Source organism: Cryptomeria japonica, chromosome 10, assembly GCF_030272615.1.
Source record: "Cryptomeria japonica chromosome 10, Sugi_1.0, whole genome shotgun sequence".
NCBI lineage: Eukaryota > Viridiplantae > Streptophyta > Pinopsida > Cupressales > Cupressaceae > Cryptomeria > Cryptomeria japonica.
The window spans coordinates 821370992-821515170 of record NC_081414.1 but is presented as its reverse complement, the minus strand read 5'-3'; the positions used below and the strand labels follow the sequence as shown (position 1 = coordinate 821515170).

Genomic DNA, 144179 nt, shown 5'->3' with positions numbered 1-144179 from the left:
GAAGACATTGTTTGGACACTTGGTTCTGGTGATTTGGTTATTGGTCTAATCGAGTTTGCACACTTTTTGTTACCTGAAAATTGGTCTAGGTTATGGACCGGCAAACATTATCTATTCCAAATCAGCACGACATGTTATGGAGATGACTTATTGATTGGTTATTATTGTAAATACATTGAACCAACATGATGCATCGCATATTGATTCATTTGTAATTGATTTAATTGTAATATTCTTAGTAAGCCAACCTACACATTTGGTCTTAGGTTTTGGTATATATGTAAGATCTCATTTGTGAGATTAATATTGACTAGAGAAGGTGTGAAAATGATTGTAATAAAGTATATGCAAATTTAAGTAGAGCTATACCTGCAGACATCATTTGAAGATTCAAGGAAGGTATGAAGAAGACAATCAGAGCTTAACTAGTACTGAATCCAGCATATGAAGATGCTATTTTGAGTAGTACATTATCATTGAATTTAACCATCCAATTGTAGTCAGTGTGATTCCCATTTTGTTATTCAGCAGTGAGCTCTAGGAAGTTGGCCTTTCTGCATGTGCAGACCCCATTTGTACACACAAACTATCTGCAGTAGTATCATCTAATTGTGGGTAAGGTTTCCCACCGTGGTTTTACCCCTTACAGGGTTTCCACATACAAATATTTGTGTTATGTGTTGTGAATGTTATTTGTCTTTCTGTTTCATGCATTAAACTTTATTGGTACTGTTATTAACTGTTAAACTATCAACCGACATTAAGTTTGGTTTACCGATATTATGCATTAAGTTTGGTTAAGTTATATTTGGGTTAAAATTAATAGATAACTGATTCATCCCTCCCCTCTCAATTGCCTCTAGGTCCTAAGAATTGGTATTAGAGCTAAGTCCTCTTTTTGCAGAAGTTTAACAGCTTGAGGAGATTCTATGGCAACTAACTATTTCAGGAAGGATAGTCTACAACTTGATGGAACTAACTATGGTATATGGAAGATCAGAATAGAGACACATCTGAATTGCATTGGAAAAGACATATAGGATGTTACAAAGAATGGCTATGTTGGTCCTACACAAAGTCAACCTAATCCACCTACCTTGGCTAAAGATTAGGAGAATGATTGCAAAGCAAGAGAAGCACTTTAGAGCACATTGTCAGATCAGCAAATCATGGGATTATCAGACCGATCTACTGCTAAAGCTATTTGGGATAAATTAGAGACATTGAATGAAGGTGATACCACTATGAAAATTGTAAAACTGGAATGCTTCCGGGTCAGGTATGAAAATCTCAAAATGCAAGAAGATGAAAGGATTTCTGTTTTTAAGGAAAGAGTTAATGAAATTGTTTTGGGTATACAATGTTGTGGAGGATCCTTAAGTGAAGATGAAATTGTTTCTAAAGTTTTAAGAGCGTTGCCACCGGCATACAAAATGAAAGTAACTTCTATTAATGAATTGAGAACAATGCCTAATACATCAGTATCTAGAGATACTTTGGTTGGAAAAATTTCATCTTTTGAACTTGAGGAATTTGGTCTCGTTGTTACAATTAAGATAGATTTATCTTTCAAAGCATCATCATCATCATCTGAAAAATCTGATTGGAAAGCACTCTATGCTAGAGAAATTGAAGAAATCAGAAGAGAGAATGAAGAACTTGAAGAGCTTGAAGCACTATTTGCAAGGAAGATGCCTAAAGGTCCAATTGAAAGTAAGTATGAAGGTAAAGCACCATTTAAATGTTTTAACTGCAATAAAATTGGTCATATGACATCTAGGTGTCCTAATATACATGCAAGATTGAAAGAAGAAGCTAAAAGAACATATAAGCCTAACCCTGAATATCAGAGATACAGATTTAAGAAGAATAGAGACAAATCATGTTACTATGCTGGTGAAGGAGTTACTGATGATTCTGATGAGGAACTGATAGACAATGGATGAGATTTTATTGCAATAACTAAAGATCAACTGGTACCTATTGAACAACCGGAAGAGCAAACCCTGGAAGCTAAAATTGAAGAAAAGGATGAATGGATAATTGATTATGGATGTTCACATCATATGGCTGGTGATAAAAGTAAATTCTTAATCTTTCAGGAATACAATGGAGGTGTAGTAAGATTTGGGGATGATAAAGCTTGTTTGATCAGAGGAAAAGGCACTATATCTTTTGATGTTAAGCACAATACTGACAATGTTTATTATGTTGAAGGTTTGAAGCATAATCTTTTGAGTGTTGGTCAATTAGTTGAAAAGGGATTTCAGTTATAATTCAAGAATGGTAAATGCAAAATCATGAATAGAATTGGTTTGGAAATTGCAACTGGTAATCAGACTAGAGGTAATATCTTTCATTTGAATCACAATGAGAAGACATGCTTGATTGCACATATTGATGAAAGTTGATTATGGCATAAAAGACTTTGTCATGTAAATTTTGATTGCATTGTGAAAATCATTACTACTAAGGCAATAAAGGATTTACCTAAGATTATAAAACCTCACAATCCGGTATGTAAGGAATGTCAATTCGGAAAGCAAGTTAGAACAACTTTTAAGAGTATTCCAGAGAAATCCAATAATGTTCTTGACTTAATTCATACTGATTTATGTGGTCCAGCAAGAACTAGAAGTTTACAAGGAGATAGATATTTTATGCTAATCATTGATGATTATTCTAGAATGTGTTGGGTTACTTTTCTGAGGGAGAAATCATAAGCTTTTGGGAAATTCAAACTATTCAAGGTAATGGTAGAGAATGAAACTGATAAGAAATACAAATGTTTGAGATCAGATCAAGGAGGTGAATTCAAATCTAAGGAATTTAATACATTCTGTGAAGTGAATGGAATCAAAAGACAATTATTAGCACCTCGGACACCCCAGCAGAATGGAGTTGTGGAAAGGAAGAACCAAACTATTTTGGATGTAGCTAGAAGCATGATATCAGAAGCAAACCTACCTCATGTGTATTGGAAAGAAGTAGTGAATACAACTGTTTACACATTCAACAGAGTTCACATCAAAGGTGAAACCGGTAATACCCCTCATGAACTATGGATTGGTAATACTCCTACTCTTAAATATTTTAGAATATTTGGAAGCAAATATTATATTAGGAGAGATGATTATATTGGAAAATTTGATCGTAGAAGTGATGAAGGAATATTTCTTGGTTATTCATCTAAGACAAAGGCATATAGATATTTTAATAAGAGATTGCAAAAAACCATTGCGAGTGCAAATGTGAAGATTGATGAACAGTTCAGAGGTAATTCAAGGTCCATGGACTCTGAATCGACACTTGAGATAATCACAAATGAACCTACACTGAGCATATCGGTACAAAATGTTGATCCAATCACATTGGCATCATCTGAGAATTCCACAGTGACTGAAGAACAGCAGCAAGTGAATACACCCAGGTATGTAAGATTGAATCACTCTAAAAATCCGATAATTGGGAATAAGTATCAAGGTGTAATGACTAGAGGAACACTGATAAATGAAGAGGTATGTTTAATTTATCAAATTGAACCAGCAACTATTAATGAGGCATGTGAAGATAAACATTGGATTAAGGCTATGGAAGATGAATTAGAACAAATTGAAAAGAATAACACATGGACATTGGTTCACTGACCTAAAAACAAAAATTTAATTGGAACTAGATGGGTATTCAAAAATAAACTTAATGAAGATGGTAAGGTAATCAGAAACAAAGCAATATTAGTGTGTAAGGTATATTCACAGAAAGAAGGAATTGACTACAATGAAACCTTTGCACCGGTAGCTAGAATTGAGGCAGTCAGATTATTTCTAGCATTTGCAGCACACAAGAACTATAAAGTATATCAAATGGATGTTAAATGTGCATTTGTGAATGGTGATCTTGAAGAGGAAGTTTACATTGAATAACCTGATGTATTTTCTTTGACAGATGACAAAGATATGGTTTGCAGGTTAAGGAAAGCTTTATATGGATTGAAGCAAGCTCCTAGAGCTTGGTATGCTAGATTGGACAAATATATTTTCAAGCTACTAATGATGACATCTTTGTTATTGAAGTTTTTGTTGATGATATCATTTTTGGAGGAGAAGAAGGATTGTGTAAAGACTTTTGTAATAAGATGCAGGAAGAATTTGAAATGTCTATGATTGGGGAGATAAAATTATTTTTAGGATTGCATATTTCACAAACTGATAAAGGTATATTCATAAATCAATCAAAGTACTTGAAAGAACTACTAAAGAAATTTGGTATGGAAAACTCTAACCTAGTAAGTACTACTATGACTACAATTGATAAACTATCATTGAAGGATGAATCAACACCTATTAATCTGACAAGATATAAATCTATGATTAGAGGTTTACTGTATTTGATAGAAACAACACCTGATATTATGAATGCAGTATGTATCGTTTCAAGATTTCAAAGTAATCCTTAGGAAAATCATGAATCAGCAATGAAAAGGATTTTCCGGTATCTGCAAGGCACAACAAATCTTGGTTTATGGTATCCTAAAGATGAAAATTTTGATTTATGTGCATACACAGATGCAAATTGGGTAGAATATGTAGATGATAGAAAGAGCACCACCGACGGAGCATTTTTTCTTGGTAGCAGATTAATTTCATGGTTGAGAAAGAAACAAAGTTGTACATCATTATCAATAGCAAAATCAGAATATGTTGCAGCAACAACTAATTGTACACAACTATTATGGATTAGGAAAATGTTGAAGGATATAAAGGAAAAATGTAAAGAACCTATAATCATTTACTGTGATAATATGGCAGCAAATGATATCTCTAATAATCCGATATTTCACTCTAAAACTAAACATGTTTCTATCAAATTCAATTTTCTGAAAGAGAATGTTGAAGCAAAAGAAGTGAAATTGGTTTATGTGAATACTAAAGAGTAGATTGCAGATATCTTTACTAAGCCTTTGCCTAAGGAAGCTTTTCAATATCTCAAAGAGTAGCTTGGAGTTATACCCTCACCGATAGAGACTTAGACGATTGGAGCATGGCATCAGACCTGTAGAATTAATAGAGAAATATTTTCTAGCTTTGATGGAGGAGAGCTAGTTCTCAGGGGGAGCAGTTGGATAAATTTGGTTATAACAATTGGTATTTGAAATAATTTCTATGAACTGATTGTATTTGGTTTTGTATTGCTTTGGTATTTGATATCAAAGGGGGAGAGATATCTATGGAAAAACACATTATCTTTTTCAGAGAGATTATTCCTAGGGGGAGAAATATTATGTATTTTGATTTCTGGTAATTGATCTCTTTGGGAGATTGTTGGTTTTTGGTTTTTGGTATTTCTTCCTTGGCACTTAGATGGTTTTTCCATCTTGTGTTGCCATCAATGTCAAAGGGGGAGATTGTTGGTATTATGGATGTGTTGCATTGGTTTTGTCATTGATGTCAACACATGTCAATATTTTTGAACACTTATTAGCATGTTCAGTGACTTATGCACAGTCACCGGTATCTGGTTCACCGATAGGTTATATTGTTCATCGACACCGAGGATGATCTGTTATCATTTTGAGATTACTTGGTTATGTCAAAGATATTGTTTGGACACTTGGTTTTGGTGGTGTCATGCAAATGTTTTAAATGTACTAGAAAAGCTTAAGTGTCATGCATAGGTATTAAACTTTACACATAGTGTTAAATGTTACACATAAGTATTAAAATTTACGCATTTGTTGTTAATTGAAGATTTTTGTCATGCGTATGATCATTTTTTGTAATCGCATTATCTGATATCTAATATTTTCTCTGTGTAGGAGAATATTGGAGTGTTATACTATTGACAGAGTAGACCCAGTGGACTTGATCTTTGAGTCAATTTACTTTCTGAGGAAATTGCACATATCCGACATCTGGGATTATATCATGTTTTACACTTGCCATAGGTCATGACCAATAGGCCCTTGATTAAAACATCAATGGAGCAGTGGTATTCTGACACATGTGCCTTCTATTAGGACCCAAAGGCAACTGAGAGGGGGGTGGGTGAATCAGTTGTCAATTAATTTCAACCCAAATATAACTTAATCAAACTTGATACTTAACATCGGTAAACCAAACTTAATGTCAGTTGACAAATTAACAATTACTATTAATACCAGTGAAACTCAATGCATAAGACAGAAAGAAAAACAACATCCACAACACATAACACAAAGATTTGTACGTGGAAACCTTGTAAGGGGAAAAACCATAGTGGGAAACCTTACCCACAATCAGATGATACTATTGCAGATAGTGTGTGAATACAAATGAGGTCTACACATGCAGAAATGCCAACCACCTAAAGCTCACTGCTCAATCAAAAAATAGGAGTCACATTGACTATAATTGGATGGTTAAATCCAATGATAATGTACTATGTTACTACTTATTAAGTTGCCATTAGTTTTATGTCCAAAGTCATTCTATACACTCTAGTCGATTAGTACTACCGAAATATTCAGTCGGTATGCACAGAGCAGTCGATTATAGAAGAAAGTAGTCACAGAGGCCAGTATACACCGAGTTGTCTACCGAGTACCACTATATGTCTACCGAGTAGCAATGATGATACACCGAGATGATATACACCAAGTGAAACGTGTTACCAGATTCATTGAACCTAAACACACTTGTGGAAACATGTTACAAGATCGAGGAACAAAGAACCATTATGACATTAGAAATTGCACTTAAGGATTGTGTATGATTATTAGGTCATCTATCCAATGAAATATTTTGTATGGTTATTCATTCGATAAATCATGTTTGTAAGATCAAAGCAATCAACCAGATCACCGACATAAGAGATCTATTTATACAACATGGATTGAAATCATTTAAGAGATATATAGAGGTGTATGAAGCAAGACATGTGTGATACATAAGAAAGCACTGAGTGTTATGACTGTTAGAGAGACACAAAGGTCACCGAGAAGGATTTCAGAGAGTAGTCAAGGAACAGAGTCAAGCAAAGAGCCTTGAAATTGATGAATGGATTTTATTTGGATGTAGAGAATGAGACAAATGAAAAGTGGAAGGAAATCTTTCGAATCAAGAATGATGGTGAGCAAGCTGAAGTTGAAATAGTTGATGTTACCGAGGAAGATCCTGATATCATCGAGCAAGACCCTACTGACACTATACAAATTGATGAGGATATCATGGACACCGAGGCACCTGAACAGGAAATGATAGAAGGGAATGCATATGCCAAACTGGTATCCAGTGAGTCAGTTTTGGAGCAAGTTCAGCCCTATCCTCCAGTCACTCAGCCTATTTCAACCGAGGTCCCTCAGGATACTGAACAAGGAACAGAAGGTCACAAGTCTTCAGAAGGATAAACTGCTTCACAGGCCACCGAAGGACAGCCTTCTCAAGCCCCTTCTAGCACTGAAAATCTTACAACCGAGACCCCAAGCACAAAAGCACCGACAGACACAACAAAGGCTACATTAGAGGTTCAATAAATTGATAAAAGTGTTGCCTCTACCGAGCAACCTACCGAGGGTCAACAAGCCTCACAAGCCATTGTGTTAGTTCAACTGATTAAAGGTAAAGAAAAGAAAATGAAAAAACATAGTTTCAAATTAGATTTATCAAAACCAATAGTTTTGTCGAATGTTGACATATCCAAATTAAAAGGGCAAGCACTCATTGAATTCGGTGAACTATGCAAAGCCAAAGCTAAACAGGAGAAACAAATGGCTATTCTAAAGAAAAATAAAGTACTTCAGAAGGTGAAAGCACTATTAACAGACATGCTATCTGAAGCTACAGTGACAATAGATGCAGCCATCCATATTCAACTGGATGAACTCCTAACTACAATAGAGACATCTGGAGTAGATGCATCCGAATATTTGAGCAAGTTGAAGGACAAAGAGCTCACTGCTAAAATGATTGAAGAGGTACAGAAAGCTATTGCTATTGGTAAAGTAAAACCTATCAAATTTATTGCTGAGTTGTCCCCTCAACTCAAGCATATTCTTTATTTATTTCAGAAACTCTGTACATTTTCTTTATTCATTAAAGATATAAAAAATAAAATAGAAGTGATTGAGAAAGAGATCACCGATCTCTCAAATAAGTTGACCACTGAGCCAAACTCTATTCAGAATTTTTATACAAAGCTACAAAAGCTCATGGCTCAACAATTGGAACTTGGGAATGAAGTGCACAAGATCAAGATGGATATAATGACTCTTGAGACATTATTCATTCCTCATCTTTCATCCGTCCAAGAATGACCCACAAGGCTACCTCCCTATCCACTCAACAAGAGGGAAGTACCTTAGATGGACTAATTTCACTATTAGCTGACATTATAGCTCAGAATTCACTCATGGACAATGTCAACGATGCCCTCTCTGTCGCTCTCATTGATGCACAAACAAAATACAAATCCATTTTTGACCAGTTGCCTCCACTGAATGGTAACTAAGTTTTGATGTTTGTCAAAAATGGGGAGTATAGTATGAAAGGGGGAGAATAGTATCAAAGTATACAGGGGGAATGTAATATACAGGGGGAGTATACCAAGCAAAACAAAGTATTCTTATGCATAGTTAATTTTGACAGAAAGAGCAGTGAACTGAGCAGTGACAACCAAGCAGTTAATATAGAACATTGATCATCGAGCATGCAAAATCAAAGTTATGTACAGTATATTGATAATGGGAGTATATCTGAATATACTATTTTATTGACAAACATATATACTGTCTATCTAGTCAAATTTTGTAAGTATATAGATTTTTGAGTTATGACTTTGAAAGTAGTTTTGTCAAACATCTCAACTAATGTCAAAAGGGGAGATTGTTACTACTTATTAAGTTGCCATTAGTTTTATGTCCAAAGTCATTCTATACACTCTAGTCGGTTACTACTACCAAAATATTCAGTCGGTATGCACAAAGCAGTCGGTTATAGAAGAAAGTAGTCACAGAGCTGAGTATACACTGAGCTGTCTACCGAGTAACACTGTATATGTCTACTGAGTAGCAATAATGATACACCGAGCTGATATACATCGAGTGAAACGTGTTACCAGATTCATTGAACCTAGAAACACTTGTGGAAACATGTTACAAGATCGAGGAATAAAGAACCGTTATCACATTGGAAATTGCACTTAAGGATTGTGTATGATTTTGAGGTCATCTATCCAATGAAATATTTTGTATGGTTATTCATTCGATAAATCATGTTTGTAAGATCAAAGCAATGAACCAGATCACCGACATAAGAGATCTATTTACACAGCATGGATTGAGATCATTTAAGAGATATATAGAGGTGTATGAAGCAAGACATGTGTGATACATAAGAAAGCATTGAGTGTTATGACTGTTACAGAGACATAGAGGTCACCGAGAAGGATTTCAGAGAATATTCAAGGAACGGAGTAAACAGAAGGGTTTACCGAGTTACTCTATGGGTTACCGAGGTATGCTATAAGGTAGGTAATCTCATTTTGAGCACATAGAATCTGCTATAACATTTCAGATGTAAAGTTGCAGATATTTGTAAAGATTTTATTGTAATATTTTGAAGTTTTAAGAGAAACCTTTAACGGGGTAAAAGACTCTAACATAGTCTATAAATTGTAAAGCCTTTAACCAGGTGCAACATTTAGAATAAGTGTTGTAAAATCCTTTAGCAAGGTAGATCTAACGATCTTGATACTCCTAACAGGGTAAGCTATTAGAAATAGCTAAACATGTAGCTCTAACCGAGCACTCTTTATTATTGCAGTAGTGAAGTTGTGGGTGCCATCCCCACCACAGTTTTTCTCTCTAACCAAGAGTTTCTACATAACCAAAATATATGTGTTATGGAGTGAATCATGTATGATTGTTATTCATTTGTTTTAGCTTTATGTTATGTTACAATAGTTTTTGGTTTATACATAACAGTAAAGATATTGTTGATAAAAGGATTTGAAGTACTGATTCACCCCTCCCCTCTCAGTACATTAGCTTTCCATATTGGGCCTAACAATTGGTATCGGAGCTTGAATCTTGGAAAAGGGTTTAACTGCCTAAAGAAAAAGATCTTATCAATGGAAGGCTATAAATAATCTCGGAGAATTGTGTATTTGCAAGAAGATTTGCATCATGCTAATCAAGTGATTGCAGACATGCAAAGACAAATGCAAAAATCATTGAAAGTTAGAAGAAGATTGTCTGATGATTTGCAGGACTCTCAAGAGTTAGTGGAACAGATTGAGACATCATATGAGAACAGTATATCTGAAGAGACTGAAGAGATGATTGGAGAACTAAAAGAAAAGAACAAAGCATTGACTGATCAGCTAAAAGCAATGAAAAGAGGACATGAACATTTCAGCACATAGATGACTGAAAATCTTGATGCATTAAGGATAGCTGAGGATAAAGTAAGAGATCTAGAAAGAGAGAAACAACAGCTTGAAGCATTAGTATTTGAAAAGAATGATGAAATCACAAGGCTGACTAGAATTGAAAGTAATCTGTCAGATCAATTAGGTTATGCACATCATGAAGCAAATCTAAATGATAATGAGAATCAAGCATTGAAACTTGAAGTATCAAAGTTGATCGATGAACTTGAAACAGAGAAGAAATACAAAGAAACACTGAAGAAGAGTTATGAAGCATCGAAGATGTTGGATGAGCAACTGAATACAAGAAGACCCAACAAAGATGTAAGACTCGGTTACAAAGGAAAAGACTCTACCGAGAAGGGAATACACACTACCGAGAGAGGAGAATCATCAAAGAAAGCTAGAAACTAGAAGAACATCAAAGGAAAGAAGCCTATTTGCAACTACTATGGAAATCAAGGTCATACTACTAACTTGTGCCAAATCAGAAAAGGTAAGCAACCGAATGTCATTAGGTCTAATGGTTATTGTTACAATTGCAATAAATATGGTCACACGTCTAATCAATGTAGGACAAAGTCTGTTAACAATTATTAGAAGGAAAAATTCAAAGGATTTTGTAAAAACTAAAATAGATATGGACATAGTACCGAGAAGTGTTGGTTTAAGCAAAAGAACTATATGTGGTCTGCACACCGAGCAAATGCTAGAGGTTACTGAACTCACACAGATCCTTACCGATAGTATTCTGCAGTACCATGGGATTACAATACAAGGATATGGTGTGAATGTTGTGGAAGATATGGACATATAAGTGCCAACTACTTTATAAGGTTTGGAATGAACAACTGAAGATCATGGAGAAATCCTGCTATGGCATGTTTTCATTGTCACAAAGTTGGACACTTGGCTAGAGATTGCAAAGATCAACCTGGAGGAAACACTGAAGAAATAAAAGGAAAATTACAGATGATTTGGAAAAAGAAGGAAATTGTGTCAAATGAAGAAAGCACCTTACCTACTGAGTTAGGTGCACCTATTCCAAATTAATCGGTAAAAGTATGAAGGGACTGCATTCTCTCAAAGGTTAAATCTTAACAGTTCCTATTTTATCATGCACTTAATTCAAAATTTGCATAGCTAAATATGCATTAGGAAATTTTAAATTTTATCAAGTCTTTTGGAAGCTTGTCTAGTCGGTGAATACAAGAATACTGGCTACTCGGTAAAAGCATAAAAAGGAAGTGGTACCGAGTGCATTTAATGTCTTTTGACCTAACTACACGAAGCCCGATAAGGTATATTGTCTACTTTACGCTTTTACATGGTCATTTCACACTTACCTAGTTTTCAAGAAAGCAGAGCAAAGCGATTCAAAGGTGATCAAACCACCTCCCGAGCGAATTTCAATTTATTTACATCAATCACAATGCATTTTCAAACTAGTTTACCGATCATATCAGTTGTGAATATCTGTTTTACATTTGCTAAGTGGGAAGCATCTGTCGTTTGAAAGTTTTCAAACCCTAGGGATCTTTTGTTAAGTGATTATCCGAAATCTGCAATGGCACCTAAGATCTAGAAGCTCGTTGTTGTTGAGAACATTGAAAAGCCCTCATTGAAATACTCTTTAACTCCCAAAGTAGCTTCTGAACCGGATGATAAAACTGCATTTTCACTCCTTCTGGATAAGGTTTTACTAGTTGAGGATGTCAGATTCTTCACTAAGTGTCGGGTTGAGGAACTAGGTCATGTTGAAATCAAGGACACATATGATGAATTGTGTACCAATGGGAAATTGGATAGCAAGTATGAACACATTAAAATCAAGGGATTCACCGAAGCCCTAACCTATCCCCGTGTATTCAAACCCCAGTGGGTCAAGTTTGTTTTGAGCAGATTTCATGATGATTTCATGTAGTTAGAAGAGCAACCATTCAAAATCACCAAGGAAATCATTCATTTGATCATCGGTTACCCTATTTTTGATCATCCCCGAGCTCATAAAATGATATCACAAAAGGAATTGATCCCTTTAACCGGAGTTGAATCAGATTGCAGAGGATTGAAACTGAACAATGTGACAGATGCAGAGCTGAAGTTTGCCATTAGAGTAATAGGTTATTGTTTCTTCCAATCGGCAAGGGAAAACAGTGTACCTTGTGCAGCAGTCAACTTAGCATATAAAATTGTGAAGAAAGGAATGAAAATTGATCTTTGTAAAGTATTGCCTAAAAACTTGTTTGAGAATCTAAACACCATAAGGAAGCCAAAGAAGAACAACTCGGCTAACACACTGAAGTTTGGATCACTGTTAGTGTGCATGTTTTTCTACTTTGAGAAATTCTTTCCATCAGTCGGTAATGTAGTTTGGGAGCTACACCGACCAATCACCCATCAAATCAATGACTTCATCAAATGACTAGGTGACAACTTTAATGATATTATGCATGATTGTTTCAGCAAGTTTCAGGAAAGGATGCATAACAGGTACCGGATCCCACCCCAGTTAGTAGAGAAATACAAGGATGACATATGTTTTGAAGTTGACACCGATTACTGCTATGTTAATGTTGTGGAAACAAGAACCCAATCTTTGCCACCTATGGGTTATGAGATTGATTTTGACATCACACAATAGTAGATAGATGCTTTTCTTACACTACCAAGGCATGCTACTGAGCTGAGATACAGTACATATGAAGAAGTGAAAGAGAAAGTTAAGATGAGTATTGTAGTACCAAAGGCTACAAGGAAGGCAACAAAAATGATCAAGGCATTAATGGAGAAATTTGGAGAAGGTTCTTCCTCCACACCTGTCAAAGGCACTATAGTCATCACCGAGGAGGAATCTGAAGCTCAAGAGTCAGCTATTACATTGAGCACCGAATTGCCTAAAGGGAAAGTTCTGAAAAGGAAGAAATAGGATACATCAAAGGTATCACCAACTCCTTCAGTCAAGCACCCAAACACAAGATCATCTGCAACATCACCGAGTAAGAAACCAAAGAATGTTGTTGCACCAAAGGTAACAAAAACTTATAAGAAATCTACTCGGAGACTCATTTTGACTAAAGAGTCCAATGACACCAAATCTGAAGATGCGAGCAAATTTCAGATTGTTAAGAGCAAAAAGGAAGAAGTACATAGTGTTGATAACTTATGTTCTAATCTTAAGCAATATGGTGGATTTGGATCATTTAGATATGTTAAATATGAATCCAGATCTGATCCAGAAAAGAGACAAATAGAAGAAGCTATAATCTGCACACTTCTGAAATTCCAATTGGTCCCATTGGAAGTAACTAATTCTCTTCCAAGAGAATTGTATTTGCATATTGATAATAGGTGGAAATATGCCATGGACTCAGAAAAGAAGATGAGAGAAAGAAGTCTGGTACATCTCTTTCCAGACATGTCGGTAGATGAGATGACTGAACATCTGACAAACTACCACTAAAACTTCCTAGTCAAGCAAAGAGCCTTGAAATTGATGAATGGATTTTATTTGGATGTAGAGAATGAGACAAAGGAAAAGTGGAAGGAAATCTTTCGAATCAAGAATGATGGTGAGCAAGCTGAAGTTGAAACAGTTGATGTTACCAAGGAAGATACTAATATCACCGAGCAAGACCCTACTGATACTATACAAATTGATGAGGATATCATGGACACCGAGGCACCTGAACAGGAAATGATAGAAGGGAATGCATATGCCAAACTGGTATCCAGTGAGTCATTTTTGGAGCAAGTTCAGGCCTATCCTCTAGTCACTCAGCCTATGTCAACCGAGGTTCCTCAAGATACTGAACAAGGAATAGAAGGTCACAAGTCTACAGAAGGAGAAATTGCTTCTCAAGCCACCAAATGACAGACTTCTCAAGCCCCTTCTAGCACCGAAAATGTTACAACTGAGACCCCAAGCACAGAAGCACCGATGGACACAACAAACACTACATAAGAGGTTCAATAAATTGATAAAAGTGTTGCCTCTACCGAGCAACCTACCGAGGGTCAACAAGCCTCACAAGCCATTGTGTTAGTTCAACCATTGAAAGGTAAAGAAAAGAAAATGAAAAAGCATAGTTTCAAATTAGATTTATCAAAACCAATAGTGTTGCTGAATGTTGACATATCCAAATTAAAAGGGCAATCACTCATTGAATTCGGTGAACTATGCAAAGCCAAAGCTGAACAGGAGAAACAAATGGCTATTCAAAAGAAAAACAAAGTACTTCAGAAGGTGAAAGCACTATTAACAGATATGCTACCTGAAGCTATATTGACAACAGATGCATCCATCCATATTCAACTGGATGAACTCCTAACTAAAAGATTGACATCTGGAGTAGACACATCCGAATATTTGAGCAAGTTGATTGACAAAGAGCTCAGTGCTAAAATGATTGAAGAGGTACAGAAAGCTATTGCTATTGGCAAAGTAAAACTTGTCAAATTTATTGTTGAGTTGTCCCCTCAACTCAAGCATATTCTTTATTTATTTCAGAAACTCTGTACATTTTCTTTATTCATTAAAGATATAAAAAATAAAATAGAAGTGATTGAGAAAGAGATCACCGATCTCTCAAATAAGTTGACCACTAAGCCAAACTCTATTCAGAATTTTTATACAAAGCTACAAAAGCTCATGGCTCAACAATTGGAACTTGGGAATGAAGAGCACAAGATCAAGATGGATATAATGACTCTTGAGACATTATTCATTCCACGTCTTTCATTCGTCCAAGAACAGATCCACAAGGGTACCTCCCTATCCACTCAACAAGAGGGAAGCACCTTAGATGAATTAATTTCACTATTAGCTGACATTACAGCTCAGAATTCACTCATGGACAGTGTCAAGGATGCCCTCTCTGTCACTCTCACCGATGCACAGACAAAATACAAATCCCTTTTTGACCAGTTGCCTCCACCGAATGGTAACTAAGTTTTGATGTTTGTCAAAAATGGGGAGTATAGTACCAAAGGGGGAGAATAGTATCAAAGTATATAGGGGGAATGTAGTATACAGGGGGAGTATAACGAGCAGAACAGAGTATTCTTATGCACAGATAATTTTGACAGAAAGAGCAGTGAACTGAGCAATGACAACCAAGCAGTTAATACAGAACATTGATCACCGAGCATGCAAAATCAAAGTTATGTACAGTATATTGATAAGGGGAGTATATCTGAATATACTATTTTATTGACAAACGTATATATTGTCTGTCTAGTCAAATTTTGTAAGTATATAGATTTTTGAGTTATGACTTTGAAAGTAGTTTTGTCAAACATCTCAACTAATGTCAAAAGGGGAGATTGTTACTACTTATTAAGTTGCTATTAGTTTTATGTCCAAAGTCATTCTATACACTCTAGTCGGTTACTACTACCAAAATATTTAGTCGGTATGCACAAAGCAGTCGATTATAGAAGAAAGTAGTCACAGAGCCCAGTATACACCGAGTTGTCTACCGAGTAACTGTTGGTATTTTGGTATGGTTTTGTCATTGATATCAACACCTACTAAATACACCTACTTTGGAGATCCAGCAACATTCACCGGCAAACAGTAAACTGTGCAACAGTTACCAGTATATGATTAACCAGAAGGATATAATATTCACCAGTACCTGGAATGACATGGAAGACACTTGGTAATGTCGAAGACATCATGTGGACACTTTATTTTGAAGTAATAATCATTGGTATATTCTTATTTGCATATTTGCTCTTACCGGCAAATAGGTCCAGGTTATCTAGGGTTACACCGGTAGGTTTTCCAGATCAGCATGGCATGCTATGCAGATGATTTATTATTGTTGTAAATGCATTAAGCCGACATGTTCAATCTGCTATTGTATTATTTGTAAAATGTTTTTGTTGTAATATCTTGTAGAGCCGACCTACTAAAATTGGTCTTAGGGTATGGTATAAATGTAAGATCCTATTTGTAAGATCAAGTGTGGAATGCGAAAAAGATTTAAGAAAAGGTATATGTGAGATAAAGCAGAGGCATACACGAAGACATCATTTGAAGGTGAAGTTAGGTTTTTGTAGAAGCATATCAGCATTACACCGGTACTGAATCCAGCATTTGAAGATGCTCTTTTATGCAGTACATTCTTATTGGATTTAACCATCCAACTGTAGTCAGTGTGACTCCCATTTGTGAATGAGCAGTTAGCTCTAGGCTGTTGGCCTTTCTGCATGTGTAGACCCCTTTTGTACACTTGCTATCTGTAGTAGTATCATCTGATTGTGGGTAAGGTTTCCCGCCATGGTTTTTCCCCTTACAAGGTTTCCACGTACAAATATTGGTGTCATATGTTGTGAGTCACTTTGTGCTTATGTTTCATGCATTAATTCTTATCGGTATAGCAGTTTACTATTAACACTGTTTACCGGCATACTTAACTGATTTACCGGTATTAAACATTAAGTTGGTTAATAAGTTTTTGGTTTGAATTTATTAGACAATTGATTCACCCCCCCCCCTCTGAGTTGTCTACGGGACCTACAATTGGTATCAGAGCATAGTCCTCTTTTTGTAGAAGTTTAACAACTTGAGGAGATCCAATGTCTACTAATTATTTCAGAAAGGATAGTCCTAAACTTGATGGAACCAACTATGGGATATGGAAAATCAGAATGGAGAAACATCTCAATTGCATTGGTAAAGACATCTAGGAAGTTACTAAGAATGGTTATACTACTGTTGTAGCAGGTCAGACTGCTCCCACTACTTTAGCTAAAGATGAAGAAAATGATTACAAAGCAAGAGAAGCACTCTTGAGCACATTATCAGATCAAATCATGGGATTATCAGATAGGTCCACTACAAAAGCTATTTGGGATCATTTGGAAACACTGAATGAAGGGGATTCCATAGTCAAAATTGCAAAACTTGAAAGCTTTCAAGTCAAGTATGACAATCTGAAAATGGAAGAAGATGAAAGGATTTCTGCTTTTATGGAAAGAGTAAATGAAATTGTTTTGGGTATCAAATGTTGTGGAGGAACCTTGAGTGAAGATGAGATTGTTTCAAAAATATTAAGAGGTTTACCACCGGCATATAAAATGAAGGTTACTGCTATAAATGAGTTGAGAACAATGCCTAATACATCAGTAACTAGGGATACATTGATTGGAAAACTTTTAGCTTTTGAAATTGAGGAATTTGGTCCTGTTACTACTATAAAAACTGATTTGGCCTTGAAAGCATCAACATCATCTGCTCCATCCTTTGACAAAATAGACTAGAGAGCCTTTTATGCAAGAGAACTTGAAGAAACCAGGAAGGAGAATGAAGAGCTTGAAGAACTCGAAACACTATTTGCAAGAAAAATGCCAAAAGGCCCAATTGGAAGTAAGTATGAAAGTAAAGCACCCTTTAAATGTTTTAACTGCAATAAGATTGGTCATATGGCTTCAAGATGCCCTGATAGACATGCTAGACTAAGAGAAGAAGCTAGAAGAACATACAAACCTAATCTTGAATATCAGAGATACAGATTTAAGAAAAACAAAGATAAATCTTGTTACATTGTTGATGAAGGTGTGACTGATGATTTGTATGAGGATCCAGTAGACAATGGATGGGTCTTTGTTGCTATAACAGAAGATCAACCGGTACCTATTGCTCAACCGGTAGAACAAGCCCTGGCAGCTAAAGTTGAATCAAAGGATGAATGGATTATTGACTCAGGATGCTCACATCACATGACTGGAGACAAAGGTAAATTCTTGAACTTTCAAGAATACAATGGAGGTTTAGTAAGATTCAGAGATTAGTAAGATTCAGAGATGACAAAGCCTGTTCAATCAAAGGTAAGGGTTCAATATCTCTTGATAGTAAACATAACACTAAAAATGTCTACTATGTTGAAGGGTTAAAACATAATCTTTGAAGTGTTGGTCAATTAGTTGAGAAAGGTTTTCAGTTACAATTTAAAAATGGAAAATGCAAAATCATGAATAGAACTGGTTTGGAAATTGCAACCGATAATCAAACTAGAGGTAATATCTTTCATTTGAATAATAGTGAAAAGGCATGCTTAATTGCACATATAGATGAAAGTTGGCTATGGCATAAAAGACTATGTCATGTAAATTTTGATTGCATGGTAAAAATCAATACTTCTAAGGCAGTTAGAGATCTACCTAAAATTGTGAAACCTCAGAATACAATTTGCAAAGAATGTCAATTTGGAATACAATTTAGAGCTAGTTTCAAAAGTATTCCAGAAAAATCCAATAATGCCCTTGTTTTAATTCACACGGATTTATGTGGTCCAGCTAGAACTAAAAGCTTACAAGGTGATAGATATTTCATGCTAAGTATTGATGATTATTCTAGAATGTGTTGGGTTACTTTTCTCAGAGAAAAATCAGAAGCACTTGGGAAGTTCAAGCTATTCAAAGCAATGGTTGAAAATGAAACCGGTAAGAAAATTAAATGTTTAAGATCAGATCAAGGAGGAGAATTCACATCTAAAGATTTTAATGCATTCTATGAAGTAAATGGAATCAAAAGACACTTATCAGCACCTCGGACACCACAACAAAATGGAGTTGTTGAAAGAAAAAACATAACTATTTTGGATGCAGCAAGAAGTATGTTATCAAAAGCAAATCTACCACATCTATACTGGAGAGAGCCAGTGAGCACTGCTGTCTATACATTCAACAAAGTTCACATCAAAGGTGAAACTGATAAGACCCCTCATGAACTATGGTTTGGTAATACTCCTACTCTTAAGTATTTCAAAAATTTTGGAAGTAAATGTTATATTAGAAGAGATGAGTATATTGGCAAGTTTGATCCTAGAAGTGATGAAAGAATATTTCTTGGTTATTCATCTAAGAGTAAAGCACATAGATGTTTTAATAAAAGATTACGGAAAATTGTTGAGAGTACAAATGTAAAGATTGATGGACAATTCAGAGGAACTTCAAGGTATATAGACTCTGAACCGGGAACAGAAAATATGACAAATGAACCTACAATAAATCCACCGGTACAGAATGATGATCTAGTTACTCTGGTATCATCAGAGGATTCCACAGTAATTGAAGAACAACAACAGACTAAGACACCGCGGTATGTAAGACTGAATCATTCTGAAGATTAGATAATTGGAAGCAAATTTAAAGGAGTCATGACAAGAGGAAGATTGGCAAATGAAGAGGTATGTCTTATTTCTCAAATTGAACCATTATCTATCAATGAGGCATGTGAAGATAAATTTTGGATTAAAGCTATGGAAGAAGAATTAGGAAAAATTGAGAAAAATAATACTTGGACATTAGTTCCCCGACCTAAAAATAAAAATATAATTGGAACCAAATGGGTATTTAGAAACAAACTCAATGAAGATGGTAAGGTTGTCAAAAATAAAGCAAGACTAGTGTGTAAGGGATATTCTCAGAAAGAAGGAGTTGATTACAATGAAACCTTTGCACTGGTAGCCAGAATCGAGGCAGTTAGATTATTCTTGGCCTTTGCAGCTCACAAGGATTACAAAGTTTATCAAATGGATATCAAATGTGCATTTTTGAATGGAGATCTTGAAGAGGAAGTCTATATTGAACAACTTGATGGATTTTCCTTGACAAATGACAATGATATGGTTTGCAGATTAAGAAAAGCTCTATATGAATTAAAAGAAGCTCCAAGATCTTGGTATGCAAGATTGGATAAGTATCTTTTAAAGATTGGTTTTACTAAAGGAAATGCAAATAGCAATTTATATTACAAAGTAACTAATGATGACATCTTGATTATTGAAGTATTTGTTGATGATATAATCTTTGGAGGAGAAGATGAATTATGCAAATAATTTTCTGTTGAAATGCAGCATGAATTTGAAATGTCTATGATCGGAGAAATAAAATTATTTTTAAGATTGCAGATTTTACAGACTGATAGAGGCATATTTTTGAGTCAATCTAAGTACTTGAAAGAACTACTTAAGAAATTTGGTATGGAGAACTCTAAACTGGTAAGCACACCTATGACTACAAATGACAAATTATGGTGTTATGGTGTTCTTTTCATGTGGATGTTTTTGATTCTGTTATTTGCATTAATTCTTGCATACCGGTATACTATTACTTTATATTCTACATATTCAGTTTCAAGAAAATTTCATTACCGGTCAGATACTGATTCACCCCCCCCTCTCAGTATCTGTGGGAACCCTAACAGTTTCATGGATCAACAAAAAATAGTCATGCATTTTTTTATCTATTGTAGAAGTATAATATGTTGCAGAGCAACTAATTGCACTCAAGTCTTGTGGATGAAGAAAATGTTGAAAGATATCAAGGTAAATTGCAGTCAACCAGTAGTTATCTATTGTGATAACTCTACAGCTATTAACATATCTAAGAATCTGGTATTTCACTCTAAGACTAAGTACATTTCAATAAAATATAACTTTCTGAAGGAAAAGGTGAAGGAAAAGGAAGTCAAATTGGTTTATGTGAACATTAAAGAGCAGATTGCAGATATATTCACTAAACCGTTGTCTAAGGAATCATTTGAATATTTGAGAGATAGGTTAGGGGTATCTATCCCTTTGACAGAAACTTAACTGATGGAATAGTGCATCAGCTTGATATGCATCATCAACTTTATCCTTTGCTCTAGATTGATGTAGTGGTGCTACTACTCAGGGTGAGTAGTCAGTTTGAGATTCATAGGATTTTGATATCTATGTCATATCTTTGGCATTGATGTCAAATGGGGAGAGTTATATGTGAAAAATAATGTCATAATATGTCATATGGGAGAGAGGTCCAGATCAATTTCAGATTGGACTGCACTCCTTAGGGGGAGTTGCTGGGATTTTTTAGTTTTTCATTGTTATATCTTCTATGAGAAATTTTTGGCATTTCTTGGCACTAAGATGTTTTCTTTTTCACATCTAGTGTTGCCATCAATGCCAAAGGGAGGGATTGTTGGCAATATGAAGGAATTGATTATGTCTTGCATTGATATTTTGTCATTCATTTCAACACTAGCTGTTATGATTGGTTATCGACTGATATATTTTGTTTACCAGTGGAAGAACTAGTGTTACCGGCAGAAGCAACTATCAGTTGGATAATACCGACATGTTTGGATCAATGGAATATGTTTGGATTGATGTTTCTGGAATATGTTTTGGTCAGTTGGTATTGAATTGATGATCGGATGCTATCATACACTCTAGTAAGCCTATACCTATAAGGGTTTAAGGTTTTGCCAGCAGAGCTTTTACTGAGAATCTTTGACAGAATGCATAAGTGGTGTTGGTGCGGCTTATAGATGGAATTCAAGATGCAGAAGGTGATCTTTGTTCATGCCTCAACTAATTGGAGACATCACTTTGGCTTGGTGAATCTATTTGGGTATAGGTTATGGACCGATATCATGTTATGTGTTCTCTACACATTACTAGGATGATTTATAGATTGGTTAATGTTGTTTTCATCTAAAGCTGACATGGTATATCATTATAATGTGGATGCATGTAATTATCTTATTATAATATCTTTTAGGTGGCCGACCTAATTGGTTTAGGCCTTAGGGTTTCTATAAATTGATGTAAGATCTCATTGTAGATCATGGTCGTGAAAAAGGAATGTAAGGTGCGAATAAAGTAATATCATTCAGGTGGGAGATTTGGCCGATCATAGGTGACCAAATTGGGTTTATGTAAGAGGTCAAAGGCTTCCAATATTGAGCTTAACCAGGACTATAATCAAGCATGGTAGATGCTATCATTGGCAGTTCATTCTTTTAGATTGTTGTCTAATTATGTTGAGGTGGTTATAACCTCTCAGTAGTCAATGAGACTCCTTTGTAATGAGCAGTACACTCTAGGCAATGTGCCTCCCTGCATGTGCAAGCCCCTTATTGTATCACATACTTTCTATAGAAGTATTATCTAACTGTGGGTAGGCTTCCCACCATGGTTTTTCCCTTTACTGGGTTTTCCACATACAAATCATGGTCTTATGTGGTATGGTTTCATTGTGTTGATTCTCTATTTCATTCTTAAGTTCTATTGCTTACGAGTATCTGTTTCTGCTATTCCGATATTTAATGTTTATGTGCTCCAGTTTAAGGTTATAAAGTGGTTTGATTAATATAATCTATTGACAACTGATTCACCCCCCTCCCCTCTCAATTGTCCATTGGTTATTCTAACAATAGTGTCATCATAGCCCTTTGATGTGTTGCTCCTGCATTCTTAAGATGAAACAACTTGACGTTCCAGCAGTATGTACTCCATGGATAGGTAAGTGCCATCTTGTGTTGATCTTCTGGTGCTATCGTGATCTGGTTATATCCTAAGAAACCATCCATTAATGAAAGCATTTCATTCCCAGCAGTTAAGTCAACTATCATGTCTATGTTGGGTAATGGGAAATCATCCTTAGGACATGCTTTGTTTAGATCTCGAAAGTTGGTACATATTCTTATGCCTCCAGTTGGCTTAGTCATTGGTACAAGATTGGATATCCATTCTGCATAATCAATAGGTCAAATGAAATCCACATCTAGAAGCTTTTGGATTTCTATTTTGATCAGTAATGCAATCTGTGGATGCATCTTTCTTAACTTTTGTTTGTACGGTTTAATTCCTGGTAGAAATGGTAAATGATGTAATACTAATTTTGGATCTAAGCCTAGCATATCTGCATAGGACCAAGCAAAATTAATAGGACGTTGTTTGAAAAACTGTATGAATTTTTCCTTTTCTTCCTGGTTTAACGATTTTGCTAAGTGGATATTATGTACAACTTCTCCTTGTACTATATTTACTTCTTCATTTTCTTCCATGAGTAATGTTGAATTCTCTTTTTCAATAGGGAGGTTGTCTAGCTCACTCTTGCCATTACGATCACTTTGATCCATATCTTTTGTCACAAAGGTACTTGCCTCTCTAAAGTAGGTTGTTCTATCCATGTCTACAGCAAATCCTACCTTGTGATCACTTTGTGGAAACCCTTCTCTGACACCAAGGAATTCCGAAATAGCTTCATTGTTCTCAAACTAATCTAGAGTTGGTTTTCCTTCTCATCCCCAATCAATCAAATGTGAGTGTACAAGGGGTAATTCATTTCTCCCTTCTGTTGTAACAAATTCTGATAAGATGCATACCTGGTTATTTGAGTGACTTGGTATATTTTCATCATCTATTGGTGATTTGTGATACTCTATCATGTCAATTGTTCATGGGTTGGAATCATGATTAAATAGGAATTCATAGTCATGAGAATCTGTCTTCACTTTCTATGTATGTTTTAGCTTCTGAGATTGTATCATTTATCTCCTCTTGTTCTTGCATCTGATTATGTAGTAAATTTGCGAGCCTCCTTTGTATGGGGGTCACCCTTCTTAAACCTGGTATAATTCATTGTAGTCTTTCTTCATCTGATTCATTGGCTAGAGCTTGAGTTGTTTCCCTTGGCAAAAGTATTGACAATAACCAGGGATTAGGCTCATTCACTAGTGCTTAGCCTGTGTTTGTTATCGTATTTGCTTGTGTGGATGTTTCAGATACTGTATTGTTGGGTGACTCAATGTTAGGTTCTTGTAGAAGTTGTCTCATATCTTCACCATCTGATTCTGTACTAGGAGATGTCGGTACTTTCTTGCTTGTCTGAGATGAAGAAGGAAATACTCATGTTGACAACTGACTTTGAGATATGTATGCTGACGGTAGCCTTGGTCTGTTTAGTATATCTAGTGTATGTTGTCTTGCTTCCATTATATCTGGTACATGTTTATATCCTAACCCTTTATTATTTGGATTTTCATTTGGTATGACGGGTTCTAATCTTCCTTGCTTTTGTAATACCAAGTTTGTGGTACCATCATACCCATGTTTGTGTAGCATTTTGAATCCATTGCCATATTGATCTATAGGTAACCTGGGTATTGTCATGTCATCTTCTTCTATGTATATCGAGTGATTGATATCTTCATTCAAAGTTCTTCTTGTAAATCTCCCCACCTAATGAAAGAGCATGGATCTGAGTATTTGACTATTTCTTTTCATTTGTCTTGTTTCATTACTGTGTTTTGAGGTTTCCCAAAAGACCTAGGAGAAAGAGATAATTGTTTTCCATTTCAGGTACTTGAAATAGAGTATTACCCACAACCAATATCTTTAATCTACAAAGACGATGTTGTAGGTGCATTCTTCTATAATTTTGTGATCGTTAATGTCTCCATTTGTGTAGTGAGGGGTACTGCTTGATTAATGGGTAACTAGTTATCTACATTTGCCTTCAAGTGATTACAGTGTTGGAATGGATTTGGATCTCCCTTTATGGTGATTTCAATGTCATTATACGATAATTTAACACATTGATGAAATGTTGATGGTACATCTTGCATGGTATGAATCCATGGGTGGCCCAATAACATGTTGTACCCTAGTTCTCTATCTAACACTTGGAAAGTAACATCTGTTGTTATAGGTCCTCCTTGCACTGGTAGCATAACTATACCTTTTGAAGGATGCTCTTCATCATCATATGCTTTATTGTTTATTCTTTTTGAAGGATCAATGTGAAGCTCAAAATATCCCAATGCCTTAACCAACTTTAATGTATAGATGCTGAGACTGGCTCCTTCGTCTATAAGTACTCTTATGATTCTTCTCTTATGTATGTAAGCTTCTAGATATAGCGGGTCATTATGTAGAATTCTATCATTGGTAATATTATGTTCTATGAATGCAATACGAGTATCCTGTGCCAAATACCCCACCATGGATTAGAAGGTATTTTCATCTATATCTTTGTCAACTGCTTAATCTTGAAGTGCTTTCTCTAGAATAACTTTATGGGTTCATGATATATGCAATAGTTTAAAGAGTGATATTTGTGCTGAGGTTTTCATGAGTTACTCAACAACATTATAGTTCCTACTGCTACTGGTGGGTTTGATGGTATTCCTTGTAAAGTTACTTTATATCTGTGAGTAACTACTACACAGTCTCTATCTTTGGAAGTTATCGTGATGGTAGCCATTATATCATCTCTTGTGAGGTAACTGTTTGTAACATATGTTGTGTTATCAAGGTTAATTTCATATCCCTTCCTATATTCATCATGTCCAAGTATGACATCCATGATATGTGCTATAAGCTCATCTTCAAACCATCCTGAATGAAACGATTCTTCATGTCCCCATTCCATACGATAGAGATTCTTGTCCTCATCATATTTCGGTGCTTCTGACAGCATGCAAATTTGGTTATCATCTTTGTAAGTATCTTGATATTGCTCATCATAATCGAGTGCTTCTTGTGAATCATCATTTACTACATCTCTTGAGCTAATGGCGTGAATAGTATATTCGTATGAGAATTTTGTGTAGTTAGTTGTGTTGTCTTGTGTTCTCGATGTAGATGCCTTCCATTTATCATGTTTGACAAGTGGATCCTTAAAGATAGTATGATTCATGTTTGTTGAATTTTTATTGGTATCAATCGTGATGTCACCTTGATCGATCATGTCTTGGATTAAGTTTTTCAATTTATGACATCTTGCAGTTTTGTGACCTTTAGTACGATGATATTCACAGAAATCACTATCATTCCACCATGTAGGTTTGAAATGACCTAGTGTTAGATACATGATCAGTCCCGAAGACACTAAGAGGGGGGTGAATCAGTGTCTAACCTATAAACAAAAGATTTAAACTTGTTTGCAACTTTACAACCCAAATTAATGTATCGGTAAACAATGAATAAAGCAATAAACATAAATAATAGTATAACCATCAATGCACACCATAACACAAATATTTTTGGCGAGGAAACTCGGTAGGGGAAAATCCTCGGTGGGACCCACAATATTTACTCACTGGCCAATTCCATAACCAAATCATATCTGAGCCTACCAGATCATGTCCGATCCAAACCAACCAGAAACCACTCATCCTATTGGGACCATAAGGGTGATGGTAAATCATCCAAATAGCTAGTGTTGGCATCAATGACAAAACATCAATGCAACACATAATCAATTTCACCAAATGGCCAACAATCTCCCCATATGGCATTGATGACAACACTAGATGTGAGAAACATCTACGTAACAAGAAATGCCAAACAAGTCTCCCCTTAATGGAACACAACCAACAATCTCCCACATATAGATGTAGCAATGAAGTTCCAAAACAAAGACCAAATGTCACCTGTGAATGATATCTCTGTAAACCTTTCAATTGTACATATATCTCTCCCCCTTTCTTTTTCTTTTTTACATCAATATCTCTCCCCCTTTGACATCAAGGCCAAAAATCTAACAAGAATATCAAAGCAAAAAAAAAAAACTATTGAATTACAAAGCTGACTACTTAACCTAAGTAGTAGCATCCCCACATTAGTGTTGGAATGAAAAACATCTCTGATAATGCATACTAGACTAATTCCAAACCGTATCAATCAGATCTTTGTCAGAGGGGCAGTGACCCCTAATCTATCTCTGAAGTACTCAAATGATTCCTTGGGCAAAGGTTTAGTGAAGATATCTGCAATCTACTCTTTAATGTTCACATAAACCAGTCTAACTTCATTTGCTTCCACCTTTTCCTTCAAAAAGTTGTACTTGATAGATATGTGCTTTGTCTTGGAATGAAATACCGGACTCTTTGATATATCAATAGCATCAGAGTTATCACAGTGAATAACTATCAATCTATTACAATCCTCCTTTATATCCTTCAATTTGTTCATCCATAAAACCTGTGTACAGTTAGTAGCAGTAGCAAGATACGCAACTTCAACAATAGATAAATAAGTACATGTTTGTTTCTTGTTGATCCATGAAACCAACTTATTTCCAAGAAAGAAAGCTCCACTAGAAGTACTTTTCCAGTCATCAACATCTCCAGCCCAATCAACATCTGTATATGCATATAAAGTAAATTTATCATCTTTAGGGTACCACAAACCATATTATGATGTACCTTGCAAGTATCTAAAAATCTTTTTCACTGCACTCTCATGATATTCTCTAGGATCACTCTGAAATCTTGATACAGTACAAACAACATTAATTATGTCAATCCTAGTCCGAGTCAAATAAAGAAGACCTCCAGTCATAGATTTGTATCTTGTAGGATTTACCAATGCAGAAACATCTTTCCTTGTCAATTTCTAACTTGTAACCATAGGAGTACTTACTGGTTTAGAATCTCCCATACCAAAAATTTTCAACAATTCCTTAGCATACTTAGTTTGACAAATGAAAATACCTTTGTCATTTTGAGTAATCTACAAACCAAAGAAAAATATCATCTCTCCAATCATGGACATTTCAAATTCTTTCTCCATATTCTTAGAAAATTCCATGCATAACATATCTTCACGTCCGAAAATAATGTCATCAAAAAATACTTCAATAATCAGTATATCATCATTAGTGATCTTATAATATAAATTATTGTCAGCATTACCCTTACTAAAACCAAGCTTCAAAAGATATTTATCCAACCTTGCATACCAAGCTCTAGGTGCTTGTTTCAATCCATATAAAACTTTCGTTACCCTGCACACCATGTTTGTATCATCTGATAGTGAAAACCCATGAGGTTTCTCAATATAAACTTCCTCATCAAGATCCCCATTGAAAAATGCACACTTAACATCCATATGATAAACTTTGTAGTTCTTATGACCAGCATAGGCAAGAAATAATATTAGAGCTTCAATCCTAGCTACAGGTGCAAACGTCTCTCCATAATCAATTCCTTCCTTCCGAGAATACCTTTTACAAACCAAACTAGCCTTATTCCTTATAACTTGACCATCCTCATCAATTTATTTCTAAAAACCCATTTGGTGCAAGAGTACCTAAGAACCAAGAGGCTACAAGAAGATAAAATACAATTCATGATTAAATTCAATTAGATTTGAGTTTTTATGTTCATTTTAAGTCACGGTGAATCAATATGTAAGGCTAATTAGAGCCATTTGTAAAAAAATTGTCAAATTGTCCTAGTTAAGGTCTTAATTGGTCAAATGGGTTAAAAATTGTGAAATGACCCTTGAAATGGTAATAAGCATGCATAAGATTGTTAAATGTGTTAGCATTATGTGAACCGGCATGAAGACATAATGATATTGTATGTTTTCATTGATGTCAATATGAGACATGGTGTGAACCGGCACATGTGATAAGTGAAGAGAGAGAGAGGAACCGGCATATGTATGCACTGGTTTATATGCCAAAGTGAAGCGGCATATTTGTTCAAGGAAAGTGAAGCGACATATTTGTTCAAGGAAAGTGAAGTGGCATATTTGTTCAAGGTGAACCAGCATGTAGTTATGGGAACTGGCACATGGAAGCATTGTATGACTACCGGTTGGTAGGTAGCTTCCACTTCAGGATTTCCAGTTGGTGTACCTCAAGTCTATGTGACTCAATCGGTGATCTCTATGTGATGAGTTAGTAGTATGATGGAGGACAGATCGTGTTGCCACGTAAGCTCTATGCGCGTGAAGGATCTTGCATGAAGAAGACTATTCTTGTCTACCTCAGAAATGTGTGAAGTATGTCAAACGGTGATAATGCGTCTTGAGTTATCAGCCACCAAGAAATCGATGGATAATGGATGATGGAGAATGTCTTGAGATCGATTCAAGATTGTTGCATTTAATGCAGTATGATTCAACAGTCAGGATTGAACCACTTGAATTGCTTAACCTAATAGGTTTAGGGTTTAGGGTTTTTGCTACCAACCTATATGTTTCCTATAAGGTCGATGTTGTGTTTCTTTCTAAGGTTGTTGGCAAAAGTTGTGAGTGTGTATCCAAGGGAAGTGATACGTAATTCTTGCCAGACCAAAGGAGAGAAGAGATACCTGCAAAGTGAATGTGCAGAAGGAAAAGAGGAGCCTAAATGGATCTGCATTAGCATTGAGTGTTGTTAACAGATCATTGTAATACCTGTTGATCTCTAACCACTTCAACAGTTGTAAAATCCCCTAACAAGGTAGCCTTAACTGGCTTGATTCAAAATCCCTTAAATCGGGTGGTCTTAACCGGCTTGATTCAAATCCCTTAATCGGGTAACTCGAGGCTAATGAGTCCTGAGAAGCTAGAGAGCTTAGGAGATCCTTTCAGCTATTGAGTTCTTGAAATCCTCTAACAAGGTGACCCTACCGGGTTTAACCCTTAACTGGGTATCCCTTAACCGGGTGATCCCTAACAGGATCGGTTCCTACCAGAACCTATTGTAATGTCCTTAACCAGACAAAGCTCCTAACAGAGCAGACTTCTAAAGAGTTCAAAAAGAAGCTTGTGGGTATTCATCCCCACCGTGGTTTTTCCCAGTTGGGTTTCCACATGAAAAAATATGTGTGTCATGTGAAATGCTTTTTTCTTGTGATGCTTTGTTTTACCTGTTAAGCACATGAAGGTTCTATGTTTTATGCCTATCTATAAAACATATTGAACTCACTGTTGTGAAGATCTGATGGTTAAGTTTACTTGTTTATGCATGAGAATATAATGATACTATAGTATTGAGCTAAGAGGAAAGCTTATTGAGTGACCGGTTCATGACTGATTGAGCTATACTGGATGATACCAGTTGCACTTTGTTTTACCGGTATCCCTGTTTGTCAGTCACTTGGAGAATTTACTGTCAAACCGGTTTTGGATTGTATTTGTGTTTGTACTAATTCACCCCCCCCCTCTCAGTACTGGTTTGGTACTAGTGGTTCATCATTGAGTTATCAAAATGGTTATTTGGACATGTATTGAATCTTTTTATCAAGCCATGAGGTCATTTGTAAAAAAGTGTAAAAGTTGTCAACTTGACAACAAAATGTTGTCAAGCAAAGTTGCAAAAGGGGTTAAAAGTTGGTTATGAGAGGTAGTTGTAAGGTCAAAACTAACCAAACGTCTATAAAAAGGCATTTTATGGTCATTCCAAATTAGAAAGGGAAGAAAGGGAAGAAAGGAGAACATTTTGATACGTTTTGGTGCATTCTACCATTGTCATTTTGATTGGCTTTCCAGTTTTTATGTTGGTTCTAGGCCTTGTACGACCATGTATGGCTTGGAAAAATTTGTATATATATAATGGATAGTTAGATATATGAATTACCTTTCTTTTCCTTTTGGTTTGGAGTTATTATCTTTAGAAATGAAAAAGTTATGGAAATTTTGGTGAAAGTTGTTGATTGCAGATTTGAGGTTTCTTGAGAACAGTCATGTTGCGGCATATGGTATGAACTAATATGGAATAATTATGACATATAAATAGATTTATTGGAAATATATGTGAATCCTCTTTCTTTTCCTTTTGGTCTCAGACATTTTTGTTTATATTTGTGGAAGTTATGAAGATTTCGGTCAAAATTGGTTTTAAACTGTCTTCAATGGAGTTGCAGGAAATGATTTGTCTTTATATAATGATTAAACCAGTGGAAAATTTAATGGATTACATATTATGAAATTAAATACATAAAGGGTTCATGTGAAATTATTTTGGGATCATTTGGGTTTGTTTTTTGAAAGATATTTGATGCCCTAGGCGGACTGACATGCACATGCTTTGTTTGGGGACAACATAAATGGATCTCAATGTAGCGGCCATATTTTTTAATCTAACCATTGGATGTTGATAATTTTTGGATATATTTTTTGTAATCCAGTTATTCAGGGTTTGACTGAAGGTATTCAGGTGTTTGTATCTAGTTAGAGATTTATAAACCTCTGTGTACAGGTCTATCCAAGGGGATAGCCAGTTGGCAAGTTTGATACCTAGATTAAGTTTATATTTTCTTGATTGACTAATTGTTGAAGTATGATGAAATATTCCTCTAATGAATTGTTCTCATGATGAAAATATGGATGGATCAACATGATAGGATTGGTTTTCCAAGATGCTCTGCATCAAATTGGTATCAGAGCTCAGAAGATTCTAAGCATGTGGATAGAGATCCAAAAGAGGCAATCTACTCTAGGATTTTGGGTTGAGCAAAGGTTTTGGATTTGATTATTGTTATTGAGTTTTTATGGTTACAAGTGCACATTCACTCACTGCATGTGGACAGACTGGAAGGTTTGTCAAGATGGCCAAAGAAGATGGTTCATTGGGTGTTGCCAAAAGTCCTGGGGAGAGTGGCATGAAGGGACTCCCAGGTGAGGGACAGAGGTTATTGGTGTTTGTAGAAGCATGGAGGAGTGGACTTCAGATTAGAGATGAACCTTAGAGGCAACCAGCATACACTTAATTGATAGGAGTCACAGTTGAAGGATAGACAGAGGGCAACGGAGGCATCAATCCATTGATGAAGACAAAGAGGCACAGTTTTGTTTGTCGATTCTTAACCAGAGCATTTCCATGGGACATGGAAACATTTCAAGGTCGGGAGTATGGTGCAGGAGTACCTAAGCACCAAGAGGCTACAAGAAGATAAAATACAATTCATGAGTAAATTCAATCACATTTGAATTTTTATGTTCATTTTAAGTCATGGTGAATCAATATGTAAGGATAATTACAGCCATTTGTAAAAAATTGTCAAAATGTCCTAGTTAAGGTCTTAATTGGTCAAATGGGTTAAAAATTGTGAAATGACCCTTGAAATGGTAATAAGCATGTATAATATTGTTAAATGATCATTTGGACATGTATTTAAGGTTTTTATAAATCCATGAAGTCATTTGTGCAAAAGTGTAAATGTTGTCAAGCAAAGTTGCAAAAATGTAACAAAAGTTACAAAAGGGGTTAAAAGTTGGTTATGAGAGGTAGTTGTAAATTCAAAACTGACCAAGAGTCCATAAAAAGGAATTTTATGGTCATTCCAAATCAGAAAGGGAAGAAAGGGAAGAAAGGAGAACATTTTGATACGTTTTGGTGCATTCTACTATTGTCATTTTGATTGGCTTTCCAATTTTTATGTTGGTTCCAGGCCTTGTACGACCATGTATGGCTTGAAAACCTTTGTATATATATAATGGATAGTTATATATGTGAATTACCTTTCTTTTCCTTTTTGTTTGGAGTGATTATCTTTAAAAATGAAGAAGTTATGGAATGTTTGGTGAAAGTTGTTGATTGCAGATTTGAGGTTTCCTGAGAATAGTCATGTTGCGGTGGATGGTATGGACTCATAATGAATAATTATGACCTATAAATAGATTTATTGGAAATATATGTGAACCCTCTTTCTTTTCCATTTGGTCTGAGATGTTTTTTATTATAATTGTGGAAGTTATGAAGATTTTGGTGAAAATTGGTTTTAAACCGTCTTCAATGGAGTTGCAGGAAATGATATGTACTCTGCTGAATAAGGTGTATTGCCAAACCATAATTCATAAGGTTTCTTACCAATTTCTCCTTTGATATGTACTCTTCTGAATGTATAAACCATTGTGCTCACTACTTCCATCACCATTGTTCTAGTAGTATCCAAGATAGTTCGGTTCTTCCTTTCCACAACTTCATTCTGCTGAGGTGTCTGGGGAGCAGAAAATTCTCTTCTTTTACCATTCTTCTCACAAAATTTATTAAACTCGCCGGATGTCAATTATCCACCATGATCCAACCTCAAACATTTAATCTTCAATCCTGTCTCAATTTCCACTTTAGCCTTAAAGATTTTAAACTTTTCAAATGCCTCATATTTCTCCTTTAAAAATGTAACCCACATCATTCTAGAATAATCATCAATGATTAGCATGAAATATCTATCACCTTGAATTTTTTTGACTCTAACAGGGCCACACAAATCAGTATGAATAAGATCAAGAACATCATTAGATTTATCTTATATACTCCAAAAAGAGGTTCCGACATGTTTACCCATTTGACATTCTTTACATATCAGATTATAGGGCTTCACAATCTTAGCTATATCTCTAAATGCCTTAGTTGAAATGATCTTCACAATAAAATCAAAATTCACATGACACAACTTTTTATGCCTTAGCCAACTCTCATCGATCTATGTAATCAAACATGTCTTCTCACCAGAATTTAAATAAAATATATTACCTTTTGTTTGTGTGTCGTTTGCAATCTCCAAACTAGATCTGTTAATGATTTTGCATTTTCCATCCTTGAAATGTAATTGAAATCCCTTATCCACCAATTGTCCTACACTCAAAATATTATGCCTTAAACCTTCAACATAATAAACATTGTCAATATTGTTCTTACCATCCAATGATATAGTTCCTTTTCCTTTGATCATACATGCTTGTCATCTCCATATATAACTAGATCGCCAAAGATAGAAACTTCCCTTTATCTCCAGTCATATGATGTGAACAACTTCTATCAATTACCGATTCATCCTTGTCTTCAATTTTAGCAGCAAGTGCCTTCTCTTTAGGTACATTCTCTTCTAGTGCCAGAATATCTTCCTTGATAGCCAAGAACACCCATTCCTTCCCATTGTTGGAACCACTAGTAGAGTCTTCTACTGGTTCATCATCAAAATCAGTAATGCCTTCCTTGTCCGCTATGTAGCATGATTTGTCTATGTTTTTCTTGTACTTATACTTGTTCTGATATCCAGGGTTAGGCTTAAATGATACTCTAACTCTTTCTTTAAATCTTGAATTCCTTTCAGGACATCTAGATGAAAAATGACCAATCTTATTACATGCAAAACATTTAAAAGGTGTGTTTCCTTCATACTTACTTCCTATTGGTCTTTTAGGTACTCTTCTAGCAAATAGTGCCTCAAGTTGCTCAAATTATTCATCTTCTCTCTTCATATCATCCAATTCCTTCTCATATTAAGCTTTCCAATCTTGCCTACTAGTTGTTGATGCAGATGCATGAAAAGCAGGTTCAGTCTTCACAGCTCCAGAAGGTTCAAATTCTTCAAGTTCAAAAGTAGATAGTTTTCCAACCAAAGTATCTTTGTTGAAAGATGTATTAGCCATTATTCTCAACTCATTAATAGCAGTAGCCATCATCTTGTAAGCCAGTGGTAAGGCTCTCAGAACTTTAGATACAATTTCATCTTCTCTTAGAGTTCCACCACAACATTGAATTCCCATAACAATCTCATTTACCCTTTCCATGAATGCAATAATCCTTTCATCTTCTTCCATCTTCAGGTTTTGATATCTCACCTGGTAACCATCAATTTTAGCAATCTTCAATATAGGGTCACATTCATTAAGAGTCTCCAACTTCTCTCATATAGCCTTTCCAGATGATTTGTCGATTAATCCCATTATTTGTTGATCAGAAAGTGCACACAAGAGGGTGTCTCTTACTCTACAATCATTCTCAAGCTCCTTATGAAGGTTTGCCGGAGGAGGATTTCCAGATTCTGGATTATAAGGTGTGACACTATTGTCTGTGATCTCCCAAATCTCTTTGCCAAGACATCTCAGATGAGTCTCCATCCTTATCTTCCATACTGTTTAATTTGTTCGATCAAGCCAAGGAATATCTCTCCAAAAGATAGCTTGAGATGAACTGGATGAACTTGAACTGTTAGTCACCATAGGATCTTCCTCAAGCGGTTAAGATTTCTATAGAGAGGACCAAATCTCTGATACCAACTGTTAGACAATACAAATAACTAGAAGACAACTAAGAAGGGGGGCTGAATCAATTGTCACAGATTACCGGAACCATTAGCAATTAAAAAAAATAATACCATAACCCAAAACATTAATATCAGAATGCTTAAAAAAATACCAGAGTAGCAGTTAAACCAACTAAGCATAAATAGTAATCACAGAATAAATACCATCCACATGACACCAAGATTTATACGTGGAAAACCCGGTAAAGGGAAAAACCACGGTGGGAAGACTACCCACAGTCAAATAATACTTCTGCAGTAAGTATGTAAATTACAATTGAGGGGTCTGCATTTGTAGGAAGGCCAACAACCTAGAGAGCACTTCTCATCACAAAAGGAGTCTCATTAACTACATAGAAATCTAGACTACAATCCAGAGAAGTGTTTGAACTGCAAAGATAGCATCTCCTATGCGTGAGTACAATTCTGATTGAGCTCAATACCGGAGGAATAAATCCTCTTACATAAACCCAATTCAATCTCCTATGATCGACCAAATCCTCTTCATGAATGATATTACGTTATTCAAACATTACATGTCCATTTCCCATACCATGATTATGGTCATGATGATCTACAATGAGATCTTACATCATATATACAAACCCTCGACCATAACCAATCAGGTCAGCCACCAGACAATAAACCAAATACATAATTACAAAGCATGTCGGCCTTAGATCAAACTAATAATATCCAACACATAAGACATCTTGGAAACACATTGAGAGGTCCAACCCACATGCTTCATTAAACTAGTCCATAATCTAGACAAACCAGGACCCAATATAGGTCCAAACGCTAAAGCAATGATCTCCGTCCGCCAAGTCTCTAATATGATCACCAACAACATCTTGAAACTCCACCAGAAGTTGCACCAACACCACTTATGCAATTCATCAAAGATCTTCATCAAAAGCTCTACCGGTGAAACACTCGTCGGAACTAGAAGCCAAGGTTGTAAGAAAACATAATAGCATCCGATCACAAGACCAAAACCAACTTCCTGAATATGAACATGAGTATCATGAATAAGCCAATTCCATAAACAAATCATACTTGAGCCTATCGGATCATGCCAGATCCAAACCAACCAAAAACCACTCATCCTACCAGGACCAGAAGGGTGTTGGTAAAGCACCCAAACACCTAGTGTTGGCATCAATGACAAAACATCAATGTAACACATAATAAATTCCACCAAATGTCCAACAATTGTAATGGTTGTTGATGATTTTGTGGAAAATTGAATGCAAACTTGTCATTGTTTCTTGAAGATTCCTGCTTTTCATGCATAACAGTCATCTGGTACAGCTCGGTATTGATTGACCTTGTCCTGAAACCTATTGTAAAGTGTGGTATGATGAATTATCTTTCCTTTCACGACCGTCTCACTAAATTTGGCATTGATTTGAAGGAGATGCATTTGTTTTTTGTGAAAATTATCCTCGAACCCTTGAAACCTAAGGTTTTCATCAAGAATGTAACATTTCTCCTCATTGCATCAATAGGAAAGTCTAATTTTGGTGTAATGAAGGGGTTGTGTATGTATTCTAAGATTTTAGTGGTTCTAGAGCAGGGGCAAGTGGTTTCCATGGTGAAAAGTGCATAGATGGCTAGGCATCCCTATGTGCCTAGCCTTAGAACAAGGAAGAACTGATTGCAGAGACCGTACAGAGGGTGTTAGGCACAAGTTCATATTGGAAGTGGTGTTTTTGGATGTATGCAAACCTTTCCCAACCATTGTCTTGAGGAGTGCATGCCATTCAAGGATACTTGCTTTGTAAAAGTGATCTAATTAGTCATTTAGGCCTATTGTAGCAGTTGTTGTTTGACCCGATCAGAGGAGGAGTCAGGATCTGGCATTTCCATGAATTTTAGGCCTCCTTGGTGGGTATTTAAAACTGTGAAAATTTTGGAGGGTCATTTGTAAATTTGGAAGGTTATTGCTGAGCAGTCCTAAAAGGAGGGTTACTAGGTTTAGTCCTAGTGAATGGGCCAATAACCTTTGTTGCATATGTGAACAAACGGTTTGTTGTGTCTCCATTGTTGGAGTCCCTCTGGCATGTGAATGCAGTATTTGAGTGCCTAACATTATATTGAATACAAAACACAAGCGTCATGGAGTCCTATGGTGTGTTGTTATATGTGTGGGCATGATGTGAGAAGTTGTATCTCCATCAACCTTTGTGAGTCTAAACTCTCTTGAGTTTGCATTCCTTGATCATGTATTGAGTTTATGTATCATTCAATTGGATCTTTTGTAAATTTGTCTTAGTTTGGTTGATTAAACCACTTGAGTCCATAGGCCTTTGCATCATATTGGTATCAAAGCCTTGCTTGAAGAGAAGTTTGGTGTATGTCAGTAGAAGAGAGTGAAGGAGAGGCTAGTGAGATGCCTCCAAAGAAGGAAGACATGGAAAAAGAACTCCAAGAGTTGCAGAAGAGAATGAGGAATGGATGGAAAGCCATGATGGTCGAGGACATCAAGAAGTTGAGGGGAAAAGAGAAGGGCAAAGGAGATGAGTCAACAGACTCTGGAGATGAAGAAGCAGAGGGGGAAGAAGAAAGACAGAGTATCCATGAGATACCTACAAATCAAAAGATGTTCATAGATGTTGTGAAGGCGGCACAAACAGAACCTAAGGTGGATTTACCCATATAGAGTGGCAAGTTGGATGGAGATGAACTTGCAGATTGGATTGATGCATTGAATAATTACTTTGACTACAAGAAGAAGGCTAAAGATAAGAAGGTGAAGTTTGTTAAAACTTGGTTGAAGGGGTCAACTTTGGTGTGGTGGAACTACACCCAAGGTGAAAGGGTGAAGATGAGAAAGAATATGATCAGTTCATGGAGTAGAATGGTGTCCCTAATTAAGGCAAAATTCATGCCTACTGACTATGAAACCCAAATCATCAAGAGGTTCGACAACTTGAAGCAAAAAGACTTGGATGTGGAATCCTACACAGAAGAGTTCCACAAGTTGATTTTCAAGGCCAATCATCATGAAGATGAGAAGGAGAAGGTTGCTAGATACCTAAATGGACTCAAGTTCAGCATACAAGATGAGATGAGCATGGTGATCCCAAGAACAGTGGATGAGTGCTTCCAAATGGCCTTAAGGGCTGAGGAAAAATTGAGAAGAAGGGGAGACCAGAATTATAGAGGCAAAGGTGGAAGGAATAACAGAGGTAGAAGGAACTTTGGGGGAAGGAATCAGTTCCAAAAGTCTAATGGAGAGACTAGTTACTAAGAGAAAGGTGGAGATTCAGGTTCTAGGGGAGGCTTTAGAGGAAGAAGGCCCATTGGTAGGGGCAGGTTTGGAGGACCTGGTAGAGGTCCAAGTATCTTCATAGGGAAGTGTTACAATTGTAACCAAGTGGGGCATCCAACAAGTAAGTGTCCTGAGAAGAAAGCCTTAGCCTCTCATGGAGGAGAGAGAAGGAACCAACTAGTCCAAGCAGATGAATGCCAAAGTGTTAACTTCCCCATTGGCAATGTAGGACCATCTATGGTAGGAGAGATTCTTATGCTAAGGAGAACCTTGTTGAAGTTACCACAACACCAAGAACCACCTCAGAGGAAGACCTTATTCAGAACATAGTGCAATGCCTATGGTAAGTTGTGTAAGGTGATTGTTGATTCTGGCTCCACTAAAAATTTGGTTTTAGTTGAAATGGTAGACAAGTTGAAATTGAAAAGAATACCCCATGTTAGTCCCTATAAGGTGTCATGGTTGAACAAGGGGAAACATGTTGTGGTATATGAGAAAACGTGGGTAGAGTTTGAGATTGGTGAATATAAAGATAATTTTATGTGATATACTTCCTATGGATGCATGCCATTTATTGTAAGGACACCCATGGTAGTTTGATGTGAAGACTCAACATGATGGGGAGAAGAATACTTACATGATCACAAAGAATGGAAGATCATTCAATATGGATCCTCTACCAGAGCAAGGAGTAGATAAGAGCATTGGATCAAGTGTTTGTTGGCATGTTGGCATAACTAATGGAGATGATGGTGTACTAGTAAAGGACTGTTGGTGATGATATAATTATGATATGATGCTTGATGATCAGTTATTTGTGTTTTCATTGATGGAAACCATGTTTGTCCATTTTTTTTTATGCTTGGTATGTCATCTAAGTCTACTGATTAAGTCTAACTGATAATGGATTGAATTGAATTGAGTTGAAAAGAAAAACTGCCAAGTGATAGTGAACCGATAAGAGGAAATAGTGAAGGAGATGGTTGCGGTAGTGATCCGTGTTGAGTTAGGTGTTGTGGTTTGCAATGTGTGCTTATGAAATCATAATGATATTATGACACCAACCACATCATGGTTGGAGAACCGAAAGTAATGTTTGTAATTGATTTTTGTATAATCAGCTAGGGTGTTAGAACCGGTAACAAGATCTTTGGTCGGTGATGTTTTATGGTTTGGTAGTGATTCTTTTCATGTTCATAAGATGACGATGACATGTCAGAATCCATGTGAAGAGATAAGATTTTGTTTTTGATTGTACAATGATCGAATTTATTGGAAAAAAATGAAGTGCATAGCAAAATATGTTAAGGGTTTGACAACTTATCAAATCGATGTGCGGTGATGAGTTATGATCATTCAACAGCAGTAATTGTCTTGTAATTTGTTGTAATGATCTGTATGATGATCTATAATTATTTTTAATGATCTAATATGATCTATGATGTAGATTCATTGTAAGTTAGGGTTATGTAACCAACCTAATTGTAAAGTCTATTCAGGTCGAGTTTTAGAAACTTTATTGTGTCGATGATCAAAGAAGTGTGTGTGTGCCGAACCAGATTGAGATGTCTTCCTGAGAGAGGTAGATTGGAGCTGACAAGGATCTGTAATAGAAATCTATGAAGCTAATAGTTGCAACAACATTAAAATCCCTTAACCGGCTAGGTCCTAACAGGCTTGATCTTGTAAATCCCTTCACCGAGTGGCTCATTAATTTGGGTTTAAATCCTCCAGTGAGGTTACTCCTAACAGGGTAAAGATCCTAACATAGCTAAGTTGTAAAATCCCTTGACTGGGTGACTCCTAACAGGTCTTCTCTTAACCGGGTAGACTCCTAACAGGGCGCATTCTGAAAGAGTGCATATTTTGTGGGTACCAATTCCCACCGTGGTTTTTCCCATTTGGGTTTCCAAATGAAAAATCCTTGTCTTCATGTTGTAAATGGATTGTCGAGTTATGCATTTTATGTCTTTACTATATTTTTCTTAAAGATGAGCACTTAAGTTGCTACCGGTAATGTTTTGGTGAATCTACATTAAGTGATTGATTGAGTGGAAACCGGTACTGGTACTAAACTATTTTGTGAAGTATTTTGTAGATTGGTGAAAAGTTGTAGTTTATCCTTATTATTGATTCAACCCCCCCCCCCCCTCTCTTAATAAAAACTGGATCCTCACAATAAAATTTGGTATCAGAGCTTTAGGTCCTCTTTGTACAGAAGCTTAACCACTTGAGTAAAAGATCCGAGGAAGATGATGAAGGAGGGTCCCAAATTCACTAAGGACAACTACAGAATATGCAGTGATAGAATGAAGATATATATCAAAGGTATGGGTGCTCAATTTTGGCAGCATGTTATTACTCAATATGTACCTCCTACTGGTCCTCTAAGTGCAGATCAGTTGGAGTAGCAAGAAAATATTCAAGCACTAGAAGCCATAGTAAGTGCACTGCCTGATACTGAATATATTGATGTCCATGGTTTAGAGACTGCTTTTGAAGTTTGGGAGAAGTTAGAATTATTCTATGGTGGTGATAAGAATGTTCAAAAGGCTAAAGAAGAGAGTCTTAGAGGAAAGTTTGATGATATGAGAATGATGCAAGGAGAAAATAGTACTCAGTATGGATAGAGGATTAAATAAGTTGTCCATGGAATCAAGAGTGTTGGTGGTACTATAGAAGAAGACATTGTTATGAGTAAGATTCTTAGAAACCTCTTATCTGCCTATGCTATTAGAGTGTCTTCTATTCAAGAGTTGAGTTCAGTTACTAAGGATAAGGTTACTATTGATTCTTTGATTGATAAGCCCACTGCTTTTGGGTTAAATAGTTTTCATAATAGTGTACCGAAGACAAAATATGCTTTTAATGCATCTATATCTAGTGTACCGGTGAGAAAAGGGAAAGATGTTTGTCATAGTCATGAATGTAGGTCAAGTCATCTTGGTGGTAGTAAAGCTCATGTGGATGATGAAGGTAATCTGATGGAATTTGAAGCTCTATTGGCTAAAAGACTTCCTAGAGGCACTAGTAAGTACAAAGGTAAGTTGCCTCTCAAATGTTTCTCTTGTAACAAGATAGGACATATTGTTGCACATTGTCCTAATAATGATCAAAAGGAAAAGTTTATAAAATATAAGAGAAAAGGAAATAAACAGTCTTATGTTGCAGTTGATGAAGGAGTCACTAATGAGGAATCTGAGGATGAAGACAATGAGGAGATTGTTTTTGTTATTATTAAGGAAGATATGTCTCATAAGAAGGCTTTACTAACTTATCTCACATTTACAATAGTGATAAATGGATTATTAATAGTGGTTGCTCACACCACATGACCGGTGATAAGAACAAGTTTATTTATCTTAAAGAATTTGATGGTGTGTAGTAATATTTGGAAACAATTCATCTTGTATGGTTAAAGGTAAAGGTTCTATCTCTTTGAATGGTATAAGTAATGTTGATGATGTATTTTGGGTTGAAGGTTTAAAACATAACTTGTTGAGTGTTGGTCAGTTGAATGACAAAGGTTATCATCTTGAGTTTAAGAATGGAGTTTGCAGGATCTTAGGATGCAAAGGAGAATTAATTGCTATTGGTAAACAAACTAAAGGTAACTTATTCCGTCTGAATGCTAATGTGAACAATTGTTTGGTTGCTAAGGTTGAAGGTAGCCGGTTATGGCATAGAAGGTTTTGTCATGTGAACATTGATAATGTGGTTAAGGTCATCAAATTTAGTATGGTGAGAGGTATGCCACAACTTGTTAAACTAGACAATGTGTTGTGTAAAGAATGTCAATTGGGTAAGATGACTACATCTTCTTTTAAGAGCAAATTTTTTTCTTTTGAGAATATTCTAGATTTGGTGCACACTGACTTATGTGGTCCTATGAGGACTAGAAGTTTTTATAATGACAATTATTTCATGATATTTACTGATGACTTTTATAGAATGATGTCGGTTACTTTTTTTCAAGGAAAAGTCAGAATCTTTCAGCAAATTCAAGGTATTCAAGGCCTTAGTAGAAAAGGAAACCGGTAAGAATCTTAAATGCCCAAGATCTGACTGGGGTGGAGAGTTTGCATCAGATGAGTTTGTGATATATTGTGATCAAAATGGAATAAAGAGGTAGCTATCTGCTCCAAGGACACCACAACAAAATGGAATTGCAGAAAGGAGAAACAAAACCATTTTTGAAGCAACAAGGACTATGCTGATACAGGGAGATTTACCTAGGATGTTTTGGAGAGAAGTAGTCAGTATTGTTGTTTACACATTGAACCAGGTAATGATAAGACATCTTATGAGTTATGGTATGATAAAAATCCTAATGTCAGTTATTTCAAAGTTTTTGGCAGAAGATGTTTTATATAAAGCGATGATTATACTGGTTGAACCGAAGACAGTTAAAAAATCTCTAAAGGATGATGACTGATTAAATGTGATGAATGAAGAACTTGATCAAATTAAGAAAAACAACACTTGGTCACTTGTTCTTGTAATACCCTAAAAATGGTCATCCAAACCATAGGCCCCAAATCTCGACAACATCACCAAGGTCCTAAACAAAGGCAATTAAATTAATCTTGAGCACACAATTAATTTCTAAAATCATCAATGTCACATGGCAAATTAAAAACATATTTAATTAATTGATCATTCCAAGAAAATCTTTTTAAAATCAAATATCTCATTTATTCAATTAAATTTCTTTTGCATATTTAATTAAATAAATCACTTTGGCATTAAATCGTCAAAAGTTGAAGATAAGGACAAATGGGTAATTGATAGTGGATGCTCACACCATATGACTAGAGATAAAAGAAATTTTTTGTCACTACAAGAATATAATGGCGGTCAAGTCAGATTTGGAGATGACAAAGCTTGTATGATTAGAGGTAGAGGTATTATTTCTTTGGATGGAAAGGATAACACTGATAATCTCTATTATGTAGAAGGTTTAAAGCATAATCTTTTGAGTGTTGGTCAATTGGTTGATAAGGGTTTCCAACTTCAGTTTAAAGATAGAAAATGTAAAATCATTAACAAGACTGGTTTGGAGATTGCAACCGGTATTCAGACTGGAGGTAATATCTTTCACTTGAACCCTGGTAATAAGACATGTTTGACTTCTCATATTGATGAGAGTTGGTTATGGCATAGAAGGTTGTGTCATGTTAATTTTGATTGTATTGTTAAGATCAGTTCAACTAAGGAAGTTAGAGATATACCTAGGATTGTGAAGCCTCATATTCCAGTATGCAAGGAATGTCAATTGGGAAAACAACTTAGAAGTTATTTTAAGAGCATACATGATAAATATAATGATGTACTTGATTTGATTCACACTGACTTATATGGTCCAGCAAGGACTGGAAGCTTTCAAGGTGATAGGTATTTCATGTTGATTATTGATTACTATTATAGAATGATGTGGGTGACTTTGCTTAGGGAGAAGTTTGAAGCCTTTGAGAAATTCAAAATCTTTAAAGCGAAGGTTAAAACAGAAACTAGATTGAAAATCAAATGTTTAAGATCATATCATGGTGGTGAGTTCACTTCTCATGAATTTAACAGTTACCGTGAGACAAATGGCATTAGGAGACAGTTATCTGCACCTATAACTCCTCAACAAAATGGAGTAGTTGAAAAAAAGAACAGAACCATTTTGGATGCAGCAAGATCTATGATGATGGAAGCTAAATTAACTCATATCTACTGGAGGGAAGCAGTGAGTACAACAGTCTACACATTCAACATAGTTCACATCAAAGGTGAAACCGGTAAGACCCCTTATGAATTATGGTTTGGACATACACCTACTATTAAATATTTCATAATTTTTGGAAGTAAATTTTATATTAAAAGAGATGATTCTATTGGAAAGTTTGATCCTAGATGTGATGAAGGAATATTTCTTGGTTATTAAATTCAAAGCAAAGCATATAGATGTTATAACAAAATATTGCAGAAAATTATGGAAAGTGCTAATGTGAAAGTGGATGAGTAGTATAGAAATCAATCTATATCATATGACAGGGAACCGACAGTGGAAATGATCACAACAGAACTGACAATGCCCCAACTGGTAAAGGAATCTGAGACAATTACATCGGCGCTATCAGAAAGTTCAATTGGGACTGATGATCAGAGAAGTGAATCTAAAATTCAAAAGAGACCAAGGTATGTAAGATTAAATTATTCTGAAGATCAAATTATTGGAGATAGGAATAAGGGAGTTATGACAAAAAGAAGATTGGCAAATGATAAGGTATGTCTTATTTCTCGAGCTGAACAGGCAATTGTTATTGAAGCTTGTAAGGATAAACATTGGTTAAAGGATATGGAAGATGAACTAGATTAGATAGAAAATAATGAAACTTGGACATTAGTTCCCCGACCTAAAAATAAGAATGTTATTGGAACTAAATGGGTTTTTAGGAATAAATTGAATGAGGATGGTTAAGTTATAAGAAACAAGGCTAGATTGGTTTGTAAAAGATATTCTCAAATGGAAGGAATTGATTATGGTGAAACATTTGCACCTGTAGCTAGAATTGAAGTTGTTACACTATTTCTTGCCTATGCAGCTTATAAGAACTATAAGGTTTATCAAATGGATATTAAATGTGCATTTTTGAATGGTGAACTTGAGGAAGATGTATACATTGAGAAACCTGATGGTTTTTCACTGACAGATGATAAATATATGGTTTTCAGAATGAAGAAATCTTTATATGGTTTGAAACAAGCTCCTAGAGCTTGGTATGCAAGGTTGGATAAATATCTTTTGAAGCTTGGTTTTGCTAAAGGCAGTGTTGATAGCAATTTATATTATAAAATCATTGATGATGATATTCTGATTATTGAAGTATTTGTTGATGATATCATTTTTGGAGGAGAAGATAAATTGTGCATAGAATTTGCTAACAATATGAAGAATGAATTTGAAATGTCCATGATTGGTGAGATTAGATTTTTCTTAGGTTTGTAGATTACTCAAACTAATAAAGGCATTTTTATCCGTCAAACTAGGTATCTGAGAGAATTGTTGAGGAATTTTGGTATGGATAATTCCAAACCGGTAAGTACTCCTATAGTGACAAGTGGGAAATTATCTATCAAGGATACTTCTACATCGGTAAATTCGACAAAGTATAAATCTATGATTGGTGGTCTGTTATATTTGACACAGACTAGACTAGATATTATGAATGTAGTAAGTATTGTTTCAAGGTATCAAAATAATCCTAAAGAAAATCATGAATGTGCAGTTAAGAGGATATTCCAGTATTTACAAGGAACAACAGAGTATGATTTATGGTATTCTAAAAATGATGATTTCACTTTATGTGCATATACTAATTCAGATTGGGTAGGAGATACTGGTGACAGTAAGAGTACTTCTGGTGGAGCTTTCTTTCTTGGAAAAAAACTAGTTTCATGGATCAACAAAAAATAGTCATGCATTTCTTTGTCTACTACAGAAGCTGAGTATGTTGCAGCAGCAACTAATTGCACTCAAGTCTTGTGGATGAAGTAAATGTTGAAGGATATTAGGGTAAATTGTAGTGAACCAGTAGTTATGTACTTTGATAACTCTGAAACTATTGATATGTCTAACAATCTAGTATTTCACTCTAAAACTAAGCATTACCAATAAAGTATAACTTTTTGAAGGACAAGGTAGAAGCAAAGGAAGACAAATTGGTTTATGTGAACACTAAAGAACAGATTGCAAACATATTCACTAAACTGTTGTCTAAGGAATCATATGAATATTTAAGAGACAAGTTAGGGGTTTCTGCCCGTCCGACAGAGACTTGATTGATGTAGTGTGTCATCAGTCTGGCATGCATTATCAGAGACATTATTCATTTTGGTACTGATAAGTGTTGCTACTACTCAGGGGGAGTAGTTAGCTTTGAGATACAAAGGTTTATATTCTTGCTTTGATATTTTTGTTAGATTTCTGGCATTGATGTCAAAGGGGGAGAGATAGTGATGTGAAAAATAAAAAAATTTCGGAGAGATGTATTCAGAACCTTACAGAGATATCATTCACTAGGGGAGAGTTATTCAGGATATTGTTGGTTGTCTTCCACAGGGGGAGACTTATTTGGCATTTCTTGGTACTTAGATGTTTTTTCACATCTAGTGTTGCCATCAATGCCAAAGGGAGAGATTGTTGGCATTATGGATGAATTGATTATGTGTTGCATTGATGTTTTGTCATTAATGTCAATACTAGCTGATATGGCTGGTTATCGGCACCGATAGACAGGTTTTGGTTATCGGTAGAAGATCTAGTGTTACTGAGAGATGAGACTATCTGTTGGACACATCCAACATGTTTGGATCTATGGGATATGTTTGATTTCATGTGTTAGGTTCTCCTAGAGCATATCTTGTTCAGACGGTATGGAATTGGTAATTGGATGCTATCATACACTCTGGTAAACCCTTACCGACATTGGTTTATGGCTTTACCAACAGAGCTTTCACTAAGGAATCCTGACAGGATGCATAAGTGGTGTTGGTGCAGCTTCTAGATGGATTTCAGGATGCTGCAGAAGTTCTTTGATCTTGCTTCAACTTCTTGAAGATATTACTTTGGCGTGGTGGACCCAGAATAGGTCTGCTACCTATCTAGGTTATGGACTGGTATCATGATAACATGTTCTCTACACGTTACCAAGATGTTTTATGGTTTGTTTATTGTTGTTTTGGTCTTGAGCCGACATGGCATATCATTGTAAATGGATTTATGTATTGATCTTATTGTGATATCTTTTAGGTTGTCGACCTAATTGGTTTAGGCTTTAGGGTTTATATAAATAAGTGGTAGAAACTCTTTGTAAAGTATCATGGTTATTGGAAAGGTGATGGTCAAGGATTGTAATGTGCAAATATTGTAATATCATTCAGGCAAAGGATTTGGTTGATCATTGGTGATCAAATTGGGATTAAGGAAGAGGATTTAGTCTTCTGGTATTGAGCTTAACCGAGACTATAATCAAGAATGGTAGCTGTTATCTCTGGAAGTTCACTCTATTGGATTGTTGTCCATTTATCTTGACAAGGTTGTAGCCTCTTTGTAGTCAGTGAGACTCTTTTGGTAATGAGCAGTATGATCTTGGTAGTTTGCCTTCCTGCAAGTGCAGGCCCCTCATTGTAACACATACTTTCTGCAGAAGTATCATCTGACTATGGGTAGGCTTCCCATCATGGTTTTTCCCTTTCTAGGTTTTCCATGTAAAAATCATGGTGTTATGTGGTATGGTTTCTTTACATTGATTATCTGTTTATTTGTTAAGTTGTAGTGTTTAACGGTATCCATTTTTGCTTTATTGGTACTTAATTTGGTTAAAGGCTATTGAATGCATTAAATGTTATAATATGTTAACAACTGATTCACCCCCCCTTCTCGGTTGTTCACCGATTATCCTAACATATTGCACATGGGCTAAGGCTCTTTCTTACCAACCCTTTATCTAGGAGCTCTTGAACTTTCCTTGCTATCTTTTCATTCTGCTATGGGGTCATTTGATATGTTGCCTTGTAAGGAAGTACTGCTCCTAGTATGAGGTAAATTTGATGACTAATATCTCTGATAGGTGGAGGGAGTCAAGTATGTCTTCTATAACCACTCCTTTGTACCTCTCTAGTAGTTCCCTGACCTCCTTAGGTCCTACCTCACTCACACTCTTCTTCCTTTCTTCCTTGGGCTTCACAATCAAAGCAAAGCCTACCCCACCTTCTTCCTTTAGTGTATTTAGGAAATCTTTTTCTCCCACCATCATCACACTTTGAAGGAACATTTCTTGGCTACTCCACTAGGAGAAAATCTTTCAAGTGTTACAACAAAAGGACAAAGAAGATTGTGGAGAGTGTGAATGTAAAAGTTGATGAGTATTCTGATGAACCTGATGATGCCAACAAATCTAATCCAGCAGATGATGAACAAAACTTTGTGTTTATTAAATCGACAGTGCAAAAAGATGTTGAGAAGAGCAGTGTAGATGAAGATGCTCAACCGGTAGATGAAGAACAAGAAGAGGTTATTGCACCGGAACAGATAATACCTAGGTATGTAAGGTTTAATCATTCTGAAGATCAGATAATAGATCACAAGAATGATGGAGTACAGACTAGAAGGAAAATCAGAGGACTGACTAGACCTCTCAATTCTTTTGCTCGCCGGATTAACCTGCGAACCATAATTCCTCATTGACAAAAATTATTCTTGGTATATCATACTAGATCCAAGATCCAATATATCTACACCGGTAAACTTTTAGACTGACTTCTCCAATGTTTGAAACAAGTTTTCAGAACATAACAGGGGGTCATGCAAGATTTATCATTGATTTACCTCCCTCTAAGGCTAATACCTTAGATACTAGATGCATTTCTTGATGTCAGTGCAGGAACACATTGTTCTATCGGATGAACATCCGGGGTATTTGATTTTGTCGGTTGATCCTCAGACTTTCTAATCCACCTCTTCTCATCTTGCTTCTAGATATCATCAACCTTTCTCTTTCCCCTCTTATTGGATTTTGTTGGCATTGTATTATCATTGATGTCAACCAGTATAGCTTGTCACTAGTGAGAAGAGGATGTTAACCATCATTGTGATCATTGGACTCATCAGTATACAAGTTAGTGTTGGAGACATAAGTTGGTGTTAACTGGTGAGTAGACATTGGAGACAGTTGGTATTGTGGCAATGCCAATCAATGAGTGATATGTTGGAAGTATGTTGTTGTCAACCTGTATGCATGTGACCGATAAGACAACAAGTTTGAACTAATGAAGAAGGATAGGCAACCGGTATGCAATTTGTTTGATGTCATATAGCAGGACTCCCACTGGATCTAGATGTTTCACCAAATGAAGACAAGAATGACATAAAAGTGTGTTTCCTCAGATTGCAAGGAAGACATGTGGGAAAGTTTACCAGATCATATGTCTGGTTGACGATATGTCTGCTCAAATAGGAAAGTCATATGAGTGCAATACAGAAAGCAGAGAGAGAAATGTGATGAGAACCAATTCCCTCCAGTTTGGCTAGTAGGTGACAAGGATCCACTCTCACTGGATGATTGGCAAGTTGAGTGCAACTGTTTATCTACTCCCACCAGTAAGTGATGATACTCTGAGATAAGATATAGAAGTTAAGGTAGGTCATTAAAGACTCATACCGGATGATCAAGGTGGAACATAAAGATGACTTAGGTGTATGATATCAGAGATATGTATTGGATAATCAATTGAAAGCATGATGAGCTACCGGGACATAAGAAGAAGAGTAAGTTGTGATGAGTTTATCACTTTGACAAACCGGTTGAGATAAGAACTAGGTTGATGAAGGAGAAGGAAAGTGTTTGCATCTACAGATATGGAGTTACACCGAGAGGCAAGAGTGTGTTACCAGTATGCAGATGGAGATTAATGTTTCCAAAGTTGGACACAAATGAAGATTGTTCACATGGTGATCCTATGGATTTTACCAGTGTGCAAGAAGAAGTATTGTCAACAGGTAAACATATCTACCAACATTCTAGAAGATCGACATTTGAGATTGGTGATATGTGGATTTCAATCAGTAAGCGAGAAAAGAGGCAAAGTGAAAGAATCCCATTGGATAAAGATGTGCATGATGTATGCTACGGATTGAAAAAGTTGGTGACTGGGCTGATGTGATCTCGCCGGTAGAATAGGAGACTGCATGGTTCAAAGGTTGACCGGATATTGCATGACTAGTTGGGTAAGAAGACCGGTAATATGAATTATATACTAGTTGAGTGGTTGGTCGGTGACTAGACCAAAATCGACATAGAAAACATAGGTGGATGTCGACAAGGATGACATGTGAATACCAAGTGGCAAGCATGCAGAGGTAGGTGAAGAGTCCATCGATGAGGTAGTTGGTGAGTAGGTCGACATTAATGTTGACTATGTAAATCACAGGTCGGTTGCAGAAGTGTGCAGCTCAAGGCAGATAGAAGGATGGCTCTTAGTGAATTGATCAAAGCAAGAGATCTAATCATCTTATCAACCTGGAGAAGATAACCGTGAGATCATTTAATGTTTGATAGATGCAGGTCGGTGATCAGGCTGTTGTATTTGCTAAAATTAGTAAATATATAACGAAAAAAGAGACAGTAATGCTATCTGATTTGATGCAGGGTGTGAATCTTGGAGATGAGATTAGATCCGATCTAATACAGATGGAGTTGGTGAAGGAAACCCTAGCACACCAAGAATTGATTTTCTATTTTGGTGGGAAAGAATGCCTATAAATATGTAAACGAAAGATTGAAGATTCTTGTTGTTGTATGAGAGAGTGATGCCAGTGAACTGAGTATAATAAGAGAGTTATCCATTCAAAGAGTCCATCCACAAACATAAAAGTGACTGAATGCTTGGAGAGAGAACCAGTAAGAGGCATAACTAGTAGCAAGGTTTAACAAAGGTTTAATTGGTGAGGTTAAGGTAGCCAGTAGACTGTCACTAAGATTGACAGTGATGTGAACTGGCAGTGTTTGTATCGGTATGAAGGCTGCAAAGAGTGATGCAAGGCAGAGTGAGAAGAGGTCAGTCAATTCAAAAGTAGAACATAAGTGAAATCAGGAAGAGAACCAAGTAGGGTTCAACTAGTAAGTAGAATAACCAGTAACCAGGTGTAGAGATTGAATCGGTAAAGCAACAATAGTGAGCAAAGAATAGTCAAAGAACTAGTAGAGAACAAAGTGAGAAAAGAATCGGTAGAGGTCAAAGTAGGGTTAAACCAGTAGAGAGATTATATGCAGAGGTTACAAAACTCATTTGTAATCGGGTTAAACAAATGTATTGTTTGTAGTCATTGTAATCACTGTGTTGGTGCTCGGTGCAGGGGTTGGTGCTCCTTGGGTTGGTTCCCTAAACATTGTAATATAGTTGTTTATTGTGAGGTTGGATTGGAGCAGTAGACTCCAGCAACATTTCTCACTGAGGTTTTTCCCACATTGGGTTTTCCTCGTACATCTAGTTTTATGTGGTGTGCCTTTTATGTGTGCTTGCATTTTACATTTTGGTCTTCTCCTTGATTTAACCGGTATAGTCACGTAGTGTTTTGAATAGGTAATCAGTGCACATATTTAGGATTAAAAGGATAACAGTATTGGAAACCACTGATTCACCCCCTCTCAGTGGCATCTTGTGTTCAACAATTGGTATTAGAGCATAGGTTCTCGGTTAGATACCCTTTTTCCAGCTTGGGTAGATTTTGGTGTGTGAACACAATGGTTAAATTTGAGTTAACCCCTACTCCGGTGTTTGATGGGTCTAACTATTCCATTTGGAGTTGTAGAATGGAAGTCTACCTATCCTCCTTAAGGTATGATGTTTGGATGTCATTTGTTAGTGGTATCTCTAGTCATGTCAATCCTCCCACCGGTCCTAAAGCAGAAAGAAGATCTAAGTGCATTGTTGAAGCCATGAAAGCTATTCTCAGTGGACTTTTTGGTGATGTTTCTTCACAGGTGGATAAGTGCAAGGCTGCAAAGAGTTTGTGGGTCAGATTGAAGAAACTCTATGGGAATGAACCTAGCACTACATAACCACTCTGTGAAAGCAAGAAGAGAAATGGAACACATGAGTATGCAAATCAAGATAGATCAGTTATTAGCTGCAATAAAAATGGAGAAGAAACCCATCTCTTCATGGCTCAAGAGACGGATAGTGAGTTGCCCACATCAAAAAGGGATAACACAAATCAATCCTACTCGCAAGATGTGTTTGGCAGTGATGAACAAGATGAAGAAGAAATTGAGGCTCAAATTGATCTTGAAGGGGAGATGGTAAGTGCCCTATATGAACTAAAAATTGTTAGAAATGATTTAAGAATTATAAAAATTCAGTTCATGAAGAATGCAGCCAGTTGAGAACATGTCTTGAAGAGTCAAATAAAAATATTTGCATATTGACGACTCAACTAGAAGAGGAAAAAGGAATGACTGATGAATTGAAATCAGTCTTTGATGCTAAGAAGAGAAGATGTGAGGAGCTAGCGCTAGAAGTGGAAACAAAAGGTTAAGAATGTCAGAAGTTAAAAGGAGAAATGGAGAATCTCCAGAAGGACCTTGAGAAATGCCAAGATGAACTCAAGGTGAGGATTTAGTATGATAGCAACATTGATGCCTTGGATAAAATGTTGAACAAACAAAACCACACCAAGGATACCCGAGGATTAGGTTATGAAGTCGGTGAGTGCTCCATAAGAAAGGTTGCCTCCAAAAAAGACATTCTATTTGTCTCCTCAAGTAAGAATGTCAAGGGACAGACCTTCACAGTAAAAAATGCTCCTAGGAAATTGGGATCCCTTCAATAAATTCAATTTACTTTCAACTCGAAAAAATCATAGCCCAACATTTTAGTCACTACAAAGGAGAATAACCTTTGAATAAATATATGTCACAATTAATGCCAAATTTAATAAATTGTAATATCTTCAATGGATTGAAAATACATTTCAACATTGAAAAAATAAATAATAACAATCTTTCATACCATTTCTATAAGCTAAGTGAAAAAATGTTACATTTCTCTTCTTTTCAACTGCTACTAAATCTCCAAATTACTTGCATCCAATATATTTCCCACCATAGAATCTAATACCAACACTAGAAAGATGAAAAGTAAAGAAACCCACATTACAAAATATTATCAAGGAACACTCAAAATTATATTATGTCAAATATTGTGTAAACATTACATAAAATTACTTATTCTCAACTACTTGAATTAAATTTTTTTCAGATATTAACAAAATATTAACATTGGCCCAACAACTAAATTGATAAATACTCAGAACAATCTTACTGGAGGTGTTTATATTGTGTTTTTTAATAATCTCTCATTCAACAAAAATAGTTAGATGTGTGTGCTTCTCTTACAACATGACTATATCCTAATTCTTTATTTATTTATTGAAAAAATGAAAATTACATGTTAAAAAGTTGCAAGAGAAAATATTAAATAAAATCTAGCAAAGATTACAATATAACAAGATGAAAACTTAATAAAACATTTAACAATGAAACAACTGAACCTCAACAACATTATACAAAACAATAAATAGAATTCATGACAAGGACCATACAATTAGACGTTTAAGCACAAGCATTATCATATATTTTCTTTCCAACATTCATTTTGCAAAATTTCAGAATGGACATCTATTTTTTATTTGTATATTAGGTTGTAGTTGAAAAATTTTAAAAACAATAAAAAAATACTTGAAAATCATCAAGTCACTAAACATTAGCAAACTTGTCTACTTTTTTATTGCCTAGACTTACCAATGCAAGAAAATAACTAAAATGAGGAACTAACAAATAAGCTTTTATTGATAATTTATTAATGGGGCACTTCCACACTAAACATGAAGGATGCAAATTGTTTGAGGAAAAGCAAAAGGATCGGTTGCACAACTCCATCAAACAAACTCGTAAATTTCTACGTCATTTGCTCCCATATAGCATTGATTTTAAGAGCATAAATAAAAACAATCAGTATTTTAATGGCCAACGGAAACAAAAAACGTAATAAATTTTACATCAGCAACAAACAAATTTCATGCTAGCTATCTAAATTTTAGAGTATGAAATTTGAAGGTAACTCCAATTTAATTTGTTTAGATGGATGGTAGAAGAAACAAAAGAAGATATTTTTAAATGTAAATCTTTGAGATGATGGTCGAGCCAACATCATATCTAACTTCTCATATTGCTACTTGTGACTACAAAATGAGCATAAAATTTATCATATAGTTCTAATCGATCATAATTAAACAAACATCAAATATTGGCCCAATTAATTCTACGTATGAAATATTAATGTCTATCAAATTTAACCTTCAAATGTGTACACTAACATCCAAACAAACATCAAATTTGAACTCTTTGATGCTTGGTTGAGTTTGGGTTGGTGGTTATCAATGTTGAATCCTTTGGCAGCTGTCTATTTTGGGTTTCGAATCCATGAAAAATCCGAGGTTTTCAGGTCCCTTCAAGACTTGTTGTAAGGGGTTTTGGGTCCCCTCAAAACCTGTTTTTATCTCTAATAAAAAACAAACATCAAATTTAACTTCTAATATTTGTGTGACTGTCAAACTAATTTCAAATTTATTCAATTGATTTATCCTTGACATGCTAAATCCTATTCAAATTTAATTCACTAAAGTTAGAAATGATGTTTGAACACGCATCAAATTCAAACTCTCTTTTTTGAGATGACAAATAAACAAATGTCAAATTTAACCTCATACTTTATAGATGATAGTCAAATGGGCATCAAATTTAAATGAATATCTTTGGTGATGATGATCATAAGGGTGTCCAATTGAAGAATTAAATAATTTAATGACAATCAAATTGACGTCAATTTTTACCGACACATGTACTGAGCGATGACAATTAATAACACCGGAATTTCAATATATGACCAATCTAATAAACATTAAATTCACAGGAACCATTAGAAAAATCCGAGTGTTACTTTCAGATCACTCAGACTTGCGATATTTTTATCTCTTCTTCTTTCTAGATAAAATTGTCTCACATTGTTCATTGTTTTGAGAGTATTTTAAGACATTCTTCTAAATCCCCTTCCTACGCAACTTCCTTTTCCTCTATGGCTTTGAATAAAACATACCATTGTGAATGAACTCAATATTTTATTTATTTCAAGTGAAAATATTCACTTCAGTACCTTGAAGGTTTATACATTCAATACTTTGATATTTAACTCAAGATTCGCATAGGAATAGTGCCAAGTTTTTTTTTCAATGTTATTGAGATAATAAAAGAGAAAATATTGTAGAACATCCCTTTATAGCTTCATTCATAATATATCGATCTGAAGGCTAAGATGAGTTGACTGATTAGTTGTACAAAAAATATTTGGTTGCATAGGAATCCCTTCATCAAAATCCTAATTTCATGTTTGATGAAAGGATTTTGACAATACAGATAGAAAAAATATTGTTTGTCATTAAATGCAGCCCAATTCATGAACAATATGATTCACATGTTGAGCTAGCACTAATTAGCCTCTTCCATCGCCATGTTTATCACATAACTTATTTCTACTCATAAGCTTGTCTTTGATGGTATGATGAAAGAATAAGTATCCAGTAGAATATTGAGAAGGGGGGGTGGGGGGGAGGGGGGGGAGGTAAATCAGTATACTGAAAAATGGATACAAAGTTCCCAAACTCAAATTCAATCACACAAAGTAAACATATCTTAGTCAAGATCAATATTCATAAGAATACTTGACATCAACCGGTTTGACTGTTATAACAACTTAATAGTAAACAACTTCAATCTTGTAAACATCAACAATGCTTAATCATAACTCAACATATTGATCTCTCAATGCTTCCAGTTATCATGCCTTATCATAAGTTAATCAAATTAACAAATAAGATCATAACCACAAAAACATTCACCACTTGACCAAAATATTTATACGTGGAAAACCCAAATAGGTAAAAACCACGGTGAAATGAGACTCACAAGGATAGCTATCTGAACTCTTCTGAAGTTCGCCCTATTAGGAGCCAAGCCTGTTAAATCTTTACAATAAGTTTTGTTAAGAACTAATTCCGGTTAGGAATCATCTGGTTAAGGGATTTACAAATATGCCTTGATGAAAAGCACAATACCCTATTAGGAGTAACCTCGCCAGAGGATTTAAGAATCCAAGTTAATGGACCACCTTGTTAGAGGATCTAATGAGTAACCAAGCTTGTTAAAGCTTACTCGGTTAAGGGATTTCACTTCTGTTGTAATTGTTAGAAAACAACATGTTTTCTTGATCTGTCTGAATAACACTACATTTGTTTGATCAAATCCTTTTAAGCTTCAATCTGCCTTTACTCAAAGTGTATATCCATTCACCGGTTAGGCAACTACACACTCAACAGGTTTCTGCCAATCTTGCCAACAAAGTTTACAAACAACTTCATCGACCTTAAATACAACTCAATTAGGTTGGTAACACAACAAAAACCTAATTCTCATCATCGAGATTACAAACAAGTTGGTACAATCTTGACTGTTATAAATCATAACAATTTCTTCACATTCTTCAAGAAAATTCCAACCGCTCCATGATCATCGCTTCATCGAACTTTGTAACTCATCATGCATTGTGCATTAGATGCAATCCACTTTTCTCCTTCCCTAGACAATAAACAAATGCACCAAAATAATCTGAACTTATCCTCATATAGTGATCACACGTGTCTCCATTATTACTACTCATCAGATAATAAACCAACAAACTTGATTGTTTAGGGTTTAACAACTGATAGGGTTTATTGGTTACATTGCATAGAAAGGTTTAACCCTTTTACACTGGTTTACCGGTTCAACTTACAAACTTAACATACTGGTTTACAACATCTTCCACAAATCTCTTCTTACTGGTTACTAGCCAATATCAAAAACAACAATATCAACAATAATATGAATATCATTACCGATTCAATTGACATCAATGACAACATATCATTAATGCAATCTCTATGCAAAATGCCAACAAACTAAAAATACCAACAATCTCCCCCTTTGGCATTGATGGCAATACAAATATATATGCCTCTCATTGCTGTTGAGATTGGTGAATAGAAAACCTTGTTTACATTACCAAGTATTCACCTTTCTCTGTTTGTCTTCATCCTATCACTGGTTCACCCAATCAAACACATAATTCTTCTCCTCAATCACATAATTATTCTCCCCCTTTGATATCAATGCCAAAGTGAAAGTAAAAACATGTAATTCTTCTCTCACTGTGCATCAACATCATACTGCAACTTGATGCTCCCCCTGTGGATTACATCCACTTCTTCATCAATCCAAGTAAGATTCTACAAGTAATTCTGGGACTGATGCAATCAACATCATGTTCAACTAACTTCATGAAAAGGGACAACCCCGAATTGACTTCTAAGATACTCAAAAGTGGTCTTAGGCAAAGGTTTGGTAAAAATATCTAAAAGCTACTCCTTGGTAGAAACATGCTCCAAGATAACATTTTTACATTGAACTTTTTCCCTCAAGAAGTGATACTTAAATTTAATGTGCTTAGTCCTTGCATGCAAAACAAGATTTTTAGAAATGTTTATTGCACTTGTATTATCACACAAAATATTTATTGGTTCTGATATTTTCATCTTCAAACCTTCCAAAATGTGCCTCATCCACATAGCTTGTTTGCAATTCATGTAAGTTGCTACATACTCAGCTTCAGTAGTAGATTGTAAAGTATAACTCTACTTTTTACTACTCCATGAAACTAGCCTTCCTCCTAGAAAGATTGCTCCATCGGTAATACTCTTATGGTCATCAATATTTCTTGCCCAATCAACATCTGTGTATGCCTTCAAGTCAAAATTTCCACCATATGCATACCATAACCCATAGTCAACAGTACCTTTCAGATATCTAAAAAATGTGTTGGTTGCCATCAGATGTGCTTCCTTTGGATTCTTCTGAAATCTAGAAACAATAACAACTGCATGGGCAATATCCGGTCGACTGTGAACAACATAGTGTAATTTCTAATCATTGATCTGTATTCCTTTTAATCTACAGAATTAGATGCATCTTCCTTAGACAACTTACAACCTGTAACCATTGGACTTCCAACTGGTTTACAGTCAGTCATACCAAAAAATTTTAAAACCTCTTTCACATACTTGAATTGAGTAATGAAAATACCATTCTTCATCTGGTGTATCTACAAGTGTATGAAATTTTTTATTACCCCTACCAATGACATCTCAAACTTATTATTTATTTCTTCTGCAAAATAATTACTCATGTCACCATTACCTCCAAAAATAATGTCATCAACAAATACTTCACTGGCCAGTATTTCATCTACTTCAGATTTGAGATAAATATTGTTATCATCAATGGTTCTAGCAAAGCCTATCTTCATCAGACGAGTATGAAGTTGTTCATACCATGCTCTGGGTGCCTGCTTTAATCCATACAAAGCTTTATGCAATTTGCATACCATGTCTTCCTTATCTATCAATTCATAACCATCAGGCTTTTCTATATAAACCTCTTCTTCCAATATCCCATTCAAAAATGCAGACTTCACATCCATATGATATACCTTGAACTTCTTCTAAGATGCAAATGCAAGTAAAGTTCTAACACCTTTCACTCTTGCTACTGGTGCAAAATTTTTTCCATAACATTCTCCTTCTTCTTGCACATAACCTTTGCATACTAATCTTACCTTGTTGTGAACTACAAAACCATCTTCAATAAACTTGTTTCTGAACACCCATTTAGTACCTATAACATTCTTGTTTACAGTTTGGGGTACCAAGGTCCAAGTGTTGTTCTTCTTAATTTTATCTAACTCATAGCTTTCACCCAATGATCATCACTAAATGGCTCCTTAGCACTTCTAGGTTCAAAGGTAGAAATCATACAAGAGTTCTCTCTTATTCTCCTTCTAGTTAGTACTCCAACATCCTTATCCCCAATAATCTATTCAGGACTATGATTCAATCTCACATACCTAGGAATAACATGATCATTCTCTTCAGGTTCAGCTTCTTCATTATCATCTTCTTCTGAATTTATTTGTTCTACTTGAACAAGTACATCAAGTTTTGCTTTACCGGTTTATGATTTAACAGTTTCAGGTTCCAAAAGAAAAATGCAAGGATCTTCATCCTTTTTCTCTAAAGTAGTTCCTTCTAAAACTTCAGGACATTCATCTAAATGAACATCAGCACTCTCAACAATTTTTTGTGTCCGATTGTTGAAGCATTTATAGGCCTTACTCTTGGTGGAATAGCGAAGAAATATGCCTTCATCACTTTTAGCTTTAAACTTGCTTATGTAATCACCTCTTTTAATAAAAAATTTGTTTCTTTTCTCTCTATTATATCATTCTGTTGTGGTGTCCTTGATGCAGAAATTTGTCGCTTGATACCATTCTCATCATAATAAGTAGTGAATTCCTTAGAAGTAAATTCATTGCCTTGATTTGTTCTCAGAAATTTTATCTTTTTGCCACTCTCTTTCTTAGCTAAGGCCCTGAATGCCTTGAATTTACCAAAATATTCATTCTTATCCTTCAAGAATGTGACCCACATCATCCTTCAACAATCATCAATGAAGATCATGAAATATTTGTCACCTTGAATGATTCTTGTTCTTATTGGTCCACATAGATCTGTATAAACCAAATCTAACAAGTGCTCTGTTGAGAAGGACTTTCTCTTGAAAGTTGAGGAAGTCATCTTTCCTAACTGACATTCTTTACAAAGAGCATTAACAGGTCTGTCTAGCTGTGGCAGACATCTTACTGTCTTAGTCTTGCTTACTTTAACAAAATTGTCAAAATTTATATGACAAAATCTCCTATGCCAAAGCCAGTTATATTCTATTTTTGCAATCAAACAGTTGGTAACTTTAGGATTTAGATGAAATACATTACCACTTGTCTGTTTCCCAGTCACAATCAATTCGCCTTTGTTGTCAAAGATTTTGCACATACCATTTCTACACTCCAGTGGGTATCCTCTGTCATTAAGTTATGCCACACTCAAAATAATATGCTTTAGGCCTTCAACCGAATAGACATCATCATCACTTCTCTCCCCATTAAGAGAAATAACTCCCTTACCTTTAACCATATAGGGTGATTCATTGCCAAATCTAAAAACACCACCATCAAATTCCTTAAAGGAAATAAATTTGTTCCGATCACCAGTCATATGATGTGAATAACCACTATCAATGATCCAATCATCAGAGTTATCCATCCTGGATATTAGTGCCTTCTAATCTGATATTTCTTCCTTAATAGCTATAAACACAATGTCTTCACTAGCATCATCATCAGATTCTTCATCAGTAATACCACTGTCAATAGCTACAAGACAATATCTCTTGCCTTTACCCTTATACTTCTTAAATTTGTCTCTTTTGTATTCATTTTCATGATTAGGGAAATTAGCTACTATATGACCAATCTTGTTGCATGCAAAACATTTTAAAGGTAGCTTACCTCTATATTTACTAGTGCCTCTAGGCAGTCATTTTACCAACAATGCTTCAAGTTCCACAAAGTTGTCTTCATCATCAGCATCTCAGTTGGATCTAGATTCATAACCATGGCTGGTATCTCTAATTCTTCTCACAGATGGGTTAGAGACAGAAGCTCTGAATGCAGATTCTGATTTCTATACACTACCATCATAGCCATTTAGTTCAAAAGCAATAAGTTTGCCAATAATAGAGTCGAGAGTTACCTTTGTCTTGTCAATGGATTTCAGCTCCTGAATAGCTACAACTCGGATAGCATAGACCGGTAGCAAGGTTCTCATTATTGATTGTTGTGGCATCTTCCACTTTCCCTCCTGCACTCTTTATTTCACCAACTATCTCTTTAATCCTTTGACCATACTGCTGGATATTCTCACCTTCAAACATTCTCATGTCATCAAACTTTCCGCTTAGACTGTCCTCTTTTGCAATCTTAACATGTTCATCACCGCTATAAATCTCTTCAATTTTTTTCCATACTTCATATGCAGTTACAAGACCATGAACATCTACATATTCAGCATCAGACAGGGAATTGATAATAGCCTCTCATTCTTGATGATTTTCTTGTCGTTCTTTCTTCTGATCATCAATCAGGATACCAGTAGGTGCAATATGCTTATTTTCTATATGATCCCAATATTGACTACCAAGACTCTTGATGTAAATATTCATTTTGTCACTCCATATTCTATAATTATCTTTGTTGAACTTCGGACCATCTTTCTTCATCATGATCTACAAGATCTTTTCCTCAAGTTGTTAGGATTTTAGATTAAAGAGGACCTGAGACAATTTGATACCAATTGATAGTATGATGAAAGAATAAGTATCCGGTAGAATACTGAGAGGGGGGGGTGAATCAGTATACTAAAAAATGGATACAAAGTTCCCAAAATCAAATTCAATCACACAAAGTAAACATATCTCAATGAAGTTCAATATTCATAAGAATACTTGACATCAACCGATTTGACTGTTATGACAACTTAACAGTAAACAACTTCAATCTTGTAAACATCAACAATGCTTAATCATAACTCAACATATTCATCTCCCAATGCTTCCAATTATCATGCCTTATCATAAGTTAATCGAATCAACAAATAAGATCATAACCACAAAAACATTCACCACTTGACACAAATGTTTATACGTGGAAAACCCAAATAGGTAAAAACCACGATGAGATGAGACTCACAAGGATAGGTATCTGAACTCTTTTGAAGTTCGCCATATTAGGAGCCAAGCCTATTAAAGCTTTACAATAAGTCATGTTAAGAACTAATTCCAGTTAGGAATACCCGGTTAATGGATTTACAAATATGCCTTGATGAAAAGCACAATACCCTGTTAGGAGTAACCTCGCTAGAGGATTTAAGAATCCAAGTTAATGGACCACCTTGTTAGAGGATTTAATGAGTAACCAAGCTTGTTACAGCTTACCCGGTTAAGGGATTTCAAATCTGTTGTAATTGTTAGACAAAAAAAATTCTTGATATGTCTGAATAGCACTACATTTGCTTGATCAGATCCTTTTAAGCTTCAATCTGCCTTCACTCAAAGTGCAGAACCATTCACCGGTTAGGCACCTACACACTCAATAGGTTTCTACCAATCTTGCCAACAACCTTTACAAACAACTTCATCGACCTTAAATACAAATCAATTAGGTTGGTAACACAACAAAAGCATAATTCTCATCGTCGAGATTAAAAACAAGTTGGTACAATATTGATCGTTATAAATCATAACAATCCCTTCACATTCTTCAAGAAAATTCCAACTGCTCCATGATCACCTCTTCATCGGACTTTGTAACTCATCAGGCGTTGTGCATTAGATGCAATCCACTTATCCTCATATAGTGATCACAAATGTCTTCATTATTACCGCTCACCAGATAATAAACCAACAAACTTCATTGGTTAAGGTTTAACAACTGATAGGGTTTACCGGTTACATTGCATAGAAAGGTTGAGCACTTTTACATTGGTTTACTAGTTTAACCTACAAACTTAACATATTAGTTTACAACATCTTCCACAAATCTCTTCTTACTGGTTACTAGCCAATATCAAAAAAAACAATTGATGAATAATGATGAATCAATTAGTACCAAATCGGTACTGAGAGGGGAGGCTGAATCAGTACTGACAAAAATTTTCCCTGAACCACTTTGACTGCAAAGACTATACTTAACAGGTAAACAGTAACACCGGTCTAAATCAGGGCACTACCGGTAAAACACAGTGAGAGTATGAAAGACATAAACTGATAAACACTTAGATCTCTACACAATATAATATCACATTTCCACTTCACCCGTATGCATAAACAAGTAATAAATCATCAAAAATATAATGACTGTCAGTTCAACATGCTTTACCACTTGATAGAGAATATTAAAGCATCACATGAAAAGCATCACACATGACACACTGATTTTTCACATGGAAACCCAACTGGGAAAAACCACAGTGGGGATGAATACCCACAAGCTGTTCTTTGAACTCTTTTGAAGTCCTCTCTGTTAGGAGCCTAGCCCGGTTAAAGACTTTTATAATAGGTTCTGCTAGGAACCGATCTTGCTAGGGATCACCTGATTAAGGGATGGCTAAATACCCGGTTAAAGGTTAGAACCCTATTAAAGGTTACCTCACAAGAGGATTTGAAGAACTCATTGAATTGAGTCACCCTGTTAAAAGATTTACACAAAAGCCTGTTAAAGCTACCCGGTTAAGGGATTTTCCAACTACTTATATGGTTAGAAGTCATAAGGTAATACACTAATCTGATAACAACACTCGATGCCAAGGCAGATCCACTTTAGCTCCTTTTCTTCTGCAATCACACTCTACAGGTATCACCACACTTCTCTGGTCTGGCAAGAATCAAGTATCACTCACTGGGATACACACATAACATTTGCCAACAACTTCAAAATGAAAAACATCATTGACCTTATAGGAAACAGATAGGTCGATAGCATAAACCCTAAACCCTAAACATTTAGGTTTTACAATTGAATCGGTTCAATCTTGGCCATTAATCATACTACATTGAATACAATAGTCTTCAACAAATCTCAAGATGTTCTCCAATGTTCATTCTTTTTCGCTTCAGGAGGTTGATAACCCATCGCGCGTTCTCCACCATTTACAGAGACTTTGCGCATTCCCGAGGTAGATAAGATCAATCTCCATGCAAGATCCTCAAGGAAATCTTTCACATGCATAACGCTGACGTGGCAACACTATCTGATCTTTATTACAATGCTAACTCATCACACGATGTCATCGGTTGAATCACACAGGCTTGGAATGCATCAACCAGAAACCTTGAAGTTGAGACTACCAACCGATAGTCATGCCAAGTGAAACCCGGATACAAAACTTCTCATATACCGGTTCTCATTTCAACATACCGCTTCACTTTTTCACATATATCGGTTCACAATATCATATCAGTTCTCACATATACTGGTTTTCTTACTTCAACATACTGGTTCATACTTCAGCAAATTGACATCAATTACAACATACAATATCATCATGTCATCAAGTTCTGCATATATGCCAACAATCTTCCCCTTTGGCATTGATGGCAATATACAAAGATATATCTCTGCTTCACATCTTCTCCCCAATACTGCAAATATCTTCTCCACTTCTCAACTTCTCCCCTTTTGACAATAATGCCAAAGCGAAGGCATAAACAACTGTGTTCCACTGTGCTGCTCCCCCTAAGGAGTAGCATCCTTCTACACACCAATCATGAAAAAGATTTATTAATGCAATACCTGATTGATGTGGAGCACACACTTTTAGTTCACCTCTTGAAGGGGCAACACCCCTAATTCACCTCTTAGATAGGTAAATGTAGCCTTCGGTAGAGTCTTAGTGAATATGTCTGTTAACTGCTCCTTACTGGAAACATGTTCCAATACAACTTCTTTGTTCTAAACCTTCTCCCTCAAGAAATGATACTTGAGCTTGTAGTGCTTGGTTCTAGCATGTAAAACCAGATTCTTAGAAATATTAATTGCACTTGTGTTGTCACAAAATATACTTACCAGTTTGGATATAGGAACTTTGAAGCCATTTAATACATGCTTCATCCAAATTGTTCAAGTGCAGTTCATAAATACTGCAACATATTCTGCTTTTGTTGTAGATTGAGAGATACAACTCTACTTCTTGCTCATCCATTAGACCAGTCTACTACCAAGAAAGAATGCACCACCGGTTGTGCTCTTCTAGCCGTCCACATTACCAGCCCAATCAGCATCTGTAAACGCTTTCAAGTTGAAATCATTACTGTATGGATACCATAAACCATAGTCAATAGTTCCCTTCAAATATCTAAGAATCTGCTTGACTGCTACCAAGTGGGATTCTCTTGGAATTTTCTAGAACCATGCAGTAATGCCTACTGCATGTGCAATGTCTGGTCTATTATGTACTATATAGTGCAACTTACCAATCATTGATCGATATTCCTTCTCATTCACCAACGCCGAGTCATCCTCTTTTGATAATTTACAACCGATTACCATCGGTCTACCAACCGGTTTGTTGTATTCCATGCCAAAAGTCTTCAACACCTCTTTGACATACTTGGACTGAGTGATAAAGATATCATCTTTCATTTATTGAATCTGTAGTCCAATGAAGAACTTAATCTCCCCTATAAGTGGCATCTCAAATTCCTTCTTCATCTCATCTGCAAAATCATGGCTCATCTTGTCATCTCCACCAAAGATTATGTCATCAACAAATACTTCACAGATCAAAATCTGATCTCCTCCTAACTTCAGATAGATATTGCTATCTTCACTTGTTCTTTCAAATCCAATCTTCACAAGATGGGAGTGCAAGCGTTCATACCATGCTCTATGTGCCTACTTCAATCCATACAAGGCTTTATGTAGCCTACACACCATGTCATTGTCTTCTGATAGGGCAAACCCATCTGGTTGCTCTATATACACCTCCTCTTCAAGTATTCCATTCAGAAATGAAGATTTTACATCCATTTGATATACTTTGAATCCCTTGAAGGCTGCATATGCAAGAAGCATACGAACTCCTTCCAATCTAGCTACTGGAGCAAAGGTTTCTCCATAGTCTTCTCCTTCTTCTTGAGCATATCTCGTACACACCAATTTGGCTTTGTTTCTTACCACTGTTCCATCTTCATTCGGCTTATTTCTAAAAACTCATTTGGTGCCAATGAAATTTTTATGCTCAGGTCTGGGTACCAAAGACCATGTACCATTCTTTTCTATCTGGTCAAGTTCCTCTTCCATTGCCTTGATCCAAACTTCATTGTTATGTGCCTCTTTAAATGTTTTAGGCTCAAATTCAAAGATCATGCAAAAAATTTCTCTGACATTTCTTCTTGAAAGAATTCCTGCATCCTTGTCTCCTATGATCTGCTTTGGATCATGATTCAACTTTACATACCTAGGAATGATCTTAGTTGTTTCGTCTTTCTTTTCTTATTCATCCTCATCTTCATCAACACCTGCATCTACCAGTGTAGGAGCACTATTTTTTCCATTTAGAGAGATGGACCCTCTACCTGTTACCATACATGGTGCATCATTACCAAATCGGACCACAACACCATCATACTCTTCCATAGACAGAAACTTACTTTGTTCACTAGTCATGTGGTGAGAACAACCACTATCAATAATCCACGCATTGGAATTATCAAAGCGGGACACAAGAGCCTTCTTGTCTGACACATCTTCCTTAACTGCTGCAAACACAATGTCTTCACTTTCTTCATCTTCTGATTCCTCATCAGTGACACCTTCATCAACTGCTACAAAACAGTTTCTCCTATTTCCTCCTTTGAACTTCTTGAACTTCTTTGGTTTGTCCTTATTATCACCATTAGGAAAGTTTACAGTAATGTGTCCTATCCTATTGCAAGAAAAGCATTTCAAAGGGAGCTTACCTTTGTATTACCAATTCCCTTAGTTAATCTCTTGGCAAGAAGAGCTTCAAATTCCATCAGGATCTCCTCATCATCCATTTCTTTGATTTGTCTTGGTTCACAACTGGTACTAGCTTCTTTTCCCTTTCTAGATGGTGTAGCAGATGCTCTAAAGGCTAATTCAGTTTTCTAAATATTGCCATCATAATTGTTTAGCTCATATGCAGTCAACTTTTCAATGATGGAGCCTAGGGATACCTTTGTCTTGTCTATAGACCTCAACTCCTAAATAAAAGATCCCTTATTGCATAGACCGGTAATAAGTATCTCAATACTTTGCCAACAACAGTGGAATCATCTATTTTACCTCCTACACTCTTGATGTCTCCAACAACAGTTTTGATTCTTATTCCATATTGTTGAATGGTCTCACCTTCAACCATATGCATGTCTTAAAACATTCCCCTAAGGCTCTCTTCCTTAGCTTGTTTCAGATGCTCATCACCGCCATAGATATTCTCCACAGCATCCCATACTTCTTTGGGATTATCTTTATCTAGGACATCAATAAACTCAATGTCAGATAGACTGCTGATTAGGGCTTCCATGACTTGCCCATTCTCCTAAATCTCTCTTTTTTGATAATCGGTGAGAGTACCGGTAGGAATAACATAAGAATTCTCAACATAGCTCCAGTGTTGAGCACCCATGCTTCTGATGTAGATATTCATTATGTCCTTCCATATCTTAAAGTTATCTTTCTTGAAATTTGGACCTTCCCTCTTCATCATTAGAGTAGGATCTTTATGTTAGGTCCCAGAGACAACTAAGAGGGGGGGTGAATCAGTTGTCAAATAAATTCAAACCAAAAACAATTTAACCAACTTTCTGCTTGATACCGGTGAACCAGTCTTTTATACCAATGGAAAGTTTTATTAGATAATTGCAATACCGGTAAAGATTAATGCATGAAATAAAAAGACAAAGTCATCCACAACACATAACACCAATATTTGTACGTGGAAACCCTGTAAGGGGAAAAACTATAGTGGAAAACCTTACCCACAATTAGATGATACTACTGTAGATAGTAAGTGTATACAAATGGGGTCTGCACATGCAGAAAGGCCAAGCGCCTAGACCTCACTACTCAAACAAAAATGGGAGTCACACTAACTACAATTGGATGGTTAAATCCAATAAGGATGTCCTGCTCAAAATAGCATCTTCATATGTTGGATTCAGTACCGATGTAGTTCTGATATGCTTTCACAAAAACCTTGCTTCACCTTCAGATGATGTCTGCATGTATAGCTTTGCTTATTCTTGCATATACCTTCACATAATTCCTTTTCGCATTCCACCACCGATCTTACAAATAAGATCTTACATTTATATCATAACCTAGGACCAATTTTAGTAGGTTGGCTCTACAAGATTTTACAATAAAATCATTTTACAAACAAAACATTATCCGATGCAATAACTGATTCAACATGTTGGCTTGATGCATTTACAACAATAATAAATCATCTCCATAGCATGTCGTGCTGATCTGGAAAAGATAAACTTGCCGGTGTATAACCTGGATCTATTTTCCCCTAACAACAAATATGCAAATACGAATATACCAATAAATAAATCTCCAAGACAAGGTGTCCAAACATTGTCTTCGACATAACCAAGTGTTTTTCATGTCATTCCAAGTGTCGGTGGTCATTATATCCTATCGGTGTACCATATACCGATGACTGTGCATAAGTCATTTGCTTGCCGGTGAATGTTGTTCATTCTTCAAAGTGCTGGAGTTGATAGGATTTAGTAGGTGTTGACATCAATGAAAAAACCCTACCAAAATATCAACAATCTCCCCCTTTGGCATTGAAGGCAACACAAGATGGAAAAACCATCAAAGTGCCAAAACAGAAATGCCAAATACCAAAGTACCAACAATTACCAAAGTATAAGTAAACTCTTCCAAAGTAACAATCTCTCCCCCTGAGAGTAATATGTGTTTCCTTGTGTTTTCCTTGTGTACCATGTTTTTCCATACCAATCTCTCCCCCTTTCACATCAAATGCCAAAGTTATTGCAAAACCAAGTTCATATACAAAATACTAACCAATTTAGTATACCAACTACTCCCCTTGAGAAGTGCTTCCTCATCAAAGCGGGAGTAAAAGATTCCTCTGTTAATTATGTCGGTTGATGACAAATATCAACTCTCTAAGTATCTACCGATGGGGGTATGACCCCAAGCTGGTCTCTAAGATATTCAAAAGTCTCCTTAGGCAGAGGTTTAGTGAAAATATCTGCAATCTGCTCTTTAGTATTCACATAAACTAGTTTAATTTCTTTTGCTTCAACATTTTCCCTTAAAAAATTCAGTTTCATGGAAACATGTTTTGTTTTAGAATGTAGTACCGGATTCTTAGATATATCAATTGCCGCAATGTTATCACAATAGATAGTTATAGGTTCCTTGCATTTTACCTTTATATCTTTCAACATTTGTTTAAGCCATAGTACTTGTATATAGTTAGTTGTTGCTGCAACATATTCTGATTCTGTTGTTGATAAGGATGTACAACTTTGTTTCTTATTCAACCAAGAAACTAGTATGCTTCTAAGAAAGAATTCTCCACCGATGGTGCTTTTTCTATCATCCACATCTCCTGCCCAATTTGCATCTGTGTATGCACATAATTCAAAATTTTCATCTCTAGGATACCATAATCCAAGATTTGTAGTACCTTGTAAGTACCAGAAAATCCTTTTTACTGTTGATTCATGATTTTCTCTAGGATTACTCTGAAATCTTGAAATAATACATACTACATTCATGATATCAGGTCTGGTTTGTGTCAAATACGGTAAACCTCCTATCATAGATTTGTACCTAGTTGGATTAACAGGTGTAGATTCATCCCTTAGTGATAGTTTGTCATTTGTAGTCATAGGTGTGCTTACCAATTTAGAGTTTTCCATCCCAAATTTCTTTAGTAACTCCTTTAAGTATTTGGATTAACTTAAGAATATACCTTTGCCGGTCTATGAAATCTGCAATCCTAAAAAGAATCTTATTTCACCGATCATAGACATTTCAAATTCTTGTTGCATTTCAATAGAAAAGTCTTTACATAATCCATCTTCTCCTCCAAAGATTATATCATCAACAAAAACTTCTATAGCCAAGATGTCATTATTAGTCACTTTATAGTATAAGTTGTTGTCAGCGTTACCTTTAGAAAAATCAATTTCCAAAAGATACTTATCCAGTCTTGCATACCAAGCTCTTGGAGCTTGCTTCAATCCATACAAAGCTTTCCTTAACCTGCAAACCATATCTTTGTCATCTGTCAAAGAAAATCCATCAGGTTGTTCAATGGAAACTTCTTCTTCAAGATCTCCATTCAGAAATGCACATTTAATATCCATTTGATATACTTTGTAGTTCTTATGTGCTGCAAAAGCCAAAAATAATCTGATTGCCTCAATTCTGGCTACCAGTGCAAAAGTCTCATTATAATCAATTCCTTCTTTCTGAGAATATCCCTTACACACTAGTCTTTCTTTATTTCTAATAACCATACCATCTTCATTAAGTTTGTTTCTGAATACCCATTTGGTTCCAATTACATTTTTATCTTTAGGTCGGGGAACTACTGTCCAAGTGTTATTCTTCTCAATTTGTTCTAATTCTTCTTCCATAGCTTTAGTCTAATATTTATCTTCACATGCCTCATTAACTGATGATGGTTCAATTTGAGAAATAAGACATACCTCTTCATTTCCCAATCTTCCTCTTGTCATAACTCCTTTATGCTTGTTTCCAATTATCTAGTCTTCAGAATGATTTAGTCTTACATACTGGGGTGTCTTTGTTTGATGTTGATCCTCAGTCACAGTGGAATTTTCAGATGGTACCAATGTAACTGGATCTCCATTCTATACCAGTGGGTTCAGTGTAGGTTCATTTGTCAGAATTTTTGTTGCCGGTTCAGAATCTATATACCTTGAAGTTCCTCTGAATTGTTCATCAATCTTCACATTTGTACTCTCAACAATTTTTTGCAATCTTTTGTTAAAACATCTATATGCTTTATTCGTAGATGAATAACCAAGAAATATTCCTTCATCACTTCTAGGATCAAATTTCCCAATGTACTCATCTCTTCTAATACAGCATTTACTTCCAAATATTCTGAAATATTTAACAGTAGGAGTAAAACCAAACTATAGTTCATGAGGGGTCTTACCGGTTTCACCTTTGATGTGAACTTTGTTGAATGTATAGATCGATGTACTTATAGCCTCTCTCCAATATACATGTGGTAGGTTTGCTTATGATAACATACTTCTAGCTGCATCCAAGATAGTTATGTTTTTTCTTTCAACAACTCCATTCTGTTGTCGTGTCTGAGGTGCTGATAGCCGTCTGCTGATTCCATTTACTTCACAGAATGCATTAAATTCCTTAGATGTAAATCCTCCTCTTTGATCTGATCTTAGTCATTTGATTTTCTTACCGGTTTCATTTTCTACCATTGCTTTGAACAGTTTGAACTTTCCAAGTGCTTTTGATTTTTCTCTGAGAAAAGTAACCCAAAACATTCTAGAATAGTCATCAATGATTAACATGAAATATCTATCACCTTGCAAGCTTTTAGTTATAGCTAGACCACATAATTCAATGTGAATTAAGTCAAGAGCATTATTGGATTTTTCTGGAATACTTTTGAAAGTAGCTCTAACTTGGTTTCCTAATTGACATTCCTTACATATTGTATTGTGAGGTTTGATAATTTTAGGTAAATCTCTAACTGCCTTAGTAGTACTGATTTTTACCATGCAATCAAGCATGTCTTTTCACTGTTGCTCAAATGAAAGATATTACCTATAGTTTGATTACCGGTTGCAATTTCTAAACCAGTTCTGTTCATGATTTTGCATTTACCATTTTTGAACGGTAACTAAAATCCTTTCTCAACTAATTGACCAACACTCAAAAGATTATGCTTTAAACCTTCAACATAGTAAATATTGTCAGTATTATGCTTACCATCAAGAGATATTGTACCCTTACCTTTGATCAAACAAGCTTTGTCATCTCCAAATCTCACTAAGCCTCCATTATATTCTTGAAAGTTCAAGAATTTACCTTTATCTCCTGTCATATGATGTGAGTATCCTGAATCAATGATCCACTCATCCTTTACTTCAATTTTAGCTGCCAAGGCCTGCTCTACCAGTTGGACTGTAGGTGTCGGTTGATCTTCTATTATAGCAAAAAAAAACCCATCCATAATCTTTTGGATCTTCATTAGACTTATCAATCACTCCTTCATCAGCAAGATAACAAGATTTGTCTTTATTCTTCTTAAATTTGTATCTCTGATATTCAAGGTTAGGCTTGTATGTCCTTCTAGCTTCTTCTCTTAGTCTAGCATGTCTATCAGGGCATCTTGAAGCCATATGACCAATCTTATTACAGTTAAAACATTTAAAAGGTGCTTTACCTTCATGCTTACTTCCAACTGGACCTTTAGGCATTTTCCTTGCAAATAATGCTTCAAGTTCTTCACGTTCTTCATTTTCTTTCCTGCTTTCTTCAAGTTCTCTTGCATAGAAGGCTTTCCAATCAGATTTGTCAAATGATGATGCAGATGATGTTTATGCTTTAAAGGCTAAATCTGTCTTTATAGTAGAAACAGGACCAAATTCCTCAATTTCAAAGGCTGAAAGTTTTCCAATCAATGTATCTCTAGTTACTGATGTATTAGGCATTGTTCTTAATTCATTTATAGTAGTAACCTTCATTTTGTCTGATGGTGGCAATCCTCTTAAAACTTTTGAAACAATTTCATCCTCACTTAAGGTTCCTCCACAACATTTAATACCCAAAACAATTTCATTAACTCTTTCCATAAAAGCAAAAATCCTTTCATCTTCTTTCATTTTCAGATTTTCATACCTGACCCGGAAGCTTTCAAGTTTTACAATTTTGACTATGGAATCTCCTTCATTTAGTGTTTCCAAATGATCCCAAATAGCTTTAGCAGTTGATCTGTCTGATAATCCCATGATTTGTTGATTTGTTAATGCACTCAAAAGTGTTTCTCTTGCTTTGCAATCATTTTCTTCATCTTTAGTCAAGTTAGGTGCATTAGGTTGACCGGAAATAGGATCAGTATAGCCATTCTTTGTAACTTCCCAGATGTCCTTTCCAATGTAATTTAGATGTGTCTCCATTCTGATCTTCCATATACCATAGTTGGTTCCATCAAGTTTAGGATTGTCCTTCCTGAAATAGTTAGTAGACATTGGATCTCCCCAAGTTGTTAAAGTTCTGCAAAAGAGGACTATGCTCTGATACCAATTGTTAGGTCCCAAAGACAACTGAGAGGGGGGGGGGGTGAACCAGTTGTCAAATAAACACAAACCAAAAACAACTTAACCAACTTTTTGCTTAATACCGGTGAACCAGTCTTTTATATCGGTGGACAGTTTTATCAGATAATTGCAATACTGGTAAAGATTGATGCATGAAATAAAAAGACAAAGTCATCCACAACACATAACACCAATATTTCTACGTGGAAACCTTGTAAGGGGAAAAACCACGGTGGGAAACCTTACCCACAATCAAATGATACTACTACAGATAGTAAGTGTATACAAATGGGGTCTGCACATGCAGAAAGGCCAAGCGCCTAGAGCTCACTGCTCAAACAAAAAATGGGAGTCACACTAACTACAATTGGATGGTTAAATCCAATAAGGATGTACTACTCAAAATAGAATCTTCATATGCTGGATTCAGTACTGGTGTAGTTCTGATATGCTTTCACAAAAACCTTGCTTCACCTTCAGATGATGTCTACGTGTATAGCTCTACTTATTCTCGCATATACCTTCACACAATTCCTTTTCGCATTCCACCATCGATCTTACAAATAAGATCTTACATTTATATCATAACCTAGGACCAATTTTAGTAGGTCGGTTCTACAAGATTTTACAATAAAATCATTTTACAAACAAAACAATATCCGATGCAATAACCGATTCAACATGTCGGCTTGATGTATTTACAACAATAATAAATCATCTCCATAGCATGTCATGTTGATCTAGAAAAGATAAACTTGTTGGTGTATAACCTGGACCTATTTGCTAGTAACAGCAAATATGCAAATACGAATATACCAATAAACAAATCTCCAAGACAAGGTGTCCAAACAATGTCTTCGACATAACCAAGTGTTTTTCATGCCATTCCAAGTGTTGGTGGTGATTATATCCTGTCGGTGTACCATATACTGATGACTGTGCATAAGTCATTTTCTTGCGAGTGAATGTTGTTGATTCTTCAAAGTGCTAGAGTTGATAGGATTTAGTAGGTGTTGATATCAATGATAAAACCATACCAAAATACCAGCACTTTTCCTCAAGTGGTTAAGCTTACAACACAGAGGACCTAGAAGATGCTCTGATACCAATTGATGAATAATGATGAATCAGTTAGTACCAAACCGGTACTGAGAGGGGGGGTGAATCAATACAGACAAAAACTTTCCCTGAACCAGTTAGACTGCAAAGACTGTACTTAACAGGTAAACAGTAACACCGGTCTAAATCAGGGCACTATCGATAAAACATAGTGAGAGTATGAAAGACATAAAACGGTAAACACTTAGATCTCTACACAATCTAATATCTCATTTCCACTTCACCCATATGCATAAACAATTAATATATCATCAGAAATATAATGACTATCGGTTCAACATGCTTTACCACTTGATAAAAAATATTAAAGCATCACGTGAAAATCATCACACATGACACACTGATTTTTGACGTGGAAACCCAAATGGGAAAAACCACGATGGGGATGAATACCCACAAGTTGTTCTTTGAACTCTTTTGAAGTCCGCTCTATTAGGAGCCTAGTCCGGTTAAAGACTTTTACAATAGGTTCTACTAGGAACCGATCCTGCTAGGGATCACCCGGTTAAGGGATGGCTAAATACGCGGTTAAAGGTTAGAACCCTGTTAAAGGTTACCTCACAGGATTTGAAGAACTCATTGAATTGAGTCACCCTGTTAAAGGATTTACACAAAATCCTGTTAAAGCTATCCAGTTAAGGGATTTTTCAACTACTGAAATGGTTAGAAGTCAACAGGTAATACATTGATCTGATAACAACACTCAATGCCAAGGCAGATCCACTTTAGCTCCTTTTCTTATGCAATCACACTCTGTAGGTATCACCACACTTCTCCGGTTTGGCAAGAATCAAGTATCACTCACTGGGATACACACATAACATTTGCCAACAACTTCAAAATGAAAAACATCATCGAACTTATAGGAAACAGACAGGTCGGTAGCATAAAACCTAAACCCTAAACATTTAGGTTTTATAATTCAATTGGTTCAATCCTGACTGTTAGTCATAATGCATTGAATACAACAGTCTTGAATAGATCTCAAGACGTTCTCCAACGTTCATTCTTTTCCGCTTCAGGAGGTTGATAACCCATCACGCATTCTCCACCCTTTACAGAGACTTCGCGCATTCCCGAGGTAGATAAGATCAATCTCCATGTAAGATCCTCAAGGAAATCCTTCACGCGCACAAGGTTGACATGGCAACACTATCTGATCTTTATTATAATGCTAACTCATCACACAATGTCATCGGTTGAATCACACAAGCTTGGAATGCATCAACCAGAAACCCTAAAGTTGAGACTACCAATCGGTAGTCATGCCAAGTGAAACCCCGGTATAAAACTTCCCATATACCGGTTGTCATTTCAACATACCACTTCACTTTTTCACATATACCAATTTACAATATCATATTGGTTCTCACATATACCAGTTTTCTTACTTCAACATACTAGTTCATACTTCAGCATATTAACATCAATGACAACATACAATATCATCATGTCATTAAGTTTTGCACATATGCCAACAACAATATCAGCAATAACATGAATACCATTACCGGTTCAATTGACATCAATGACAACATATCATTAATGCAATCTCTATGCAAAATGCCAACAAACTAAAAATACCAACAATCTTCCATTACCATGTTTAACCTTTTTTCTTCTACTGTTTCTTTCCACGTTTTTTTTTGGTTCTATGAAAACTCATTTATGAGCACTACTCGATAGGCCCCTTGTATAGAATGTGAAATATTTTATTTTGAATAAATGGAAAGAAAAAAATTGATATACTTAGAGACTTCCTTTGCATCATCTTTTAAATGGTTAGTCTAAATGTTGAAGTTTATAGTCGATTTAACAATTTTTCCTTATTTGACATCTAGATTTTAGGATTTCTTAAAAAAAATATATTATGTATTTCTATGGCATGATTTTTTTTAGTTGATTGATCATGTGGTCTTAATTCGTAATCTTTCTCATATATATCTTAATGCCTTCATTTTGCACAAAGTCCAACCGCAATGTGGCATGTCCTAACTTTGTGCTCATCTATATGACTCGCCTTAGATTGACTCAAATTCAAAGCACATTTCATTCTTTTTATGATCTAATTTATTAGCTCTTTTGAGTTCAATATCCTTGAATAGGTTGGGAGATCCAAGTTCTAATATGGCTCTTACAAAATTATCCTCAATGGAGACTTTTGTTGGAAATTTACACTCAATTGGTTTGTTTCACTATGTTGTCATTGATGGAAACATGGTATCTTGTTTCGACTTCATGTTTTGGTTTAGTGGTATACCAACAGACACTTCATCGGCACCGACACCGGTACCGGCACTAACAGGATAGGAGGATTTCTTTGGTTACCAGAAATGTAGGCCGACATGATTTAGAATATGGATATCGATATTGGAGGCCGACATCTCTTGGATCCGGCATCGACAATTGATTTTTATATTCATGTATTTATGTTATCTAGCCAACATGTAATTTGATATTGTATATATCTTTGTAGGACGACATAAGGCATGATAAGTTGTATAGGGTATATAGGTCAATTGGATTAGATCATTTTGATATATGAAGATTGTAATGACAATATATGGATGAAATATTATGTGAAATATATCGGAGAGATTATGTATGTGAGGGTATTTATGTAGGGGTTATTCTGGTAAAGGGTTTAGGGTTTCAAACTGGAACAAACAGAGCTTAACCAGAACTGTATTCTGGCATAGAAGATGATATCTTAGAAGTTTAAACACTTCTTTGAATTGTAGTCTGGATTTATATGTAGTTAGTGAGGCTCCTTTTGTGATTGAGTAGTGTGCTCTAGGCTGTAAGACTTCTTGCAAGTGCAGGTGCCTTATATTTTGTAACATCTCTTCATATGGTTAGTGAAATTATATTGCGGGTCACAAATCCCATCATGGTTTTTCCTCTTTGAGGTTTTCCACATATAATTGTATGTGGTGATTCTCATTCATGTAATTGGCTTATTGGTTGTTTTATTTCTTTCTATTTTGTATATACTGGTATACCTGTTGGTGTATGCATGCTTTAATAAGGCTAAAATTTATCTTACTGGTAGAACATTAATTCATCCCCCTCTCAAAGTTCTTAGATTCCAACAATTGGTATCAAAGCCTTGTGTCTTAGAGGAAGTTTAACAGCTTGAGGAAGATCCTGAATCCGGAATCCATGGATATGGGCTTAGAAAAGCAACTTGAGATGGCACTTGAAGATTATGATACTGAAAGATTGAAGAACATAAAAGCTACAAGATGAATTGAATTCTTCTAAGGAATTCATTCTTATCCTATAGGAGAGGTTGTCATCTGTTCAAGCTAGAAGGAAGTATTACAAAATCAGGATGATGAAGAGAAAGATGCACTTAAGGAATATTGTCAGAAACTGAGTCAAGAGAACATGGTCATGAGAAATGAAATGCAAGATATAACAATGAGAATGTCTAAGGAGATTCAAAACTGAAATAAAAAGGAAGAAAATCTTGTTGTATCCCTAAAGAACAAATTTGAAGAATGTGGTAGGTTGGTTCATGAGAATGATATATTGAGAACTAATTTAGTACAATCCTATAGTAATGAACAATAACTTGAGAGACAAATGATAATTCTGAGAGAAGATCTAACTAATGCAAGTGAGTATAAAGAACAATTCAAGATTATTTCAACACAGCTAGATGAGTTATTGAAGAGACAAAGACATATTGGAGATTCTAGTGGACTTGGATTTGAGCAAGCACAGAGTTCTGGTACTGCTAATGAAGATCAAAACCACAAGGCATTGGTAAGGCAGTTTAATGCTTATAAATTTAATGGTAGATGTTTTGTTTGCAATAAATTTGGTCACATGGGTAGGCAATGTAGAAACAGAGCAAATCAGAACCCTGATTCTGCTCTCGATCAACGTTCTAAATGCAATAAGTATGTTCATAAGACAAAAGATTGCAGAATGAATGTTAAATGCTATGCATGTGGAAAATTTGGACATATGGCTAATCAGTGCAGATCAAACAATTTCACCGGTTTTAGCAAAGGAATTCAAAGGAACAATGTTACATGTTATGCATGTAATGAGGTTGGTCATATTGCTAAATTTTGTAGAAGCAGAAACCAATCGGTTGGTAATGAAGGATCAAAAGTGAAAGGGAAAGAGAAGGTTAATGAAATCTAGCAAGATCACACTCAGAGATGGGTCAAGAAGACTGAAGAACAATCAACAGATGAGAATGCATTGGTTACTTATTTGACAGAGGAGGTTGCTTCTACACCGGCAAGAAGCTCAACCAGCAACTAAGGCAAATGCCTTAGGGATAGGTAAAATTCATGAAGATGTTGCATATGCCCCGAGAAAAGGTTCTAGAAGATGTTCCAGACATTGGAGATGCTTATCTGGCATGAAGATGTTATATTCGAGATCCAATATCTTTCACTGACAGTCATTGATGTCAATGAAAGATTAGGATTTTTCTTGGAGGATAAAAGGTTGAATTCACTTCATTCTTGATCACCTTCCATTCAAAGCAATTTAGTGTGATTAAGAGTGACTAAGGGCAATCAAAGGCATTTCAGAGCAATCAGATTTCTTCTTGAGCGATTTCACCGACGACGGGAATAATTTGTTAGAGGTTTTCACCGGAAGTGATCATCAAGTATTTATCTTTAATCATGGAAGCGGGATCATCATCTATTCCTATCTTTGTTGCAAATTTGACTGTTGTAGAGGTCAAGGACCAACCAAGGACAATTTTCAAATGGTATCCACATGTGGGTACCTTGGAGGATTCAATTGGAGCATTTTCTCGTGTTCCGGAGGGAGTTGTTTGTGTTGAAGATGTTAGGGCATACATACATTGTCACATTGAGGATTTAGGGACCTCAGAGATAAAGGGCATGTACATGAGTGAGATAATGGGAGAACCTGGAAAGATCAAACCAGAATACAAGAACATTGAAGACTTGGGGCTTATCGAAATTTTGGACATTCCAGAATTCAAAGATGAAATCATAAGGTATGTTTTGAGCAGAGTTCATGGAGAGTTTATCTGGTTGGATAGACCTTACAATATCACCAAGGAAGCCATCAAGGCTCTCACTAGTTTACCTATGGAGAGTTTATCTGGTTGGATAGACCTTACAATATGACCAAGGAAGCCATCAATGCTCTCACTGGTTTACCTCAGGTTGGCCATCATCCAGACAAGAATGTTTCTAATGATTATGTGAATAAAATCACCAGCGCGACATCCGACAGGATATCGATGAGAATAAACACTATTACTGACATGGACATCAGATTCGGTAGCATGATCATTAAATATAAGGTAAATCAATCAAACAGACTGAATTTTGTTTCCAGTTCATGCTTTTTTGCAGCTTACAAAATGATGAGAGAAAATGAGAAACTAGATCTATGCGGCTAGATGTTAGATGAACTACTGATAAACCTAGGAAATATTAAAGGAGAAAAGAAAGGGACTTTTCGGTATGGAAATTTAATTTTCTGCTTAATGTTATTTTTCATGAATGACACTCCCGGTTTTGGGAAGAGCCAGTGGGCATTTGATATCCTATTAGGGAGACAATTGAAATAGTCAATTACTACTTTAGGCAGTCAAAGAGATGGTAAAGTATGGGTATATTTTAAGGGATTCTAGAAGGCTATGAAGTCTAAGGAAAGGGTTCCTTAGCATATTGTTGAAAAATTCTCAACTGACATATGCTTCATGGTAAAGAAAGAGGAAACACTTATGGAAGCGGATAAGCCCCGGAAGATAAGGGTTGAGGAAATGGGCTATGAAGTTGATGCATAGATCCTTGACGCTAATGAAAAAATGTTGACTGATGCACCAATTGGTGTGGCTAAGAATCCATGTGGTACTGCTAAGCAGAAGACTCAAGAGGTTGAAACAAAGTTCATCTGGAAGAAAAGAGAGAAGCAGGAAGGAAAAGGAAGAAAATTTGTAGAGAAGGTTTCACAGGAAATAAAAGCATTGATTGATGTTGTCTTGGAGAAAGGCAAAAAGAGGAAGGAACTTGAAGTACACATTGAGTCTATTATAACAGAGTTAAAATCTGAGGATGATACACCATTGGATTTCAAGAGGGTTATAAGGAAGAAAACAAAAGAGACCAAGGTAGAGGATAAAAGACAACTGGTTAGAAAAGTTACTATCAAGTTATCGGCATAGAAGCAAGCACCAAAAGCAACACCTTCAGCTCCATCCAGTACTGCAAAAAGGAAGAAGAAGACTGACATTGATATAACAATTCAAACTAGTAATGTAACTATCATTCCACCAAAAACTTGTGCAGAATTAGTTGATGAAATAACTAAGGATGGCATGTTAAATAATGTAAAGTCTTATTATGATCGTTTAGATTAAGTTGAACAAAGAGAAGTAGAGGAGGCAATTTTGTTATATTTGGATATTATAAGAAAGCCTTGATAGAAATTGAAAACCAAATATCGGAAAAATTGTATGATATGCTAGATGTTAGAAGGCTATCAACATTATAGGAAGACAAACACATAAAAATTCAAGAACTGTTATCTGTTTGTGTTACTATTTCTCCAGAGGAAATGGAAAGGACACTTGAAGTGGCAGATAGAAAGGTCTTTAACAACAAACATAGAATAACCAGTCTTATGTTAGGAAGAGTAAATGAAATAATAAAGGAAACTCAAAAGGCATGGGTTAAGTTCTTTGAAGAGACAAAGGTTTCTTTACTTCACCAAAATCAATGAAGGATGTTGCAGTCATCCCGGTTGAAGGGAAAGGAAAGGGTATTATGGATACATCACCCTCAATTTTGATGGACATTAAGATAGTGGAAATTCAGCCCCCAATAGATACAAATATACAAACAAATATTGAGACACCGACAAATACAGAGAGTGAAAAGGTTGATATTGTAAAGGATACTAATGTTGAGGACAACTGTCCTCCAGATGCAAGTGTACAGGTTGAAGTTACAGTTCCTAGAGTTAATGTGGACAAAAAGATTAAGGAACTTACATATGTACTTATAGTTAATGTGGACAAAAAGATTAAGGAACTTCAAGAGAAAATTACAGGTTTAGCTAATTCTTTTGATGGATTAAATTCATTGACTACATCCATCGATGTTCAAATTTTGGTTTTGAAAACTCATATTTATGCTCTTGAGAAAGAAAAAGACAAGATCATAAGAAGAGATAGAAGTCTTAGAGGCTTGGTGAGTCCCCGGTTGGATTCACTCAGTGTACATAAGAAGGAATGTATGGATATGGTTGGGAAGTCCACACCGGAAGAGTTAAATTAGAAAGAGTCCTTTGCACATATGTTAAATGGACTTGTATCTATTTCCAACACTTTCAAATCTAGTTGGGATACTTACCTTTAGCTATTGATGAAGGCTTATTGAAAATTTTCAAATTTGTTAAGCTCCGATAAGATATTTTTTGGGATACTCATTGTACAGTTTTGCATTTTTGACATTCTTTTTGAATTCTTTGTTGACATTGATGTGAAAGGGGGAGTGATATAGATGTGAAAAAGAAATAGAAGGAGTTGTATACATTAGGGGGAGTATGGAGTATTTTGCATTGATGAATATTCAACTCAGGGGGAGTAGACATGATGAAACCGACAAGATGAAACTAAAACCATTTTTCACATGAGTGTTGCCATCAATGCCAAAGAGGGATATTGTTGCAAATTGACACTCAATTGGTTGGTTTCACTATGTTGTCATTGATGGCAACATGGTATCTTGTTTCAGCTTCATGTTTTGGTTCAGTGGTGTACCGACAGACACTTCACCGGCAGACACTTCATTGGCACTGGTAGCGAAAAGATAGGAGGATTTCTTTGGTTATCGGCAATGCAGTCCGACATGATTTAGAATATGGATATCGGTATTGGAGGCCAACATCTCTTGGATCCAGCATCGGCAATTGATTTTGATAGTCATGTATTTATGTTATCTAGCCAACATATAATTTGATATTGTATATATCTTTGTAAGCCGGCATAAGGTATGATAAGTTGTATAGGGTATATAGATCAGTTGGATTAGATCATTTTGATATATGAAGATTGTAATGAAAATATGTGGACGTAATATGATGCGAAATATATAAGAGAGATTATGTATGTGAGGGTATTTATGTAAGGGTTATTCCGGTAAAGGGTTTAGGGTTTCAAACCGGAACAGACAGAGCTTAACCAAAACTGTATTCTGGCATAGAAGATGCTATCTTAGTAGTTTACACACTTCTCCAAATTGTAGTCAAGATTTATATGTAGTCAGTGAGTCTCCTTTTTGTTAGGACCTGAAGGCAACTAAGAGGAGGGGGTGAATCAGTTGCCTATTAATTTCAACCCAAATATAACTTAACCAAACTTAATACATAATACGGGTAAACCAAACATAATGTCGGTAGACAGTTTAACAGTTAATAATAGTACCGGTAAAGTTTAATGCATGAAACAGAAAGACAAACGACATCCACAGCACATAACATGGATATTTGTACGTGGAAACCATGTAAGAGGAAAAACCACGGTGGGAAACCTTACCCACAATTAGATGATACTACTATAGATAGTATGTGTGTACAAATGGGGTCTGCACATGCAGAAAGGCCAATTTCCTAGAGCTCATTGCTCAATCACAAAATGGGAGTCACACTGACTAGAATTAGATGGTTAAATCCAATGATAATGTACTACTCAAAATAGCATCTTCATATACTGGATTGAGTATCGGTTAAGCTCTGATTGTCTTCTTCATACCTTCCTTGAATCTTCAAATGATGTCTGTGTGTATAGCTCTTCTTATATTTGCATATACCATATTATAATTCTTTTCCACACCTTCTTACATAATCTCACAAATGAGATCTTACATATATACCAAAACCTAAGATCAAATGTGTAGATCGACTCGCTAAGAATATGACAATTAAATCAATTACAAATGAATCAATATGCGACGCATCATGTCGGTTAAATAACCAATCAATAAAACATCTCCATAATGTGTCATGTTGATCTAGAATAGATAACGCTTGCCGGTCCATAACCTAGACCTATTTATCGGTAAGAAAAAATATGCAAACTTGATTAGACAAATCACCAAAACCAAGTGTCCAAACAATGTCTTCAACATAACCAAGTAATCTCCAGATGATAACAGATCGTCCTTAGTGCCGGTGAACTAGATACCGGTGACTGCATAAGTTACTGAACATGCCGGTGAACATAACCAAAGATCTGCAGTGTTGATAAGTGTTCACAAGTGTTGACATCAATGACAAAACCAATGCAACACATCCATAATACCAACAATCTCCCCCTTTGGCATTGATGGCAACACAAGATGGAAAAACCATCTAAGTGCCAAAGCAGAAATGCCAAAAACCAAAAACCAACAATGTCCCAAAGAGATCATTAACCAGGAATCAAATACAGAGAGTAACAATCTCTCCCCCAATGAATAATCTCTCCCCAAAAGATAATGTGTTTTTCCATAGATATCTATCCCCCTTTGACATAAAATGCCAAAGAAATACAAAACCAAATACAATCAGTTCATAGAACTTATTACAAATAGCAATTGTTATAAGCAAATTTATCCAATCGACTCCCCCTGAGAAGTAGCTCTCGTTCATCAAAGCCAGAAAATGATTTCTCTGTTTAATTATGTCGATCTAATGCCATGCTCCAATTATCTAAGTTTCTACCAACGAGGGTATAACTCTAAGCTGCTCTCTTAGATATTCAAAAGTTTCTTTAGGAAAAGGCTTAGTAAAGATATCTGCAATCTGGTCTTTATTATTCACATAAACCAATTTCACTTCTTTTGCTTCAACATTCTCTTTCAAAAAATTAAATTTGATAGAAACATGTTTAGTTTTAGAGTGAAATACCAGATTCTTTGATATATCAATTGCCGCCATATTATCACAATAAATGATTATAGGTTCTTTGCATTTTACCTTTATGTCCTTTAACATTTGCTTAATCCATAATACCTGTGTACAATTAGTTGTTGCTGCAACATATTCTGATTTTGTTGTTGATAGTGATGTACAACTTTGTTTCTTGCTCAACCATGAAATTGGTCTTCTACCAAGAAAAAATGTTCCATCGGTGGTTCTTTTTCTATCATCTACATCTCCTGCACACTTTGCATCTATGTATGCACATAAATCAAAATTTTCATCTTTAGGATACCATAAACCAAGATTTGTTGTGCCTTGTACGTACCGAAAATTCTTTTTTACAGTTTATTCGTCCTTCAATGATAGTTTATCAGTTGTAGTCATAGGAGTACTTACCGGTTTAGAGTTTTCCATACCAAAAATTTTTATCAATTTTTTCAAGTACTTTGATTGATTTATGAATATACCTTTATCGGTCTGTGAAATCTACAATCCTAAAAAGACTTTTATCTCCCCAATCAACATTTCAAATTCTTCCTGCATCTTATTAGAAAAGTCTTTACACAGTCCTTCTTCTCCTCCAAAAATGATATCATCAACAAAAACTTCAATAACCAAGATGTCATCATTAGTCATTTTGTACTATAAGTTGTTGTCAGCATTACCTTTAGTGTAACCAAGCTTCAAAATATATTTCTCCAATCTAGCATACCAAGCTCTAGGAGCTTGCTTTAATCCATATAAAGCTTTCCTTAACCTGCAAACCATATCTTTGTCATCTGTCAAAGAAAATCCATCAAGTTGTTCAATGTAAACTTCCTCTTCAAGATCACCATTCAGAAATACACATTTAACATCCATTTGATATACTTTATAGTTCTTGTGTGCTGCAAAAGCTAAGAATAATTGGACTGCCTCAATTCTAGCTACCAGTACAAAGGTTTCATTGTAATCAATTCCTTCTTTCTGTGAATATCCCTTACACACTAATCTTGTTTTGTTTCTGATTACCTTACCATCTTCATTAAGTTTATTTCTGAATACCCATTTAGTTCCAATTACATTTTTGTTTTTAGGCTAGGGAACCAATGTCCATGTGTTATTCTTTTTAATTTGTTCCAATTCATCTTCCATAGCCTTAATCCAATGTTTATCTTCACATGCCTCATTAATAGTTGTTGGTTCAATTTGAGAAATTAGACATACCTCTTCATTTGCAAATCTTCCTCTAGTCATAACACCTTGATATTTATTCCCAATTATCTGACTTTTAAAGTGATTCAACCTTACATACCTAGGTGTATTCACTTGTTGTTGTTCTTCAGTCACTGTGGAATTCTCAGATGATACCGGTGTGACTGGATCAACATTTTATACAGGTGTACTCATTGTAGGTTCATTTGTGATTATCTCAACTACCAGTTCAGAGTCCATAGACCTTGAATTACCTCTAAATTGTTCATCAATCTTCACATTTGCACTCTCAATGATTTTCTGCAATCTCTTGTTAAAACATCTATATGCCTTGCTCTTAGATGAATAACTAATAAATATTCCTTCATCACTTCTAGGATCAAATTTGCCAATATAATCATCTCTCCGAATATAACATTTGCTTCCAAATATTCTGAAATATTTAAGAGTAGGAGTATTACCAAACCATAGTTCATGAGGGGTCTTACTGGTTTTACCTTTGGCGTGAACTCTGTTGAATGTATAAACAGTTGTATTGACTACTTCTCTCCAATACACATGAGGTAGGTTTGCTTCTGATATCATGCTTCTAGTTGCATCCAAAATAGCTTTGTTCTTCCTTTCCACAACTCCATTTTGTTGGGGTGTCTGAGATGCTGATAATTGTCTTCTGATTCCATTCATTTCACAGAATGTATTAAATTCCTTAGATGTGAATTCGCCTCCTTGATCTAATCTCAAACATTTGATTTTCTTACTGGTTTCATTCTCTATCATGACCTTGAATAGTTTGAATTTCCCAAAAGCTTATGATTTCTCCCTGAGAAAAGTAACCCAACACATTCTAGAATAATCATCAATGATTAGCATAAAATATATATCTCCTTGTAAACTTCTAGTTCTTGCTGCACCACATAAATAAGTATGAATTAGGTCAAGAACATTATTGGATTTTTCTGGAATACTCTTAAAAGTTGTTCTAACTTGCTTTCCAAATTGACATTTCATACATACCGGATTGTGAGGTTTAACAATCTTAGGTAAATCCCTTACTACCTTAGTTGTATTGATTTTCACAATGCAATCAAAATTTACATGACAAAGTCTCTTATACCATAACCAACTTTCATCAATATGTGCAATCAAGCATGTCTTCTCATTGTTATTCAAATGAAAGATATTACCTCTAGTCTGATTACCGGTTGCAATTTCCAAACCAGTTCTATTCATGATTTTGCATTTACCATTCTTTAATTGTAACTGAAATCCTTTTTCAACTAATTGACCAACACTCAAAAGATTATGCTTCAAACCTTCAACATAATAAACGATGTCGGTATTGTGCTTACCATCAAAAGATATAGTGCATTTTCCTCTGATCAAACAAGCTTTATCATCCCCAAATCTTACTAGACCTTCATTGTATTCCTGAAAGGTTAAGAATTTACTTTTGTCACCAGTCATATGATGTGAACATCCAGAATCAATGATCCATTCATCCTTTTCTTCAATTTTAGCTACCAGGGCTTGCTCTACCGGTTGAATAGGCGGTGTCAGTTGATCTTCTGTTATTGCAACAAAAGCTCATCCATTGTCTATCAGTTTTGTTAGGGTTTCAAGCAGATCCGAAGCAAATATGAACTAACAATTATATGCAAATTTAAATACAAAAGATAAAGAAATAAAACAGGACACAGATAACACAGAGATTTAATGTGGTTCACCCAGAATGGGTTACGTCCACCATACACAGTCGTCCAATCTTTCTTATTATCCAGCAAAAACAGTACATCAACCTTACAATGCCTTTAGCATCCCAGCCGCTTATAACATGCGTTTTTAGGGCAACAAACAAAGTCGGCCTTTTTAGGGTTTTATTACAATGTTGGTTTTCATCAACGAAAAACAGCAAAAAAAAATTTCTCGGGGGCTCCCGCCCCCAAACCCCGGCTTTTCTCGAGGGCTGCCACCCCCGAACCCCTGCCCGGGGCGACCCGACCCCGGACCCCGGCGAGGATACGTACTGAGTGTACAGTACTTTGCTGATCAGTCGCCACATTTCAACAACTTCCTCATTAGAATCATTAGTAACTCCTTCATCAGCATAGTAACATGATTTGTCTCAATTCTTCTTAAATATGTATCTCTGATATTCAGGGTTAGGCTTATATGTTCTTTTAGCTTCTTCTTTCAATCTTGCCTATCTATCAGGACACCTAGATGTCATATGACGAATTTTATTGCAGTTAAAATATTTAAATGGTGCTTTACCTTCATACTTACTTGCAACTATACCTTTAGGCATTTTCCTTGCAAATAGTGCTTCAAGCTCTTCAAGTTCTTCATTCTCTCTTCTGATTTCTTCAAGTTCTCTAGCATAGAGTGCTTTCCAATCAGATTTTTCAAATGATGATGATGATGTTGTAGATGATGAAGCTTTGAAAGCCAAATCTATCTTAATTGTAGCAATAGGACCAAATTTCTCAAGTTCAAAAGTTGAAATTTTTCCAACCAAAGTATCTCTAGATACTGATGTATTAGGCATTGTTCTCAATTCATTAAAAGGAGTTACTTTCATTTTATATGTAGGTGGTAATGCGCTTAAAACTTTAGAAACAATTTCATTTTCACTTAAGGATCCTCCACAACATTGTATACCCAAAATAATTTCATTAACTCTTTCCATAAAAGTAGAAATCCTTTCATCTTCTTCCATTTTTCAGATTTGCATACTTGACTAGGAAGCATTCTAGTTTTGCAATTTTGATAGTGGTATCACCTTCATTCAAAGTCTCCAATTTATCCCAAATAGCTTTAGCAGTAGATCGGTCTGATAATCCCATGATTTGCTGACCTGACAATGTGCTCAAAAGTGCTTCTCTTGCTTTGAAATCATTCTCCTGATCTTTAGCTAAGGTTGGTGGATTGGGTTAACTCTGTGTAGGACCAACATAGTCATTCTTTGTAGCATCTCATATGTCTTTTTCAATGCAATTCAGATGTGTCTCCATTCTGATCTTCCATATACCATAGTTAGTTCCATCAAATTTCAAACTATCCTTCTTGAAATAGTTAGTTGCCATAGAATCTCCTCAAGTTGTTAAACTTTTGCGAAAAGAGGACTTAGCTCTGATACCAATCGTTAGGACTCGGAGGAAACTGAGAGGGGGGGAGGTGAATCAGTTGCCTATTAATTTCAACCCAAATATAACTTAACCAAACTTAATGCATAATACCGGTAAACCAAAATTAATGTCCGTGGATAGTTTAACAATTAATAACAGTACCGGTAAAGTTTAATGCATGAAACAGAAAGACAAATAACATCCACAACATATAACACAAATATTTGTACGTGGAAACCTTGTAAGGGTAAAAACCACGATGGGAAACCTTACCCACAATCAAATGATACTACTGCAGATAGTATGTGTGTACAAATGGGGTTTGCACATGCAGAAAGGCCAACTGCCTAGAGCTCACTGCTCAATCACAAAATGGGAGTCACACTGACTACAATTGGATGGTTAAATCCAATGATAATGTACTGCTCAAAATTGCATCTTCATATGCTGGATTCAATACCGGTTAAGTTTTGATTGTCTTCTTCATACCTTCCTTGAATCTTCAAATGATGTATGGGTGTATAGCTCGGCTTATATTTGCATATACCTTATTATAATCTTTTTCCAAACCTTCTTACATAATCTCACAAATGAGATCTTACATATGTACCAAAACCAATATGTGATGCATCATGTCGGTTAAATAACCAATTGATAAAACATCTTCATAACGTGTCATGTTGATCTGAAATAGATAATGCTTGCTAATCCATAACCTAGACCTATTTGTCGGTAGCAACAAATATGCAAACCCGATTAGACAAATCACCAAAAACAAGTGTCCAAACAATTTCTTCGACATAACCAAGTAATCTCCAGATGATAACAGATCATCATCAGTGTTGGTGAATAATATAACCTGTCAGTGAACCTGATACCGGTGACTACATAAGTTACTAAACATGTCGGTGAACATAACCAAAGATCTTCAGTGCTGATAAGTGTTCACAAGTGTTGACATCAATGACAAAACCAATGCAACACATCGATAATACAAACACATTTGTGATTGAGCAGTGTGCTTTAGGCTATAAGACTTCCTGCAAGTGCAGGGCCCTTATATTTTGTAATATCTCTTCATATGGCCAGTGAATTGATATTGTGGGTCACAAATCCCATAGTGGTTTTTCCTCTTTGAGTTTTTATACGTATAATTATGTGTGTTTTGAATCTCATTCATGTGATTGGCTTATTGGTTTCTTACTTCTTTCTATTTTGTATATACTAGTATACAGGTTGGTGTATGCATGCTTTAATAAAGCTAAAATTTATCTAACCGGTAAAACACTGATTCACCCCCCCCCCCCCCTTCTCAGTGTTCATGGAACCAACAACTTCCTCCTCAAAGTTGAGCTCCACTAGTCCAAATATAGTAGCATCTACTTCTCACCCTCAATAATATATTTCAACACAATCGCTCTTTTTATCCAAAAAATCTACAACTAAGTCTTGTGTAAAAGGTGCTTAACATATGAGCAAGGTTTGTCACACATGGTTCTCTCCCACCTACACTATTTTCCACTCCTCTTCTTTATTAGTGAGTCAGAGCTCCATTAGTTTGTGATTAATTTGAAATCATTTGACACAAACTATGTAAGTGGGTCAAATAAACAACTGACTAAAATTCAAGAAGATCAATGAAGAATTAGGAAAGCATGCTCAATATATTATTTTTAAGAAATGAACATCTTATGGGCCACTCCAAAATAAATGACATCCAACAAATTTTTACTACTTGAAACAAGTGAGTATAATCATCCTACTTAGAGAGACTCTTTAAGGTATAGTCTATCTATTTATATAAAAGTTTGTTTATACTTAAGAACCACTTTATTTACATTCTTGTCTTCAACCTTTATTGTATGTATGCTTCATCTCTTCTTCAACCGTTACAACCAGTTGTGAGTGACTCAATTTTCTAATGGTGTGGAATAGTTTAACATGCCTAGCATTCACAATCTAGTTTAACCACAACTTTGAAATAAGTATGATATAATAGCCAATCCATGAATGGGAGAATGAAAAGTTATCTTTCACCTATCTGTCACTAAATATTCAAGAAACCTAATGCTTAAATTTCCATTATTCCCTAGATTTTGTTGAATTATACTATAACAATAGTAAAAAGTTTGTAGAGTCAAACATATCTGATGAGAATGACTTGAAATTTTCTTTTTATTAGCCAAAGAATGTCTCCTTCACAATCTAATATCCAACAAGAATAATTGTCCTTTTTCGTAACACATGACACCTTGTGACATAGTCTACCAGTGTAGTTACATAAGGGTTGTTTTTACTATCACTTAAGAAAGATCCTACTTTAGAATGTGTGTCTATATTTGAGTCTACTTTACCTAGTTCACCGGCACATAAGCCTTTAAGTGTATCCCAGCTAGAAAGAGGAATCTCAATTCAACCTAGACTAAAACCAAGGTTCCCATCATCTTCATAGTTCATTTTTTCTGATGACAATACAAGAACCCCATACTACATGTTGTGATCACTAGAAATGACATAAATATAATAATACATAACAAATGAGGCTATTGTACATTTATTTCACCTTTGAAATCATAATTTCTTTTTACTTTAAGAATTTTAACATGCATATAATATGAACTATATATAATATAATTTATTTACACACATCATAGGTACACATAGTGGTTAAGTCATGCATACATCCCATGTTCATATAGTGATATGCCACAAAAGCCATGGGGAAACAATATGCTAAGATGTCATAACAAAAATAAATCATGTTTTATATCACTAGTGTGTTTTTTTTAGTGTTTGAGATAAGGTTCTTACACTACTAATGATAAATGAAATAATTAATAACTAGAACTATAATGAATAATTAAAATGTGTTTTTATTTTCACCTTTGAAATCACAATTTCTTTTTATTCGAAGAATTTCAACATGCATATAATATGAACTATATGAAATATTATTTATTCACACATCATAGGCACGCATAGTGATATGCCACAAAGACAATAGGGAAACAATATGCTAAGATGTTGTAACAAAAAAAATCATGTTTTATATATATCACTAGTATATTCTTATTAGAGTTTGAGATAAGGCTCTTACACTATTAATGATAAACGAACTAATTATAATTAAGATTATAATTTTTTTTTGACAAGGCCAACCATGTGAAGGTGGAAGCTTGTTCGACCTCCCTTAATTGACCTAAGACAACCAACACAACTCACAAATACACAAATTATACACACGACACGACAAGACATAATATATTTTATTTTATTTATAATAAAATTTTGCATAGTGTTAATATGTTGAATCAAAATGCATTTTTAAATAATTATGGTGAAATTCTTATGTTCTCTAAATCATATTTTTAGAGTAAACTTTTCTTTGTGCATTATTTTATTAACAAAAATCTTTTGAAATATTCATAAAACATTTAGGAAGGGGACTTATAATTTTTTTTAAATTAGAGGCACTCCCCACGACTCAGCCCAACGCATTTTTGTCTTACGTTGATCTTACTTACTGCCAAGTTGGGGTCAACAAGGAGTTGAGGCAAAAAAATAATTATCAATTGTGCATTATTTTAGTAACAACTCATACTTTTTTTATATATATTCATAAAACATTTAGAAAGGGGGGTTATGTTTTTTTTTTACCTCTACAGTATCCACGTGACCCAGCCCAAGGCCCGTCTGTCTTACCTTGGTCTTACTTACTGTCAAATTGGGGTCAAGAAAGAGTCAAAGCGAAGGAAGGGAGCTTATGTTGTGAGACAAAAGAAGGGGGCTAAAATTTATTTTTCAGAATTGTAATTTTTAAATTTAGTGTTGAGATCAAAATTAATAAATTTTTCAATAAAACATAAACTAAAAAAAATGCAAAGAAAACAAGACACGAACCTTAAAGAATGGTCTTGGCCTATTAAGAGAAAGGGATTGTGTTTTTTTTTGTTTTTTTTAAATTAGAGGCATTCCCCACGACTCAGCCCAACGCGTGTCCACCTTACCTTGATTTTACTTACTGACAAGTTGGAGTCAAGAAGAAGTTGAGGTGAACAAAGAGAGCTTATGTTGCAAGGGTTATTTATAATTATCAATTGTGCATTATTTTAGTAACAATTCATACCTTTTTTAAAAATATTCATAAAATATTTAGGAAGGGAGCTTATGTTTTTTTTTTACTTCTAGAGTATCCCCGTGACCTAGCTCAAAGCACGTTTGTCTTACTTTGGTTACTTATTGCCAAGTTGGGGTCAAGAAAAAGCTGAGGCAGAGGAACGGGGATAAAATTTATTCTTAGAATTGTGATTTTTAAATTTAGTGTTGAGATCAAAATTAATTAATTTTTAAATAAAACGTAAACTTAAAAAAATGCAAAGAAAACGAGACACAAACCTTAAAGATTGGCCTTGGCCTATTAAGAAGGGGGGAAATTATGTTTAATATAAATTAGAGGCATTCTCCACGACCCAGCCCAACACCTATCTATCTTATTTTGGTCTTACTATCAAGTTGGGATCATAAAAGAGTTGAGGCGAAGGAAGGGGGCTTATATTGCGAGGATTATTTATAATTATCGATTGTGCATTATTTTAGTAACAATTCATACTTTTTTTTACAGAGATCGTAGCATCTCTGATAAGGAAGCGGACAAATTTCCTATCACAGAAGGTGAGAAGAAGAAAATAGTGAAGGTCGACAACTCCTATCACTCCCCAAAACGTATATGCAGGGCATGGAGGTTCGTTTTGTTCTCTACAATTACCTATATAATGTTGGATGGAAGGTTTACGAGAGCTTACAGACACCACTTTGTATTTCTCATTCATTTTTCACCATGGGGAAAAGGTAAGTCTGCCATATTATCTTGCATGTTCCATGGACCATACTATCAAAAAGATACAAAAAGATCCCAAGGATGCCCATGCTCTTCATCAGGGTCTTATGGCTCTTGTGTATAAAGTGTTGAAAGGGAAATGCATTGAAAAACATATTAAAGGTAAAAATGCAAGGGATGAGGACACGGAGAGTGAGGTTAGTGGTTTTAACTTCAACTCGGAGACTTAAGGCGAGTCGGTGGAGCTAAGTAAAAAGGGGAGGAACAAGGGTAAGAGGAAGAGGATAGTGGTGGATTCAGATATTTCTGAGTCTTAGGCCGAGTCCTTCGAAGGTAAATTTATCAAAAACAAGAAAGGGAAAGGCACCAGAAAGCAAACCCAGAGGAAGAAGAACATCAGTAGGGGAGGTAACAAAGATATTAATCAAATTTTGATTGATTATGATGAGGAGCCAGAGAAGGATAAAAATGATAATGTGCAAGATAAGGAGGGGGACGATAATCCGGTTGTGGGCAACAATGAGGATTTGAACACTCAAGGTCTACAAAAAGAGGATCAAGAGGACAAAAGGGGCAAATCTATGACTGTGTTGGAGAAAATGAGAGTATTAAGGGATTCTATGATACCGTCAACACAATGGTGAAAGACATAGGCAACTTGAAGAAGGATATGAATGTTGTCAAAAGAGCCATGATAGGCAACAAACTCCTATCTGAAAATATCAAAGAATTGGTGGTGGCAATTAATAATGTGGAAGCCATTGAAAACATGGTGAGTAAAATTATTGCAACTGAAAATAAGGTTAAGGAGATGGAAGAAAATAAGGAGGTGAAAGGGATGGAAATTTCTATGAACAATCTGGGCAGTAGAGTTGACAGGATAGAACTCACAGTAAAGAAGATAGCTGAACAAAACTTCCAGATTCTCAAAGCCTTGGTGGACAACATGAACATTTTGATTAATAGATTTGATGACATCAAAGATAAAGAGGGCGACAAAGATTAGCTAGACAAAAAAGGTCACGAGAAGAGGACCAGAGCCAATACCAGGAATAAGGGCGACATCAAGGGTCGGGAGCTAGATGACTTAAAGACCTATGCGAACAACATGAAGCAGATGGTGGTCCACGCTGAAGATATCATGAAAAATATCTAGTTGTCTAGATCTCAGTCTCGATCTTTGTCTTTGTGCTATCTTTTTGCTTTCCTTTAGCTGTCTTTTCATGATTCTTCATGTTATGTGTGTTAAGATCCATTTTTGTTCGGATGGGATCAATTTTTGTAAATGGAGTAATCAGGCACGGTTCTTTCTAGCTCTTTTGCTCTCTTGATATATAAAAAGTTTGGGTTCCTTTCAAAAACCTATTTTTACTTAATCAAAACAATTCATACCTTTTTTTAAATATTCATAAAACATTTAGGAAGAGGGCTTATGTTTTTTTTTTTACCTCTAAAGTATCCATGTGACTCAGTCCAAGACTCGTCTCCCTTACCTTGGTCTTACTTACTGACAAATGGGGTAAAAAAGAAACTGAAATAAATGAAGGGGCTAAAATTTATTTTCAGAATTGTGATTTTTAAATTTAGTGTTGAGATCAAAATTAATAAATTTTTAAATAAAACATAACCTAAAAAAATGCAAAAAAAATGAGACACACCTTAAAAAATGACTTTGGCCTATTAAGAAGGGGGCTTATATTTTTTTTTAAATTAAAAGCATTCCTCACGACCCAACCTACCATATGTTCACCTTACCTTGGCCTTACTTACTGCCAAGTTGGAGTCATGAAGGAGTCGAGGCGAACAAAGGGGGTTTATGTTGCGAGGGATATTTATGTGTATCGATTGTGCATTATTTTACTAACAATTCATACTTAAAAAAAAAAATTCATAAAAGATTTAAAAGGGGGTTTATGTTTTTTTTTTAACCTCTAAAGTAACCCCGTGACTCAGCGCAAGGTTTGTCTACCTTACCTTGGTCTTACTTACTGCCAAGTTGGAGTAGAAAAGGAGTTGTGATGAAGGAAGGGGGCTTATGTTGTGAAGCGAAATTAAGGGGCTAAAATTTATTTTGAGAATTGTGATTTTTATATTTAGTGTTGAAATCAAAATTAATAAATTCTTAAATGAAACGTAAACTAAAAAAAAAGCAAAAAAATGAGACACAAACCTTAAAAAATGGCCTTGGCCTATTAACAAGGGGGGATTGTGTTTTTTTTTTTAAATTGGATGCATTCCCCATGACCCAACCCAACCTCTGTCCACCTTACCTTGGTCTTACTTACTGCCGAGTTGGGATCAAGAAAAAGTTGAGGTGAAGGAAGGGGTCTTATGCTGCAAAACTTATTTATAATTATTGATTGTGCATTGTTTTAGTAAAAAAAAAAAAAATTTAAATATTCATAAAACATTTAGAAAGGGAGCTTATGTTTTTTTTACCTCTAAAATATCCCTGTGACTCAGCCCAAGGCTCATATGCCTTACCTTAGTCTTACTTACTCCCAAGCTGGGGTAAAAAAGAAATTGAGATGAAGCAATGGGTTAAAATTTATTTTCAGAATTGTCATTATTAAATTTAGTGTTGAGATCAAAATTAATAAGTTCTTAAATAAAACATAAACTAAAAAAAAAAAAAAAAAAAACAAGACACAAACCTTAAAAAATGACTTAGGCCTATTAAGAAGGGGGCTTATGTTTTTTTTAAATTAGAAGCATTCCTCACGACCTAACCCAATGTTTGTCTGTCTTACCTTGGTCTTACTTACTGCCAAGTTGGGGTCAGGGAAGAGTTGAGGCGAAGGAAGGGGGTTTATGTTGCAAGGGTTATTTATAATTATCGATTGTGCATTATTTTAGAAAAATTTATAGTATTTTTTAAAATATTTATAAAACATTTAAGAAGGGGGCTTGTGTATTTTTTACCTTTAAAGTATCCCCGTGATTCAGCCCAATGCTCATCTACCTTACCTTGGTCTTACTTATTGCCAAGTTGGGGTCAAGAAGAAGCTGAGGTGAAGGAAGGGGGCTAAAATTTATTTTTAGAATTGTGATTTTTAAATTTAGTGTTGAGATCAAAATTAATAAAATTTTAAAATAAAAAAAACTTTTAAAAATGCAAAAAAAATGAGACACAAACCTTAAAAGATGACTTTGGCCTATTAAGAAAGGGGCTTATATTTTTTTAAAATTAGAAGCATTCCCCACGACCCAGCCTACCATATGTCTGCCTTACCTTGGTCTTAGTTACTGTCAAGTTGGGGTCATGAAGGAGTTGAAGCGAACGAAGGGGGATTATATTGCGAGGGATATTTATGTGTATTGATTGTGCATTATTTTACTAACAATTCATATTTTAAAAAAATAAATTCATAAAACATTTAAAATGGGGTTTATGTTTTTTTTAACCTCTAGAGTATCCACGTGACTCAGCAGAAGACTTGTCTACCTTACCTTGGTCTTACTTACTGTCAAGTTGGGGTAAAAAAAGAATTGTGACGAATGAAGGGGGTTTATGTTGTGAAGCAAAATTAAGGGGCTAAAATTTATTTTCAAAATTGTGATTTTTATATTTAGTGTTGAAATCAAAATTAATAAATTCTTAAATAAAACATAAACTAAAAAAAAAATTCAAAAAAAATGAGACACAAACCTTAAAGAATGGCCTTGGCCAATTAACAAGGGGGGATTATGTTTTTTTTTTTAAATTAGATGCATTTCCCATGACCCATCCCAACATCTGTTCACCTTACCTTGGTCTTACTTACTGTCAAGTTGGGGTCGGGAAAGAGTTGAGTCAAAAAAGGGGTCTTATGTTGCAAAGCTTATTTATAATTATCGATTGTGCATTATTTTAGTAAAATTTATATATTTTTTTAACTATTCATAAAACATCTAGGAAGGGAGATTATGTTCTTTTTACCTCTAAAATATCCCTGTGACTCAACCCAAGGCTCATCTACTTTACCTTGGTCTTACATACTGCCAAGTTGGGGTCAAGAAAAAATTGAGATGAAGCAATGGGTTAAAATTTATTTTTCAAAATTGTCATTATTAAATTTAATGTTGAGATCAAAATTAATAAGTTTTTAAATAAAACATAAACTAAAAAAAATGCAAAGAAAACGAGACACAAACCTTAAAAATGAATTTGGCCTATTAAAAAAGGGGCTTATGTTTTTTTTTAAATTAGAAGCATTCCACACGACCCAACCCAACACTTGTCTATCTTACCTTGGTCTCACTCACTGCCAAATTGGGGTCAGGAAAGAGTTGAGGCGAAGGAAGGGGGCTTATGTTGCAAAGGTTATTTATAATTATCTATTGTACATTATTTTAGAAAAATTCATAGTATTTTTTTAAATATTCATAAAACATTTAAGAAGGGGGCTTATGTATTTTTTACCTTTAAAGTATCTTCGTGATTCAGCCCAAGGCTCGTCTGTCATACCTTGGTCTTACTTACTGCCAAGTTGGGGTCAAGAAGAAGATCAGGCGAAGGAAGGGGGCTAAAATTTATTTTTAGAATGGTGATTTTTAAATTTAGTGTTAAGATCAAAATTAATAAATTTTTTAAATAAAACATAAACTTAAAAAAATGCAAAAAAAATGAGACACAAACCTTAAAAAATGACTTTGGCCTATTAAGGAGGGGGCTAATATTTTTTAAAAAATTAAAAGCATTCCCCACGACCCAGCTTACCATATGTCTGCATTACCTTGGTCTTACGTACAACCAAGTTGGGGCCATGAAGGGGTTGTAGCAAACGAATGGGCTTATGTTGCGAGAGATATTTATGTGTATCGATTGTGCATTATTTTACTAACAATTCATACTTTTTAAAAAAATATTCATAAAACATTTTAAATGGGTTTATGTTTTTTTTAACCTCTACAGTATCCTCTTGACTCAGTGCAAGGCGTGTCTACCTTACCTTGGTCTTACTTACTGCCAAGTTGGGGTAAAAAAGGAATTGTGACGAAAGAAGGGGGCTTATGTTGTGAGGCGAAATTAAGGGGCTAAAATTTATTTTCAGAATTGTGATTTTTTATATTTAGTCTTGAGATCAAAATTAATAAATTCTTAAACAAAACATAAACTAAAAAAAATGCAAAAAAAATGAGACATAAACCTTGAAAACTGGTCTTGGCTTATTAAAAAGGGGGGATTATGTTTTTTTTTAAATTGGATGCATTCCCCGTGATTCGGCCCAACATTTGCTTACCTTACCTTGGTCTTACTTACAACAAAGTTGGGGTCGGGAAAGAGTTTAGAAGAAAGAAGGGATCTTATATTGCAAAACTTAATTATAATTATAGATTGTGCATTATTTTAGTAAAAACTTATATATTTTTTTAAATATTCATAAAACATCTGAAAGGGAGCTTATATTTTTTTTACCTCTAGAATATACCCGTGACTCAGTCCAAGGCTCACCTGCCTTACCTTGGTCTTATTTACTGCCAAGTTGGGGTCAAGACAAAACTGAGATGAAGGAATGGGTTAAAATTTATTTTCAGAATTATCATTATTAAATTTAGTGTTGAGATCAAAACTAATAAGTTCTTAAATAAAACATAAACTAAAAAAATGCAAAGAAATTGAGACAAACCTTAAACAATGACTTTGGCCTATTAAGAAGAGAGTTTATATCTTTTTTAAATTAGAAGCATTTTCTACGACCCAACCCAACATTTGTCTATCTTACCTTGGTCTTACTTACTGTCTAATTGGGGTCAGGAAAGCGTTGAGGCAAAGGAAAAGAGCTTATGTTGCAACAGTTATTTATAATTATCAAATGTACATTATTTTAAAAAAATTTATAGTGTTAATTTAAATATTCATAAAACATTTAAGAAGGGGGCTTATATATTTTTTACCTTTAAAGTATCCCCATGATTCAGCCCAAGGCTTGTCTGCCTTACATTGGTCTTACTTACTGTCAAGTTGGGGTCAAAAAGAAGCTCAAGCAAAAGAAGGGGGCTAAAATTTATTTTCAGAATGGTGATTTTTAAATTTAGTGTTAAGATCAAAGCTAATAAATTTTTTAAATAAAACATAAACTTAAAAAAATTCAAAAAAAACGAGACACAAACCTGAAAAAATGACTTTGGCCTATTAAGAAAGGGGCTTATGTTTTTTAAAAATTAGAAGCATTCCCCACAACCCAGCGTGCCATATATCTGTATTACCTTGGTCTTATTTACTATCAAGTTGGGGTCATGAAGGAGTTGAGGCAAACAAAGGGGGCTTATGTTGCGAGGGATATTTATGTATATTGATTGTGCATTATTTTACTAACAATTCATACTTTTTAAAAAAATATTCATAAAACATTTTAAAGGGAGTTTATGTTTTTTTTAACCTCTAGAGTATTTCGTGACTCAACGCAAGGCTTGTCTACCTTACCTTGGTCTTACTTACTACCAAGTCGGGGTAGAAAAAGAGTTGTGACGAAGGAAGGGGGCTTATGTTGTGAGGCGAAATTAAGGGGCTAAAATTTAATTTCAGAATTGTGATTTTTATATTTAGTGTTGAAATCAAAATTAATAAATTTTTAAATAAAACGTAAACTAAAAAAAAATACAAAAAAAATGAGACACAAACCTTAAAAAATCGCCTTGGCCTATTAAGAAGGGGGGATTTTTTTTTTTTTTAATTATAAATGGTTTTTACTTACTGCCAAGTTGGGGTAAAAAATGAGTTGTGACGAAAGAAGAGGGCTTATGTTGTGAGGCAAAATTAAGGGGCTATAATTTATTTTGAAAATTGTAATTTTATATTTAGTGTTGAGATCAAAATTAATAAATTCTTAAACAAAATGTAAACCAGAAAAAATGCAAAAAAAATCAGACACAAAATTTAAATAATATGGTCTTGGCCTATTAAAAAGGGGGGTTTATGTTTTTTTTTTTAAATTAGATGCATTCCCCTTGACCTAGCCCAATATTTGTCCACCTTACCTTGGTTTTACTTACTATAAAGTTGAGGTCGAGATTAAGTTGAAGCGAAGGAAGGGGTCTTATGCTGCAAAGCTTATTTATAATTATCGATTGTGCATTATTTTAGTAAAATTTATATATTTTTTTAAAATATTTATAAAAAATTTAAGAAGAAAGCTTATGTTTTTTTACCTCTAAAATAACCCTGTGACTCAGCCCAAGACTCATCTGCCTTACCTTGGTCTTACTTACTGCCAAGTTGGGGTCAAGAAAAAGTTGAGATGAAAGAATGGGTTAAAATTTATTTTCACAATTGTCATTATTAAATTTAGTGTTGAGATAAAAAATAATAAGTTCTTAAATAAAACATAAACTAAAAAAATGCAAAGAAAACGAGACACAAATTTTAAAAAATGACTTTCACCTATTAAGAAGGGGGCTTATATTTTTTTAAAAATTATAAGCATTCCCCACGACCCAACCCAACGTTTGTCTGTCTTACCTTGGTCTTATTTACTCCCTAGTTGGAGTTGGGAAAGAGTTGAGGCGAAGGAAAGGGGCTTATGTTGCAAAGATTATTTATAATTATCGATTGTGTATTATTTTAAAAAAATTCATAGTATTTTTTTTAAATATTCATAAAACATTTAAAAATGGAGCTTATGTATTTTTTACCTTTAAAGTATCCCCGTGATTCAGCCCAAGGCTTGTCTGCCTTACCTTGGTCTTACTTATTGCCAAGTTGGGGTCAAGAAGAAGCTCAAGCGAAGGAGGGGGCTAAAATTTACTTTTAAATTTTGTGTTAAGATTCAAATTAATAAAAATTTTAAATAAAACATAATCTTAATAAAAATGCAAAAAAAACGAGACAAAAATCTTAAAAGATGACTATGGCTTATTAAGAAGGGGGTTTATTTTTTTTTTAAATTAGAAGCATTCCCCACGACCTAGCCTACCATATGTCCATATTACCTTCGTCGTACTTACTGTCATGTTGGGGTCATGAAGGAGTTAAGGCGAACAAAGGGGGATTACGTTGCAAGGGATATTTATGTGTATAGATTGTGCATTATTTTACTAACAATTCATACTTTTGAAAAAAATATTCATAGAACATTTAAAAGGGGGTTTATATTTTTTTTTAACTTCTAGAGTATCCCGTGACTCAACGCAAGACTTGTCTATCTTACCTTGGTCTTACTGCCAAGTTGGGATAAAAAAAAAATTGTGACGAAGGAAGGGGCTTATGTTGTGAGGCGAAATTAAGGGGCTAAAATTTATTTTCAAAATTGTGAATTTCATATTTAGTGTTGAGATCAGTATTAATAAATTCTTAAATAAAACGCAAAATAAAAAAATGCAAAAAAAATGAGACACAAACCTTAAAAAATCGTCTTGGCCTATTAAGAAGGGGGGATAGTGTTTTTTTTTAAATTGGATGCATTTCCCATGACCCAGCCCAACATTTGTTCACCTTACCTTGGTCTTACTTACTGTCAAGTTTGGGTCGGGAAAGAGTTGAGGAGAAGGAAGGGGTCTTATGTTGCAAAGCTTATTTATAATTATCGATTGTGCATTATTTTAGTAAAATTTATATATATTTTTTAACTATTCATAAAACATCTAGGAAGGGAGATTATGTTTTTTTACCTCTTGAATATATCTGTGACTCAGCCCAAGGCTCACTTGCCTTACCTTGGTCTTACTTACTACCAAGTTGGGGTCAAGAAAAAAACTGAGATGAAGGAATGGGTTAAACTTTATTTTCAGAATTGTCATTATTAAATTTAGTATTGAAATCAAAATTAATAATTTTTTAAATAAAACATAAACTAAAAATAATGCAAAGAAAATGAAACACAAACCTTAAAAAATGACTTTGGCCTATAAAAAAAGGGGCTAATATTTTTTTTTAAATTAAAAGCATTCCCTACGACCCAACCTAACACTTGTCTGTCTTACCTTAGTTTTACTTACTACCAAGTTAGGGTTAGGAAAAAGTTGAGCCGAAGGAAGGGGGTTTATGTTGCAAGGGTTATTTATAATTATCGATTATGCATTATTTTTGAAAAATTTATAGTATTTTTTTAAATATTCATAAAACATTTAAGAAGGGGGCTTACGTATTTTTTACCTTTAAAGTATCCTCGTGTTCAACTCAAGGCTCGTCTGCCTTACCTTGGTCTTACTTACTATCAAGTTGGGGTCAAGAAGAAGCTCAGGCAAAAGTAGGGGGCTAAAATTTATTTTCAGAATGTTGATTTTTAAATTTAATGTTAAGATCAAAATTAATAATTTTTTTAAATAAAACATAAACTTAAAAAAATTCAAAAAAACCGACACACAAATCCTAAAAGATGACTTTGGCCTATTAAAAAAGTAACTTATATTTTTTTTAAATTAGAATCATTCGCCATGACACAGCCTACCATATGTCTGTCTTACCTTCGTCTTACATATTGTCAAGTTGGGGTCATGAAGGAGTTGAGGAGAACGAAGGGGAATTATGTTGCAAGGGATATTTATGTGTATCGATTGTTCATTATTTTACTAACAATTCATACTTTTTAAAAAATATTCATAAAACATTTAAAAGGGGGTTTATGTTTTTTTTAACCTTTAAAGTATCCTCATGATTCAGGGCAAAGCTTGTCTACCTTACCATGGTTTTACTTACTATCAAGTTGGGGTAAAAAATGAGTTGTGACGAAGGAAGGGGGCTTATGTTGTGAGACGAAATTAAAGGGGTATAATTTATTTTGAGAAATTGTGATTTTTATATTTAGTGTTGAGATCAAAATTAATAAATTTTTAAACAAAACGTAAACTAACAAAAATGCAAAAAAAATCAGACACAAACCTTAAATAAAATGGCCTTGGCCTATTAAGAAGGGGGGATTATGTTTTTTTTTAAAAATTGGATGCATTCCCCTTGACCCAGCCCAATATCTGTCCACCTTACCTTGGTTTTACTTACTGCCAAGTTGGGGTCAAAAAAAAGTTGAGGCAAAGGAAGGGGTCTTATGCTGCAAAGCTTATTTATAATTATTGATTGTGCATTATTTTAGTAAAATTTATATATTTTTTTAAAATATTTATAAAAAATTTAAGAAGAGAGCTTATTATTTTTTTACCTCTAAAATAGCCCTGTGACTCAGCCCAAGACTCATCTTCCTTACCTTGGTCTTACTTACTGCCAAGTTGAGGTCAAGAAAAAATTGAGATGAAGGAATGGATTAAAATTTATTTTCACAATTGTCATTATTAAATTTAATGTTGAGATCAAAAATAATAAGTTTCTTAAATAAAACATAAACTAAAAAAATGCAAATAAAACGAGACACAAACCTTTAAAAATGACTTTGACCTGTTAAGAAGGGGGCTTATGCTTTTTTTTAAAATTAAAAACATTCCTCACGACCCAACCCAACGTTTGTCTGTCTTACCTTGGTCTTATTTACTGCCTAGTAGGGGTCAGGAAAGAGTTGAGGCGAAGGAAGGGGGCTTATGTTGCAAGGGTTATTTATAATTATCGATTGTGCATTATTTTAAAAAAAAAAAATCATAGTATTTTTTTAAATATTCATAAAATATTTAAGAAGGGGCTTATGTATTTTTTACCCTAAAAGTATCCCTGTGATTTAGCCCAAGGCTCGTCTGCCTTACATTGGTCTTACTTATTGCCAAGTTGGAGTCAAGAAGAAGTTCAAGCGAAAGAAGGGGGCTAAAATTAATTTTTAAATTTAGTGTTAAGATCCAAATTAATAAATTTTTAAAATAAAACATAATCTTAAAAAAAATGCAAAAAAAACGAGACACAAATCTTAAAAGATGACTATGGCTTATTAAAAAAGGGGTTTATGTTTTTTTTAAATTAGAAGCATTCCCCACGACCCAGCCTACCATATGTCTGTCTTACCTTCGTCTTACTTACTGCCACGTTGGGGTCATGAAGAAGTTGAGGCGAATGACGGAGCATTATGTTGCGAGGGATATTTATGTGTATCGATTGTACAATATTTTACTAACAATTCATACTTTTAAAAAAAATATTCACAAAACATTTAAAAGGGGGTTATGTTTTTTTTTAACCTATAGAGTATCTCATGACTCAATACAAGGTTTGTCTACCTTACCTTGGTCTTACTTACTACCAAATTGGGGTAAAAAATAAATTGTGACGAAGGAAGAGGGCTTATGTTGTGAGACAAAATTTAGGGGCTAAAATTTATTTTCAAAATTGTGATTTTTTATATTTAGTGTTGAGATCAAAATTAATAAATTTTTAAATAAAACCTAAACTAAAAAATGCAAAAAAAATAAAACACAAACCTTAAAAAATCCTCTTGGCTGATTAAGAAGGGGGGATTATGTTTTTTTTTTAAATTGGATTCATTTCCTATGACCTAGCCCAACATCTGTTCACCTTACCTTGGTTTTACTTACTGCTAAGTTGGGGTCGGGAAAAAGATGAGGCGAAGGAAGGGGTCTTATGTTGCAAAGCTTATTTATAATTATCGATTGTGTATTGTTTTAGTAAAATTTATATATTTTTTTTAACTATTCATAAAACATCTGGGAAAGGAGCTTATGTTTTTTTGTTTTTTTTTAATATCCCCATCACTCAGCCCAAGGCTCACCTACCTTACCTTGGTCTTACTTACTGTCAAGTTCGAATCAATAAAAAACTGAGATGAAAAAATGGGTTAAACTTTATTTTCAGAATTGTCATTATTAAATTTAATGTTGAGATCAAAATTAATAAATGTTTATATAAAACATAAACTAAAAAAAATACAAAAAAAAATGAGACACAAACCTTAAAAAATGACTTTGGCCTATAAAGAAGCGGGCTTATATTTTTTTTTAAATTAGAAGCATTCCCCACGACCCAACCCAACACTTGTCTGTCTTACCTTGGTTTTACTTACTGCCAAGTTGGGGTTAGGAAAGAGTTGAGGCGAAGGAAGGAGGCTTATGTTGCAATGGTTATTTATAATTATCTATTGTGCATTATTTTAGAAAAATTCATTGTATTTTTTTAAATATTCATAAAACATTTAAGAAGGGCGCTTACGTATTTTTTACCTTTCAAGTAATCCCGTGATTCAGCTCAAGGCTCGTCTGCCTTACCTTGGTCTTACTTACTGCCAAGTTGGGATCAAGAAGAAGCTCAGGCAAAATAATGGGGCTAAAATTTATTTTCAGAATGCTGATTTTTAAATTTAGTGTTAAGATAAAAATTAATAATTTTTTTAAATAAAATATAAACTTAAAAAAATTCAAGAAAAACGAGACACAAATCTTAAAAGATGACTTTGGCCTATTAATAAGGCGGCTTATGTTTTTTTAAAATTAGAAGCATTTCTCACGACCCAACCTACCACATGTTCGTCTTACCTTCGTCTTACTTATTGTCAAGTTGGGGTCATGAAGGAGTTGAGGAGAACGAAAGGGGATTATGTTGCAAGGGATATTTATGTGTATCGATTGTGTATTATTTTACTAACAATTCATACTTTTAAAAAAAATATTCATAAAACATTTAAAAGGGGATTTATGTTTTTTTTTAACCTCTAGAGTATCCTCGTGATTCAGCGCAAAGCTTGTCTACCTTACCATGGTTTTACTTACTGCCAAGTTGGGGTAAACAATGAGTTGTGATGAAGGAAGGGGGCTTATGTTGTGAGGCGAAATTAAAGGGCTATAATTTATTTTGAGAATCATGATTTTTATATTTAGTGTTGAGATCAAAATTAATAAATTTTTAAACAAAACGTAAACTAATAAAAATGCAAAAAAAATCAGACACGAACCTTAAATAAAATGGCCTTGGCCTATTAAAAATGGGGGATTATGTTTTTTTTTTAAATTGGATGCATTCGCCTTGACCCAGCCCAATATATGTCCACCTTACCTTGGTTTTACTTACTGCGAAGTTGGGGTCGGAAAAAAGTTTAGACGAAAGAAGGGGTCTTATGTTGCAAAGCTTATTTATAATTATCAATTGTGCATTATTTTAATAAAATTTATATATTTTTTAAAATATTTATAAAAAATTTAGAAAGGGAGCTTATATTTTTTTTACCTCTAAAATAACCATGTGACTCAACCCAAGACTCATCTGCCTTACCTTGGTCTTACTTACTGCCAAGTTGGGGTCAAGAAAAAAAGCTGAGATGAAGGAATGGGTTAAAAAAAAAATTTAGCGTTGAGATAGAAAATACTAAGTTCTTAAATAAAACATAAACTAAAAATATGCAAACAAAATGAGACACAAACCTTAAAAAATGACTTTGATCTATTAAGAAGGGGGCTTATATTTTTTTTTAAATTAGAAACATTCCCCATGACCCAACTCAACGTTTGTCTGTCTTACCTTTGTCTTATTTACTGCCTAATTGGAGTCAGAAAAGAGTTGAGGCGAAAGAAGGGGGCTTATGTTGCAAGGGTTATATATAATTATCGATTGTGCATTATTTTTAAAAAATTCATAGTATTTTTTTAAATATTCATAAAACATTTAAGAAGGGGGCTTATGTATTTTTTACCTTGAAAGTATCCTCGTGATTTAGCCCAAGGCTCGTCTGCTTACTTACTGCCAACTTGGGGTCATGAAGAAGCTCAAGCGAAGGAAGGGCACTAAAATTTATTTTTAAATTTAATGTTAAGATCAAAATTAATTAATTTTTTAAATAAAACATAATCTTAAAAAACATGCAAAAAAAATGAGACACAAATGTTAAAAGATGACTGGCTTATTAAGAAGGGGGTTTATGTTTTTTTAAAATTAGAAACATTCCCCACGACGCAACCTACCATATGTCCGTCTTACCTTCGTTTAACTTACTGCCACATTGGGGTCTTACCATATAATTTTTTTACCTCTTGAATATCCCTATGACTCAGCCCAAGGCTCACCTGCCTTACCTTGGTCTTACTTACTGCCAAGTTGAGGTCAAAAAGAAGCTCAAACAAAAGAAGGGGGCTAAAATTTATTTATAGAATGGTGATTTTTAAATTTAGTGTTAAGATCAAAACTAATAAATTTTTTAAATAAAGCATAAACTTAAAAAAATTCAAAAAAAAATGAGGCACAAACCTTAAAAAATGACTTGTCCTATTAAGAAAGGGGCTCATGTTTTTTAAAAATTAGAAACATTCCCTACGACCCATCATACCATATGTTTGTATTACCTTAGCCTTATTTACTGTCAAGTTGGAGTCATGAAGGAGTTGAGGCGAACAAAGGGGGCTTATGTTGTGAGGGATATTTATGTGTATTGATTGTGCATTATTTTACTAATAATTCATACTTTTTAGAAAAATATTCATAAAACATTTTAAAGGGAGTTTATGTTTTTTTTAACCTCTAGAGTATTATGTGACTCAACGCAAGGCTTGTCTACCTTATCTTGGTCTTACTTACTGTCAAGTTGGGGTAAAAAAATAGTTGTGACGAAAGAAGGGGGCTTATGTTGTGAGGCGAAATTAAGGGGCTAAAATTTATTTTCAGAATTCTGATTTTTATGTTTAGTGTTGAGATCAAAATTAATAAATTTTTAAATAAAACGTAAACTAAAAAAAAATACAAAAAAAATGAGACACAAACCTTAAAAAATTGTCTTGCCCTATTAAGAAGGGGGGATTATGTTTTTGTTTTTTAATTTGATACATTTCCCACGACCCAGCCCAACATCTATTCACCTTACCTTGGTCTTACTTACTGCCAAGTTCGGATCAGGAAAGAGTTGAGACGAAGGAAGGGGTCTTATGTTGCAAAGCTTATTTATAATTATCGATTGTGCATTATTTTAGTAAAATTAATATATTTTTTTAACTATTCATAAAACATCTAGGAAGGGAGCTTATATTTTTTTTACCTCATGAATATCCATGTCACTCAACCCAAGGTTCACCTTCCTTACCTTGATCTTACTTACTACCAAGTTGAGGTCAAGAAAAAACTGAGATGAAGGAATGGGTTAAACTTTATTTTCAGAATTGTCATCTTTAAATTTAGTGTTGAGTTCAAAATTAATAAGTTTTTAAATAAAACATAAACTAAAAAAAATGCAAAGAAAATGAGACACAAACCTTAAAAAATGACATTGGCCTATTAAGAAGGGGGCTTATGTTTTTTTTAAATTAGAAGCATTCCCCACGACCGAACCCAACACTTGTCTGTCTTACCTTGGTCTTACTTACTGCCAAGTTGGAATTAGGAAAGAGTTGTGGTGAAGGAAAGGGGGCTTATGTTGCAAGGGTTATTTATAATTATCGATTGCGCATTATTTTAGAAAAAATCATAGTATTTTTTTAAATATTCATAAAACATTTACACAAACTGTATGAGGAAATCAAGAAGCAAGAAGAGTTTGAAGCATTATTAGCCAGAAGGTTACCGAGAGACAAAGGCAAGTATAAAGGAAAGCTACCTTTAAAATGTTTCAATTGTGATAAAATAGGACATATGGCTTCTAACTGTCCTGACAAAGAATTTAGTGAAAAGAGAGAATACCGAGATAACAAGCAGAAAGACAACCAATATAGAGGACACTAAGACTTCAGAAGGAGAGACAGAAAGACATGCCTAGTAGCTGATGAAGAATCCAATGATGACAAATCTGATGAAACTGATACAGAGGAAGTTGTTTATGTGGCTATTAAAGATGGATCCGATGAAGAAAGATATGAAGAAAAAGCCCTAATATCTCACATAAATAATAATGATTCTTGGATCATAGACAGTGGATGCTCACATCATATGACAGGTGATAAACACAAGTTTGTTAAATTAGAAGACTATGATGGAGGTTATGTAAGATTTGGTAATGATGCACCATTTCCGGTGAAAGGTAAAGGATCTAGAACACTTCTTGACAATGCTAAATGTGATGATGTATACTGGGTTGAAGGTTTGAAATACAATTTGTTGAGTGTAGCACAGCTAAACAATATAGGATACCGAATAAAATTTTAGAAAGGAATTGTCAAAGTTTATGACAAGCATGGAAAGTTAGCTGCTACTGGGACACAAACAAAAGGTAATACATTTCATCTTGACTCAACTCGGACCAAGTGTCTTTATGCTAAGATAGATGATACCTAGTTATGGCATAAAAGGTTTTGTCACGTAAATTTTGATAATCTGATCAAAATAAGTAAGAAGCATCGAGTAAGAGGTCTACCCAATCTGGAAAACCTGAGAATGCTATGTGCCGAAGATGTCAAATAGGTAAGATGACAAGATCAAGCTTTACAAGTAAGTCCTACACTTCTAAAGGAATTTTAGATCTAGTACACACTGATCTTTGTGGTCCCATGAAAGTTCAAAGTTATTATGGTGATAAATATTTCATATTATTTGTGAATAATTACTCAAGGATGATGTCAGTAATGTTTTTAAAAGAAAAATCAGAAGCTTTTCAAATGTTTAAATGGTACAAGGCAAGAGTTGAAAATGAAACAGGAAGACAGTTGAAATGTCTTAGATCTGATAGAAGAAGAGAGTTCACTTCTGATGAATTTAACTTATTCTACAATGATCATGGTATAAAAAGGCAAGTGTCTACACCAAGAACACCACAGCAAAATGGGATAGCTGAGAGAAGAAACAGATCAATTGTAGATTGTGTCAGAACCCTGATGATAGAAAAGAGGGTACCTCAAACATTTTGGAGAGAAGCAATTAGCACTGCAGTTTACACCTAGAACTGAGTTCAACTGAAGAAAGGAACTATGAAGACACCATATGAAATCTAGTATGACAAGAAACCTAATGTAAGTTATTTTAAAATCTTTGGAAGTAGATGCAATGTTCACAAAGATGACAGAAATGGAAAGTTTGATCAAAAAAGTGAGGAAGGAACATTTCTTGGTTATTCTTCTCGAAGTAAAGCATTTAAATGTCTGATCAAATCATCTTACAAAATAGTAGAAAGTGCAAATTTGAAAATTGATGAATTTGCATAAAGAAATGATGAAGGAAATTCCAAAGAACTAGAAGATTATGAAGAATTTGTTTATGTTCAATCAAGAAGTCCTACGGAAAAAACTGCTAGAGAAAATGAAGATAATGTCTAGTAACCAAGTGATGAAGAAGATCATACAGAGCCTATCGAGCCTATATTAGCCAAATATGTCAGAAGACATCATGCATCAAGTCAAATTATTGGAGATAAAGATGATCCAGTGATGACAAGGAACAAACTGAGACAGAACACATGTCTGATATCTGAATTTGAACCGAGAATAGTAAAAACGGCATTTAACAGTGAAGATTGGGTAAATGCTATGACAGAAGAGATTGATCAAATCAAGAAGAATGACACATAGACACTGATCCCAAGACCGAAAGACAAAAATGTAATCGGTACAAAGTGGATTTTCAGAAACAAGCTAAATGAAAAAGGTGATGTCATTTGCAACAAAACAAGACTAGTTTGCAAAGGTTATGCTCAGGAAGAAGGAATAGATTATGGTGAGACTTTTGCACCTATGGCTAGACTTGAGGGAGTAAGAACATTGTTGGCATACTGCTTTCAAAAATTTCAAGGTATATCAAATGGATGTTAAATCTGCATTTTTTAATGCTATACTAGAAGAAGTCTATATTGAACAACCTAGAAGATTTGTTGAAGATAAGAGTAAAGATCAAGTATGTAAACTAAACAAAGCTTTATATGGTCTGAAACAAGCAGCTGGAGCATGGTATGAGAGACTGCACTCTTACTTAATCAAAATTGGTTTTATAAGGACAAGTGAAAACAACATTATGTACATGAAGAATGATGAGGACAATGGAATACTAATCTCAGCCATATTTGTTGATGACATTATATTTTGTGGAAATGACTTTCTATGCAAAAACTTTGGTAATGAAATGTGCAAAAAATTTGAGATGTCAGTAATTGGTGAGACAGAGTATTTTATAGGTTTACAGATACTGCAAATAAAAGATGAGATTTTCATTATTCAATCCAAGTACATAAAGGAAATCTTGAAGAAATTTGGAATGGAGGATTCCAAACTAGTAAGTACTCCTATGACTACCAATTGTAAATTATCAAAGAATGATGAATTTGCATCTGTTGATGAGACACTTTACCGATCTATGATTGGAAAGTTGCAATATGTTGTGCACAGTAGACCGGATATAGCACATGCAGTAGGTATTGTTGCAAGATTCTCTGCAGATCCCAAAGAAACACATATGACAGCAATTAAGAGAATTTTCAGATACCTGAGAGGCACTGAAGATTATGGCTTAGTATATGAAAAGAGGAATGATTTTGATTTAAAATTTTATACTAATGTTGATTGGGCGGGCAACATAGATGACAAGAAAAGCACAAGTGGTGGAACTTTCTTTTTGGGAGAAAGACTAGTAAGTTGGCTTATCAAGAAACAAGGATGCATTTCATAGTCAACAGCTGAAGCTGAATATGTTGTTGTAGCATTGAATTGTACCAATATAGTATGGATCAAGCAACTGTTGGAAGATATAAATGAAAAAGTTACCGAGCCAGTAACTATATTCTGTGATAATACGAGTGCCATTAACATTTCAAAGAATCTGGTAATGCACTCTAAGACAAAGCATATATCTATAAAGTATCATTATCTCAGAGAAGAAGTTCAAGAGAAAAAAGTTGTGTTGGAATATATCAGTTCAAAGGAACAAATAGCAGACATCTTCACAAAGCCACTACCAAGGGACACTTTTGAGTATCTCAGAAGCAAGTTAGGGGTCCTACCCCTATCTTCTACTCACTGACATAGTTCGGTGAAAGAAATCAATTCAATGAATCTACAGAATATTATGTGTGGATTGATGTTGATTTACACACTTTAGAAGGTTTTCTAAAAGTGTGCAGGAAATAGTGAATAGAGACAAGTTGCTCTGACCGAGACTGAGATGATACATAGCAAGGCAAATCACTTCACAAGGGAAGAAATCATTATTTAGTTCTTTTACTTTTTGACATTGTTGTCAAAGGGGGAGAAGACTAAATGGTAAAGTCCTAAATGATGAAAATAAAAAAAGACTAAAGACAGGAGAAGAAGATTACAAAGGGGAGAAGACTCAATGCAAGAGAACGCCTAGAAGACTTCAGAAGATTTTAACAGCTCAAGGATAACAAGAAAAGTCTAACAGCAATCTGAATCCGAATCAATTTGAATATCTTGTTGGTATTACCATTTAATTGTTGGTTTTGCCATCAATGCCAAAGGGGGAGATTGTTGGCATTTCAATAGAAGGAGATTATTGATATTCATTAAGGATATTGAGAAGGTTGTTGAAGATTATTTGATATAATTGAAAAATGATGATAACTATCTTTATAACATTATTTTGTCATTGATGTCAAGAAATTGATTTTCTGATTCAGTATGATGTTGCCATATCTTGAGAAGATTGATTTGAAAAGAATTAAGATGTTGGTAAAAGACACAAAAAAAATGTGATGAATAAGGGGAGAAATAAGTTATTCAATGGGCAACTATTACCGAGTTAGACAATGATGAGATCATGATGTTTAGATTGTTTTGATATCCTACAAATGTTGTTGATTGTAAGGTTAATACTATACTATGTCACCGAGCAAAGAACCTAGTCGGTAAACCCTAAGGTTATCGATATCGGTTAATGAAAGCGGAATGTCTACTGAGTAAAGTTTAGTATTTACCGAATTGCAACCGAGTTATGACAGATCGCATTGGATGGATAAAAGCATTATTTAATGAAGGACAATGATGAGCTGGAGATGTATAAATGATTGGTATGTCGCGCATGAAGTTTGCTAAGGATCTATGGCAATGGAAAGTCAAGAGGAAGATCTACATCACAGATTGAACCGCAATAAACTTGTGCAAGTTCCAAGAAAGGAATGCAAATCACTAGGCGAGGTAAAACGTTTTCAAATTGAAGGAAACATTGAACCTGGTCAAGTTTGAAGATGTGATGGCTAAGATTGATTATGGGAAATGTGATCAAAGAGATTAAGTGGTTAAAATTGTTTATAAATAAGGAATTGTTGATAAACAATGCATGCGGGGAAGTGTAAGCACAGGGATGCTACATAGTGATTACCGAGCACAGAAGCTTGAAGACCTGTTTTGTATAACAGAGTAAGGAGCCCAACAGAGGGACAAAATAAGTCCTATGACAAGATTGTTTTGAGCAAATAAGAATCTGCTTTAGCATTTTAGATGTGAAATTGCAGATATATATTATTATTATTGTTTATTCTGTAAGTAACAGGAAATCTCTTAACCGAGTGGACCTAATAGTCTTATTTGTAAATCCTCTAGCAAGGTGACATTCTAGTTGAGTGTTTGAAATCCTTTAACAAGGTCACTTCTAACAAAGTGAAGATCCTAACAGATCTGAGGGAAATCCTTTAACCGGGTCACATCTAGCAATGTGTTTGTAATCTTTAACAGGATTTGTTTTTAACCGAACATACTCTAGAAAAGTATATTTCTTAGTGGGTTAGAAATCTCACAATGGTTTTTCCCTATTTGGGTTTCCGTGTTAAATTTGGTGTTATATGTGTTATGATGATTATGTGTTTATGAGTTTACATGTTCCCAAAATTAATAAATTCTTAAATAAAACGTAAACTTAAAAAACGCAAAAAAAATGAGGCACAAACCTTAAAAAATCCTCTTCTTGGCCTATTAAGAAAAGGGGGATTATGTTTTTTTTAAAATTGGATTCATTTCCCACGACCTAGCCCAACATCTATTCACCTTACCTTGGTCTTACTTACTACCAAGTTGGGGTTGGGAAAGAGTTGAGACGAAGGAAGGGGTCTTATGTTGCAAAGCTTATTTATAATTATCGATTGTGCATTGTTTTAGTAAAATTTATATATATTTTTTAACTATTCATAAAACATCTAAGAAGGGAGCTTATGTTTTTTTTTACTTTTTGAATATCCCTGTAACTCACCCCAAAGCGCACCTGCCTTACCATGGTCTTATCACCTGCCAAGTTGGGGTCGAGAAAAAACTGAGATGAAAAAATGGGTTAAACTTTATTTTCAGAATTGTCATTATTAAATTTAGTGTTGAGATAAAAATTAATAAGTTTTTAAATAAAACATAAACTAAAAAAAATGCAAAGAAAGCGAAACACAAACCTTAAAAAATGACTTTGACCTATAAAAAAAAGGGCTTATGTTTTTTTTTTAAATTAGAAGCATTCCCCACGACCCAACCCAACACTTGTCTGTCTTACCTTAGTTTTACTTACTGCCAAGTTGGGGTTAGGAAAAAGTTGAGGCGAAGGAAAGGGGCTTATGTTGCAAGGGTTATTTATAATTATCGATTGTGCATTATTTTAGAAAAAATTATTTTATTTTTTTAAATATTCATAAAATATTTAAGAAGGGGGCTTATGTATTTTTTATATTTAAAGTATCCCCATGATTCAGCCCAAGGCTCGTTTACCTTACCTTATTCTTACTTACTGCCAAATTGGGATCAAGAAGAAGCTCAGGCAAAAGAAGGGGGCTAAAATTTATTTTCAGAATGCTGATTTTTAAATTTAGTGTTAAGATCAAAATCAATAATTCTTTTAAATAAAACATAAACTTAAAAAAATTCACAAAAAATGACAGACAAATCTTAAAAGATGACTTTGGCCTATTAAGAAGGCGGCTTATGTTTTTTTAAAATTAGAAGCATTCTCCACGACCCAGCATACCATATGTTTGTTTCACCTTCGTCTTACTCGTTATCAAGTTGAGGTCATGAAGGAGTTGGGGAGAATGAAGAGGAATTATGTTGCCAGGGATATTTATGTGTATCGATTGTGCATTATTTTACTAACAATTCATACTTTTTAAAAAAATATTCATAAAACATTTAAAAGGGGGTTTATGTTTTTTTTAAACCTCTAGAATATCTTCGTGATTCAGCGCAAAGCTTGTCTACCTTACTATGGTTTTACTTACTACCAAGTTGGGGTAAACAATGAGTTGTGACGAAGGAAGAGGACTTATGTTGTGAGGCAAAATTAAGGGGCTATAATTTATTTTGAAAATTATGATTTTTATATTTAGTGTTGAGATCAAAATTAATAAATTTTTAAACAAAACGTAAATTAACAAAAATACAAAAAAAATCAGACACGAACCTTAAAAAAAATGGCCTTGGCCTATTAAGGAGGGATTGTGTTTTTTTTTTTTAAATTGGATGCATTCCCCTTGACCCAGCCCAATATATATCTAATTTACCTTGGTTTTACTTACTGCCAAGTTGGGGTCGGGAAAAAGTTAAGGTGAAGGAACGGGTCTTATGCTGCAAAGTTTATTTATAATTATCGATTGTGCATTATTTTAGTAAAATTTATATATTTTTTAAAAATATTTATAAAACAATTTGGAAGGGAGCTTATGTTATTTTTACCTCTAAAATAACCCTGTGACTCAGCCCAAGACTCATCTATCTTACCTTGGTCGGTCTTACTGCCAAGTTGGGGTCAAGAAAAAAGCTGACATGAAGGAATAGGTTAAAATTTATTTTCACAATTGTCATTATTAAATTTAATGTTGAGATAAAAAATAATAAGTTCTTAAGTAAAACATAAACTAAAAAAATGCAAATAAAACAAGACACAAACCTTAAAAAATGACTTTCACCTATTAAGAAGCGGGCTTATATTATTTTTTAAATTAGAAACATTCTCCACGACCTAACCCAACGTTTGTCTGTCTTACCTTGGTCTTATTTACTACCTAGTTGGGGTCAGGAAAGAGTTGAGGCGAAGGAATGGGCCTTATGTTGCAAAGGTTATTTATAATTATCGATTGTGTATTATTTTAAAAAAATTCATAAAACATTATCGATTGTGTATTATTATTTTAAATATTCATAAAACATTTAATAAAGAGGATTATGTATTTTTATCCTAAATTTATCCATGTGATTTAGCCCAAGGCTCGTTTGCCTTACCTTGGTCTTAGTTACTGCCAAGTTGGGGTCAAGAAGAAGCTCAAGCGAAAGAAGGGCGCTAAAATTTATTTTTAAATTAGAAGCATTCCCCACGACCCAACCCAACACTTATCTGTCTTACCTTAGTTTTACTTACTGCCAAGTTGGGGTTAGGAAAGAGTTGAGGCGAAGGAAGGGGACTTATGTTGCAAGAGTTATTTATAATTATCGATTGTGCATTATTTTTAAAAAAAAAAAATTATTTTTTTAAATATTCATAAAACATTTAAAAAGGGGGCTTATGTATTTTTTACCTTTAAAGTATCCCCGTGATTCAGCCCAAGGCTCGTCTACCTTACCTTGTTCTTACTTACTGCCAAGTTGGGGTCAAGAAGAAGCTCAGGCAAAAGAAGAGGGCTAAAATTTATTTTCAGAATGCTGATTTTTAAATTTAGTGTTAAGATCAAATTAATAATTTTTTTAAATAAAACATAAACTTAAAAAAATTCAAAACAAACGACACACAAATCTTAAAAGATGACTCTGGCCTATTAAAATGGCGGCTTATATTTTTTTTAAATTAGAAGCATGCCCATGACCCAGCCTACCATATGATCATTTTACCTTCGTCTTACTTGTTGTCAATTTGGGGTCATGAAGGAGTTGGGGAAAACGAAAAGGAATTATGTTGCCAGAGATATTTATGTGTATCGATTGTGCATTATTTTACTAACAATTCATATTTTTTTTAAAAATATTCATAAAACATTTAAAATGGGGTTTATGTTTTTTTTTAAACCTCTAGAGTATCTTCGTGATTCAACACAAAGCTTGTCTACCTTACCATGGTTTTACTTACTGCCAAGTTGGGGTAAAAAATGAGTTGTGACGAAGGAAGGGGGCTTATGTTAGGAAAAATTAAGGGGCCATAATTTATTTTGAGAATTATGACTTTTATATTTAGTGTTGAGATCAAAATTAATAAATTTTTAAACAAAACGTAAATTAATAAAAATGCAAAAAAAATCAGACACGAACCTTAAAGAAAATGGCCTTGGCCTATTAAGAAGGAGGGATTATGTTTTTTTTTTATAAATTGGATGCATTCCCCTTGACCCAACCCAATATATGTCCAATTTACCTTGGTTTTACTTACTGCCAAGTTGGGGTCGGGAAAAAAATCAGGTGAAAGAACAGGTCTTATGCTGCAAAGTTTATTTATAATTATCGATTGTGCATTATTTTGGTAAAATTTATATATTTTTTTTAAATATTTATTTAAAAAATTGGAAGGAAGCTTATCTTATTTTTACCTCTAAAATAACCCTGTGACTCAGCCCAAGACTCATCTGCCTTACCTTGGTCTTACTTACTGCCAACTTGGGGTCAAGAAAAAAGCTGAGATGAATGAATGGGTTAAAATTTATTTTCACAATTGTCATTATTAAATTTAGTGTTGAGATAAAAAATAAAAAGTTCTTAAATAAAACATAAACTAAAAAAATGCAAATAAAACAAGACACAAATCTTAAAAAATGACTCTGACCTATTAAGAAGGGGGGTTATATTTTTTTTTAAATTAGAAACATTCCCCACGACCCAACCCAACATTTGTCTGTCTTACCTTGGTCTTATTTATTGCCTAGTTGGGATCACGAAAGAGTTGAGGCGAAGAAATGGGGCTTATGTTGCAAAGGTTATTCATAATTATCAATTGTGTATTATTTTAAAAAAATTCATAAAATATTATTGATTGTGTATTATTTTTTTAAATATTCATAAAACATTTAAGAACGGGGCTTATGTATTTTTTACTTTGAAAGCATCCATGTGATTTAGTCCAAGGCTCGTCTGCCTTACCTTGGTCTTACTTACTGCCAAGTTGGAGTCAAAAAGATGCTCAAGCGAAAGAAAGACGCTAAAATTTATTTTTAAGTTAGAAGCATTCCCCACGACCCAACCCAACACTTGTCAATCTTACCTTGGTTTTACTTATTGCCAAGTTGGGGTTAGGAAAGAGTTGAGGCGAAGGAAGGGGGCTTATGTTGCAAGGGTTATTTATAATTATCGATTGTGCATTATTTTAGAAAAACCATTTTATTTTTTTAAATATTCATAAAATATTTAAGGAGGCTTATGTATTTTTTACCTTTAAAGTATCCCCGTGATTCAGCCCAATGTTCGTCTGCCTTATCTTGGTCTTACTTACTGCCAAGTTGGGGTCAACAAGAAGCTCAGGCAAAAGAAGGGGGCTAAAATTTATTTTCTGAATGCTAATTTTAAAATTTAGTGTTAAAATCAAAATTAATAAATTTTTTAAACAAAACATAAACTTAAAAAAATTCAAAAAAAACGACACACAAATCTTAAAATATGACTTTGGCCTATTAAGAAGGAGGCTTATGTTTTTTTAAAATTAGAAACATTCCCCACGACCCAGCCTACCATATGTTCGTTTTACCTTCGTCTTACTTGTTGTCAAGTTGGGGTCATGAAGGAGTTGGGAAGAACGAAGAGGAATTATGTTGCCAGGGATATTTATGTGTATCGATTGTGCATTATTTTACTAACAATTCATACTTTTTAAAAAAATATTCATAAAACATTTAAAAGGGGGTTTATGTTTTTTTTTTAACCTCTAGAGTATCTTCGTGATTCAGTGCAAAGCTTGTCTACCTTACCATGGTTTTACTTACTGCCACGTTGGGATAAACAATGAGTTGTAACGAAAGAAGGGGGCTTATGTTGTGAGGCGAAATTAAGGGGCTACAATTTATTTTGAGAATTATGATTTTTATATTTAGTGTTAAGATCAAAATTAATAAATTTTTAAACAAAACGTAAATTAACAAAAATGCAAAAAAAATCAGACACGAACCTTAAAGAAAACGGCCTTGGCCTATTAAGAAGGAGGGATTGTGTTTGTTTTTTTTAAATTGGATGCATTCCTCTTGACCCAACCCAATATTTGTCCAATTTACCTTGGTTTTGCTTACTGCCAAGCTGGAGTCGAGAAAAAGTTGAGGTGAAGGAACGGGTCTTATGCTGCAAAGTTTATTTATAATTACCGATTGTGCATTATTTTAGTAAATTTATATATTTTTTAAAAATATTAATAAAAAAATTTGGAAGAGATCTTATGTTATTTTTACCTCTAAAATAACCCTGTGATTCAGCCCAAGATTCATCTGCCTTACCTTGGTCTTACTTACTACCAAGTTGGGGTCAAGAAAAAAGCTTAGATGAAGGAATGGGTTAAAATTTATTTTCACAATTGTCATTATTAAATTTAGTATTGAGATAAAAAATAATAAGTTCTTAAATAAAACGTAAACTAAAAAAATGAAAATAAAACAAGACACAAACCTTAAAAAATGACTTTGACCTATTAAGGGGGCTTATATTTTTTTTAAATTAGAAGCATTCCCCACGACCCAACCCAACGTTTGTATGTCTTATCTTAGTCTTATTTACTGCCTAGTTGGGGTCAGCAAAACGTTAAGGCGAAGGAAATGGGGCTTATGTTGCAAGAGTTATTTATAATTATCGATTGTGTATTATTTTTAAAAAATTCATAAAACATTATCGATTGTGTATTATTTTTTCAAATATTCATAAAACATTTAAGAACGGGGCTTATGTATTTTTTACCTTGAAAGTATCTATGTGATTTAGCCCAAGGCTCGTCTGCCTTACCTTGCTCTTATTTACTGCCAAGTTGGGGTCAAGAAGAAACTCAAGCGAAAGAAGGGCGCTAAAATTTATTTTTAAATTAGAAGCATCCCCCACGACTCAACCCAACACTTGTCTGTCTTACCTTGGTTTTACTTACTGCCAAGTTGGGGTTAGAAAAGAGTTGAGGCGAAGGAAGGTAGGCTTATGTTGCAAGGGTTATTTATAATTATCGATTGTGCATTATTTTAGAAAAATTTCGTTTTATTTTTTTAAATATTCATAAAACATTTAAGAAGGGGGCTTATGTATTTTTTACCTTTAAAGTATCCCCGTGATTCAGCCCAAAGCTTGTCTGCCTTACCTTGGTCTTACTTACTACCAAGTTGGGGTCAAGAAGAAGCTCGAACAAAAGAGGGCGACTAAAATTTATTTTCAGAATGCTGATTTTTAAATTTAGTGTGAAGATCAAAATTAATAATTTTTTTAAATAAAACATAAACTTAGAAAAATTCAAAAAAAAGACACACAAATCTTAAAAGATGACTTTGGCCTATTAAAAAGGCGGCTTATGTTTTTTTAAAATTAGAAGCATTCCCCACAACCCAGCCTACCATATGTTCGTTTTACTTTCGTCTTACTTGTTGTCAAGTTGGGGTCATGAAGGAGTTGGGGAGAACGAAGAGGAATTATGTTGTCAGGGATATTTATGTGTATCGATTGTGCATTATTTTAATAACAATTCATACGTTTTAAAAAAATATTCATAAAACATTTAAAAGGGGGTTTATGTTTTTTTTTAACCTCTAGAGTATCTTCGTGATTCAGCCCAAAACTTGTATACCTTACCATGGTTTTACTTACTGCCAAGTTGTGGTAAACAATGAGTTGCGACGAAGGAAGGGGGCTTATGTTGTGTGGTGAAATTAAGGGCTATAATTTATTTTGAAAATTATGAATTTTATATTTATTGTTGAGATCAAAATTAATAAATTTTAAAACAAAACGTAAATTAACAAAAATGCAAAAAAAATCAGACACGAACCTTAAAAAAAAATGGCCTTGACCTATTAAGAAGGAGGAATTATTTTTATTTTTTTTAAATTGGATGCATTCCCCTTGACCCAGCCCAATATATGTCCAATTTACCTTGGTTTTGCTTGCTGCCAAGTTGGGGTCGGGAAAAATTTGAGATGAAGGAACGGGTCTTATGCTGCAAAGTTTATTTATAATCATCGATTGTGCATTATTTTAATAAAATTTATATATTTTTTTAAAATATTTATTAAAAAATTTGGAAGGGAGCTTATGTTATTTTTACCTCTAAAATAACCCTGTGACTCAACCCAAGACTCGTCTGCCTTACCTTGGTCTTACTTACTGCCAAGTTACAGTCAAGAAAAAAACTATGATGAAGGAATGGGTTAAAATTTATTTTTACAATTGTCATTATTAAATTTAGTGTTGAGATAAAAAATAATAAGTTCTTAAATAAAACATAAACTAAAAAAATGCAAATAAAACAAGACACAAACTTTAAAAAATGACTTTGACCTATTAAGAAGGGGCCTTATATTTTTTAAAAAATTAGAAACATTCCCCACGACCCAACCTAACGTTTGTCTGTCTTACCGTGGTCTTATTTACTGCCTAGTTGGGGTCAAGAAAGAGTTGAGGCGAAAGGATGGGTCTTATGTTGCAAGAGTTATTTATAATTATCGATTGTGTATTATTTTCAGAATATTGATTTTTAAATTTAGTGTTAAGATCAAAATTAATTATTTTTTTAAATAAAATATGAACTTAAAAAAAATTTAAAAAAAATGACACAAATCTTAAAAGATGACTTTGGCCTATTAAAACGGCGGCTTATGTTTTTTTTAAATTAAAAACATTCCCCACGACCCAACCTAACATATATTCGTTTTACCTTCGTCTTACTTGTTGTCAAGTTGGGGTCATGAACGAGTTGGGGAGAATGAAGAGGAATTATGTAGCCAAGGATATTTATGTGTATCGATTGTGCATTATTTTACTAACAATTCATACTTTTTAAAAAAATATTCATAAAACATTTAAAAGGGTGTTTATGTTTTTTTTTAACTTCTAGAGTATCTTCGTGATTCAAAGCAAAGCTTGTGTACCTTACCATGGTTTTACTTCCTGCCAAGTTGGGGTAAACAATGAGTTGTGATGAAAGAAGGGGGTTTATGTTGTGAAACGAAATTAAAGGGCTATAATTTATTTTGAGAATTATGATTTTTATATTTAGTGTTGAGATCAAAATTAATAAATTTTTAAACAAAACATAAATTAACAAAAATGAAAAAACAAATCAGACACGAACCTTAAAGAAAAATGGCATTGGCCTATTAAGAAGAAGGGATTGTGTTTTTTCTTTTTAAATTGGATGCATTCCCCTTGACCCAGCCCAATATATGTCCAATTTACCTTGGTTTTACTTACTGTCAAATTGGGATCGAGAAAAAGTTGAGGTGAAGGAACGGGTCTTATGCTGCAAAGTTTATTTATAATTATCGATTGTGCATTATTTTAGTAAAATTTATATATTTTTTTAAAATATTTGTAAAAAAATTTGAAAGGGAGCTAATGTTATTTTTACCTCTAAAATAACCCTATGATTCAGCCCAAGACTCATCTGCCTTACCTTGGTCTTACTTACTGCCAAGTTGGGGTCAAGAAAAAAGCTGAGATGAAAGAATGGGTTAAAATTTATTTTCACAACTGTCATTATTAAATTTAGTGTTGAGATAAAAAATAATTTCTTCAATAAAACATAAACTAAAAAAATGCAAATAAAACAAGACACAAACCTTAAAAAATGACTTTGACCTATTAAGAAGGGTGCTTATATTTTTTTTTAAATTGGAAACATTCCCCACGACCCAACTCAACGTTTGTCTGTCTTACCTTGCTCTTATTTACTACCTAGTATGGGTCACGAAAGAGTTGAGGCGAAAAAATGGGACTTATGTTGCAAGGGTTATTCATAATTATCGATTGTGTATTATTCTAAAAAAATTCATAAAACATTATCGATTGTGTATTATATTTTTAAATATTCATAAAACATTTTAAAATGGGGCTTATGTATTTTTTACTTTGAAAGTATCCATGTGATTTAGCCCAAGGCTCGTCTCCCTTACCTTGGTCTTACTTACTGCCAAGTTGGAGTCAAGAAGAAGCTCAAGCGAAGGAAGGGCGCTAAAATTTATTTTTAAATTAGAAGCATTCCCCACGACCCAACCCAACACTTGTCTGTCTTACCTTGGTTTTACTTATTGCCAAGTTGTGGTTAGGAAAGAGTTGAGGCGAAGGAAGGGGGGCTTATATTGCAAGGGGTTATTTACAATTACCGATTGTGCATTATTTTAGAAAAATTTCTTTTTATTTTTTTAAATATTCATAAAACATTTAAGAAGGGGGCTTATGTATTTTTTACTTTTAAAGTATCCCCGTCATTCAGCCCAAGGTTCATCTGCCTTACCTTGGTCTTACTTACTGCCAAGTTGGGGTCAAGAAGAAGCTCAAGCAAAAGAGGGCGGCTAAAATTTATTTTCAGAATGCTGATTTTTAAATTTAGTGTTAAGATCAAAATTAATAATTTTTTTAAATAAAACATAAACTTAAAAAAATGACACAAATTTTAAAAGATGACTTTGGCCTATTAAAAAAGCGGCTTATGTTTTTTTAAAATTAGAAGCATTCCCCACAACCCAGCCTACCATATGTTCGTTTTACTTTCGTCTTACTTGTTGTCAAATTGGGGTCATGAAGGAGTTGGGGAGAACGAAGAGGAATTATGTTGCCAGGGATATTTATGTGTATCGATTGTGCATTATTTTAATAACAATTCATACTTTTTAAAAAAATATTCATAAAACATTTAAAAGGGGGTTTATGTTTTTTTTAACCTCTAGAGTATCTTCGTGATTCAGCGCAAAGTTTGTGTACCTTACCATGGTTTTACTTATTGCCAAGTTGGGGTAAACAATGAGATGTGACGAAGGAAGGGGGCTTATGTTGTGAGGCGGCTACAATTTATTTTGAGAATTATGATTTTTTTATTTAGTGTTAAGATCAAAATTAATAAATTTTTAAACAAAACGTAAATTAACAAAAATGTAAAAAAAATCAGACACGAACTTTAAAGAAAATGGCCTTGGCCTATTAAGAAGGAGGGATTGTGTTCTTTTTTTTTTAAATTGGATGCATTCCCCATGACCTAGCCCAATATTTGTCCAATTTACCTTGGTTTTGCTTACTGCCAAGCTGGAGTCGGAAAAAAGTTGAGGTGAAGGAATGGATCTTATGCTGCAAAGTTTATTTATAATTACCGATTGTGCATTATTTTAGTAAAATTTATATATTTTTTTAAAATATTTATAAAAAAATTTGGAAGGGAGCTTATGTTATTTTTACCTCTAAAATAACCCTATGACTCAGCCCAAGACTCATCTGCCTTACCTTGGTCTTACTTACTGCCAAGCTGGGGTCAAGAAAAAAGCTTAGATGAATGAATGGGTTAAAATTTATTTTCACAATTGTCAATATTAAATTTAGTATTGAGATAAAAAATAATAAGTTCTTAAATAAAACGTAAACTAAAAAAATGAAAATAAAACAAGACACAAATCTTAAAAAATGACTCTGACCTATTAAGAGTTGGGGAGAACGAAGAGGAATTATGTTGCCAGGGATATTTATGTTTATCGATTGTGCATTATTTTACTAACAATTCATACTTTTTAAAAAAAATTCATAAAACATTTAAAAGGGGGTTTATGTTTTTTTTTAACCTCTAGAGTATCTTCGTGATTCAGCCCAAAGCTTGTGTACCTTACCATGGTTTTACTTACTGCCAAGTTGGGGTAAACAATTAGTTGTGACGAAGGAAGGGGGCTTATGTTGTGAGGCGAAATTAAGGGGCTATAATTTATTTTGAAAATTATGATTTTTATATTTAGTGTTGAGATCAAAATTAATAAATTTTTAAACAAAACGTAAATTAACAAAAATGCAAAAAAAATCAGACACGAATATTAAAGAAAAATGGCGTTGGCCTATTAAGGAGGAGGGATTGTGTTTTATTTTAATAAATTGGACGCATTCCCCTTAACCCAACCCAATATATGTCCAATTTACCTTAGTTTTGCTTACTGCCAAGTTGGGGTTAGGAAAAACTTGAAGTGAAGGAACGGGTCTTATGCTGCAAGGTTTATTTATAATTATCGATTGTGTATTATTTTAATAAAATTTATATATTTTTTTAAAATATTTATAAAAAAATCTGGAAGGAAGCTTATGTTATTTTTACCTCTAAAATAATCCTGTGACTCAGCCCAAGACTCGTCTGCCTTACCTTGGTCTTACTTACTGCCAAATTAAAGTCAAGAAAAAAGTTATGATAAAGGAATGGGTTAAAATTTATTTTCACAATTGTCATTATTAAATTTAGTGTTGAGATAAAAAATAATAAGTTCTTAAATAAAACATAAACTAAAAAAATGAAAATAAAACAAGACACAAACTTTAAAAAATGACTTTGACCTATTAAGAAGGGGGCTTATATTTATTTTTTAATTAGAAACATTCCCCACGACCCAACCCAACGTTTATTTGTCTTACCTTGGTCTTATTTACTGCCTAGTTGGTGTTAAGAAAGAGTTGAAGCGAAAGAATGGGGCTTATGTTGCAAGGGATATTTATAATTCTAAATTGTGTATTATTTTTAAAAAATTCATAAAACATTATCGATTGTGTATTATTTTTTAAAATATTCATAAAATATTTAAGAAGAAGGCTTATGTATTTTTTACTTTGAAAGTATCCATGTGATTTAGCCCAAAGCTCATATGCCTTACCTTGCTCTTACTTACTGCCAAGTTGGGGTCAAGAAGAAGCTCAAGCGAAGGAAGGGCGCTAAAATTTATTTTTAAATTAGAAGCATTCCCCACGACCCAACCCAACACTTGTCTACCTTACCTTGGTTTTACTTACTGCCAAGTTGGGGTTAGGAAATAGTTGAGGCGAAGGAAGGGGGCTTATATTGCAAGGGTTATTTATAATTATCAATTGTGCATTATTTTAAAAAAATTCATTTTATTTTTTTAAATATTCATAAAATATTTAAGAAGGGGGCTTATATATTTTTTACCTTTAAATTATCCCCGTGATTCAGCCCAAGATTCGTCTGCCTTACCTTGGTCTTACTTACTGCCAAGTTGGGGTCAAGAAGAAGCTCAAGCAAAAGAATGGGGCTAAAATTTATTTTCAGAATGCTGATTTTTAAATTTAGTGTTAAGATCAAAATTAATAATTTTTTTAAATAAAACATAAACTTAAAAAAATTCAAAAAAAATGACACACAAATCTTAAAAGATGACTTTGGGCTATTAAAAAGGCGGCTTCTGTTTTTTAAAATTAGAAGCATTCCCCATGACCGAGCCTACCATATGTTCGTTTTACCTTCGTCTTACTTGTTGTCAAATAGGGGTCATGAAGGAGTTGGGGAGAACGAAGAGGAATTATGTTGCCAGGGATATTTATGTGTATCGATTGTGCATTATTTTACTAATAATTCATACTTTTTAAAAAAATATTCATAAAACATTTAAAAGGGGATTTATGTTTTTTTTTAACCTCTAGAGTATCTTCGTGATTCAGCGCAAAGCTTGTCTACCTTACCATGGTTTTACTTACTGCCAAGTTGGAATAAACAATAAGTTGTGACGAAGGAAGGGGGCTTATGTTGTGAGGCGAAATTAAGGGGCTATAATTTAATTTGAAAATTATGATTTTTATATTTAGTGATGAGATCAAAATTAATAAATTTTTAAACAAAATGTAAATTAACAAAAATGCAAAAAAAATCAGACACGAACCTTAAACAAAAATGGCCTTGGCCCATTAAGGAGGGATTGTGTTTTTTCTTTTAAATTGGATGCATTCCCCTTGACCCAGCCCAATATATGTCCAATTTACCTTGGTTTTGCTTACTACCAAGTTGGGGTCGGGAAAAAGTTGAGGTGAAGGAACGGGTCTTCTACTGCAAAGTTTATTTATAATTATCGATTGTGCATTATTTTAATAAAATTTATATATTTTTTAAAAATATTTATAAAAAAATTTGGAAGCGAGCTTATGTTATTTTTACTTCTAAAATAACCCTGTGACTCAGCCCAAGACTCGTCTGTCTTACCTTGGTCTTACTTACTGCTAAGATGGGGTCAAAAAAAAAGCTGTGATGAAAGAATGGGTTAAAATTTATTTTCACAATTGTCATTATTAAATGTAGTGTTGAGATAAAAAATAATAAGTTCTTAAATAAAACATAAACTAAAAAAATGCAATTAAAACAAGACACAAACCTTAAAAAATGACTTTGACCTATTAAGAAAGGGTCTTTTTTTTAAAAAAAATTAGAAACATTCCCCACGACCCAACCCAACGTTTGTCTGTCTTACCTTGGTCTTATTTACTGCCTAGTTGGGGTCAGGAAAGAGTTGAGGCGAAAGAATGGGTCTTATGCTGCAAGGGTTATTTATAATTATCGATTATGTATTATTTTCAGAATGCTGATTTTTAAATTTAGTGTTAAAATCAAAATTAATAATTTTTTTAAATAAAATATAAACTTAAAAAAATTCAAAAAAAACGACACACAAATCTTAAAAGATGACTTTGGCCTATTAAGAAAGCGGCTTATGTTTTTTTTAAATTAGAAGCATTCCCCATGACCCAACCTACCATATGTTCGTTTTAACTTGGTCTTACCTCTAGAGTATCTTCGTGATTCAGCGCAAAGCTTGTCTACCTTACCATGGTTTTACTTACTACCAAGTTGGGGTAAACAATGAGTTGTGACGAAGGAAGGGGGTTTATGTTGTGAAGCAAAATTAAAGGGCTATAATTTATTCTGAGAATTATGATTTTTGTATTTAGTGTTCAGATCAAAATTAATAAATTTTTAAACAAAACATAAATTAACAAAAATGCAAAAAAAAATCAGACACGAACCTTAAAGAAAATGGCCTTGGCCTATTAAGAAGGAGTTGTGTTTTTTTTTTTAAATTGGATGCATTCCCTTCACTCAGCCCAATATATGTCCAATTTACCTTGGTTTTACTTACTGTCAAGTTGGGGTCGAGAAAAAGTTGAGTTGAAAGAACAGGTCTTATGCTGCAAAGTTTATTTATAACTATCGATTGTGCATTATTTTAGTAAAATTTATATATTTTTTTTAAATATTTATAAAAAAAATTGGAAGGGAGCTAATGTTATTTTTACCTCTAAAATAACCCTGTGATTTAGCCCAAGACTCATATGCCTTACCTTGGTCTTACTTACTTCCAAGTTGGGGTCAAAAAAAAAGATGAGATGAAGCAATGGGTTAAAATTTATTTTCACAACTGTCATTATTAAATTTAGTGTTGAGATAAAAAATAATTTCTTAAATAAAACATAAACTAAAAAAATGCAAATAAAACAAGACACAAACCTTAGAAAATGACTTTGACCTATTAAGAAGGGGGCTTATATTTTTTTTCAAATTAGAAATATTCCCCACCACCCAACCCAACGTTTGTCTATCTTACCTTGGTTTTATTTACATCCTAGTTGGAATCAGGAAAGAGTTGAGGCGAAGGAATGGGGCTTATGTTGCAAGGGTTATTTATAATTATCGATTGTGTATTATTTTTAAAAACTTCATAAAACATTATCCATTGTGTATTATTTTTTTAAATATTCATAAAACATTTAAGAAGGGGGCTTGTGTATTTTTTACCTTGAAAGTATCCATGTGATTTAGCCCAAGGCTCATCTGTCTTACCTTGGTCTTACTTACAACCAAGTTGGGGTCAAAAAGAAGCTCAAGCGAAAGAAGGGCGCTAAAATTTATTTTAAATTAAAAGCATTCCCCACGACCCAACCCAACACTTGTTTGTCTTACCTTGGTTTACTTACTGCCAAGTTGGGGTTAGGAAAGAGTTGACGCAAAGGAAGGGGGCTTATGTTGCAAGGGTTATTTATAATTATCGATTGTGCATTATTTTAGAAAAAATCATTTTATTTTTTTAAATATTCATAAAATATTTAAGAAATGGGTTTATATATTTTTTACCTTTAAAGTATACTTAAGACTCAACCCAAGGCTCGTCTGTCTTACCTTGGTCTTACTTACTGGCAAGTTAGGGTCAAGAAGAAGCTCAGGCAAAATAAGGGAGCTAAAATTTATTTTCAGAATACTGATTTTTAAATTTAGTGTTAAGATCAAAATTAATGTTTTTTTTAAATAAAACATAAACTTAAAAAAATTCAAAAAAAATGACACATAAATCTTAAAAGATGACTTTGGCCTATTAGAAAGGCGGCTTATGTTTATTTAAAATTAGAAGCATTCTCCACGACCCAGCCTACCATATGTTCGTTTTACCTTCGTCTTACTTGTTGTCAAGTTGGCGTCATGAAAGAGTTGGGGAGAACGAAGAGGAATTATGTTGCCAGGGATATTTATGTGTATCGATTGTGCATTATTTTACTAACAATTCATACTTTTTAAAAAAATATTCATAAAACATGTGAAAGGGGTTTATGTTTTTTTTTAACCTCTAGAGTATCTTCGTGATTCAACGCAAAGCTTGTCTACTTTACCATGGTTTTACTTACTGCCAAGTTGGGGTAAACAATGAGTTGTGGCTAAGGAAGGGGGCTTATGTTGTGAGGCGAAATTAAGGGGCTATAATTTATTTTGAGAATTATGATTTTTATATTTAGTGTTGAGATCAAAATTAATTAATTTTTAAACAAAACGTAAATTAACAAAAATGCAAAAAAAATCAAACACGAACCTTAAAGAAAATGGCCTTGGCCTATTAAGAAGGAGGGATTATGTCTTTTTCTTTTAAACTGGATGCATTCCCCTTGACCTAGCCCAATATTTGTCCAATTTACCTTGGTTTTGCCTACTGCCAAGTTGGGGTCGAGAAAAAATTGAAGTGAAAGAACGGTTCTTATGCTGCAAAGTTTGTTTATAATTATCGATTGTGCATTATTTTAGTAAAATTTATATATTTTTTTAAAATATTTATTAAAAAAATTGGAAGGGAGGTTATGTTATTTTTACCTCTAAAATAACCCTGTGACTCGGCCCAAGACTCATCTGCCTTACCTTGGTCTTACTTACTGCCAACTTCGGGTCAAGAAAAAAAGTTGAGATTAAGGAATGGGTTAAAATTTATTTTCACAATTGTCATTATTAAATTTAGTGTTGAGATAAAAAAAAAAAAAAAGTTCTTAAATCAAACATAAACTAAAAAAATGCAAATAAAAAATGACTTTGACCTATTAAGAAGGGGGCTTATATTTTTTTTAAATTAGAAACATTCCCCATGACCCAACCCAACATTTGTTTGTCTTACCTTGGTCTTATTTACTGCCTAGTTGGGGTGAGGAAAGAGTTGAGGCGAAGAAAATAGGGCTTATGTTGCAAGAGTTTTTTATAATTATCGATTGTGTATTATTTTAAAAAAATTCATAAAATATTATCGATTGTGTATTATTTTTTTAAATATTCAAGAAAATAGGGCTTATGTTGCAAGAGTTTTTTATAATTATCGATTGTGTATTATTTTAAAAAAATTCATAAAATATTATCGATTGTGTATTATTTTTTTAAATATTCATAAAACATTTAAGAAAGGGGCTTATGTATTTTTTACCTTGAAAGCATCCATGTGATTTAGCCCAAGGCTCGTCTGCCTTACCTTGGTCTTACTTAGTACCAAGTTGGGGTCAAGAAAAAGCTCAAGCGAAAGAAGGGCAATAAAATTTATTTTTAAATTAAAAGCATTCCCCACAACCCAACCCAACACTTGTCGGTCTTACCTTGCTTTTACTCACTGCCAGGTTGGGGTTAGGAAAGAGTTGAGGCGAAAGAAGGGGGCTTATGTTGCGAGGGTTATTTTTAATTATCGATTGTGTATTATTTTAGAAAAATTCATTTTATTTTTTTAAATATTCATAAAATATTTAAGAAGAGGGTTTATGTATTTTTTACCTTTAAAGTATCCCCGTAATTCAGCCCAAGGCTCGTCTGCCTTACCTTGGTCTTACTTGTTGCCAAGTGGGGGTCAAGAAAAAGCTCAAGCAAAAAAAGGCGGCTAAAATCTATTTTCAAAATGCTGATTTTTAAATTTAGTGTTAAGATCAAAATTAATAATTTTTTTAAATAAAACATAAACATAAAAAAATTCAAAAAAAACGACACACAAATCTTAAAAGATGACTTTGGCCTATTAAAAAGGCGGCTTATGTTCTTTTAAAATTAGAAGCATTCCCCACGACCCAGCCTACCATATGTTCGTTTTACCTTTGTCTTACTTGTTGTCAAGTGGGGGTAATGAAGGAGTTGGGGAGAACGAATAGAAATTATGTTGTCAAGGATATTTATGTGTATCGATTGTGCATTATTTTACTAACAATTCATACGTTTTAAAAAAATATTCATAAAACATTTAAAAGGGGGTTTATGTTTTTTTTTAACCTCTAGAGTATCTTCGTGATTCAACGCAAAGCTTGTCTACCTTACCATGGTTTTACTTAATGCCAAGTTGGGATAAACAAAGAGTTGTGACGAAGGAAGGTGGCTTATGTTGTGAGGCGAAATTAAGGGGCTACAATTTATTTTGAGAATTAGGATTTTTATGTTTAGTGTTGAGATCAAAATTAATAAATTTTTTTTAAAAATGCAAAAAAAATCAAACACGAACCTTAAAGAAAATGGCCTTGGCCTATTAAGGAGGGATTATGTTTTTTTTTTTTAAATTGGATGCATTCCCCTTGACCCAGCCCAATATTTGTCCAATTTACCTTGGTTTTGCGTACTGCCAAGTTGGAGTCGGGAAAAAGTTGAGGTCAAAGAACGGGTCTTATGCTGCAAACTTTATTTATAATTATCAATTGTGCATTATTTTAGTAAAATTTATATATTTTTTTAAAATATTTATAAAAAAATTTGGAAGGGAGCTTATGTTATTTTTACCTCTAAAATAACCCTGTGACTCAGCCCAAGACTCATCTGCCTTACCTTGGTCTTACTTACTGTCAAGTTGGGGTCAAGAAAAAAAGCTGAGATAAAGGAATGGGTTAAAATTTATTTTCACAATTGTCATTATTAAATATAGTGTTGAGATAAAAAATAATAAGTTCTTAAATAAAACATAAACTAAAAAAATGCAAATAAAACAAGACACAAACCTTAAAAAATGACTTTGACCTGTTAAGAAGGGGGCTTATATTTATTTTTAAATTAGAAACATTCTCCACGACTCAACCCAACGTTTGTCTATCTTACCTTGGTCTTATTTACTGCCTAGTTGGGGTCAGGAAAGAGTTGAGGCGAAGGAATAGGGCTTATGTTGCAAGGGTTATTTATAATTATTGATTGTGTATTATTTTTAAAAAATTCATAAAACATTATTGATTGTGTATTATTTTTTTAAATATTCATAAAACATTTAAGAAGTGGGCTTATATATTTTTTACCTTGAAAGTATCCATGTGATTTAACCCAAGGCTCATCTGCCTTTTCTTGGTCTTATTTACTACCAAGTTGGGGTCAAGAAGAAGCTCAAGTGAAGGAAGGGCACTAAAATTTATTTTTAAATTAGAAGCATTCCCCACGACCCAACCCAACACTTGTCTGTCTTACCTTGGTTTTACTTACTACCAAGTTAGAGTTAGAAAAGAGTTGAGGCGAAGGAAGGGGGCTTATGTTGCAAGGGTTATTTATAATTATTGATTGTGCATTATTTTAGAAAAATTCATTTTATTTTTTTAAATATTCATAAAATATTTAAGAAGGGAGCTTATGTATTTTTTTACCTTTAATGTATCCCCGTGATTCAGCCCAAGGCTCGTCTGCCTTACCTTGGTCTTACTTACTACCAAGTTGGGGTTAAGAAAAAGCTCAGGCAAAAGAAGTGGACTAAAATTTATTTTCAAAATGCTGATTTTTAAATTTAGTGTTAAGATCAAAATTAATAATTTTTTTAAATAAAACATAAACTTAAAAAAATTCAAAAGAAACGACACACAAATCTTAAAAGATGACTTTGGCCTATTAAGAAGGCAGCTTATATTTTTTTTAAATTAGAAGCATTCCCCACTACCCAGCCTACCATATGTTCGTTTTACTTTCGTCTTACTTGTTGTCAAGTTGGGGTCATGAAGGAGTTGGGGAGAACGAAGGGGAATTATGTTGCCAGGGATATTTATGTGTATCGATTGTGCATTATTTTACTAACAATTCATACTTTTCAAAAAAATATTCATAAAACATTTAAAAGGGGGTTTATGTTTTTTTTTAACCTCTAGAGTATCTTCGTGATTCAGCGCAAAGCTTGTGTACCTTACCATGGTTTTACTTACTGCCAAGTTGGGGTAAACAATGAGTTGTGACGAAGGAAGGGGGCTTATGTTGTGAGGCGAAATTAAGGGGCTATAATTTATTTTGAGAATTATGATTTTTATATTTAGTGTTGAGATCAAAATTAATAAATTTTTAAATAAAACATAAATTTGCAAAAATGCAAAAAAAATCAGACACGAACCTTAAAGAAAATGGCCTTGGCCTATTAAGGAGGGATTATGTTTTTAAAAAAAAAATTGGATGTATTCCCCTTGACCCAGCCCAATATTTGTCCAATTTACCTTGGTTTTGCTTATTGCCAAGTTGGGGTCGGGAAAAAGTTGAGGTGAAGGAACGGGTCTTATGCTACAAGGTTTATTTATAATGCATTACCCAAACACCACAATCGATCACTCGCACACGAAGTTCCACGAGTGTGATCTTTTTCAAATCCTAATATGATTTCTATCTCGTCAACCTCTAGAGGAGCCACCTGACTTGGCCCCACCCAAACCAAGATCCGTTCTTCCCACTTTTCAAGATTGTATTTCTCTTCACTATCTTGCAGTTTCCCTTGTGAATTTTCAATTATAGTGTAGAGTTCTTCAAGGAGGACACCACCACATCGTCTAGAGTCTATGCTTTAATTTTTTTCTTTGATCCTATGGAGGCCAATAGTCCTTTGTTTGAGGAAGTGCTTCCTGAATAGTCATGGGGGGGAGAGGTAATTCTTGTGGTCGCTCTTCTATTGTGAGATTGTGTACATAACCTCTTGGTCTTCTGAAAGCTGACAATTATACTTCGAGTCCACCAACTCTTGTTCCACACTAGAAATTTTTGGATATTGACTTCCAAATATCCCTAGGTGCAAAAGTATCATTCTCATAATAGAAAAAAGGTGCTCCTTGCATGAACACATTGATTTCCTCCAAGCGTGGCCCAATAGGTTTCGCAAGAACTCCAAAACCAATTAGACCCTTCGGACATAAATTAGAGACGTCACATCAGACACTCCAGACATTGTTTGTTTGTATTGCATACTATCTATCTATTTATCACCCTTAAACACTTTCCTCTGCCATTCTCCAATTGCTCTCTTCTAGGCAGCAGATAAGCTTGTTTCCATGTCATTCAAGATAATGCCTGCTTGCTTTCTTTTAGGAAATTTGCATGCAAGAGACTCTTCAACTTGTATGTTCTGCTTCCGTAGAGATATAAATTTTAATTCACGCTGAGATAATACTTAAATTAAATAAGCAATTGTAAAGAAAACATTTAGTCATTCGATGTTACATATTATATGATGGAAAGGTCCTAGACAATTCTTGGAGAAAGGAAACATCATTGATAATCATTTTTTGCAAATAACACTGAATCAAATAAATTAAAAATGTTTCATGTAATTTTTAAAAGTAGAACTCGTTCAATGCTTTCATGCACCGACGGTAAAGTCGTTCGACCCACATCATCTCTCGTCGTCGGAATTGCAACGACCACTAATGAAACGCCCGACAAGGATGCTGTGCATCCAACGGCACTCCTCTGTGAAAATTTTATACTTTTGTGTAGGAATTCCGATGACAGCCCAAGATGGCGACGGTATTCGTTCGCGGATTGAGCATGCATGGTGGTCGTCGGAAAGGTTGGGGTAATGTCGAAATTGCGACGACCACAAGGATAGTCAGAACTTCCGATACAAAGTTTTCGACGGTCGTTTTTGTCGGTAGTGCGACGAAATGTGGTCAGAAATCCGACGATTGGCCGTCGAAATCTTGACCCAAATGTACTAGTGGGCTATTTGATTACATGCTTTTGCAAATATCTCTTACTCATTTTTGGTAGGCTGTCGATGGAATGTTGGATCTGGAAACCACATTACACTAATGGTACAGGTTTTTGGGCGATTCTTCTTGGCTTAATTTCTTGGAGTTGGATATAATTGGTCTATTTCAGTTTTTTGACTCCCCTTGGTACAGATTTATGGGCTCCTTGGTGTCTCGGCATGATCTATTTGAGGAAATAATTTTTATGATGTCCACTTTTTAAATCTGTTGCTGCTCCCCGATCGATCAGTTGTTGAGCTCCTAGTTCTTCTCAAGGAAACTTTTATATAGTGCAACTCTTCATTTTGTAACCAACTGAGCCATAACTAGTTGAGGATTTTTTGTATCTAGGATATGTCATATGGACCTCTATATATAGGACAAATTGTATGGGTTTGGATGGGAATTCGGATCAACTGGATCCAGCTATTTTGTAAGGGTAGATTGGTTATTTGTTTACATGCAAGGCGACAACTAGAGGTTTTCTTGCGGGTTCTTTCGTGCCGGTATGCCTTTCGAATCCGATGTAAAAATTTCTAAAATTAATAAAAAAAATTTAGTGGCTTGTCCACTTTTATGGAAAAAAAAACAATTAATATTTTTTTTCAAATATTCATAAACCATTTAACAAGGGGGCTTATGTTTTTTTTTAACCTCTAGAGTATCCCTGTGGCCTAGCTCAAGGCCCGTCTGCCTTACCTTGGTCTTACTTACTGCCAAGTTGGAGTCAAGAAGAAGATGCGGTGAGGGAAGGGGGCTAAAATTTATTTTCAAAATTGTGATTTTTAAATTTAGTACATATTTTGACATAAAATAAAATAAAAATGCAAAAAAGATCGAGACACAAACCTTAAAGAATTGTCTTGGCCTATTAAGAAGGGGGCTTATATTTTTTTTTAAATTAGAGTCATTCCCCACAACTCAGTCCAATGTTTGCCCATGTTACTTTGGTCTTACTTACTGCCAACTTGGGATCCAGAAAGAGTTGAGGCGAAGGAGGGGGGCTTATGTTGCGAGGGTTATTTATAATTATCGATTGTGCATTATTTTAGTAGCAATTCATAAAATAGAAATTAAATATTCATAAAACATTTAAGAAGGGGGCTTATGTTTTTTTACCTCAAGAGTATCCCTATGACTCAGCCCAAGGTCCATCTACCTTACCTTGGTCTTACTTACTACCAAGTTAGAGTCAAGAAGAAACTAATGCGAAAGAAGGGGCTAAAATTTATTTTCAGAATTGTGATTTTTAAATTTAGTGTTGATATCAAAATTAATAAATTCTTAAATAAAATATAAATTAAAAAAATGCAAAAAAAATGAGACACAAACCTTAAAGAATAACTTTGACCTATTAAGAAGGGGGCTTATGTTTTTTTTTTAAATTAAAAGCATTCGCTTGTCTGTCTTACCTTGGTCTTAGTTACTGTCAAGTTGGGGTCAGGAAGAAGTTGACGTGAAGGAAGGGGGTTTATTTTGCAAGGGTTATTTATAATTATTGATTGTGCATTATTTTAGAAACAATTCATACTTTTTTTTAAAATATTCATAAAACATTTAAGAAGGGGGCTTATGTTTTTTTTTTACCTCTAGAGTATCCGCGTGACTCAGCTCAAGGCTAGTCTGTTTTACCTTGGTCTTACTTACTACCAAGTTGGGGTCAAGAAGAAGCTAAGGCAAAGGAAGGGGGCTAAAATTTATTGTTAGAATTGTGCTTTTTAAATTTAGCGTTGAGATTAAAATTAATAAATTTCTTAAATGAAGGTTAATATCATCACTAAGAACAATCTGACTAATAAACCAATATATTCCCTAAGACGACATCTATAGGATGAAAAGAATAATCAACTTGGTAAAGTATAGATTAACATTGTAGTTGGCAGCATCAAACCAATCGATATGCCTTATCAAACTCAAAGACCAGTCGTATGATTAATTATGAACATCGGAATATAATTAATAAGTAAATATACTCATCAATAACAAGCGATACATGCAGAAGCATTCCATCATTCATGGCCAAGGAAAGATAATGGATGCTTACATTAATTAACTAATCATTAGCATCAGTTAGCTTTTCAAATGGGATGTGATCTCATGTCGGGAGGGTAGCTATTCACATTCACATATTTTTGCTTCTTATTTAAGAGACATCAATATCATTCTAATGGGGGAAGATAGAAGAGTTTATATATTTATTTTATTCAAATATGAATGCACCAGTATGATGACAAAAATACCAAATACGGATGCATGAGGAGTTGACGTTACCGATCAAGGAAGACTCTATCATAAAAGTTCATATCACTTATCAGAAGGGCCTAACACTATATTGATGCTCCACATTGAAGGGTGAAACAAGTTGTGCAATGAGCGATTTCTAAGCATATGGAAATCAATATATAATATAGGAGTAGATAGTGAGGAATTTTATGAAAGATTTATGAGGAGATTGTAAGAGTCTAGAGTAGTTTGTAAGAAGATGATAATCATTTTATTGGGGGGTTTATGATAAGCATAATCAGGGAAAGTTATCAAGATAAGTTCCATCTTCTAAAATTATTCTAAGCATTATGATAGTAAAAATGTCTTTAAAATCCATTAAATTATATTTATGAATGTATTACAAATCTCATTTTAAGTTAGAGTTGTTGATTCGGGACTAAATTAGGATAAATTTCAAAAGGGTATATTACAATTTTGCATGCATTTAGGGATTCATTTTATGTCTACTTTGAGTTCTTTCATGAGAATGAAGTCTTGTTGTGAGTAGGTTCTCATGCAAAGTTTCACATGTCTACTACAACATCAAAGATAAATACGTCAAGATTCACAAAAGGGCAGTCATTTGATCTATGTAATGGGTCATGCGTAAAGGAGAGCAGTCATAAAATGAAGGAGCAGTCAAAGGGTTACTTCAAAGAGTTTGAACGTGAAGTTAGCCTCTTCAATGAAGGAGTTTGCATAAAAAGGTTAAGAGAAGCCACGTGTCAACTACAAAGGACCATATCATGCAAAGGCTCGGCAAGCTCCAAGAAGGTTCTTCTTTTACATTCACACCCTCTTTATGTTTCATGACAAAGATTAGTTTTTGCATGTATATAGAGGATTTTACCTCTTTGTTTTTGTGTTTTTAAAGCAAATCAGTCCAAAATCTATGATAAAGAATAGATGAAATTTCTTGAAGAGAGAATGAATGAAATTTCTTGAAGAGTAGTTCACATGTTTCAAAACATGAAATCACATCTTTGACAGTCTAAACATGTATTAGACTGTCATAGGAATAGGGAAAGTTTGCTGATAATTTTTTAAAGCCATGAACAAATAAGAGCCCATCTTTTTATTTCCAAGCCTCCACATACAAGCACATCAAGATCAAGTTGAAGATAGTCATATGAAGCTTCTACAAGACAAAGAGAGTCCAATTAGAGATATACACAGATAATGACAGTCAAAGGCAACCATTAAAGATGGAAGTATAGACCATGGCAAGCAATGAGTCAACCTATTCAAGGATACCAATAGAACAACCCATTCTAGTCCATAAAGCACATATATCACAATAAAAAAAAGCATCCTTTGAGCAAACAATGGCATAACCCTACCCAAAACAAAGAGAGTAACACCTATATCAAAAGAATGAAGAGTTGAACAATGCTCATTGTTGTTGTATTTTTAAACAGAGCATTAATAAGTAGTCAATATTGTGACAAAAGGAGATGTGATCAAGGATGGAACATCTTCACAATGAAATGATAAGGATGTTGGTATTTTGGATATGTTGATATGGTTTTGTCATTAATGTCAACACTTGTCAACACTTATCAGCACTTGGAGATCTTTGTTTTGTTCACCGACAAGTTAGAGACTTATGCACAGTCACCGGTATTTGGTTCACCGGCAGATTATATTGTTCACCGGCACTTGGAATGACTTGGAGACTACCTGGTTATGTCGAAGACATTATTTGATCACTTGGTTTTGGTGATTTAGTTATTGATCTATTTGTGTTTGCATATTTGTTGTTACTGGCAAATAGGTTCAGGTTATACACCGGCAAGCATATCTATTCCAGATCACCACGACACGTTATGAAGATGATTTATCATTATTGTAAATGCATTGAGCCGACATGATGCATTGGATATCGATTTATTTGTAATTGATTTTATTGTTATATTCTTTGTAAGCCGACCTACACATTTTGGTCTTAGCTTTTGGTATAAATGTAAGATCTCAATTGTGAGATTGTAATCCGATTGCAAAAAGGATTGTAATAGGGTATATGTGAAAATAAGCAGAGTTATACATGCAGACATCATTTGAAGGTTGAAGGAAGGTTTTGAGAAAGATAATCAAAACTAAACCGGTACTGAATCCAGCATGTGAAGATGTTATTTTGTGCAGTACATTATCATTAGATTTAACCATCCAATTGTAGTCAGTGTGACTCCCATTTTGTGATTGAGCAGTAAGCTCTAGGCAGCTGGCCTTTCTGCATGTGCAGACTCCATATGGTACACACATACTATCTGCAGTAGTATCATTTGATTGTGGGTAAGGCTTCCCACCATGGTTTTCCCCCTTATAGGGTTTCCACGTACAAATATTTGTGTTATGTGTTGTGGATGTTATTGTCTTTCTGTTTCATGCATTAATCTTTACCAGTACTGCAATTAACTTTTAAAACTGTCTACCGGCATAAAGTTTGGTTTACCGACATTAACCATTAAGTTTTGGTTAAGTTAATTTTGGTTGAATTTATTGGACAACTGATTCACCGCCCCCTCGGAATTGTCTCCGGGACCTAACAATTTGTATCAGAGCCTAGTCCTCTTTTTGCATAATTTTAACAGCTTGAGGAGATCCAATGTCTTCTAACTATTTCAAGAAGGACAGTACGAAACTTGCTGGAACTAACTATGGCATATGGAAGATCGGGATGGAGACACATTTGAATTGCATTGGAAAGGACATATGGGATGTTACAAAGAATGGCTATACTGCTCCTACTCAAGGTCAACCTAATCCACCAAACTTGGCTAAAGATGAGGAAAATGATTGCAAACCAAGAGAAACACTTTTGAGCGCATTGTTAGATCAGCAAGTCATGGGATTGTCAGACAAATCTACTGCTAAAGCTATTTGAGACAAATTGGAAACATTGAACGAAGGAGATTCCACAGTCAAAATTGCAAAACTTAAATGCTTCTGAGTCAGATATGGAAATCTGAAAATGGAAGAAGATGAAAGGATTTTTACTTTTATGGAAAGAGTAAATGAAATTGTTTTGGGTATACAATGTTGTGGAGGAACCTTAAGTGAAGATGAGATTGTTTCTAAATTTTTAAGAGCTATGCCACCAGCATATAAAATTAAAGTTACTGCTATAAATGAATCAAGAACAATGCCTAATGCATCAGTATCTAGAGACACCTTGGTTGGAAAACTTTCAGCCTTTGAACTTTAGGAATTTGGTCTTATTGCTACTATTAAGACAAATCTAGCTTTCAAAGCATCATCATCATCTGTAGCATCATCATCATTTGATAAATCTGATTGGAAAGCCTTTTATGCAAAAGAACTTGAAGATATCAGGAAGGAGAATGAAGAACTGGGAGAGCTTGAAGCACTATTTGCAAGGAAAATGCCTTAAGGTCCAGTTGGAAGTAAGTATGAAGGTAAAGCACCCTTTAAATGTTTTAACTGTAATAAGATTGGTCATATGACTTCTAGATGTCCTGATAGACATGCAAGATTAAGAGAAGAAGCTAAGAGAACATATAAGCCTAACCCTGATTATCAGAGATACAAGTTCAAGAAGAATAGAGACAAATCTTGTTATTATGTTGATGAAGGAGTCACTGATGATTCTGATGAAGATCTGACAAACAATGGATGGGATTTTGTTGCTATAACATAAGATCAACCGACACCTACTATACAACCGGTAGAGCAGGGTCTGGCAGCTAAAGTTGAAGATAAGGATGAATCGATTATTGATTCAGGATGTTCACATCACATGACTGGTGATAAGAGTAAATTATTAACGTTTCAAGATTACAATGGAGGTCTAGTGAGATTTGGAGATGATAAAGCTTGTATGATCAAAGAAAAAGGAACTATATCATTTGATGGTAAGCACAATATTGATAATGTTTACTATGTTGAAGGTTTGAAGCATAATCTTTTGAGTGTTGGTTAGTTATTTGAAAAAAGATTTCAGTTACAATTCAAGAATGGTAAATCCAAAATCTTAAACAGAATTGGTTTGGAAATTGCAACCGGTAATCAGACTAGAGGTAATATCTTTCATTTGAACAACAATGAGAAAGCATGTTTGATTGCACATATTGATGAAAGTTGGTTATGGCATAAGAGACTTCGTCATGTAAATTTTGATTGCATTGTGTAAATCAGTACAACTAAGGCAGTAAGAGATTTACCTAAGATTATTAAATCTGAGAATCCAGTATGTAAGGAATGTCAATTTGGAAAGCAAGTTAGAGCAACTTTCAAGAGTATTCCAAATAAATCTAACAATATTCTTGATTTAATTCACATTGATTTATGTGGTCCAGCAAGAACTAAAAGTATACAAGGAGATAGGTATTTTATGCTAATCATTGATGACTATTCTAGAATGTGTTAGGTTACTTTTCTGGTAGTGAACAGATTTGTCCCTCAACAAATACATACACATACTAACTCCAAATGCCCGAGATAAAGGACAAAGAGCACCAACAGTTGGATAGATTATCATTGAATTGATAATCTTCCTCTGAATTGAGAGGTACAGCTCCCTCTTTATAAGATTTACAATGAATTAAAATGTTGAATATGTCTTTAACTAGAAGACATGAAGGCACGTTAACACTCATCCATCAACATGGCATGAATGTGATTTAGAATTTAAATAACAAAGAGAGAAACAAATAAATAGCACACAGACCATCTATTTGATCTTCCCACATACACAAATCTGATTGAGTCTCTCTCATGTCTCACAAGACAAGGGGGATCAGAACATCCGTGCAAAATCAACAAAAGACCCACTCATTGAATTAATTCACAAACTTCTGAAAGTGAAATGACCGAGGAAGCACCAAATGCTGCATAAATGAATATTTATCCCAACAGAGATTTTCTATTCACATTCAAACGCACAGATTTGAAAATACAATTTATCTGTTCGCCATAATGGAGCGAGTATTAAGAAGATTATAAAGCACCAAGAATCTATAATCAAAAGAATGCACAAGATTACACACAGGCAAAATCTGCATTTTTTTATTTCTCAATACAATCTGGAATACACAGACCCAAATCCCCTACAACAAACAAAATAATAACTCATGAAAACTACTTCCCCTCTTACAATCAGAAATTTGAAAATTTCTCCCTTTTTTTGTAGCACACCCACTCCTCCCAAAAGAACAAGAAGAAAAAGAAGAAGAACCCCCCTTTTCTGGAGAAACTTTCCTTAAATAATCATCATCTCCTTTCGTAACTAAATCTTGAAAAGATTATTAATTAATCTTTTTTTTTCCCTTTATCTTTTATCCTCTTCGTTATAACTTTTTTTTTTTAAATCTGCAAATCTTTTATCTCAGAATTTTTATATATCCGTACTCAGATATAAATAACTTTTGACTGAGATAATATTTTTTTGATCGCTCCGGTGAGAATTTAGAAAACTAGTTTCTAAAACATATTAAAATTTCAGTGTGATCCAACGGTTCAATACATAGTTATGGCCCCCGCACCAGGACGGATTTTTTTATCTCAGAAAATTCGTTGTTACAGATTACACTAAAAATTACAAACATTAGACATGCCAATGTTATTGGATTATTAAAATTGCTGAAATTTTGAACTCACACACTCTGAACCTGCATCTGATGAATCTCTAAACTCTGAATTTGAACCTCTGAAATCAAACATTGAACCTTGAACCTTTTGAACTTTTTTGAACTGCTTGAACCTTTTGAACCTTGAACCTTTTGAACCTAAGAAGGTTCAAGGTTCAAGTTCAATCATAATTGTTTCTTTGGGCTGCCATAGAAAAACCTGTATAGCTTTTTATGGAGGGCTCCGTTTTTTATAGAATTTTAACAGTAGAATAAATAAGCTGAGCAGAGCATAACCTAGAAATCATTTTTGCATAAGAGACAAAAGACTTGAGATTTAATTGTTTGGGTATATGGGTAAGCTAAAAATAAAACAATTAAAATCTCTCAGCTGATATGAAGTTTGGCCATAAAAACTTTAGCATTAATATATTAACAATATCTGATTTTTAGCTGATTATGAGACTTTAGGCACGAACAAAAATATACGGGTAACATTGGCTCTGATTGGGGACCAGGACTGTAAAGTACTAGGAGAATCTAGAATGTCTCTGGGAGAGAAGAAGAATAGTGCCTAGCCATTGGGTAACAAAGTCAAGACAAACAGAGCACACGGATCTTCTTGCAGACGAAGAAAGAGACAACAAAACAAAACCAACAAGCGAAAACCCACACTAAAACAAGGCTGAAAACTAAGACAAGCTACACCCAAATCACACCAAAAATTTATTTACAAAAGATCGGGCAAACAACCCATGCCTCCAAGAATGCAACTGGTTGTTCATGTAAAGCCATCAACTGGTTGTGAGAAGTACGTACCAGTGCAGAAAAGTGGTTGATATGTAAGTAGAATCATTCCCAATAAATAACCTGCAGCCATTGTAAAGAAGGATCTAATAACAATCCATTGTAAAAACTTCCTCAAAAACATATCAGGTCCAAAGAACCACTCTGCATCATAGACTTCTGGTTGCAACATGTCAACACCATCTTGAGTGAGTTGATTCATACTAGAAATACCACATTCTTCCATACAAGTGTTAGAAAAATAAGTCATGCTTTTAATAGGACAACCTTCTTCAAAACTGTAAGAATGATCTATGAGAAAGTCTTTATCTAAATCTGAATTTTGACTCTCTAGACATTCATTTTCCAAGAATTCATTATAAACATTAGCTTCAAAACAAAATGATTCCAGCATGGGATGACTATCAAACAGCTCATCTTCACAATCAAATTTGAATATCTCTATTTCAGATCGCCTGTGTGATATCATAACAGAGCTGAATGAGTTTCCCTTGGTTTGCATTTCAGTATTCTCAAAATTCTGCAATGTTTTGGGCTGCAACAATTCCTCAATATCTTGCATGCAATCAAACTGAAAAGACTCATACCTTGCCTGCATATCAATATGAGAGATACCCCCTACTTTCTCACCATAATGCATCTCTTGTTTATGCTGATCTGTTATGTTTCCCTGATTAAAATCATTAGCTGAAAGTGCATTAGAAGTATCAAATGAAAAATATTCAAATTCTGAAATAGAGACATTTTCCAGCAAACTTCCATCTAATTGTTCATCA

The 144179-nt window shown here is 34.4% G+C and overlaps 1 protein-coding gene across 1 annotated transcript; it reads left to right on the top strand.

Moving 5' to 3' along the window:
* The first annotated feature begins 37385 nt into the window (after positions 1-37385).
* LOC131859313 (uncharacterized) lies at positions 37386-38246 on the top strand. The gene is made up of 2 exons (XM_059212909.1): positions 37386-37637; positions 37773-38246. Exons 1-2 carry the CDS (start codon positions 37386-37388, stop codon positions 38244-38246), a joined length of 726 nt encoding a protein of 241 aa, XP_059068892.1.
* Positions 38247-144179: the final 105933 nt, after the last annotated feature.

What these genes read in the sequence shown, in the direction of transcription:
- LOC131859313 (XM_059212909.1), top strand. Translation starts at nt 37,386, where the DNA reads ATGCCTCCAAAGAAGGAAGACATGGAAAAAGAACTCCAAGAGTTGCAG. An exon ending in CGGCACAAACAGAACCTAAG is followed by an intron (nt 37,638 to 37,772) that starts GTGGATTTACCC and finishes ACTTGGTTGAAG; the next exon opens with GGGTCAACTTTGGTGTGGTG.